This window comes from Miscanthus floridulus, chromosome 3, assembly GCF_019320115.1.
Source record: "Miscanthus floridulus cultivar M001 chromosome 3, ASM1932011v1, whole genome shotgun sequence".
NCBI classification, from domain to species: domain Eukaryota; kingdom Viridiplantae; phylum Streptophyta; class Magnoliopsida; order Poales; family Poaceae; genus Miscanthus; species Miscanthus floridulus.
Genome location: NC_089582.1, coordinates 24589313 through 24730463, shown reverse-complemented (window position 1 = coordinate 24730463; position 141151 = coordinate 24589313). Strand labels below are relative to the sequence as shown.

At 48.7% G+C, this 141151-nt stretch overlaps 8 protein-coding genes, 3 non-coding genes and 2 pseudogenes across 15 annotated transcripts; 10 read left to right on the top strand and 3 right to left on the bottom strand.

Annotated features, from left to right (window-relative positions):
• The first annotated feature begins 7063 nt into the window (after positions 1-7063).
• LOC136545254 (eukaryotic translation initiation factor 3 subunit I-like) lies at positions 7064-11775 on the top strand. Its single transcript, XM_066537299.1, has 8 exons — positions 7064-7583; positions 7691-7818; positions 8393-8512; positions 8585-8674; positions 9921-10007; positions 10126-10205; positions 11096-11195; positions 11576-11775. The coding sequence occupies exons 1-7, from the start codon at positions 7184-7186 to the stop codon at positions 11169-11171; spliced, it is 981 nt and encodes a 326-aa protein (XP_066393396.1). The 5' UTR covers positions 7064-7183; the 3' UTR covers positions 11172-11195; positions 11576-11775.
• LOC136547747 (small nucleolar RNA U54) lies at positions 10324-10407 on the top strand. Its single transcript, XR_010781705.1, has one exon. It is a non-coding gene; the product is annotated as a small nucleolar RNA U54 (small nucleolar RNA).
• On the top strand, positions 10723-10803 carry LOC136547739 (small nucleolar RNA U54). The gene has a single exon (XR_010781698.1). It is a non-coding gene; the product is annotated as a small nucleolar RNA U54 (small nucleolar RNA).
• On the top strand, positions 10892-10974 carry LOC136547743 (small nucleolar RNA U54). The gene has a single exon (XR_010781701.1). It is a non-coding gene; the product is annotated as a small nucleolar RNA U54 (small nucleolar RNA).
• A 24034-nt stretch (positions 11776-35809) lies between the features above and the next one.
• LOC136541473 (uncharacterized) lies at positions 35810-42800 on the top strand. Of its 3 annotated transcripts, none has more exons than XM_066533374.1 (12): positions 35810-36200; positions 37267-37596; positions 37691-37967; positions 38216-38393; positions 38508-38730; positions 39086-39228; positions 39358-39647; positions 39739-39951; positions 40031-40516; positions 40680-41327; positions 41855-42382; positions 42463-42800. In XM_066533374.1, exons 3-12 carry the CDS (start codon positions 37698-37700, stop codon positions 42694-42696), a joined length of 3213 nt encoding a protein of 1070 aa, XP_066389471.1. In that variant the 5' UTR covers positions 35810-36200; positions 37267-37596; positions 37691-37697; the 3' UTR covers positions 42697-42800. The 3 variants fall into 3 exon arrangements, with proteins under 3 accessions (XP_066389471.1, XP_066389469.1, XP_066389470.1); XM_066533372.1 differs by having other exon boundaries at positions 41852-42382; XM_066533373.1 differs by having other exon boundaries at positions 37673-37967; positions 41852-42382.
• Positions 42801-46418: 3618 nt separating this feature from the next.
• Positions 46419-59477, top strand: LOC136543342 (multiple C2 domain and transmembrane region protein 16-like; annotated as a pseudogene).
• A 655-nt stretch (positions 59478-60132) lies between these two features.
• On the bottom strand, positions 60133-66903 carry LOC136545253 (proline--tRNA ligase, chloroplastic/mitochondrial-like). Its single transcript, XM_066537298.1, has 11 exons — positions 66539-66903; positions 65973-66029; positions 65130-65240; positions 64919-65005; positions 64722-64835; positions 64363-64569; positions 62065-62202; positions 61702-61863; positions 60994-61193; positions 60580-60663; positions 60133-60463 (listed from the first exon to the last, which is right to left on the bottom strand). Exons 1-11 carry the CDS (start codon positions 66848-66850, stop codon positions 60322-60324), a joined length of 1614 nt encoding a protein of 537 aa, XP_066393395.1. The 5' UTR covers positions 66851-66903; the 3' UTR covers positions 60133-60321.
• Positions 66904-69529: 2626 nt separating this feature from the next.
• LOC136541471 (indole-3-acetaldehyde oxidase-like) lies at positions 69530-79387 on the top strand. 3 transcript variants are annotated; one of them, XM_066533369.1, is made up of 11 exons: positions 69530-70276; positions 70372-72162; positions 72767-73026; positions 73157-73363; positions 74196-74396; positions 74854-75819; positions 76071-76163; positions 76279-76377; positions 76664-76853; positions 77294-77477; positions 79008-79387. In XM_066533369.1, the coding sequence occupies exons 1-11, from the start codon at positions 70096-70098 to the stop codon at positions 79069-79071; spliced, it is 4236 nt and encodes a 1411-aa protein (XP_066389466.1). In that variant the 5' UTR covers positions 69530-70095; the 3' UTR covers positions 79072-79387. The 3 variants fall into 3 exon arrangements, with proteins under 3 accessions (XP_066389466.1, XP_066389465.1, XP_066389467.1); XM_066533368.1 differs by having other exon boundaries at positions 74178-74396; XM_066533370.1 differs by having other exon boundaries at positions 74178-74396; positions 77294-77523.
• A 146-nt stretch (positions 79388-79533) lies between these two features.
• LOC136541472 (uncharacterized) lies at positions 79534-81637 on the bottom strand. The gene is made up of 2 exons (XM_066533371.1): positions 81428-81637; positions 79534-80976 (listed from the first exon to the last, which is right to left on the bottom strand). The coding sequence occupies exon 2, from the start codon at positions 80953-80955 to the stop codon at positions 79693-79695; it is 1263 nt and encodes a 420-aa protein (XP_066389468.1). The 5' UTR covers positions 80956-80976; positions 81428-81637; the 3' UTR covers positions 79534-79692.
• Positions 81638-100552: 18915 nt separating this feature from the next.
• Positions 100553-104733, top strand: LOC136545252 (syntaxin-132). The gene is made up of 12 exons (XM_066537296.1): positions 100553-100680; positions 101595-101699; positions 101861-101917; positions 102079-102127; positions 102237-102325; positions 102541-102614; positions 102704-102746; positions 103297-103383; positions 103521-103598; positions 103699-103779; positions 104194-104259; positions 104384-104733. The coding sequence occupies exons 1-12, from the start codon at positions 100663-100665 to the stop codon at positions 104546-104548; spliced, it is 912 nt and encodes a 303-aa protein (XP_066393393.1). The 5' UTR covers positions 100553-100662; the 3' UTR covers positions 104549-104733.
• A 145-nt stretch (positions 104734-104878) lies between these two features.
• On the top strand, positions 104879-119911 carry LOC136541470 (uncharacterized; annotated as a pseudogene).
• LOC136542875 (uncharacterized) lies at positions 116482-118119 on the bottom strand. Its single transcript, XM_066535514.1, has one exon. It carries the CDS (start codon positions 118117-118119, stop codon positions 116485-116487), a length of 1635 nt encoding a protein of 544 aa, XP_066391611.1. The 3' UTR covers positions 116482-116484.
• A 6256-nt stretch (positions 119912-126167) lies between the features above and the next one.
• Positions 126168-126680, top strand: LOC136543341 (uncharacterized). Its single transcript, XM_066535817.1, has one exon. The coding sequence runs from the start codon at positions 126168-126170 to the stop codon at positions 126678-126680; it is 513 nt and encodes a 170-aa protein (XP_066391914.1).
• The last annotated feature ends 14471 nt before the right edge of the window (positions 126681-141151 follow it).

Below are 141151 nucleotides of genomic sequence, written 5' to 3'. Positions count from 1 at the left end.
AAGGACAAGAAACTAAGCTACACAAGGGTAAAAACAAGGGCAGATGGGACAACCTTCCCCTCACGAGTGATTTCATCACAAAACAAACTTAGAATATTCACGAATGTAAAACTATTCACACGGGGGCTTCCCCATGAACTCATCTTTTTACATGAACTGACTATTTCTACTCTAAACTCTACTATGGCCCCTCGGCGGCTCACTTCTGGTAGACGAGGACAAAGGTAGCTCGCTTCTGGTTGGGACGACGTTCGGCTCTGTTGGGGGCCAGACGACACTCACCTTCGACCCGATCTTCACTCCCGCTTTCTGGCACACGTCTTGAGCCATGCTCGAACAGCGAGCCTCCATCACCCACTGCGTGGTGACCTGCTCGGCGACCATCTTCGCATATGGCACCAAACTCTCCCCCAGCGCATGGATTTTGTCTATACTCCACGCGTCGATGTATCCTCTACAGATGGCCGTGATGTCCAGATCAGGGTGATGGGTTGCCACCAAGGTCAGCACCCCCGACATCCCATAGAACATGTCGTCAAAGATGAGCGCCCAAACTTCATTCGGGACCTCCACCAGCTGGACGGTGGGCGTACTAGTGCTTGGCCTCGACCTGAACACCTCAGAGACGACCACCTATGCGACATTATGAATCTAGTTGAGCTCTCCCTTGAGAGCGCACCACTCCTCAAGGGACTGAGCTAGCACCTCTATGCCCTGACCGACCACTGCTTTGGCCGTCTCCTGCTCTTGCTCTAGAGAGTCGATCTTTCCACCTAGCTCTAGAAAAGACAACAAATTCAGAAGCAAAGGAAAGGAAAAATCAAGGCATCAACCGAAGGCAGAACAGATAAATACCAAGGTGGGCGCTTTTGAGAATGGAGAGCCCTTCCTCTTGCTGGGTCACCCTCTCGAGCAATTGAGCATTTGACTCCTCTGCCTCGAGCATCTACCCCCAGAGTGCAACCACTTCTTGTTCAGCATCGGACTGGGTCTTCTGCTCCACCTCCAGAGCCTCCAAGGACTTCTGAAGCACCGCCTCAGTCTCCATCAGGTGGACCTTTGCTGCGTTGAGTTCCCGCTCGGTAGCGGTCGCCTGCTCAACCACAAGCAGTTCTGCCGCCCGTGCTCCCGACGCCTCGGCCGCTCGATCTTAGGACTCATGATGGGCAAAGTACAGCTGGTGCCTGAGCTCATTAACCCGCCACAATGCCATTGCTTCCTACTCCATTCGACCATGCTCCTCCCAAAGAAATTAGGATTTACAGATCAACATCATCTCTAAATCCTGTGAGGCAAGAAGCAGACATGCTAAGACAACCATTGAAAGGCCAAGGAGTCAAGGACAACCCTAAAAATGCAGAGAACTTACCTCTGCAATGCATGGCAGGTTGACTGTCATGGCCTAATGGATGAGCTCAACCCTCTCCAAGGCCTCCTTGAGCCTCGCCTTAGTAAGGGCGAGATCGGACTCCATCAATAGTCCTCTTTCCCCGAGCAAGTGCCAGAGCATCACCTCCTCCTCATCACGAAGAACAAATTGGGCCTTTCTCGACTCATCGGGGAAAGGAAACACCAGCTTGTGGGTCGCCCTCGACCTGCTAGAAGATCCAGCCATCGCAATATCATGTGACGACCGGATCATCACCAGCTCCCGAGACGGCGGGATGGCCGGCGGCTCCACCCTGGTGTCTTCCTCACCAGTGAAGGGGATATCCACCACTAGGCCTCCATGGCCCACTGGTGGATCCACTACCTCCGGTCCGACCATGGCTCCTCCGGACTCCTCCAGCTCCGACCAGGCGAGTGAACGGGGTGCTCCTCTGTTAGGCGAGGCAGGGAGCCTGGTTTCCCTCCTCTCCTCCTCCATAGCCGTTGAGGGAGGGACTATGAGAGTCACCTCCAACTCGACCTCCACCATCACCACGGGGATCGCCACCATCACCGCCGCCGCCACCGCTGCCGCCGTACTCGTGACTGGTCAGGAAGATGCACCCCCCGGTAAGGAAGGTCGCACTACCGCTAGCCTGCTTCCTCTGCCGCTCATCACGACCCACTACAGGCTAGGTCTCCGCTCTTCTCGCACAGGAGGTGGGGAGATTCCTAGTCCCGCCATCCTTTGGTTGCAGTCAAACAAGCACAGGTTAGTCACACTCAAAAACTCAGCAATGAGAATAGGAGGGAGTATGAATGCATACCTAGACGACAGCGGCGGAGCCTTGAAGCCTTGACCGGCTGGCGATGAGCTGACCGAACGAGGACCGCTCGTGGGTCGTGACCCATGCCCCCTCGTATCGGCTGAGGAAGGAGCCGACCCGACTGGTCCCCGATCGACCCACGAACGGCTACGACCGCCAGCTTGTGGCAAAATCACCGGAGCAACTGGCGGGGCATCTCCCCATTGGGGGTCATGCACATGTGCTTACCCTGATGACACAGGAGAACAATCATGTCCCCCTGACTGACCGGTGTGGTCCACCACTCTTAGAGCAGGGGGCGCGAAGCCGATGATGCCTCCGAATGGAGCGGCGACCGCGCCCGCTTCGCCTCTCAATCAAGGGTAGTGTCTTCACTCATAGCACGCTTCCTTGACTCAGGAACGTCACAGCGTGTCTCTGTATCACGCCCGCCACCAACGGATGCGGCTGTGGGCTCATGGTGCTCCATCGAGGTCACGATAGTGCCCCTATCTCCTTCATCCTCGGAGGCACTCGCGTCGCCACCCATCTTCGTGGGCTCCTCCGACTCGAGCTCTGCCTCCACGTCACTCTGGCTCTCACCCCCTAGACCCGCCGGCTGATCTCCTTCTCCTTTTTGAACCTCCTCCAGGCCTTCTCAGTTTTTTTCTTCTTCTTAGCAAGTGTCGCGTCCCTCTAGGCAGCTTGCTGAGCTGCGCCCTTCACCCCCCTCGAAAGATGCGGCCAGGATTTATAGCCCACGAGTCCCTTTGGAACAAGCAACTCGAAATCAATCACAACATCAAAAACAAGGAGGATAAGGTCATGGGAAAGAAGCATACCAAATTGGATAGCTTCATGGCATGAAGAGGTCCGTGCATCCCTTCGAGGGAGTCTTTATCCCTCAACGGCAGCACCCGATCGAGTCGACTCCAACCTTCATCCTTCGGTAGCCCATCCGGCGACGCATGGTCAGGATCCATCGGACCGGAGTACTCCCACATCGGCCACCTTCTCTCCGCCAATGGGGCGACCCGATGGCGGGAGAAGGTATAGAAGACCTGCAACCCATCAAGGCCATGCTGCACAAGCCTCTAAAGCTCCGTCTCTATAACCTCCAAGTTGTTCTGCCGACCGGTAGGACCCCACGACCAACTCTCCCTCCTCTCCAGCCTTCTTTCGGTAAATGTCGGGAATGGCGCCTCTGCCGGGTTCCTGATGTAGAACCACTCACCGTGCCACCCCGATTGGAGTCATAGGGGGAGTACGCAGGGTAGGGAGCCGATGGCTCTGGTTTCTTCTACAAAGCAAATCCCCCAACCGGTGCAATTCTAGGTGGCTTCCCCTCGGACAGGGTTAGCCCACTGAAGATCTACCGGAAGAAGTCCACATGCGGCTCCATCCCAAGGAAGGCCTCGCAGACGGTGATGAAGCCGGCGATGTGCAGTACCCTAGTCGGGTTGAGGTGCTACAACTCTAGACCCCACTCGTTGAGGAGCCCATGCTCATGGAAGGTGAGATAGGATACGACCTAGTCGGCCTAGGGGTGCGGAACAACCTCCCCCGGTGGAGGAGCCGTTCAATGCGCCTCCTCCTTCAACGGGAGTAGACCCTTCTCAGCGAAGGCGGCTAGCACCTCTTCATCCACGCTGGAAGGCCTCTAGTTCGACATCATGCCTTGAATTTGTGAATGAATCTAAGAGTTCTCCTCTCCCTCGCTTTACCCTCCTCTCCTAGAAACCGTCGTGTCGCATGAACGGGCTTGGTAAAAAGGAGGAAGGAGAAGAGGCAGCAGTTGGAGAAAGACGAAAGAATGGGAGGAAAATCCTCTCCCTTCCCCCTATTTAAGATGGAGAGGCATGCTGTGGGACACGCCCTGGCTGATGGGACGCGCCCTGCCAGATGAAACGTTGCCTGGTTAATGGGACATGGTCAGGGCAGGGCCCACCACTACCGTAACCTGGACGTAGGAAATAAGGCGCAACCGCACGCAAATGACCCTTTGTCTTCCCAGGCAGGGTTTGGAAGGGCCCATCAATGGAATCTCCATCGAGGAGAGGCCAAAGGGTCACTCGAGTCAATCGAACGGCTCGGGCGGCTGATGGGTGACAGGTAAGAAGCAACAGGATGCCCCATGTGGGTTATGCCAGCCCCATCACGAACAACGGACATGGATCCCTTTCGAACATATCCGATAGGAGCTCTCTAGACCCGTCACTCGAGTCATCGAGGTAACTTTACCAAACCCCCTTTTTTATTTTCTAGTGCATGATCATTCATTCCCATGCATGCATTCATACATTCATCCATACATTCATCCATACATCCAAGCATTGTATATACAATTGATGCATCACAACGCTTCATATTGCGTCACGAAGCGGTAGTCGCCTCATTCAATATGAGCGACAACTGACCAGGGTTCGAAGGCCGGTCCGCAAAGGGCTTGAGGCCACCTCACGTCAAACAGAGCCAGGGGAGAAAACATAAATGAGCCCTAGCGGCCCTCACCCGATCTGCTCCGAAACGGACAGGGTCATCTCGACCTTCTCGTTCGATCCTAACCTCGAGCCTTACCCACAGAATCTCCATCGAGGGGAGGCCAGCGGGCCACCTGAGTCAATCTCTAGAATGGCTCGGGCATCTGCCGAGAGGCGGGTTAAGGAGCAGTGGAATTCCACATGAGGGCTATGCTGACCCCGTTACGAACAACGGACCCAGATTCCACTCGAACGTACCTATTATTAAGCTCACCGAGCGTGTCGCTCGAGCCATCGAGGCAAGCAACATTAGCTCAACCCCTCTGGTTGTGGAAACCGTGGACAGGGTAAAGCATGAAACTAAACTAACCCCTCAGCAGCGCCCAACACTTAGGTTGGTGACTCTACCTCGCCCAACACTTGGGTTGGTGACTCCGTCTCGCCCGACTCCTCGGTCGCGCCAGATGCTTGGGTTGGTGCTCTGCCTCGCCTGACACCTCGGGTTGGCGCTCCACCTCACCCTACCCCTCGGCCATGCTCCGCGCCTCGGCCACGCCCGACGCTTGGGTTGGCGCTCCGCCTCGCCCGACACCTCAGGTTGGCGCTCCGCCTCACCCGACACCTCGGCCGCGCTCCACGCCTCGGTCGCGCCCGACGCTTGGGTTGGTGCCCGACGCCTCGGGTTGGTGCTCCGCCTCGCCCGACACCTCGGCCGCGCCTGATGCTTGGGTTGGCGCCCAACGCCTCAGGTTGGCGCTCCGCCTCGCCCGACCCCTCGGCCGCGCTCCATGCCTCGGCCGCACTCGATGCTTGGGTTGGCGCCCGACGCCTCAGGTTGGTGCTCCGCCTCGCCCGACACCTTGGGTTGGCGCTCCGCCTCGCCTGACCCCTCGGCCACGCTTGATGCTTGGGTTGGCGCCCGATGCCTCGGGCTGACGCTCCACCTCGCCCGACCCCTTGGGTTGGCGCTCCGCCTCGCCCCACCCCTCGGTTGTGCCCGATGCTTGGGTTGGCGCTCCGTCTCGTTCGACGGTGACGCACGATCTTACACCCACCGGGTGCGCTCGTGAAACGAGTATAAACAACCCCTTCATGACTTCACACAAGTCCCAAAAGGACTCGAGGGCTCCTGTCGAGTTCATAAACCCGGGGTCCCTAATGGACCCGCTTCCCTGCAAAAAACTTAGCCCAGGAGACAGCGTTGTGACAACGCGCGTCTCCCGGGCCAGCCCAGATACATAATGACAGGCCGAGGCAATGATCCGGTCCCTGACCAGAAGGCCTAGCCAAGGTGGGGACATAGTCCGACTCCGACCTCTTTTTTCGACCGGGGATATGCCGGACCTCTACTCGCGATTCTTCCCCGACCGACACAGTTAGGGCCAACTGGGAATGACCGACCGGGGACGCCCGTTTGCGCTCAAGTCAAACCGCAATACCGAGGGCCGTACCCTGCCATACCCTGCACATCTGCCGGACGGTGCCACCAGGCCATGCCAGACGGGCACTGTGCAACCTTCCAGATGTGTCAGAGCACAAATAGTATTGTAGGCGCCGGTGTTTGCCATACCAGGCGAACACGGTAAAGCCTGCCACATGCGTCTGACATAAACAGTATTGTGGCCGCCGACGACTGTCTCGTACCCGACAACGTGGGCAACAAAACTAGGTAGCACACGTATCCATTCTCTCTTTCTCTAACTTGTAAAGCCATCCCCTTCAACTATAAAAGGGGATGCGCTCTCTCCTCTCTGAGAACGTTCTCTCTAACTCTAGACAACCTAAGTACTCGAACAACTCAACGGTTCTAGAATCCAACAGCTACACAGAGCATACGCTCCAATACTTAGCGCACGTTAGAGCACCCATCACTTTCTTCCATTCAGTTCAGAGTCCGACCGGGCCTTTAACATCCTCCTTCTCATTCCTACTCGTTTGTAACTCCACAACAAACTTTGAGCACCTGGGCTCAGAAATAAAGTCACCGACCGACTGAAACTGGACGTAGGACATATTGCCTGAACCAGTATAAATCCCGTGTCATTGAGTGCTTGCTAGGCCACATCCGATCACAACGCGCGATAAAACTACAAATATTTACTTGTTGGTCACTTTTCGCACCGACACATAGCCCATTAGATATTCACCTATTCATCTCTAATTTTATTTCTGAAGCCTAACAATAACCAAAGTAATTTTATTTCTGTAGCCTAACAATAACCAACAGTACGTGGATGCTTCACCGATGGCAAAAGGCCCGGAAGAGGATGGATCAAACCGCGCGCGGCCCGGCCCGGATGGATTGCTGGGCCAGGAAAGCACCTCGTACTGGGCCAGGCGGGAACATGGACACCCGTGTTCTTTCTTTCTCTGTTAAGGGCAAGGCGGAGGAGGCCTATAATTGGACGCGCTAGGGTTTCCATCTTCCTCTCCGCCGCCGACGCATCCAAACCCAAATCAAGCCACCGCCCTCTCCTACTCCTCCCCTTGCGGCGCGACGGCGAGCACCACCAGCAGCAGCGCGCCACGATGAGGCCGATCCTGATGAAGGGCCACGAGCGCCCGCTCACGTTCCTGCGCTACAACCGCGACGGGGACCTGCTCTTCTCCTGCGCCAAGGACCACACCCCCACGGTCTGGTACGCCGACAACGGCGACCGCCTCGGCACCTACCGGGGCCACAACGGCGCCGTCTGGACCTGCGACGTCTCCCGCGACTCGGCGCGTCTTATCACTGGATCCGCCGACCAGACCGCCAAGCTCTGGGAGGTCAGCACGGGGAAGGAGCTCTTCAGCTTCCGCTTCGACGCGCCCGCCAGGTCCGTCGAGTTCGCCATCGGGGACGCGCTCGCCGTCGTCACCACCGACAACTTCATGGACCACGTCCCCACCGTCCAGGTCAAACGCATCGCCGAGGACATCGACGATCGTTAGTGCTTTGCCTTCTCAAGAACGCTTTGTTTATGCCTCCTCTGTTGTTTTTGTTTGAATGGCAAGCCTGCACCCTTGACCTTGAGATCCTGTGTGTGTATGCAGAGACGGAGGAGTCTGCACTCGTCATCACCGGCATCAAGGGAAGGATCAACAGGGCCGTTTGGGGGCCGCTGAACAGGACCATCATCACTGCCGGGGAGGATGCCACCATTCGCATCTGGGACTCAGAGGTTAGGATAGCATGCTTTTATGTGTCTGCAAATAGTACTGATGGCCGTTACAATTTGGTTATCTAGCCCTAAGAATGCCCCCATCAATTGCTTGTTGGTATGGGGCTATGGGCATCTGGTGGTGATAATATGCAATGTTTTTTTTCCTCCTGATCAGTCATGATAGCAGTTTAGTTTGTTAATATGTTTATTTGTATTCTTAGAAGTTTATAATGCCAAATTTCACTTTACTTTTATCAGCTTAGTGAACTAAGACAACAACCAACTAATATGCTAGTACTACTAGTATTTGCAAACTGGACTCGACCTTTCTGATTACTGCTTCCAGTGTTACTCTAGTCTATCCAACAAGTCATGATAATTTATTTAATGCACCATTTACCCAAAGGGGGAATAAGGAAACCGAAAGGGGGTGTGGGATTCAAAATGAACTCTGCTGTGCTTTTATAAATCCATGCTGCTCTTTCTCTGCCTTTTTCTGCACTGTTAAAATTTAAAGAAGTTAATTGTTTCTCCATAACAATGGAGACTTTTTTTCACATCACTCATGGGATGCTCTTTGAATTGTATGTAGACTGGACAACTGCTGAAAGAGTCTGATAAAGAATCTGGACATCAGAAGACCATCACATCTTTGTCAAAATCCTTAGATTGGTCACATTTCATTACTGGCTCCTTGGATAAATCTGCTAAGGTTAGCATTTGTTCAAGTTGACTGTCATAAAGATATTTATGGTTTCCCTGACATTCAATTTTCCATGCATAGCTATGGGATGCAAGAACGCTGACCCTGATCAAGACGTATGTCACAGAGAGACCAGTTAATGCTGTTGACATCTCTCCCACTCATGATACGGTATGTTCCTCTTCACAAACTTATTTATACATGTCTTTTATAAAGACCAGGTTGTGTGAACTGCCAGACCTAATTTGTTTGGCAGTTGGGTTTCATAGTTCGTATAGTGGATGGTCATATAGCTGGTATTGCAAAGTGGCTCTTTGTCTGATTTAGTGCATTTTTATGTAATCATAGGTCATGATTTTGTATATATTTAACTGTGCTGTCAGCAATTGCATCTTTTGCTGTGTACACAACAAAAGATGCAATAAATAGGAAACTAGAGTTGTGGCGGCAGACCCTTGAGTCTAGAGGTTTTAGATTAATCAGAACTAAAACTGAATACATGAGATGTGACTTTGACGGAGCTGCACAGGAGGAGGGAAATGTGAGTTTGGAAGGTCAAGTAGTGTCTAAGAAGGATACCTTTTGTTATCTAGCATCGATGTTACAAAGAGATGGAGACATTGATGTGGACGTTAGCCATAGAATCAAAGCAAGGTGGATCAAGTGGCGACAAGCTTCTGGCGTTCTTTGTGACAAGAGGGTACCATAAAAGCTAAAAGGCAAGTTTTATAGAACGGCGATTAGACCGGCTATGTTGTATGGAGCAGAATGTTGGTCTACAAAGATTCGTCATGTTCCACAACTGAGTGTTGCAGAAATGCGTATGTTGCGATGGATTTGTGGTCACACAAGAATGGACCGAGTTAGGAACGATGATATACGTGGCCGCCTAGGGGTAGCACCAATTGAAGAAAAGCTTATCCAACATCGGTTGAGGTGGTTTGGCCATGTCCAAAGGAGACCATCAGAGGCACTAGTGCATTGTGGAGTCCTAAGCCAAGCTAATAATGTGAGGAGAGGTAGAGGTAGACCGAAATTGACATGGGGGGAGGCAATAAAAAGAGATTTGAAAGCTTGGGATATACCTAGAGATCTATGTTTGCATAGGAGTGCTTGGAAAGCAGCTATTGATGTGCCTGAACCGTGACTAGGGGCTCTTGGTGGGTTTCAACTCTAGCCTACCCCAACTTGTTTGGGACTGACAGGCTTTGTTGTTGTAAGCCTTTAACCTATGGCTTGTGCATTGTGTTAGCTGCTGTGGTTTTTTTTTTTTGTATTGACACTAGAACACTATTTATCATGTTTTTTTTTTGAGCCATAGGTAAATGCATTGTGGTTATGGTCTACATATGATGCTGAGCCCAGTGGTACCATCATCTGTGTTCCATTTCCCTAAGATTTTCGTTTCTGTTTTTAGGTGGTTCTAGGAGGTGGTCAGGATGCAATGAATGTGACTATGACAGACCGCCGTGCTGGTAAATTCGAGGCTAAATTCTATCACAAGGTAATTTCTTTTCCAGCTAACAAAGTATCAAGCTATTGCTCCTTTTGTGTTACTTCATTGCTAACTCTGTATGCTTACAATATTTGAACTGTTCTGATTAAAACTTGCTCTCTTTTAGATTTTGCAAGAGGAAATTGGTGGTGTTAAAGGACATTTTGGGCCAATTAATGCTTTGGCATTTAATCCTGATGGGCGGAGGTAATATTTTTTTTATCTGACAGCACTTGTGTTTTTTTAGTCATTGTTGTTATTATCAACAATTGGCCGCTTCTCGTTGTCTAAGGTTATGTCCATATTTGGTGTTTTTTACTGTATATGCTCAATGATTCAGCCATGGTAAATCATGGTAATATACGCTATTCTGATCCACACAAGGATGCCATAAGCTTTTCTGAGAGCAGGATTTTTGTTGCTATGTGTAATTTTCATTAGTATTTACCTTTTGCAAATTTACTTTCTCTGAAAAAACTCTTTCAAGCCCATTTGTGTGGCAATGTAACAACCAGTCTTGATTTGCCATTTTATCTCACTTTTCTTTAACTTAGTCTGCTTAAGTATTTTAGACCTCTATATTGACAAGTCTTTTTTCTGTAAACATAATTTATCTTTTACATATGTCTACTACATATCTGGTTTTCAATGATTTCTGAAGCTATTTATTTTTACCTTGTATACGGCTGAATGTCTCCTCTTCAGCCATTCTACATTTATATGTAGCTCGGTGATTGTAGCCAATCACATTGGCAATATATGCTATGCTGACCTCAGTTTGATGAACATTTTTACTATGAGAGCTGCATTCTGCCCACAGTAGCTTTACCATTTATCTGGCCTTTAAAAATGTTTTTTTTTATTATTGTATGTATGCATCTTTGGGATCTGATAGCTCAATGATTTCAACCAGGCACTCTGGTTATATACGCTATTCTGATTGCTGCTGTTGAAAAAAATATTATTCATGAGAGCTACCGATGTACCCAATCAACATGCATTGTAGATACTTTTCTCTTATGTTCTGAAGTTGTTTTTTTTTAGTAAAAGGGTTTGTTTCCCTAATTCTGTACATCTTCTTTCTTTAATCTTATTAGCTTTTCAAGTGGTGGTGAAGATGGATATGTAAGGCTGCATCATTTTGATTCCGACTACTTCAGCATCAAGATGTAGATAAGAACACCAGACTAATCCGAGGTAATTCTTCAGCTGCCAGCTATTCGTGAAGATTGGTTTGTTATTTTTGTTATCGCTTGCTACCTATGTGTACTGTTGAACTATGTAATGGTTTAGATAATTGGCAGTAGGGAAATTATCTTTCCCTGTATTAGTAAATAAATATATATAGCATATTGTTTCTTGCAATCAAACCTTGTAGTTTGACTGTTTTTAGGTCAGTGTTTGGGTTATTATACACATGTCAGCTGCATCTCTCGTCTGTTCTAACAAATGACAACACTGAAATATCAATTATATCTATCCTAAGAATTCCATTTGTTGCATTCAGATTCAAACCTCTGTTGCGCTGTTTTTTAGGTCGTGTTTGTTTTAACGTTAATCCTGTAATTCCTTTTCAGGCTGTTTGAGGCCCAATTAGTTCAATTTCTTGATTCAGATGCTGCTGGTTGGCCATGACGCATGCAGAGCAGGCTCAGATCCTAGGTAGTGGCAGTCTGTTGCTTGTTAGACGAAGTTGCTCTGGAGAAGCAGCTTTTTGTTCTGCTTGAGGAATTTGTACACACTTGGCAATGAAAAGATCCTTTGAACTGAGTTGTCATTCTCGCTCCATGGTTTCCAATTTTGCTTCGATTTGTATTCTCTGTTCGTCAAAATCTTCCAATACGTTACAATTTCACAATCCGTGTTTTTTTTCTCTCTACATATGAGGCGTATATTACTGAATTGGCTAAACCTACTACATCCCCAATCCATTTCGTGACTGGACGATCAAGTTCGTGTGCAGCTTGACTGTTATGTCTAGAGTTCGTTCCTTCCTTCCCAGACGGAACACTCGTGTGCTCCTCTTGTGGCTTTAGCCTATTTGGATGGTGCTGAGAACTCAAAACCGGTCGCCAGATGTCCTGCTGGACTCTGGTGCCTGTCTAGATTGATAGAAGTTAATTTTAAGGCTTCATTGCGAAAAAGACATCTTCTACCATTGACGAAAATTGGCCATAAACATGTTGAAGTCTCGAAATCATGTGGGTAAATTCAAATATGACGGAAATGGTCAGGTGTCTGATCGTTCGGACGCCCCGTTGTCGTGGGCCACGACGGCATGAACGACTATCCCGGATGCCTCCTTCGATAGCTGTTTGATAAAAAAAAGTTTGGCTGTCTTCTTCATTCCCCATCAGAACCGTTTCCCCATTCGTATTGCTCGCATGCGCCTTGGCATTTTCCACCCCCACACCACGGGCACCCCGGCTCCTGCTTTGCCGTGCCGCCCTGCTGCTCCTGCTCCTCTTCTGCGCGCCCGTCCCGCTGCTGCTCCTGCTCATGTTTCGCGCACCCACCTCGCCCGACGATGCCGACAGGCACCACCAGCGCAAGGAGAAGCGCTAGGCCATGGCGTGGAAGCCCTTCGGCCTTGCCTCCTGCTACGGCTATGGCGCGCTGGCGCCCTGATGCAGACGGTGGAGGAGGTCGCACCGGGATACGATGCATGTTGCAAGTGTGGAATTCAAATGTTTCAGTTGTTTTAGAGGTATATTACAAGTGTTTCATATGGATGTTGCAAAAGTAGATCGGGATGTTGCATATGTTGCAATAGTTGTACACATATGTTGCAAGCCTCTGTCCCCAATGTTTCATCTGTTTTTTAGACGTATGTTGCAAGTGTGTTTATCTCGATGTTGAATGTTTCACACACATGTTGTAAATGTTCTATCTGCATGTTGCGTATGTTAACAATTGTTTTCAAGTGTTTTAGACGCATGTTTCAAGTGTTTCTTCTGTCTTCAGACGTATGTTGTAAGTGTTGCATCTGAATGTTTTAAAAGTAGATCGGGTGTTGTACATCGGATGCACGTGGGAAGCGGAAATGGGCACCAACGGTCCCCACGGGCGCAGACCCCCGGGTGGGTGCATGAAAAGTAGGCACGAGCGGGGGCACGAAGTGCAAGCCCGGGGAAACGAATCGGCCCGATCCACGGTACCGTCCAACGGATCAATATTCAATCGGACGTCCGGTCGTCAGCAATTTCGACATAACAAAAGCCGGTGGATATATACTTGGAGTCGGTGGATGACGCAGGCATCATTCCTTTTATGCTTTGCCTTTTTTTTGACATGGAAGTAATCTCCATTACTCATAAACCAATGCCAAATTTTTGGCTACAAATACAAAACGGAATACTATCCAAAATTGGATTAGTACCCTGACTCAAACTTGCCCTTATGACAAAGGCAAAGCACAAATACACCAAACAAAAGCTAGGCCTCTCTCTCCTCACTGAACTTCCTGCAGGTGCCCACTCTTGCTCCGAAATAAATAAATAATACTAAAATCTTTTGCATGCATGCATGGCACGCACGAGGCAATCTTTTAGTGGCCCTTGATCAATCGCGCATATCTCTCGTGCAATATTACTATCTACTACTCCCTCCATCCCAAATTGTAAGTCATTCCAAGAATCTTGGAGAGTCAAAGCTTCTCAAGTTTGACCAAAATTATAAAAAAAATTACAAAGATTTATGACATCAAATAGGTATACTATAAAAATATAATGAACAAAGAATCTATTGGTACTTAGTTAGTATCATAAATGTTATTATCTTATTATATAAACTTGGTCAAACTTGAGATGCTTTGACTCTCCAAGATTCTTGGAATGACTTACAATTTGGGATGGAGGGAGTATATTTTTGTGGAATTTTTGCTGCCGCTCCTGCTCTTGTTGTGTGTGTGGTGGTGGCTTATTTGGGCTGGTAGGACAAATTGTTTTCATATTTTGTCGTATCAATTTAAAAGCTGTCGTTGTGGAAGGGACAGCCATGTTTTTTTTTTTTTTTGGATTTGGGGACAGCCCCGTGTTAATCGGATTGTTCTCCTGGCTCTTTGGAATATGCGGACGACAGCAGCTGCCACATCAAAAGCAACGTGGTTACTCCATCCATCCATAGTGTTTTGTCGAGGGCTAAGCACTTTTTCCCTGACAGCGGCTTCTGCCTTGTACGGAGTAGAAAATAAAGTCCAATGATCAGCAATGCGGTCGCAGCAAAAAAATAGTAGGTTAAAAAAATACAGCATTATATTTAATAAACTCTTTTTATGGAGGAAGGAGTCTGGTTCTATATAAATTTGCTGGCCTCTACTAGTTCAGAAAAGGTGTCTATAGGACTATACCCTGCTATGGGCGTCAATACGGTCTCTACACAAATTATGCCGATGTTTATATAAAATGAAAACAGTAAATTACTAAATTATGAAATGTTTTCATACTGTAATTCATTGTATGCTCAATCCAAATATTCTGTCCCAAAAGATGGAGTTCTAGAATAGTGCTCAATCAAACTATCTTAAATTTGACTACAAGGCATTAATACTTATCATATTGTATAAGATCATTAAATTTGTTATGTACTATATTTTCATTATATAGTTATTTAGAGCCTTAAATGTGTATACTATTTTGTATAAATTCAACTGAACTTAAACTAGTTTGACTCTAACCAAACTCAGAATTACATCCTTTCTAGGACGGAGGTAATATAAGCTATAATGGCCAAAGTTAGAGAGTTAGAGGTTTTATTGCACGAGTTTTTCTCCGACATATATATACTCACACACAGATAAAAAGAAGAGTATCATGTGATGGATCGGTTAATTTGAGGGGCTGGAACTCTCGGTTCTCTCCATAATGTGCAATTACCTGATCACGTGGTACCAATCTAGACTTTGGTGAACTAAGATCTTGTTTGGAGAAAGCAAAGCAAAGCCTCTCGGCCATATATTGTCCCCGTAATATAATATGCTAGCGATACCAAGTATCCACTGCATTCATAAAAAAATATACAACTATAAGAGGATTTGTATAAGTTAAACTAGTTTAACTTTGATCAAATTTATAATGAATATTATTAACATTTATGTCTTCAACTAGCCAACTAGGTTTACTAAGAAAATAATATTTTATAATTAATTTAATGATACTTATTTTATACCATAAATGTTAGTGTTTTTTAATATAGTTTTGGTCAAACTTTAGGGGGTGTTTGGCACGGCTCCTCTTGAGGGAGCTCCTCCAAATGAGCCAAGCCTCTTTTGGACGAGCCACACGGCTCCGGCTCCTCTGTTTTTTACTGAAAAACAGTTTCCTTAGAAAAACGTTTGGCAGAACTCCTCCGCAGGAGCTACAATCGGAGTCAGGGAGAAGCTCTGCCAAACATACCTTTAAATTGTTTGACTTCTGGAAAGTGAGAATCATATATTTTCATGGCCAAAGAAGTACTACTTATTTGCTCGCTACCTGAGCTAGGTCCTAGTAATAATACAGTGGCTATTATAGGATTAATTCTTAATGAAATCGCCTCTCACATTGTTTTCTGAAACGAGAAATTGAACCAACCTTCTCCAATTCCTTGGCCGAACAATGCCGTATTCTGCACTTCAGCTACCATGAGAACTAATAACAAGCTTATTCCACGGACGGTACTTGTACCATTGTACGTACTGCCGGACGTAACAGTGGCGTACTTTCTCAAATTGCTTGCTAGCAATGCCGTAAGCATGTTGTTGTCTGACGGGCCCTGTTCGGCTTATCTCATATTCGGTTTGTTTGGTTTTTTTTTTTCAGCTAGAACAGTATTTTTCTCTCACAGTCAGAACAGTATTTTTCAGTCAGTTTCAGCCAAATTTCAGACCAGCCAAAGAGGCCTCTACGTGTTCCATGCAAGCATATTTTTTAGCTAGAACAGTATTTTTCTCTCACAGTCAAAACAGTATTTTTCAGTCAGTTTCAGCCAAATTTCAGACCAGCCAAAGAGGCCTCTACGTGTTCCATGCAAGCATTTTCTAGTTTCTGCTTGTTTGTTTGACCGTGACAGGATGTGCATCGATCCATGTTCTGCTATTTGACCTGTGGATCTGTTCTTCTTCTTTCTTTATTTTTCAAAAAAAAAAACTTATCAGCCCAAGGGTCTATATTCGTTCTTTATTATGGCTTTAGGACGGGCAGATCCAGGGGAGTTTATCATCCTGGCAATTTTTACAAATGAGATCCTCTACAGTCGATATCTACGCCTTCATCACCTGCAGGTGGGCCCATCTATCAGTGACAAACACACACCGTATAGTGGACTGCAGAGGAACTATTCTGCGCTAGCTGCAACTGCATCTACATCTGCGTTACATCCTTGTCTTTCTGTACAATAACGACGCAAGATACTACCAACTGGTCCGAGCTTCAACAGTTTAGCTGGCCACGTGCACACTCGATCAGAACGGAGGACTCTCTGACGCTGTCACGCCATGACTTGAAGCAAAGAAAAACTTTGGATCGTCATGCTTCACCTGTTCAGTGTTCACCACTTGAGACTTGGCATATGCCTACTGCTCTAAGCCCTTATGCATCCTAGGTTATTTAGGGTGTTTAGTTCATGAAATTTAGAAATTTTGCTACTGTAATATTTTCGTTTTTATTTGACAATTAGTGTTCAATCATGGACTAATTAGGCTCAAAACGTTCGTCTCGCGATTTCCAACCAAACTGTGTAATTAGTTTTTTTTTTCCGTCTATATTTAATGCTCCATGTACGTACGACAAGATTCGATGTGATAGCTATTGTAGCACGTTTTGAGAAATTTTTTGAGAACTAAACACAGCCTTACTAAGACCATAATTTACACATTTTTTCTAAGCAAAGCATAACCGCTACGGAATCTTCTTCCTGGGATGCTGATTACTATATATTGTTTCCCCTCCGATCCGTCTCATTCCATGTGTCCAGCTTGTCCATCGGAGATTGCAGATTCAGATTCAGAGCTACAGGAAAAACAGAGTAACAGCCTAAATAAATCCCGTTAGCTAAAACATAATTTGGGTACTACTGCTACTATTGTGTCCAAAATTAAGCATTTTGAATTCCTGTACAATTCATATGAAATTTCTACGTTACAGAGAGGTCGTTAATGAATAGATGGCAAATTTTTAGATTGTTCTAAATTAGGCCCCAAGGCATCATCGCACAATCATGCATGATGATTTAGCCAAGACAGTTACTGCACAGTCATTGTGGGGGTACGACTCCGGATACCCACGGTAGGTCACATGGGCTATGCCTCCAGGGGCGGCCCAGCCTGCAAGAAGGAGACTTGCGGGGCACGATTCTGCTCGGCGACCCCCGCAAGGCACGGAGAGGATATCCTGAAGATGTTACGAGATCTTATAGGATATGTACGATCCCATGTTTCTTGTAATATATTATTACTTTCCGGTTATCTCTCAGATCTAACCGACTTATAATCTTGCCCCCCAGACTATATAAGGCGGGCAGGGACCCCCTACGAATTTACGGCAAATCATACGATAGCTAATGCAAACCAACAGACCACAGGAGTAAGGTATTACGTCGTACCGACGGCCTGAACCTGTATAACTCATGTGTCTCTGTTGCCTTCTTGTTCTTGATTACACGCTCCTCTACCGATCAATCTACCATCGCGGGGTGCCCCTCAGTGGACTGCCGATGATATTCCGCCGACAGTTGGCGCGCCAGGTAGGAGTGTGCGTGCTGTTTTCTTGTCGAACAAGATGGTTTTTTCCGCAGGCTCTTCGTCCCTCCCATAGCCCGGCCAGATCTTCACGGTCGGATCCATCACGTGGGTCATCAACGCCGACGGAGTTGGAGAGCTTCTCGAGCCGGTGCAGATCTGTTCTGCACCGACCACCCTCGCACCTGCAACTGCAGATCTAATCTCGGAACCACTTTCGGGGTCGACTCCATCAGCCACCCGCCGCTCGCTTCCTTGCTACCAGAGGAGGCATGTCAACAATGACGATCTGATCGAATCTATCGATCGGGTCGGCCTGAAACTCGCCGATTGCCTCTCCATTGCTGAGTCGGCTCTGGACACCCTTGTTCAGCACCGAGCACCCTCCGATCCCGATCTGTCAACGTTCAATGCTCGGCAGACTCCAGGGCCCGCCGCCCTGCCTTTTGGGCTCGCCAACACCGCAACTACATATCAGGACGCCCTGAGGGGCAAATTCGCCGACCAGCTCGCCGACCAGTTTCCACCAACCGTCAACATGCTGCACGTCGGCCGGGGTCTCGGAGCATCTCTCCAAACTATCCTTGAGGAAAATCCGGACTCCGAATCTCAAGGATCCACCGAGCCCCTCACCGAGACCTTCACCAAGCAACCTCCTCTCCTGCCTTTCTGGGGTGGCGCGATTTTCAACGTCAGTATCGATAGCCCCCCCCCCCGGAACGGCGAAACAGACGAGGAACGCGCCGCCCGTGAAAACAGGAATGCCAACCGCGCGCAACGGCGTGATAACGAACGCGCCATCGCGATGGCCGAGGCCGCTCGTGATAACCAGTTCGATTCACAAGGAAGTCCCCTCCATCGCAACCTCAACGAAGAATTCCTCCGCGTTGACGGCCACGACGTTTTCAAGACTCCGAGCGCTAATTTGGTCGTGGCCGCCAACGAACTTGCTCACCTCTCGCAGACGCCCAAGCTCGCCAAGGTCGCCGCTATGCTTAAAGCGGCACACTGTCAAGTTAACGAGATCCGAGAAGTTCAGAGACCTTCGTGCTCCACAAGCGTGATCCGCCGATCAGTTGATCCTAGATCTAATCACCGCCCCAGTCAAAGCCGCTTCGCCGACCAGTCACCACCTCCCCAGAGGGGAGTTGGAGGCCACCGCGCCGAGCATCATCGCCAGCACGACTAAGAGGTCGAACAGGACGCCCGAGTGCACCTCAACAACCTTCGGGACGCACGACGGTGTATCGACCAACGACGTTTCGGGCACCATGAAGATAAAGTACAACATCGCCAGGAGTACGAGCAGGAATACGGCAACCCGGACTCAGCTCTGGAGCCGATCGTCGCCGGCAATACTGCCGATGTCGGTCCCGGCAGCCTGGAAGGGCCCCCTGCGTTCACCAAGGCACTCCGAATGCTCTAGTGGCCCCGTGGTTTCAAAATCACCAGAGTCGAGCCCTATGAAGGAAGGATGAACCCAACTCAGTGGTTGTAGGCTTACGCCACCGCCGTCCGCGCCGCCGGAGGAGACACCAACGTCATGGCAAACTATCTCCCTATCATGCTCACGCCAGCCGCCATGAACTGGTTCACAAGCCTCGCCCCGGACTCCATCGGCTCTTGGGAAGATCTGAAGAGAGTTTTCACCGACAACTACATGGCCACTTGTAGGCGGCCGGGCACCAAGCACGATCTCAACCGCATCAACCAAAAGCCATCCGAACTACTCCGCAGCTACATCAGACGCTTCTCTAAGATGAGGAATTCTATTCCCAACATCATGGAGGCCGAAGTCATCACCGCCTTCATCCAAGCACTTCATCATCGAGAACTCCGTTCTAAGTTCAATAGAAAGCCACCTACCGGCATCGGCGAGATGATCACAACCGCCAACCAGTACGCCGACGCCGAGGAAGCGAAGGTGCGTTTTAACAAAGATACAGGCACTAATCGCCCGCCTCACCGCCACGACGACCGGAACGATGACCGATAGCACAACGTTCACCGCCACGACGACCGCAACAACAACCGACAGTACAACGATCGTCGCTACGACGACCGTAGTTTCCACCGGGACAGCGGACGTGATCGGCCAAACGGATTCAAACCTGGTCAGAATCGCCGCCGCCGACCAGATCACTTTGTTGCCAATGTCAATGAGCCACGCGCAAATCGTAACTACGATGAGCAGTACAAGAAGATCCTCGACGGCCCATGCCCCCTGCACAAAAATGCCAAACACAAGATGAAAGATTGCCTTGGTTTGGCTAAGGAGTTACAGGAGAAAAAGTACAATGACGAAAATGGTGGGAACGGAGGACGCCGACCACCAGGGGATAATAATAACGCCTTCTAGGACCACGACAAGGTGGTCGCCACCATCTTCGGGGGTTTCGCCTCCAACAAAAGCAGAAGGGAACGAAAGCTCGCCGCCCGATGAGTGATCATCGTAGTCTTAGAAGAAACTACCGCCAACCCCAGCTATCATCCATGGTCCGAAATCTCCATCACCTTCAGCAGAGCCAACCAGTGGGCGGACATACCCTACATAGGGTGTTTTCCCCTAGTCCTTGACGTGACTGTCTAGAAGATGCTATTCAGAAAAGTCCTCATCGACGGTGGGAGCGCTTTGAATCTACTCTTCGCTAGGGCTTTAAGGGAGCTCGGACTCAGGACAACAGACCTCACGCCCTTAGACTCCTTCTGGGGCATGGTACCTGGCAGGGCATCCAGACCACTTGGGGAAATTACCCTACCAGTATAGTTCGACACGGCAACCAACTACAGAGTGGAGCATATCAACTTTTATGTCGCCGACTTCGACACCGCCTACCACGCCATACTAGGGCGTCCAGCTCTGACCAAGTTCATGGCTGTTCTGCACTATGCGTATCTGGTGTTGAAGATGCCTTCACCTATAGGAGTCCTGTCTCTACGGGCCAACCTCTCCGTCGCCTATGCCTGCGAGACGGAAAGTCTCGCCCTCGCCGAAGCCACCGACCTCTCCATCCAGATGGCCAGCGTGGTCGTCGAAGCCAAGACCGCATCTGCTGACGACATGGAGAACCCAGAGCCTCCCCGGGCCTCCGCCAAGTCCAAGGAAGTCAAGGAGATCGGCCTCGGCCTCGATGACCCTTCCAAGACGGTGAAAATTGGGGCTCACCTTGACCCCAAATAGGAAAGTGCGCTCGTCTCCTTCCTACGTGCCAACATCGATGTGTTTGCTTGGAAACCTGCAGACATGCCGGGGGTACCACGGGAGAAGATCGAGCACTCCTTGAATGTCTCGCCGACCGCTAAGCCGATCAAGCAGAAACTTCGCCGATTCACGCCGGACAAAAAGGAGGCTATTAGGGTAGAAATAAAACGGCTTTTAGCTGCCGGATTTATAAAAGAAGTGTATCATCCAGATTGGTTAGCTAATCCTGTTCTTGTTAAGAAAAAGAATAAAGAATGGAGAATGTGTGTTGATTATACTGATCTTAACAAATACTGCCCTAAAGACCCCTTTGGCTTGCCTTGGATAGACGAGGTTGTAGACTCCACCACCGGTTGCGAGTTGCTCTCCTTTCTCGATTGTTACTCAGGCTACCATCAGATCTCCCTCAAGGAGGAAGACCAGGTTAAAACATCATTCATCATGCCTTTTGGTGCATACTGCTACACCACTATGTCCTTCGGACTAAAGAACGCTGGCGTGACCTACCAAAGGGCTATCTAGACGTGCCTCGACCAAAAGATCGGCCGCAACATCGAAGCCTACATCGACGACATGGTCGTCAAGACTAGAACCATCGACAATCTTATCACCGACCTTGAAGAAACTTTCTCCAACCTAAGCAAATACCGATGGAAGCTGAACCCTTCAAAGTGTATCTTTGGAGTTCCATCCGGTATCCTGCTTGGCTACATCATCAGCGCTCGGGGCATCGAACCAAACCCTGACAAAGTCTTCGCCATCACCAACATGAAATGGCCGATGTGTGTTAAGGATATACAGAAGCTTACAGGCCGCATGGCTGCATTAAGCCGATTTATCTCGCACCTCGGTGAAAAAGGGCTACCTTTCTTCAAGCTCCTCAAGGCCTCCGAGGTTTTTTCTTGGTCGGAGGAGGCAGACACAGCTTTCGAGCAGCTCAAATTATTTTTAACAAAACCTCCAATCATGACAGCGCCACGACCAGATGAAACTCTACTGGTTTACATCGCCGCCACTTCTCGAGTTGTCAGTACGGCTATTGTCGTCAAACGCGAGGAAACTGGACACGCCTACAAGGTACAGCGTCCGGTCTATTTCATCAGCGAGGTACTTAATGAGCCCAAACTCGTTATCCTCAGGTGCAAAAGCTGTTATATGCAATTTTAATCACCTCGCGCAAGCTCCGACATTACTTCGAATACTACAAGATCGCCGTGGTCACTGAGTTCCCTCTGGGAGACATTCTCCGAAATAAAGAGGCCAATGGTCGTATCATCAAGTGGGCTGTTGAGCTCGGCACCTACTCCATTGACTTCAGAAGTAGGCCAACCATAAAGTCATAGGCGCTCGCCGATTTCATCGCTGAGTGGACCGAAATCCAAGAACCCATCGTCGCCACTTGCCCCGAGCACTGGGTGATGTACTTCGACGGCGCCCTTAATATCAATGGGGCCGGTGCGGGCATTCTGTTCATCACACCGATAAGGGATAAACTCAGATACGTTCTTCGCATACACTTTATGGTCTCCAACAACGCCGCGGAATACGAAGCATGTCTCCATGGCCTCCGTATAGCCGTCGAGCTCGGCGTCAAACGCCTCATGGTATACGGGGATTCCGCGCTGGTTATCAATCAACTTAATAAAGATTGGTCCTGTTCCAGTGAGAAAATGGATGCTTACTGCGCCGAAATCAGGAAGATTGAAGGGAAATTCTACGGCATCGAGTACCACCACGTGGTACGGGATCAAAACCAAATAGCCGACCAGCTATCGAAGATAGGATCTTCTCGCACCACGGCTCCACCAGGGGTCTTCGTTCAGGACCTCTTGACACCATCCATTAAGGAAGACAAGGAAGTTGTAGAAGTAACCCCTACCGAGCAGTTGGTACTCACGATACTTTCGCAGGTCACCGATTAGAGGGAACAATTCATCAAATACCTCTCCAACGGCAAAGTACCCGCCGACAAAATCGAAACCGAATGATTAATTTGCCGAAGTAAGCACTACGTGTTGGTGAACGATAGCCTGATGAGGAAAAATGTCAAGGAAGGGATACTGCAGAAGTGCATCATCCAAGATGATGGCGTGAAGCTACTATCTGAAATTCACTCTGGCTCCTGTGGCAATCATGCAGCTTCAAGAACACTGGTCGGCAAAGCTTTCCAGGCAGGTTTTTACTGGCCCACGGCTATTACCGATGCAGAAAATCTCGTTCGACGATGTGAGGGGTGTCAATTTTTCACCAAACAAATACATGTGCCGGCATAAGAATTACAGACTATTCTAGCTTCCTGGCCGTTCGCATGCTGGGGACTGGATATGATCGAGCCTTTCAAACCTGCACCAGGAGGTTTCTGGTACGTGTACGTCGCCATTGATAAGTTCTCCAAGTGGATCGAGTACAAACCACTCGTCGCAGCTACTGCTAAGAAAGCAGTCAGGCTCTTTGAAGACATCATACACAGATTCGGTCTCCCGAACAGCATCATCACCGACCTCGGGACAACTTTTACCGGCCATCATTTTTGGGACTTCTGCGAGGACAGGTGCATCTCTGTTAAATATGTTTCCATTGCTCATCCTAGAGCTAACGGTCAGGTCGAGCAAGCTAACGGTATGATCCTCGACGCCCTCAAGAAAAGGCTCTATCAGAAAGAAGAAAAGCACCTGGGCAGATGGCTCAAAGAACTACCAGCTGTGGTCTAGGGACTGCGCACTCAAGCTAGTCGCAGTACTGGTGTATCTCCATATTTTATGGTCTACGGCTTAGAGGCCATACTTCCAGCGGATGTTGCATTCCGAGCACCCAGAGTAGAAAACTATGATGAAGACCAAGCCACAGCTGTTCGGACAGAAGACATTGATCGGGCCAAGGAAGAACGTCTGATTACTTGCGTTCGCACAACCAAGTACCTCGAAGGTCTGCGGAGGTATTACAACCGTAACGTCAAAGGTCGTTCGTTCGTGATCGGCGACCTCGTCTTACGTCGGAAACAAAAAACCGAAGGGCTTCACAAGTTGTCTTCACCATGGGAGGGCCCTTACATCATAAAAGGTGTTACTCGACCAGGGTCTTATCGCTTATGCGACTTAGATGGACTCGATGTTCCTAACTCCTGGCACATAGAGCACCTTATACGTTTCTACCCCTGAAATAACATAGATATGTATTCTTTACTTTAATATTAATAAAGTTCTGGTCTCCATAATTTCTCTACATTTTTTCCTTCATCATAAGCTTCAACTACCGTTAGCGGGATGTAAGCCACTCCGCGACGGCCTCCAATACGCTCGACTAGTACGTCCAAATCGCCGAGCACGATTACTCTAAATCGCCGAGCACGATTACTCTAAATCGCCGAGCACGATTACTCCAAATCGCCGAGCACGATTACTCCAAATCGCCGAGTACGGCAACTCCAAATCGCCGAGCACGATTACTCCAAATCGCCGAGTACGGCAACTCCAAATCGCCGAGCACGATTACTCCAAATCACCGAGCATGATTTCTCCAAATCGCCGAGTACGGCAACTCCAAATCGCCGAGCATGATTACTCCAAATCGCTGAGCACGATTTCTCCAAATCGCCGAGTACGGCAACTCCAAATCACCAAGCATGATTTCTCCAATTCGCCGAACACGTTAACTCCCGATCGCCGAACACGACCTCTCCAATTCGCCAAACACGACCTCTCCAATTCGCCGAACACATTAACTCCCAATCACCGAACACGATTTTTCCAAAAATCGCCTACTATGCTTCCTCCGGGTCGCGTAGGTTTTTCTACAAAAACAACGACGGTGTTGCACTTCCAATTTTCGCAACATAGCCCGCCGATCGTCAAACAACACACCCTTTTTTCCTTCTGTTTTCTATGGAAACGACCCAGTCCCCGACTACATCCTACACGTGCTTAGGGGCTCCGCCCTCTGTGTTACGGTTGGTCGGCTGCGGTTCCTTGGCCATGCCTATTCGTCCTACACGTGTCAGCGCCTCTGCGCTCGACGTTATGGACTATGGGCTAGTCAAGGCCTAGATTTCAGATATGAACTAACCGCTCGGACGCCGCTTTAGCCATTTCTCTCGCCACGTTACTCAAGTTGGCTGCTGGGCAGAATGTTTTTTCGCAATAGTAATTCTGGAGGACACCAAGGCTCTAACATCCCACCAAACGTACCATGAGCTCGGTGCTCTGCGTGTTGGGCGGTAGGACACGGTCTTATGACAACGCCTATTTCTCCAACATACGCATGGGCTCCGCGTTATGCGTTATGGATCACGACCTAACTAAGGCATCAAGTTCAGTGAAAACTAAATGATCGAACACAGCTTATATTAGGAAAAAGTGCATCGGGTTGATAATACGCCAATTCTTCATAGCCAGATAAATCAAGTATTACAGGCGGTAATATCCAAGCAGTTCTTTAAGCTTCGCCAACATCTTCTGTTTCGCCAAACAGGTCTATATCGCCGACAAGCACTTTCGCCACATCCTCAACGTCATCCTCCAGCTGCTGGGTCTACGCGTCGCTCAGCCCATCGGTGAACCCACCACCTATCGACTGGATGTCGACGGACGGATAATGAGACCGAACCACCGCAAGGGCATGAGTAGCGGCGGTCAAAACGGCATCGCGGTTGAAGTTTTTGAAGTTCTCCCACGCTGCCTTGCATCTATGAACGATGGTGTCTGGCCCTTGCTGCCTACCATCAGGACGGGGCGCCGGTTCAACATCGACGTAGTCGAGCACTGGTTTTATTGCGGCAGTTATAGTGTTGAAGTTATCCTTCTGGACTTTGGCTTCTTGCACCAGCACATCAAACTGTGCCTTGGTTTTATGTCGATAATCTGCAAGAATTACAATGGTTCGTCACGGCAAAAAAGTATTATGGCATCACTTCCGATCAGGGGAAACCTACCTTTCAATTCTTTGGCCAGTTTGTCGGCTCGCTCCGACTCCTTCGTTTTCTCTTGTTAGATTTGTTCGACGGTCTGGCGAAGCTAGTGGAGTTTCTGCATCTTGCTCTGCAAGCACAAAAGATAAGAAACAAAAAATATACAGCCACTTGCTGCAAAGCACATTGTATGAAAAAGAATACCGGATTTCAGCTTAGATACATCCTCCAACTGCTGGCACTTCCGGTCGAGCTGTTTAGTTTTACTATCGAGTTCTCCATTTTTCTTGCTCAACTGCTCGGACATTTTCTTAAGTTCCTTGGATACAATCGCCAGCTCCTCGGATGTCTTCTTCAGCTGCTCGGACAAAGCCGTTAGTTGCTCGGACATAACCCCATTCTGATGCTCAAGGTCTCGTGAGTTTGACTCCGTAAGGTCCCGCTCGCGCTGGGCCCTCTGAATACTTTTCTCCGAAAGACTTAAAGCCTCCCGGAGTATCTTATTTTCCTCAGCGAGGGGCTCCATCCTCTTTATCAGTTGGTGCCGTTGATCGGCTGTCCGAGCTATCCCCTGCGGATTAACAATGAAAGAGATAAACCTTGATCTTCCGACAACATATATCGGTGTTATTGGCGTGGCACACACCTTGATTTGAGTCATAACTCCGGCGATGGTGGATTTCAACCTCTTTATCTCCCTAGTGGTGTTCTCTTCCTCGACAACTACCACCTCCCCCCCCCCCCCCCCGCGTTTCCGGAGAATTCAGACGGACTGGGGCTCAGGTGCGGCACGCTCGATCTCCACGACCTCATCCTTCTCCGTTGTCGCTTGAGGCACCACCGGGGGGCTCCGTGGTTGGACTGCCGCTCCGACCACTCCCGGCATCCCAGCGGATGATGACGTTTGCTCCTCAACCGTTGACGGAGTTGCATCTGTAACCTCCGGTGCATCAACAACAGCCGCAGTTTCCGCTTCCAAGGTAATGACTTTTTCGATCGTAGCCACGGTCGCGGTCGCCGACACGCCGGTCGTGTGCGCCAACGATTCACCATCGCCAGGTCTACTGGGAGCGGCGGCTGGCCCATCCTCTGTTCGTCGAGCACTCGGGGACTCCCGGACAGGAGTAGTTGTCGTTTTTTCTTCTGAGGTCACGGGCCTCGGCGTCGCACTGCGTAATATCGGCTTCTCAGAAACAAGGAGAAATCAAGGAACAATATTATTACTCCAAGGCAAATATACTTATGGTTTGGTCTTCCAATTGATTTTCTTGAATCAGCGATGCCTGCCTGACCCCCTAGGCGCAGCTGCTTGGTCGGCCTTGTGGGAGGACTCCTGTGCTTCCGCAGCGGGCTGCCGCTCTTCTTGGTGCTCGGAGGGCCCCCCCTTCTATGCGTTGTTCAGGGACTTCGGTAGTTTGCATCGCCGGGGCGTCCGCCGTTGGCTGACCATAACTTTCCCCTGCTCGATGCTTGGGAGCGTCATCATCCGCCGGTACCTCTGTCGTGCTCGGCGGAAGTGCTGACTGGTCCTCATCATCGTCCGACCACTCCAGCACAACAGTTCATCGTGGCTGAACTACTCGGTCCTCTCCAAGAGAGATGCCACCTGGTTTGTGTGCATGAGAGCTGGCGGTTTTTCTCCTTTTTTGGACCGGCTCGTCTACTGCCGGTCTCTTCCCGCGGACCTTCTCTAACACTGGGGATGGACTATCCGACGAGGAGCTCGGCTCACCCTCTTCATGCTACAGTGGCCGCTGAGGATCTACTCCTTTTGGCCAATCGGCTCTCGGCACGTCTGAAAAGTATATTGCCCTATCCTATGAATGAATCTTTTCATAAGTAAGCTAGTCCTATGCTCGGCAATTAATGCTTGATAGACACGAAGCGAAATGGTTACCTAAGGAGGCAGGTTGGTGCAGTTGAAAGCCTTCATTCCTTTTGGCCAGCTGAATGAGACATTCGAAGTAAATAGATCCATGGCACGGTCTATCACTTCCTTCTTCGTCAGACGGTCTATGTTTTCACGGGTACCGTCGTTGTCACCTTATAGTCAAATGCCGGGTGGGCCCTCTCTTTGCAGGGTTGGATGCGTCGAACTATGAAACTAGCTGCAACTAGTTCACCCCTACTCAATTCAGTTTGTTTGGCACCTTTACTCAATTCCAGAAGTTCCATTACTTGCTCCATGTCAGTGTTGTTGGGTCTCTCCGACCAGTTACTATGGTTAACCGGGATGTGGTGGACGTCGCATCGAATCAATGGGTGACTTTGTTTGATATAGAACCATCTAGAGTTCCAACCTTTTAGGGAGGTATTCAGCGAAGTGTTGATATATTCGCTGGCCATCTGAAGGGTCGAGATGGTGACTAGAGGGGGGTGAATAGTCTTTTCTAAAACTTAATCGCGTCGGCTAACCGATATAAATGCGGAATTAAGACTATCAGTCTAGCCAAGACTATACCCCACTATATGTGTTCACTAGCACCTTGCAAAGATAACAATTATGCAATAAAGGTGCCGGGCTAGCTAGAGCTCTCCTAAACAATTCTAGGAGCAAGGTTACACAAACCTATGCCACTAGTACTTTAAGCAACAAGGGAGCTCCTACACATGCTAGTAAGCAAAAGCACAAAGCTAACTAAGCTCACTAGCAATGCTCAATAATAAGGCAACCAATGCCTAATTAGAGAGCGCAAATACTTAGCTACACAAACTAAGCAATGTGACTAACAAGGTTGCTAAAACCAAATTAGCCACGCAAGGGAGCTACTTCTATGCTACACAAGCAAGAAGGTAATTAGCAAGCTACACAAGCTATCTAATTACAAGAGCAACTACACAAGCTTAATATATATAAAAGTAATTGCAAGCTTGTGTAATGGGGATGCAAACCAACGGGAAGAATAAAGTTGACACGATGATTTTTCTCCCGAGGTTCACGTGTTTGCCAACACGCTAGTCCCCGTTGTGTCGACCGCTCACTTGGTAGTTCGGCGGCTAATTAACATCACCCGCTAAGCCCGCACGTCGGGCGCCGCAAGAACCTACCCCGGAAGTGAGGGTAGCTCAATGACACGCTTTACTAGAGTTGCTCTTCGCGGCTCCCACGGGGCGAGCACAATGCCCCTCACAAGCACTTCTCCAGAGCGCCGCACAAGCTTCTTGCGTGCTTCGACGGAGACCACCACCAAGCCGTCTAGGAGGTGGCAACCTCCAAGAGTAACAAGCACCACTGACTTGCAACTCGATCACCTAGTGCCACTTGATGCAACCTCATGATGCAATCGCACTAGAATCGCTCACTCACACAATCGAATGATCACTATCAAGTATGTGTGTGATGGAGGGCTCCCAAGCACTCTCAAGCATGGACACAAAGTCCCCCAAGGTGCTCAGCACCAGCCATGGCCGAAGGCCACTTCTATTTATAGCCCCAAGGGCTAAACTAGCCGTTACCCCTTCACTGGGCAACAGTCGGGTCGACCGGACGCTCCGGTCGTGTTGACCGGACGCTGGACCTCAGCGTCCGGTCGCCCACAGACGACCACGTGTCCCGGTTCCAACGGTCACTTGACTTGACCGGACGCAGCAGCTTCAACTGACCGGACGCTGAACCCCCAGCGTCCGGTCATTTCTAGTAACCTCCCGAGCATGACCGGATGTGTCCGGTCGAACGTGATCGGACGCAGCCAGCGTCCGGTCACACTCCAGCTACTGCGTCATCGTACGTCAGCCTGACCGGACGCAGCCAGCCAGCGTCCAGTGCTTTCAGACCCAGCGTCCGGTCAGTTGACCGACGCCAGCGTCTTCACGACCAACTCGTTTTCACTTCTAACTTCTTCACCCTTGCTCCAAGTGTCCTAACCACAAGAATTTGCGTCTGGCGCAATAGAAAATAGGCATTCCATTTTCCCGAAAGCGCCGATCAAGTGTAAATGTGCCAACACCATCAAGTGTACACCACCAAGTGTAAGTGTGTTAGCATTTTCACAATCATTTCCCAAAGGATATTAGCCACTCAACTTGCCACGCCACTCGATCCTAGCGACAATGCAAAGTTAGATCACTCGAGTGGCACTAGATGACCGATATGCAAACAAGTTTGCCCCTCTTGATAGTACGGCCATCTATCCTAAACCCGGTCATAAACTTCTCTACACACCTATGACCGGTGAAATGAAATGCCCTAGGTTATACCTTTGCCTTGCGCATTCCATTCCATCTCCTTTAATGTCGATGCAACACATGCACCAACACGATCAACAATGATATGATCCACTTCATATCATCACATGATCATATTAGCTCATCGATCTTGACTCTACTTGCTCTTCACCGTTGCCATCGTCCATCGCGCCAAGTCTTGCTCAAGCTTCACCGCTACGCGGTCCATCACTCCAAAGCCTTCGACTTGCCCTTCACGCTTGCAACCGGTCCATCAAGCCAAGTCTTGTCTTGATCTTCTCCACCTTGATCACATGACTCAATGTCATGTCTCATGAGCATTTAAGCTCCTTCATCATCACATGTGTGAGCTTTGCAACATCTCCAAGCCATTTTCACCTTCATGGCATATGTTGCTCACACACATGTACCTGTGGACTAATTACCTGTGTATCTCACATAAACACAATTAGTCCACCTAAGTTATCACTCAATTACCAAAACCAAACAAGGACCTTTCACCATCCCATCCCTGAGCTGCAGGTACACGCCGTCGACCACCTTGGAACTGCTACCCCCCTTCTTCTTCAGACAGAACAAGTGCCTGAAGAGGTTGAAGTGCGGAAGAACACCGAGAAATGCCTCGCAGAAATGGATAAAGATAGAAACATGCAGAATGGTGTTGGGGTGCAGATTACAGAGGCTAATCGCCCAAAACTTTATAAGATCCCTTAGAAAGGGGTGGATAGGAAACCCTAATCCTCGCTAGAAATAATCCTCAAATACTACAGCCTCATCAGTATGTGGTGTCGGGAAGGGCTCACCACTAGCTGGCTGCCATCCAGCAGTAAGACGGTCGGGGAGAACGCCCGCCGCCACCATCTTATCGAGATCCGCCACCGACGTCTTCGACGGCACCCACTCCTCGTCGCGGCTGGCTCCGGTGGCCACTTTCTTCGGCTTTGCGGCTCCTTTTTTCGGCGCCATCTCCTATGGTTTGGTCCTAGGGTTGAAGGCGAATGCTCACGATTGGTGCAGAAGGTGAAGCATAGGGATTGCGAAGGCAGGAAGCAGGGTGGCTTGACAGAGGTAGGAGGTGATGTGTGTGGCGGCGCGGTTATAAAGCACTTCCCCCACTCTGCCTTGACTCTGAGGGTTTTTGGGAAACCGTTCCGCGATCAGCGCTACATCGACGCCTCTAGAATGGTTTAATGGGCCGCAATTTGGGCTATCACATCACAGTAGCCCACGCCGCTCATTTATCACCGCCACATTCTCTGAATTCTCTGCATTTTAATGAGGCTTAGTAACTGATACTGTACGACCATTACTCTGAATTTCTCACCGTGATTTGATTTATTCGATATCTACGCCAGAAACACAGGGACTGGCTACCTGCTCGGACGGTTCACTAATTTCTGAGCCTGGCACCACGTGACTACATCACCTACTGTCAGGCTCAGGGACTAAGTGGGCACACTTCACCTTGCAGTGAATGTGCTTGTTTTTTGTCTCAAGGCTATGCTCGGGGACTGGCTACCTGCTCGGGCGGTTCACTAATTTCTAAGCCTAGCACCACGTGACTACGTCACCTATTGTCAGGCTCGGGGACTAAGTGGGCACACTTCACCTTGCGGTGAATGTGTTTGTTTTTCTGAAAGACTCCGAGCATCCAAAGGATAAAACCAGGTATCTTTACCATTGTTTTCGAATTCTAAGTGGGCACACTTCACCTAACCATGCAGGAATTTTTAATTTTGGATTTGAGCTCCTTACACCCTTATGACAAGCTGTGCTCAGAACATACATCGGCGATGTTATATGCTGCTCGGTAGCTTCTCACAACTGCTCGGCAACTCCTTATGGAGGTCGGATCATGATTTGGACAGCTCGGTTTTGGTTTGCACCTGCTCGGAAAGTCTCAAGACGGCGTTGTGCAACGGGTATAAGGCGCTCAGAGATTAGCTGTGGGGGGTACGACCCCGGATACCCACGGCAGGTCACATGGGCTATGCCTCCAGGGGTGGCCCAGCCTGCAAGAAGGAGACTTGCGGGGCACGATTCTGCTCGGTGACCCCTGTAAGGCACGGAGAGGATATCCTGAAGATGTTACGAGATCTGGTAGGATATGTACGATCCCATGTTTCTTGTAATCTGTTATTACTTTCCGGTTATTTCTCAGATCTAACCGACTTGTAACCTTGCCCCCTAGACTATATAAGGCGGGCAGGGACCCCCTACGAATTTACAGCAAATCATACGATAGCTAATGCAAACCAACAAACCACAGGAGTAAGGTATTACGTCGTACCAACGGCCTAAACCTGTATAACTCGTGTGTCTCTGTTGCCTTCTTGTTCTTGATTACACGCTCCTCTATCGATCAATCTACCATCGTGGGGTGCCCCTCGGTGGACTACCGACGATATTCCATCGACAATCATGATGTCAATCTCGATTAATTAATTTAATTACATGAATTTTTGTGTGTCAACAATATGCCTGTTGTCTGGTTCGCCCAACCTTTGCAATGGGGAATAGACAGAACCAACGCAAGGTGCATGTTCAACCGACCCTTCTCTATCCCTGCTCCTCCTCTTCTTCTTTTTTCACGACGGAGAATATAGCTCGTTTATCATTAAGAAGAAGAGAATTACACGATGTAGCTATGGGAGAACTCTCATAGCATAGATTACAAACCACAAAGGTAGTGGTAAGTGGCCTAGAATACAAACCAAAGCAAGAAGAGAGAAAAGGGACGGGAGGAAAAAAGGATCCTCCGCCACACAACTCTAGCTAAGCAGGCCTGAAAATACATCAACGCAATGGTTGCCAACAGAGGTGATGAAGCCGAGGTGGCAAAGTATCCACCAAGAATCTAGCAAGAACGGCGACAAAGCATCCGCCCAAGATGACTGAAGCGACAAAATACCCGCAAGTAGAGGGGCCATCACGCTCACGGCAGCAAAGCAACTGCCAAAGAGGGGAGAACGAAACGACATCAGCGGCAAAGCATCCACCATAGCAATCCAAGCAACACGGCGACAAAGCATCTACCAGAGACCACGTGGCAAAGCATTCACAAGAGTGGAGCGACATCGACGGCAAAGCATCCGCCTAGGTAGCAGCGATGGCAAAGAAGAACCTGTGAAGAACCAGGCAACATCAGCAACACCAAACAACTGAGTTGGGCAAACCAAAGCGATGAAGGAGCTGAAGCACATGCAGGCACAGCACAGCCAGGACCAACTCCGGTGAGAGAGGCGGATGGCGGCAGGAGTGCTCCAACGAAGCCTCAAGGAAGGGAATGACATCCGCAGATGTCAACAACGTTGAAAAGAAGAGCACAAGGACTTTCGTCCTAGAGCCGCCCCCAACAACCCGCGTGACGAACAGAAGCTTCAACTACACTTTCAAGAAGATAGAGGCACAGACAGTACCACCGCCATCGGCCTGAAGCAAGGCACCGGGCAGAGCTTTCACCCAAGTAACAATTGTTCGTCAGATCTAGGTCATCCCACACTGTGGGGGCAGGGGGAGAACCTCCAGCGTTGGCTAGCAGGCAGCCAGCAAGCAGGCACCGTCCATCCAGCATGCCAGCAACGGCCAGCGCTGGATGGCTAGGAAGGCTAGACCAAGGCACCCAGACGTGGCCGCCGCAGGTAGCGTCCCCCATGACCGAGGCAGGCATCCACAGCAAACCGTAGTCCGCCTAGCGCACATGCCGCCATGAGCAGGCATCGGCCACGCCAGGGCCAGGCAGGCAATGGCCCCGGCCAGACCAGCCAACGTGGTAGGCGCTAGCGACCCCATAGGGGCACAGGCCGCCGGCATCACCCCAGGGGGCACGGATCCACCCGGGTGCCCGTGATTCCTTGCCGGAGTTGAACCTGGTGGCCGGAGTTGAGGGGGAGGGGGGCTGCAGCCGCACCCTTATTTAGGGGCCACCGAGGGCCGCCGCCACTGCACGGGCGGCGACGACGTCTGAAGGGGAGCCGGGAAAGGGGGCGCTTGGGGGAAGGATGAGTTTCCCATCGTTTTCCGGTTTTCACCCAGTTCATGACGGTGGCTTTGCTCAACCATCCATCCCCCTCCTCTTCTTTTTCTCCATCCAAAACAATCCCAAAAGGTTCCAAAAGAAAACCAGTGCATCATGTCATGCGTGGAAGCTTCCTGGGGAAGGGAAGGAAGGGAAGGACTAGCAGGGGCTTGGTTCACAAAATGCGGATTATAGAGCGCGTTTCTGCAAAAATGGAGTCAAAGGACCAACCAGAGGATTGCACATGGCAGTGGCCACCGCCTTTGGTGTCCTGCTACTGCATACTAGATATGCCCTAGAGATCATTGAGGCGAACAAAAAGAGTTTACGTGCAAGCCATCGTCTCCTCAAGAATATACAACGAATGGTGAACCATTCTTGGAGCTTCTTGGCCTTTGCAGGCCGGCCAGGCCCTCACGTTGAAAGCTTTCTTTCTCGCTTCCCATTCTTGTTGCTAGCTAGCTAGAGTATTATTTCATAAACCTTATCTTTTGGTTGCCAATACTAATTCGGAAACGCTCCACCGCGGGCATCTGCGCATGGACGTCGGTCGCTAAGTGGCTTTACGTGATCCATGTATTTTTTTTCACTATACAAATATCTGGCCACTTAGACTTATCTCTCTGGTTCCATCTCGTCTCTCTCCTCCATCTCTCCATTTAAAGCAAGAGAGAGAGGAAGGATGTCTTAGAGCCTATGCATCTCCTTATTATCGCCTTGAACTCGCACAGCCACCCGCCCCGCGCGTGTCATGACCATACCCACCCCCTCTCTGCGCGTCGCACCGTGTCGTCGGCAAGCTCCACGCCGCCGACATCCACGCGTCGTCGTTGAGCTCTACGTGCACTACCGTCGGCGAACCGCTTGTTGTTAGTGAGCTCTGCACCACCGAGATCCGTGCCACCGATGAGGTCCGCACTGGCAACCTCTGTGGCATCGAGCTCCGCACTGGCGTCGAGCTACACGTCGACGAGCCTCCATTCGTCTAAGTAGCAAGTAGATGTTGCACTGAAAGCGCATATTGTAAGAGTATGTTTCAAGTATTTTAGGTGTTTTAGAGGTATGTTGCAAATGTTATATATCGATGTTGCAAAAGTAGATCGGGATGTTGCAATGTTGTAATGGCTATACACGTATGTTTCAAGTGTATATTCTAAGTGTTTCATATGTTCCAGATGTATGTTGCAAGTGTTTATCTAGATGTTGCAAAAATAGATCTGGATGTTGCATATACATGCATGTTGGATGCATATGTTTCAATTGTTTCATACGTATGTTTGCAAGTGTTTTCATCTGGATGTCGTATATGTTTATAATGGTTTTCAAGTGTTTTCAGACGTTTTCACAAGTGTTGCAGAGCTTGTTTCAAGTATTTCATCTGTCTTTTTTTTGTATATTGCATCTGGATGTTCCAAAAGTAGATAAGGTTTCAGCTGATGTCGGGAGTGACGTTTGGGGCGGCGTAGGCGACGTCTGGGGAGGTGCAGGCCCACTGCTAGGGTGCTCGCTCACTAGCCCAACGCGCTAGGGCGCTCGCTCGTAGCTGTGTGGCACTGTTCGGACGACGCTAGCGTCCCAGATCGGACGTCCGGGCGCCAGCCGTCCGAAAAAAAACATACCCACAACTTAATTTAAGTTGGAACAAGAAAGTTTCTGTTGGGATGTTTGTGGACATCCTCTTCTGAGGCTACCTACATCAATTGTCAATAAACAGGGGGCCATAACGAAAAAAAATTGCTCTAAATAACTCCAACCAACAAGCTCGTTTCCTTCCTCCCATCCTCAAAATTTTCCGATCACATACCGTGTATCATCTCAAATTCCCGTTCACGTATAATCACCGTATCTCCCTCTCCTCAAAATACTCCCAGCCCAAGAAGATCACACACACGAGGAAAAAATAGCAGTTCCTGCGGCGGAGCCCCGGAGCCGGAGGCATATTCCCCGTCCCGGAGATCCCGTAGTACCCGACCCTCCCCTGATAAACGCAAGCCTGCCCTCCCTCACGGAGCCTAGCGAGGGAGAGGTAGGTAGGGAGGAGAGCCGGGGCGAAGAGCCAAAGATGCGTTCTTGAGGAGCCTGTGCAGGGGAGGTCCAATCCAGAGGCTGCCATTCCTTTTCTTCCCCCCAACCTCTGCACGCTCTTCAGATCCAGCAAATCCGGGTTATTTCTTTTGCTGGTAAGGAAGTCCCATCTTGATTGCTTTGCTCCTGATGTTTCGCGGGGATCTTCTGTGTTGCCGCGAGCGGTCAAAACCAAATCTTTCTTCCTGGGGCTGGATGGGTGGATGCTTCCAGCCGTCCAGTTTGTTTGGCAGCGTGCTGGAGTGCTATTACTTGCTATTTTTTCTCGGGGGATTTGTGCGGATTTGTTCAGTTCGTCCTGAGAAGGATGGTGCAGCGTGTATCATAATTATTGTCTATACATGCGGAATTGATGGTTGAGTCCTGAATTGATTCGATGATACGTTATTAATTTCAGGTAGTATTTGTTAGACATTCTTTCTTGTGTTAATTTCATGCCATGTATGTATTGTCAATTAAAATGTGTATAGTAGCTAGCATTTGGTTGGGGGCATTTTACAAGTATGTCTTTCGTTTCTGTTCTGATTTCTTCCTTTGTTTTTTTTTCACTATTACCGACTTGACTCCCATGTTCGATGCTAGTACTAAGAAATGTTACTAGTGATGTTCGATTTTTACCCACCTGCTGTTCCATGGTCTTGATACTATAATAGATGTGTTAGTTTATCATTCACATCAGCGCTAGATATGATTCCTTTTCTGCGAAATAAGACCATGATTGCAAAAGCACAGGTCGGTGTCAAGGGAAAGTTCTATTTCTCTATCCAAGTTGGGTGCATATTTATAAGTTTGCTGTGGTAGGTCAACTTTTGATTGAAAATATAGAATTGCATAAGATGCATAATCCCAAGACTTGAAGGCGAAGGCGTTTACCTTTTGTTGAAAGACTTCTTATTCTTATCAGAAATGTTGTTTTTATGCTTGACAATCAGCAATGTAATTTTTCCATGTTGCAAATTGATTCTAAAACTTGGATGTGCATTCTCTAACGGAGTTATGTCAATTTCATTTTGTATGATTGATTGTTTTTGCATTTCTTAAAAACTAGTTCACTTTCCAGTTTATCAGGCATATAATTCAGAGCATTCATTATTTTAATGGCATTATAATTTCTCACATTATATCGTTTACTCATTTGCATCCATTTTACTCATCATGCAGGTTGATGTATACTCTATAGTGGTTCTCTACTTAGCATCAAGTCTTGACATGACAATGGCCTCGTAGCTCGCGGCTCTCTAATAATAATAATTTTACTCAAAATGAAGCTATAGCACCATGCTATTTTAGGTTATGTGGGTAGTTTCTTAGCATAGCGAAACTGTCTTAGATAATGGAGATGATGTCCACTTAAGCATTTCTCCTGGTAGATATACGATTGTAATTACACCAGAACTGTACTTCTATTAAGAACAACATCAGCTGTAACATTAGCAGTAAGAAACAGTCCAGATAGTGCGAAGAAGTTCAGCAGTTGGCCTGCTCTTTCAGGTACTCTCACATTTAGGAAAAATGATTTTCTAATGTTATTTTGATGGAGTACTTATTTGCCTCAATAATCATGTAGATACTGTGTGTGTTCCAGAAATTTCATGGAGACTTCGATATCTCCACCAGGAACATCAAAGCAATCAGCTGTCCGCAAACCTTCTCCTGGAAGCTCTCTTAAGGATCTGTGCCTTGTTTCCAAACAAGGGTCAATAGCTGAAGTAGAATCTGCTTTGGCCTTGTTGAAAAAGAGTGGTGGGAACATTGATGGTAGAAATGCATTTGGCCTTAGTGCCCTCCACCTTGCAACATGGAGAAACCATCTACCCATTGTGAGGAGACTCCTAGATGCTGGTGCTGACCCAGATGCAAGGGTATGCACTATACCTTTTAGGGTGCTTCCTCTGTTTATCTTTGCTTTGAGCATTATTTTCTTTTAGTTATAATCCCAGTAACAGCCTCAGCTGTATCAAGCCACTACAACAATTGAAAAAACACACAAATGTTGTTTTGTACAGAACATCATGCGGATAAACTCATTTTAATTATCAAAATTTTCTTTAGTTTGGTGCTTGCTTGAGGTTTTGTGTGTAAATTCTCACTAAAATTTCCACTGTTGCAGGATGGAGAATCTGGCTGGAGTAGCCTGCATAGAGCGCTTCATTTTGGTCACCTGTGTATTGCTGGTGTTCTTTTACAGTTTGGTGCTTCCCTCACTTTGGAGGACACTAAGGGCCGTACACCTGTTGACCTTCTCTCCTGTCCAGTATCACAGGCGAATGGAGATTTTCCGGATGCAGGTAGCTTTCTTCTGTCCCAGGAAATGGTTCACTTAAATTCTACATAGTTTGATGCCCTCTTGGCAATTTGGCTTGCTTTATGGAAGTTTTTATCTCTTTTTTTTTTCATTTTAGTTGCAACGGAAGTCTTCAGTTGGGGAAGTGGGACAAATTATCAGCTGGGAACTGGCAATGCCCACATGCAAAAACTACCATGCAAAGTAGAAACCTTGCATGGATCATATATCAAAACAGTTGCTGCATCGAAGTTCCATAGTGTAGCAGTTAGTTCTGATGGCGAACTATACACATGGGGATTTGGTCGAGGTGGTCGTCTTGGTCATCCAGATATTCACAGGTGAGCAATTGCATGATGTGAAAATGAGTTGTTTCTTAACAGATCAGAAAATTGTTTCCTCACCACTTCTGTTAGTACCGATGGATTAGCTACTCCCTCCAGTCACAGAAATTTAGTCAAACCCTAAAAACTACAAACAGCAATGGCTTTTAAATTGTTTATTACTTGCAAAGAAATAGTGATCAAAGAAATGCATCGAAGACTTGAAGCTGTTCAAAGTCAAATGTGATGAGTATTAATGAAGACTAAATTGGCTTAATTGTTAGCCAAAGTAATCGAGCAGTAATGTCTCTTTTCCTGTGTAAAATTTTCCTCATTGTTGAGTAAGTTTATGAAACCTGTTATTCTGTTACAGTGGCCAGACAACTGCTGTGATTACCCCTCGCCAAGTGACAGTAGGATTAGGCCGTAAACGAGTTAATTTTGTGGCTGCAGCCAAACATCATACTGTGATTGCTACAGAGACGGGGGAATTGTTTACCTGGGGATCAAATAGAGGTATGTGTGGTGCATTTGAAATGCATTTTTAGGCAACATGAACCTTGGGCACATAATTCATGTCCTTTTTGTCCTTACTAATATTATTTTCCCCTTGTGGTCTGTAACAAAATCCTCTGAACGATGCAGAGGGTCAGCTTGGTTACCCTTCTGTTGATACCCAACCAACACCAAGGCGTGTTAGTTCGCTCAAGCAAAGGATAATTTCTGTAGCTGCTGCAAACAAGCACTCCGCTGCAGTTGCTGATACTGGCGAAGTATTCACCTGGGGTTGCAATAAGGAGGGCCAGCTAGGATATGGCACTTCAAACTCAGCATCAAATTGTATTCCAAGAATGGTGGAGTACTTGAAAGGAAAAGTATTTAGAAGTGTATCTGCAGCAAAATATCATACAATAGTGTTAGGAGTTGATGGGGAGGTAAGTTGGTATTCTTTGAAGCTTGATTTTTACACATTTTTCTTGCATTATGATAATTGAACAGATATATTGATTTAATCCATTTTTTCAGGTGTTCACTTGGGGCCATCGCCTTGTCACCCCACGGCGTGTCGTAGTAGCTCGATGCCTTAAGAAGGGTGGGAATACAAACCTAAAGTTTCATCGTATGGAACGACTTCAAGTGATTTCAGTGGCTGCTGGAACAACGCACAGTACTGCTTTAACAGCTGATGGTGCTCTTTTCTACTGGGTTTCGTCAGATCCTGATCTAAAATGCCAGCAGGTTTGGTTTCTTACCTGCTAAGGTCTTAATTGGTATAGCAGGAACTTGTTCATGTTTGCATAACATCATCTCTGTACAGATATTTTCAATGTGTGGAAGGAATATTGTGAACATCTCGGCTGGAAAGTACTGGACAGCTGTGGCTACATCAACTGGTGATGTTTTCATGTGGGATGCAAAGAAACGTAAGGATGAAACGCCAATCTTCACTCGGGTGCATGGTGTTAAGCGAGCAACATCTGTTTGTGTCGGTGAAACACACATGCTTGTGCTCTCAAGTATATACCATCCTGAGTATCCGCCCAAACCTAAAAGCCAAGGCATAAAATCCATGTTAGAATGGAACAGTGGAACAGAAGAGTTGGATGAAGATATCCTGTTTAATGATGTTGAGCCCAGCAGTGGTTTATCAGGAAGCAGCGGTGAAATGAGCAAAGGTGTGCCTAGCTTGAAAAGCCTCTGTGAGAAGGTTGCAGTTGAGTATTTATTGGAGCCAAAAAACGCAATACAACTTCTTGAAGTTGCTGATTCCTTGGAAGCCAAGGAGCTCAAGAAGCATTGCGAGGTAATGGCATAAATTTATAATGCACTGTTGTGCTGCAGCTTACAAGCTCTAATCCTTCTGTTAATGTATGTTTTGTGTTTATCTTTCTTCAATGCAACTGTTGCTTGTGAAATTCCATATAGATATAGATGTTGCTGAGACTCTGTTGTTGAATATCCTGCAGGATTTAGCTATTCGCAACCTCGATTACATTTTCACAGTGGGAGCTCCTTCAATTATGAATGCTTATCCTGAAATTCTTGTGAACTTAGAGAAACTGCTAGATGAGAAATCCTCGGAGCCTTGGAGTCAGCGCCGTCTTCCCACAATGACAGCTACCTATCCTGCTGTCATTGACAGTGATGTAGAGGAAGATGAAGCAAGAGAATTCCCTAAGCCCTGTAAATGTGGGAGATCATCAAGGCCATCTGCAATGTCAAGTCATGACAACTTCCTTCAGAAAGACTGCACTGCTGAACAAGCTGTCTCTAAGCAGATCAGAGCATTTCGCAAGAAGCTGCAACAAATTGAGATTCTTGAGGCTAAACAACTTGCAGGTCATCAGCTTGACAATCAGCAGCTAGCGAAGCTCGAGTCTAGGGCTGCCCTTGAAGGTGAACTTGCTGAACTTGGCATTCCCTCAGAGGCATACTCAACTTCCTCTGCTTGTCCAGCAGATGGTAGGACAAACAGAAAACCTGAGGTTTCTAAGATACAGAAGAGAAAGAACAAGCAGGCTACACAGACTCTGTCCGTGAAAAGTGAGCCTGGGCAACAAATCCCCATTATGGATCTTCAAGAAGTTCTACCAGTCAATATATCTGCTGAAAAGGTTAGATTCTGTTGTGTTTGCACTCATCCAATGATTCTATATGGTTTCTGCCTTTTGTAGGTTCTTTTTTTTCTTTTTCTTTTTTTTGTGCAGACATGTTTATTAATATCATCCTAGATGTTTATATTGTAGGAGCTAGCAATTTCAAAGTATTAGTTTATACTCTTATTTTACTATTATTTTGTATCCCTGTTTTTCTTGTGACTATTCTGTTTTACTATTATTATTATTATTATTTTGGATCCCTGTTTTTCTTGTGACTTCTATTTTGTAGTCTTACAAGTAGTAAGATGTAAAGTTGAGAGGGTGTCCCATGCTTTATTCTTTTAGCACCTGTTTTGTGCTTTACTTGCATGGAAGGCCAAGTATTTTTTCTCCCTATGTGGAATCTCGTACCTTTTTATCTTTAGTTACACTACACTTTGCATTCATCCACAATGCTTTGAGTTTCTATTCTGCTACTTGGATTCATTTGGCTATCTTCAGAAAGCATAATTGCTAATAAAACTGTATCTACATTGAAGCAGGAGGCGTATGCTGCTGATCCAATCAAACATATAGAGGCTGCCGCTTTCAGCAACACAAAAGACATTGCTTCTCCATTGGAGAAGAAACCTTCCCAACCAACTTCATCAAAAAAGAAGAATAGGAAAGGTGGCTTGTCCTTGTTTCTGAGTGGTGCTCTCGATGACACCCCAAAACCAAGCCTCCCTGCCCCTGTTGTGCCTATCACACCAAAGCCTGAAGGACCTGCCTGGGGTGGTGCAAAGATAACCAAGAGACCTGCTTCTCTTCGAGATATCCAAAGCGAGCAGAGTAAAACAAATGAGCCTACTTCGGCTAAGGCAAAAGACCGCTATGAGAACTCACCTGATAGTGCTGGGCGTGTGCGACTTTCTTCATTCATTCCAGATTCACATTCAAGCCCAATAGCTGTCACACCTGCTCGTGCGGTGCCTTCTTCTGAAGGTGACCAGAGCACACCACCATGGTCATCTTCTGCTACCTCACCCAATGTATCACGTCCTTCGCTCAGGGACATACAAATGCAGCAGGTAGTGTTTTCATTTTCATCCAGGACTGTTTTAGTATTCTCCCCTGTGAAAATTCTAACTAACAAATGATTTTTATTCAGGAGAAACGGCACCATGGCATCTCCCACAGCCCGAAAACCCAGACATCAGGCTTCTCTATACCGCACCATGACGGATCACCAGAGGTTGGTGTGAAAGACAACGTACCCAACCGCTGGTTCAGGCCAGAGATTGATGCTCCATCCTCCATCCGCTCTATCCAGATCGAGGAGCAGGCTATTAAAGACTTCAAGCGCTTCTACAGCAGCGTGAGGATTGTCAAGCCGCAGGTCTAGTGCTGGCCGCGGCGGCCTCTTGGAAGAGTTACTGATCCCCTTAGGCTCACCAGTCACCTCCCTGTTTACCGATTCATTGTATATTCAAGTGTACAGTTGGTTTCGTTCACCATAGGTTCCTTTGTTTAGGGGTGCTCCTCTTAAATTTTAGTCACTATTTCATCGGATGTTTAGACACATGCATGGAGTATTAAATATAGACTAATTATAAAACTAATTACATAGTTTGCGACTAATTTGCGAGACAAATCTTGAGCCTAATTAGTTTATGATTTGACAATGTTTTGTTATAGTAAACATGTGCTAATGATGGATTAATTAGGCTTAAAAATTCATCTCGTGGAGTACTGACGGATTATGTAATTTGTTTTTTTTATTAGTATCCGAATACTCTATGCAACATCTTCTCGACACACCTCCTAAATTTTAGCAGTCGGATTCAAACACACCCTTAGCTGAAATAAACTTGAAAGCACCCTTGGCTTCTGCAGTGGTGATTTCATTTAGTTATAACAGAAGGATGTATAGGTTATGTGAGATCACCCGGCTTGGCTCAACACTTTTACTTGAGCCAATGTTTTTTTCCCACCAAATCTCTTTGGTTGTTGCAAGCAGAGGTCATAAACTGTGGTGCGTCTGCACCCAGGCACCCAATATTTTAATTTTGGAATCTCACTTTGGGGCTAGCCTAATGCTTCTCTGTTCTCAATCTGTTTGACTGGTTAGTGTGAGAATTTGGTAGATAGCGGCATACTTGTGCGAGTTCTACTTTTTTTTTTTTTTGAGAAAAAAAGTTGATCCAGTCCCACAATACTTGTGCCATAGTTGCACAATGGTCATCTACTTCACCAATTGGTTCAAGATCTGAAATATTTGCACAGTGCAATGCGTGTGCAAGTTCTTTGTGCCCGTCTCAAAACATATCTTATAGGTTTGAAATTGTTTATCTACTTGTAACTAATTTTGTGCAACGTTCTTCTCTCTAATTCTTTGGAGCCTCAGGTTAGGACTTGGTAAATACTATGGTCACTGGCCATGCCATGAATTTACTTTGTTTCTTTTTATACTCATTTATTATTCTTGTATATAGATGGTAGCAAGTACAGCTTTGTTCATCAGCCTGCCACCTATGGCTATTGGGTAAGGTGGCAATATTTTTGTTTGTTTGCCCTAAAAGTGAGCACTAGCGATGAGGATCATATGTCATGTGCTCTCCTGATGACATCTATGCATGGGGCATAATATATATATATATATATATATATATATATATATATATATATATATATATATATATATATATATATATATATATATATATATATATATATATATATATATATATATATATATATATATATATCCCATGCTGAATCCTGGTGCAGTTTTGGAGTTATATACTTTTGTGGGGAAAAAATGGTGGGGACGATCCATGCCATGGAGTAACTATGGTCACCCATCGTGCATTTGTGAGACGCATCCAATGCTCATGTGTCCAACGTACGAGAGAGATGTAGTTTTTCTTTCTAATTATTCATCTTAATTTAAGCAACAGATTCATTCGTTGAAAACATGCGTATAGAACTATAAACATGCAAATCCACGGTGGGTGCTTATAGTTTGACCGTTTTCACCCAATCCCCCCCCCCCCCCCCCCCCCCCCCCCCCCCCTACTGTGACTCAGCTGTCAGCTCATCAGCTGCTCTCTACTTCCTGAACCGAATCGTGATGTGTCCCATGGCTGCAACTGCAATGCAATCACCCCCCACCCGCCCTTCCCTTCTGTGACTCAGCTCATCAGCTCGTCTCTGCTTTCTGAACCGAATCCTGATGGGCCCCATGGAGAAGAGGATAGCCTGAAACAGAGGCGTCCTACGTAGTGCCAGCTCGTTTCGCACGCAAAGGAGGACGCGGATTCCACGTCAGTGTCCACCTTCGTCATATTGAGGGTCCCCAGGTGCATGTGTACACATACGGAGTACTTTAAGTCTAGCTCTGCTCAATAGTCAAAAGCCTATAGGCTATGCCGCTATGGCCGTTAAACGGTAAAAGTCTGAAGATATGTGGGATCATGTCATCATGTGCTCCCAAAACCTTTTGCATGGATACTGATGATATCTATGGGTTACAATTTATTATATTTATTTATACTCTTGCTAAACTATTCTCTCTTAGAGCAAGGTGTAATTCATAAGCTGATGTAAATAGGCTGTAGAGAGTGCCACATCAGATTTAGGTGTTGAGGGGGAGGAAAGAGGAAAATAGAGAGAAGAAACGATTTGTAAGAGCAAGCAGTACGTTCACTTGGTCGTATTTGGCTTATAAGCTATGACTTATCAGCCAAAGAACAGTATTTTTCTCTTACACTAAACCAACCAACAGTACTTTCAGCCATGGCTTATAAACCAAACCAACCCAAACGAACAGGGCGAAGGTTAATAATAAAGCCAAGTGTTTGGCTATAAGTCAAGTTATACAAGCTAAGTTATACAATAGTTAGTCTTCTATTTGTATTCACACTTCTTTTATTATTAAATGTTTTCATTCTCTTTCCTATTACTCTTCACATACATCTTTATTGAAACCCACTACTACCTATGCTTCCGTGCTCAGTTTGTTGCTTGCATGAGGGCACCACAATGGAGGGTTAACACTCTTAGTGGTTCTAGTACAAATAAAGTTATCCACATAGACTAGAAAATATTAAGACTACTATTCACACAATGCAAACTATCACTATTTGTGGTTTGCAAAAAAAAACTTTTTTCTTCCATCATGCCTCACCTTTATTTTTTCTCTCTCTTCTTTTTTAGCATGGACCACCTTCTCTCTCCCCAAGCATATGTAGCTTCTGCAAGCCACTATGACAAGTATAGAGCACCTATTTTTTTTTATCAGATCTTACATGGCACTTGGGGCTACATGGAAAAGCATGGCGTTAGGGAAGGCCTGAGAGCCAAGATCTCTTTTGTTCCTATGAGGACTAAACCTTATTCTTGTGCGATGGAACTAAAACATATTGGTAGTGATTGGACACGCAAGACACTACACTATTATACACGTTTTATTACCTGAAAGAATATACGTCCGAATAATTACACGCATCTAATCTTTGTCGTTGTAGCATGAATGATTAACATGCTTTATTACAATTTACAATATAAAAACATATCATCAGCTGCACATGAAGGTAAGCACCTCTAGGTTTTTTCCATAAAGATGAAGCAAGGCATCAGCTACTTTTCCCCCTCTTAATCGTTTCCAATTTTTATAAACCGCGTGACCGCGTGCCATGAAATTCTCTCACAATTCGTTCAAAAAAGAGAGAAATTCTCTCTCGCTCTCTCTAAAGCAAATATATATTATTTATTTATAATAATACCCATTTTCACGTTCATATAACTTGTGTCTTCTAACACACTATACACCCACCACGCTCACACTGACCAATCTCGCGAATCGCCATAGCTAGCTCCATTGGCGGATGCACGATGCGAGATAAGGGGGGGCTAAAACAATAGAGATGTTGATTTGCATGAAGATTTAATGGTGAAATCAAGCTTTTGCTACAGTGATTAGGCTTGAAATCAAGACATTAGGGGGGGCTGGAGCCCCCCCAGCCCCCCCTTTGGATCCGCCACTGGCTAGCTCCATATGCAGCTGAAGGCTGAAGCTCCAACAAGGTGTCTCGCCGTGGTTGGTGACGACGATCGGTCGTGAATCGTGATGGCTGCGACGGCGACGGCGAGGAAGCTGATAGTGGAGGTGGTGGAGGCACGTCCAGCCCCTACGCGCGCGCCGACTTCGACGGGCAGCGCCGCAAGACGCGCACCGTGGCCAGGGACCTCAACCCGGCGTGGAACGAGGCGCTCGAGTTAGACTTCCCGCCCGCCTGGCCATGCTGCACGACCTCCGCGTCGGGCCTACCCGCCGGAGCAACTTCCTCGGCCGCGTCCGCCTCAACACGCGCCAGTTCGTGCGTAGGGGCGAGGAGGCGCTCATCTACTTTCCGCTCAAGAAAGAGAAGGGCTTCCTCAAGTCAACAGCTTCAACTGGGTCCGCGGCGACATTGGCCTCAAGGTGTACTACGTCGACGTGCCGCTCGCGCCAACGGAGCCGGAGCCACCCGCCGCTGGCAACGACGCCGCTCCTCCTGATGCAGCGGCGGCAGAGGCGGAAGCAGCAGCATCGGGCGATGCTGCTGCTACGGCTTCCACGGATGAGCCTCCCAAGGCCGAGGAGCCGATGGATGCAGCAGCTCCGGCGCCGCAGCCGGAGGCGGCAGAGGCATCAGCCGGTGACGGAGCCACCACAGAGAAGCCACCGGAGGCTGATCCCGCACCGGCGACGCCGGAAGACGCGCCCGTAATGACGGCGGAGGCGGTGGCAGCATCGGAGGAGAAGCCACCGGAAGAGGAGCTAGTGTCGACCCCGCCACCGCAGCCGATGCCGACGCCGATGCCACGGCAGGCATCGATGCCTGTACGCCAGCTGCCGCCGCTGACGCCGATGCCGTGGCAGGTATCGATGCCTATGTTAGGATCGATGTGTGTACCTCTGTGACCATAGGATCGGGTAAGCTCCTTCTCGCCTTCACTGTTGCTGCACAGCAGCAGCATAGACGCCGTTGTAGGGGCAGCTCTGGCTCGGTGGCGAGACGGCGGTCCGGTGTAGACCTGCAGGGGAACGACGGAGGTTGTTGGGGGCACATCCCGTCGCTGGCAGCAACTCTTTGGATCGGTTTAGGGTTTCTCTGTAGGTGGGTGGCGGCTCTATTGAACCTCGTAGTCCGAGCCCTCACCCCCACCTTCCTTTTATGTGTGCTGTGCGATAGGGGCCCACCAACCGGATTAGGGTTGGGCTCCCCCGATCAGGGAGCAGAGATAAGGGTCCAATAGGCCGTTGGGCCTATTGGTGGAGATCAACTAACATTCTCCCCCTTGATCTCATTCCATCTTTCACTTTTATATCATTTGCTTTTGTTCATTCCATTACAGATTAGCTCATAGAGCATGTCTCATCATCACGGTCCATTGCCGATAGACTTAACAGCTACAACTCACTACTCTGTTCTGAAATAGATACTTATCTTTGGGCCTTCTTTTGTCCAGAAATATTTTAGGCTTTCCCTTAAACTCAAGCTAGCTACATGTTCTCTGAACACCATGTCCTCTGAACATGTTGGGTGGTAAGCCTTTTGTAAGCGGATCCACGAGCATCCTTTCTGTTCTTATATGCTTGAAAGGTCCTAATGGCTAGAGGGGGGGGGTGAATAGCCTAATAAAAAATTCTACAACAACACTTAACCAAATGGTTAGACAATTATGAGGCGAAGCGAGTGTTACGCTAGCCTACAAAAAAATGCAAGCCACCTACCACAATTCTAGTTTAGATAGTGTCAATTCACACAAGAGCAATGACACTACCCTATGTTAGTGTGCTCTCAAAGGCTAACTAAAGAGCCACACCAACCAAGCATGCAAGCTCTCACAACTAGCTACACTAAAGAGCTTGTCAACTAGTTTACGGTAAAGTAAAGAGAGTGATCAAGAGGGTTATACCGCCGTGTAGATAAATGAACCAATCAATCACGAAGATGAATAACAATGATGACCAATCACCTCGGAATCAAATGATGAACACAATGATTTTTACCGAGGTTCACTTGCTTGCCGGCAAGCTAGTCCTCGTTGTGGCGATTCACTCACTTGGAGGTTCACGCGCTGATTGGCATCACTCGCCAAACCCTCAATAGGGTGCCGCACAACCAACACAAGATGAGGATCATACAAGCCACAAGCAATTTACTAGAGTACCTTTTGGCGCTCCGCCGGAGAAAGGTCAAGAACACCTCACAATCACCACGATCGGAGTCGGAGACAATCACCTCCTCCACTCAACGATCCTTGTAGCTCCAAGCCGTCTAGGTGGCGGCAACCACCAAGAGTAACAAGCGAAATCCGCAGCGAAACACGAACACCAAGTGCCTCTAGATGCAACCACTCAAGCAATGCACTTGGATCACTCCCAATCTCACTATGATGATGAATCAATGATGTAGATGAGTGGGAGTCCTTTAGCTAGGCTCACAAGGTTGCTATGTCAATGAAAATGTGCAAGTGTACTCCCTTGAGCCGGCCATGGGGCTATAAATAGAGCCCCAATCAAATAGAGCCGTTATACCCCTTCACTGGGCAAAACGCGCTCTGACCGGACGCTCCGGTCATACTGACCGGACGCTGGCCCTCAGCGTCCGGTCGCCCGATGGACGCCACGCGTCACCAGCTTCAAACGTTGTTCGTCAGATTTCAACGGCTGCGAAGCTGACCGGATGCTCCGGTAAAACTGACCGGACGCTGAAGCCCCAACGTCCGGTCGTTTCCAGTAAGCTCCCCGAGGCATGTTTTTTTCGACCGGACGCGTCCGGTCCACCTTGACCGGACGCAGCCAGCGTCCGGTGCTCAACCCTAGCCACTGTGCCGTCTGACAGCTCGACCGGACGCAGCCTTTCAGCGTCCGGTCGCTGAGTGACCCAGCATCCGGTCAGTAGACCGACGCCAGCATCATTTCGATCAACTCCATTTCAACTCTTACTTCTTCACCCTTGCTCAAGTGTGCCAATCACCAAGAATTTTGCATCCGGCGCAATAGAAAATAGACATTTTATTTTCCTAGCACAATAGAGAGGGACCTAAACCCATCTCAGCCCTACAAACACCTTGTGCACATGTGGTAGCATATTTTCACAAATATTATCAAGGGTGTTAGCACTCCACTAGATCCTAAATGCATATGCAATGAGTTAGAGCATCTAGTGGCACTTTGATAACCGCATTCCGATACGAGTTTCACCCCTCTTAATAGTACGACTATCAAACCTAAATGTGATCACACTCTCTAAGTGTCTTGATCACCAAAACAAAATAGCTCCTACAAGTTATACCTTTGCCTTGAGCTTTTTGTTTTTCTCTTTCTTCTCTTCAAGTGTAAGCCCTTGATCATCTCCATGCTATCACCATTGTCATGTTATGATCTTCATTTGCTTCTCTACTTGAAGTGTGCTACCTATCTCATGATCACTTGATGAACTAGGTTAGCACTTAGGGTTTCATCAATTCACCAAAACCAAACTAGAGCTTTCAATGCTCAAGACTTATGACTTGATCCTGGACTTTATCTTTCACTACATAATACTCTATGTTAATGTGTTTGGCAGCACCGCTTGACTTATGTTGTGAGCATCCTGTACTGCCAGATTATAATCGCAGTATTACTTTAGTGGTCTATAGATGTCGTCAACCACCTTCAAACCAGGTATGAACTTCGTTAGTTAGTTCACCTGCCCGTTGCCTCATAACACGCTACAAACTGTCATACATTGTGGACGATGTAGTGACAGTTTGCTTTGAGCTTTTCCATGAAATAGCTCCCCTTTGCGAGATGATAGAAAATCCACGTCTGGATATGCATTCACTCTCGCATAATCAGAATCTGAATATCCCACCATGTGGAGTGAATCAGATCTTCTATATGTCATCATGAGGCCTTTCATTCCTTGCAAATAATGCAAGACTTTCTTTACTAATTTCAGTGTTGTATTCTAGAATTGCTCTGGAATCTGCCAAGTAAAACCCGATAACAAATGCCAAGTCAGGGCGCTGAAAGCTCTAGTTTGGTTTTAGTTAATTGATGAAACCCTAAGTGCTAACCTAGTTTATCAAGATGATTATGAGATAGGTAGCACTACTCCAAGTGATGAAGCAATAACGAAGATCATGACAAATGCTTGAACTTGGAAAAGAAGAAAGAGAAAAACAAAAGGCTCAAGGCAAAGGTATAAAATGTAGGAGCCATTTTGTTTTAGTGATCAAGACACTTAGTGAGTGTGATCACATTTAGGATAGATAGCCGTACTATTAAGAGGAGTGTTACTCGTATCGAAATGCGGTTATCAAAGTGCCACTAGATGCTCTAACTCATTGCATATGCATTTAGGATCTAGTGGAGTGCTAATACCCTTGAAAATATTTGTGAAAATATGCTAACACATGTGCACAAGGTGTTTGCAGGGTTGAGATGGGTTTGGGTCCCTCTCTCCCTCCCGCCTCGCAAGCTCGGTGGGATTCGGCGCTTTTGGAAAAATGAAATGTCTATTTCCTATTGCGCCGAATGCAAAATTCTTGGTGGTTGGCACATTTGAGCAAGGGTGAAGAAGTTAGAGTTGAAATGGAGTTGGTTGAAATGATGCTGGCGTCGGTCTACTGACCGGACGCTGGGTCACTCAGCGACCGGACGCTGAAAGGCTGCGTCCGGTCGAGCTGACAGAGAGGTCGCCAGTTTCGGTGTTGCACCGGACGCTAGACCTGAGATGCACCGAACGCTGGTTTCTGCGTCCGGTCAAACTGACGGGTCTACACAGTGGCTAAGGGTTGAGCACCGGACGCTGGCTGCGTCCGGTCAAGGTGGACCGGACGCGTCCGATCGAAAAAACATGCCTCGGGGAGCTTACTGGAAACGACCGGACGCTGAGGCTTTAGCGTCCGGTCAGTTTTGACCGGAGCGTCCTGTCAGCTTCGTAGCCGTTGAAATCTGACGAACAGCGTTTGAAGCTGGTGACGCGTGGCGTCCATCGGGCGACCGGACGCTGAGGGCCAGCATCCGGTCGGTATGACCGGAGCGTCCGGTCAGAGCGCGTTTTGCCCAGTGAAGAGGTATAACGGCTCTATTTGATGGGGGCTCTATTTATAGCCCCATGGCCGGCTCAAGGGACAACTCTTGCACATTTTCATTGACATAGCAACCTTGTGAGCTTAGCCAAAGCCCTCCCACTCATCTCCATCATTGATCCATCATCATTGTGAGATTGGGAGAGAATCCAAGTGCATTGCTTGAGTGATTGCATCTAGTAGCACTTGGTATTCGTGTTGCGCTGCGGATTTCGCTTGTTTCTCTTGGTGGTTGCCACCACCTAGACGGTTGGAGCAGTGGTGGAGGATCGGCACGAGTTGGTGATTGTTCGTGGCCGTCTTCGGTGATTGTAAGGAGAGTTGTACCTTCCCCGGCGGAGTGCCGAAAGGTAACTCTAGTAAATTGCTCGTGTCATTGAGTTACCTCACTTGTGGGTCAGTTCTTGCGGTGTCCTATCGTGTGGACGAGGTTTGTGAAACACCTCTTAGCCGCTGAACCACCAAGTGTTGGTCAACACAACGAGGACTAGCGTGTTGGCAAGCACGTGAACCTCGGGAGAAAAATCGGTTGTCTCTTGTCATTTGCATTCTCCCGGTGATTGGCTTGATCTTCATCTTGTGATTGGTTCATCCCCTACACGGTGGTATAATCACCCTACTTACTTATTTACATTCTTGCAAACTAGTTGATACAAGCTCTTTAGTGTAATTAGAATTGAGAGCTTGCTTTATTATTTACATTCATCTAGTTGAGCTCTTTGGAGTAGCAAGTTTGTGTGCCTAAGTAATCATTGCAACTAGAATTGTTGGATAGGTGGCTTGCAACCCTTGTAGAGCTAGAGCAAGTTTGCATTACGCTATTTGTCATACTAATCAAATTGCTCTAGTTAATTTGTAGATTTTAAAATAGGCTATTCACCCCCCCTCTAGCCATATTAGGACCTTTCAGGCGCGTACATACTTGAGCATGTTGCAAGCTTCCGACAGCTAAAGCATATGGAACCACTTTCACTTTATCGATTGAGCTCATATTGGTTCCTGGGGCATTTAAAATCCCCATATCTGTCGCCCTTAACTATAGGAGCAGGTGAGGGACTACATTTGTGCATACTGAATTTCTTTAAGATCTTTTCCATGTATGCCTTTTGTGACAGTCCTTATACCATTTTTCTTCTATCTTGGTGAATCTCGATCCCTAGAACGAACGAGGCTCTGCCAAGATCTTTCATATCAAATTTATTTGTCTCCAGTAGTAGACTAACATCACTACTAGCAAGTAAGATATCATCTATATACAGGAAAAGGAAGATAAACTTCCCATTTTTAAACTTTGTATTGACACAATTGTCATCTACATTCTTTTTAAACCCAAAATTCTTTATTGTCTGATCAAACTTCAAGTACCACTGTCTTGAAGCTTGTTTTAATCCATGAATGAATTTCTTTAGGCGGCATCCCATTCGTTCTTTTCCTTCTATGACAAAACCTTTTGGTTGTGCCATGTAAACATTTTCCTCCAAGTCTCTGTTGAGAAATGCCGTCTTTACATCCATCTGATGTAATTCTCAATCGTAATGTGCCACTAATGTCATTATGATTCTGAAGGAGACTTTATATGAGACTAGAGAAAATATCTCATTGCAATCAATCCCTTCTCTTTGCATAAAGCCTTTTGCCACAAGTCACTCTTTATGTGTTTCTATATTCCCTTGAGAGTCAAGTTTTGTTTTGTAGACCCATTTACAGCCTACTATTTTGGCTTCTTTAGAAATTATTTCTAAGTCCTAAACTTTATTGGCATTCATTGATTTCATTTTATCTTCTATGGCCTCAAGCCACTTTGATGAATGATCATTTCTCATGGCTTCTTCAAATGAGGTGGGATCATCCTCCATTTGAAATTTCTCAGTGTTGTACACTTCATAATCAGCTGGAATAGCTGATTTTCTAACTCTTTGAGACCTTCTAGGGGCCTCCACATTTGGCACATCTACTGCTTGAGGCTGTTGTCGCTCCCCCTTATATGTGGCAATAGGTTCTATAGAATCCTGAAGAATAGGTTCCTCATCGTCATTCATTATTGCCACAGGTGGGATAACAACAGGTGCTGGCACCACAGTATCTAGCACTGTCGGTGCAGCTACAGCAGGTAGTGAGAAAAATGGCTCATAAATCATTAGAGTGGGCACATACACCCGCTTCACTTCAAGGACAATTTCTCGAGCTACCATGCTCCCCCTCATCTTTTCATCCTCTAGGAAAACAACGTGTCTCGTTTTCACAAACTTTGTATGTCTCTCTGGACAGTAGAAACGAAAAACTTTTGACTTTTCTATGTAGCCAAACAAATGGCAACTTACTATTTTAGGATATAACTTTCCAATGTTTGGGTTAACTACTTTAGCCTCAGCAGGGCTCCCCCACACATACGCAAGTGGTTTAGTGAGAGCACTCTTTCTGTCCATAACTCATACGGTGTTTTGTGCACCGACTTACTTGGTACTCTTTTGAGAATATGAATGGGGTTTTTAACGTCTCTATCCACAGGCTCAACTATAAGGTGGAGTAACTTATCATACTGCCCACCATATCCATTAGGGTACGATTGATTCTTTTAGCTACTCTATTCTGCTGAGGTTCACCCGGTATAGAATACTAGGCCACTATGCTATTCTTTTAGGGTATGCCGACCGTAGTACTCCCCCACGGTCAGACCTGACTATCTTAATCTTTAATATCTTAAATTTATCTAATGCTTCTATTCTTTCTTTGATTGGATAAATATAGCCATAATGGGAGTAATCATCTGTGAATGTTATGAATGAATCATTACCATCCACACTCTTTATAGGAAACTGACCACAGATGTCTGTGTGAATAATCTGTAGAATTCCTGTGCTTCGTTTGTCATCTTTTCTTAATTCTTTTTACATACTTTCCTTTTATGCATTCTCTGCATTATTCTAAAACTGAGAGCTCTAATGGAGGAAGAATATCATTCTTAACTTGTCTTTCCATTCTCTCCCTCGAAATATGGCCTGAACGATAGTGCCATAATTTTGACAACGCATCGTGAGCTCTCTTATGCCACCATTTCTAGAGTAACACTCTATCACCAGCTGCTTTATCAGCTGAGTAGCATATGTCTTTGAAGTATCAGTGAACTGACTCTTTATTCTATCGAGGTACTTGGTGACCGTGTCATATTCTAGGATTAAGCCCACAATTGTAGGTTCAATCATGTTCTTTATCACAGCCAAACATTTCTTGTTGGCAGTGACCCACTTTCTATGCTCAAAAGTCATAGGACATCTTTTGAGATTTAAAATCCCTTTCTTTAGTTGCCCAAGTGGTATCATTCTCTTTTGTCTCCCTCATCGGTGCCACAAACTCAGTGGAACACGATGAGGTGACTACCCAGTCCACCTTAGACAAGATGAAAACCAGGTCAAAACTTTTGTTAACATAAAAATAATACCATTTGCATGCCTTGATTCCAATGTTGGTCAAAATCAAAACATACAACTATTCTTATACACTAATTCTACATCACCGTTGGGCAGAAATAGAATTAATGCATAAACCGTTAACTTTCACAATTGTTCTTACACACTAATTCTACATCACCGTTGGGCAAAAATAGAATTAATGCATAAATCATTAAAATTAACATCTGTTCTTATACACTAATTCTACATCACCGTTGGGCAGAAGTAGAATTAATGCATAAATCATTAAAATTACGATATTGTTATTAACAATGTTGGTTAGAAAATAACAACATCGTAATCCATGACAAATCTCTTTTTTTCCAATTAAATACCACTTTGGTTCAAAATAACTGGAGAATCAATAATTTCTTTAGCAGCAGAAAACTCACTTTTTCTCCAATTAAATACAACGTTGGTTCAAAATAACTGGAGAATAAACAACTTCTTTAGCTGTGGAAAAACTCTCTTTTCTTGAATTTTACCCACAGGGAAAATTGATTTTCCTATTTTCTTTAATCCATTAATCATTTTCCAGGAAATAAACATTTACTGGAAAAACTTTCTTTTTCTTCAGTTAAATATCATGTCGGTTCAAAACACTGGAGAATGTACTTTTTCTTTAGCAGCGGAAAAAACTTTCAATCAATTTCTTGAATTTTACCCACAGGGAAAAATTACTTTTTCTATATTTTCTTTTGAGCCAATTTCCATTTTTTTAATTTTCTAGAAAAAGAAAAAATTCGGAAACGGGCTCCTTCTTCACTATTTCGGCCCAAGACTGGCAAAAGCCGGCTCGGCCCACACAGCTGCGCGGCGCCTGACCGCACCCAGGCCGCAACCTGGGCCTAGGCCGGCAAAGTGATTCGGCCGCGCGCGCCCGCCTGGGCCGCGAGTTGGCCCATTTAATCTAGGACGTTCGGACGGCCAAGCATCAATTTCGCTCGGTTAAAAACCCCGACGCCGCGCGCCCGGGGGAAAACCCTAGCTTCATTCTTCCCGGTGCTCTCTCTCTCTCTCATCGCCTCTCTCTCTTTTCTCCTCAGCGCAGCGCAGCCGCAACCGAGCGACGAGCAGGCGAAAGAGCGGACGGTGGAGCGAGGCAGCCATGGCGCCGTCGCCGGCCCCCTCGCCGGCGCGCGTGCTCCCCAACGGGTGAGCACGCCGCCGTCGAGCGGCCTGGCCGCGGTGCCCCCTTTGCTGAGCCCGGCGAGCAGCTCCCCCGGTTCAGCCTTTCTTCTCCCGCGCCGGTGAAAGGCCGGCGAGGTAGGTCCACCCCTTCCCCCTTCAGATTTGGATCTCCTTTTTCTCTTATCCGAATCTGATAGGTGGGGATTAGGGTTTAGGTCTAGGGTTAGGGTTCGTGTGTCGACCCTGTTCTTTTCCCCTTCCCCTTTCGGATTTGAATCTCGTTCCTCTTTTCTGAACTGGTTATAGATCTAGGGTTCGGAATCCGACCTGTCATCTTTTTTTATTTGTCTTTGTGATCTTTCTTTTTTCTTTTCGGAGTTCATCCGAATGGATCTAGGGTTAGGGTTCGTGTGCCGACCCCTGTTTCTCTTCTTCTTTCTTTTCTGTTTTCCTTTCTTTTCTTTGATTTCTTTTCTCTTTTGGAGTTCATCCGAATGACTTTCCCCTTTTCCCTTTCTCCATGCGAGTTAGGGTTAGGGTTCGGTTGAACCCGGATTCTTTCCTCTTCCCCTTCTTCTTTTGGGATTAACCCGATTTGGGATTAGGGTTAAAATTAGGGTTAGGTCTTAGGGTTTGGCCAAATCCGAACCCACTCTTCATCTTTCCTTAGATCCGAACTGGATCTGCTCGGTTCTTTACTTTTGCCGTGTGCCGTCGAACGGTGCGGCTTCTTTCCCCCACGTGCGGTGGCGGTGATGACCGGTAGACCGTGATGTCCGCCACCCCGGTCACTCTTTTCTTTGCTTTTACCCGGTTAGGGTTAGGATTACACAGAAGCAACCGGCTCTGATACCATTGTTAGGATCGATGTGTGTACCTCTGTGACTGTAGGATCGGGTAAGCGCCTTCTCGCCTTCACTGTTGCTGCACAACATCAGCGTAGACGCCGTTGTAGGGGTAGCTCCGGCTCGGTGGCGAGACGGCGGTCCGGTGTAGACCTGCAGGGGAACGACGGAGGTTGTTGGGGGCACATCCCGTCGCTGGTAGCAGCTCTTTGGATCGGTTTTAGGGTTTCTCTGTTGAGTGGGTGGCGGCTCCGATGAACCTCGTAGTGCGAGCCCTCATCCCCACCTTCTTTTTATGTGTGTTGTGCGATAGGGGCCCACCAACCAGATTAGGGTTGGGCTCCCCCGATCAGAGAGCAGAGACAAGGGCCCAATAGGCCTGGTGGAGATCAACTAACAGCCTGTACGCCAGCTGCCGCCGCCCCCCCAACTGGAGGAGCCGATGGTGCAGAGCAAGCACGATCTGGTGGACAATATGCCATACCTGTTCGTCCGGGTGGTGCGCGCGCGCTGGCTGCCCGCCGGCGCGCACCCGCAAGTGCGCGTGGCCGCCGCCGGCCACCAAGCGTCCACGCGGGAGGCACGCCGCGGCGCCTTCTTCGAGTGGGACCAGACCTTCGCGTTCGTGCGGGATCCGGCCACCGACTCGCCGGGCCCCACGCTTGAGGTCTCCGTCTAGGACCTGCCGCCCGACGCCGACGTGTCCGTCGCCAACGATCGCCACTTCCTTGGCGGCCTCTGCTTCGACACCGCCGATGTTCATGCGCGGGACCCGCCAGATGGGCCTCTCGCGACGCAGTGGTACAGGCTCGAGGGCGGGCGTCGCCTCGGTGGCGCTGACCTTATGGTCGCCACGTGGGTGGGCACGCAGGCCGACGAGGCCTTCGCCGACGCCTGGAAGGCGGACTCCCCGTCAGCGCCCACGGCCACGGCCGTCGCCACGTCGCGCGCCAAGGTTTACGTCTCGCCTAAGCTCTGGCACCTGCGCCTCACCGTCATCGAGATGCGCGGCACGCTGGGCTTCCAGGCGCTCAAGACGCGCACCACGCCGGTGGCGCACAACGGAGGGCCTTCGTGGAACGAGGACCTTCTCTTCATCGCCGCCGAGCCGTTCACTGACGACGACTGCCTCGTCATCTCCCTCGAAGTGCGCCACGGCAAAGAGGTCTTCCCCGTCGGCTCGGCTAGCATATCGCTGGCCACCGTCGAGAGGCGCGTCGACGACCAGAAGGTGGCGTCCAAGTGGATCGACCTCCTCCCGTCCGACGAGGCAACGAAGAGAGTCGGCAAGAAGGCGGCCATGCACATGCACGGAGGTCGGCTGCACGTGCGCGCGTGCCTCGATAGCGGCTACAACGTCGCCGACGAGCCGTCCTACGCGTGCAGCGACTTCCGGCCGTCGGCGCGGCAGCTGTGGCCCCCGCCCCTTGGCGTCGTGGAGGCGTGGAGCTAGGCATCGTCGGATGCAAGGGCCTCCTACCGATGCGTGCCGCCGACGGCAAGGGCTGCACGGACGCGTACGCCGTGGCCAAGTACGGACCCAAGTGGGCGCGCACGCACACCATCGCCGACAGCTACGACCCGGCCTGGAACGAGCAGTACACGTGGCCGGTGTACGACCCCTGCACCGTGCTCACCGTCGGCGTGTTCGATGACCCACCGCCGTTGCAGCCGTCAGACGGCAGCGGCGGCAAGGACGCCGCCGCCGCGGCGTGCTCGCGTCCGATGGGTAAGGTGAGGATACGGCTGTCCACGCTGGAGCGCGGCCGCGTGTACCGTGGCCTGTACCCGCTCATCATGATGCTGCCCACCGGCGCAAAGCGAATGGGCGACGTCGAGCTGGCCATCCGCTTCTCCACGTCCGGGTCGATGCTGGACGTGCTGCACACGTACGGCCGACCAGCGCTCCCGGCGATGCACCACCAGCGGCCCATCCCGGCGGTGAACCGCGAGGCGCTGCGGCTGGCGGCGGCGCGCATCTCCGCGGCGCACCTGGCGCGGTCGGCGGAGCCGCCTCTGCGGCGCGAGGTGGCGACGTGGATGCTGGATGCCACGGAGCCGCGCGGGTTCAGCATTCGCAAGCTGCGCGCCAACTGGAACCGCGCCGTGGCCGCGCTGTCCTGGGTCGCCGACGCGGCGCGCTGGGTGGAGGACACCCGGTCGTGGCGCAACCCGACGGCGACCGCGATGGCGCACGCCGTGCTGGTCCTCCTCGCGTGGCACCCGGACCTCGTCGTGCCGACGCTGACGCTCCACGCCGCCGCCGTGGGCGTGTGGAAGTACCGGCGCAGGCCGCGCGCGCCGGCGCCGCACCCGTGCGTGCGCGCGTCCATGGCGGAGGCACCCGACAGGGAGGAGCTGGACGAGGAGTTCGACACGATCCCGAGCGCGAGGCCGCCCGAGGTGGTGCGGGCGCGGTACGACCGCGCCAGGATGGTGGGCGCGCGGCTGCAGCAGATGGTCGGGGACGTCGCGACGCAGGCAGAGAGGCTGCAGGCGCTCGTGTCGAGATGGTGGCCGTGGTCGCCGGCTTCTACTACCTGCGCCACCCGATGTTCCGGGATCGGATGCCGGCACCAGTGATCAACTTCTTCCGGCGGCTGACTTCCATGTCTGAACGAATCATGTAGGAGCAGGCAATCAGTGGCAATGGAGCATCAGTTTGGCACACACGACTGAAGATTGTTGCAATGAATTGATGGTTTAACATGCAGTAGCAGCAATATGTTAACGTTTTCTTCTAATTTCTACTCCTTGTATTCAAGAACGCAATAAAACAATCTTCCTTTCAGTGTATAAGAATTATTGGTGTTTTTACTCCTTTCTCAGTAGTAACTTTAGTATGTACGATTCAATGTAACTGATGCGTTGTTTAAATTCAGGGTGTAAAGTTTCGAGGTGTCACATCGAGTGTTACGTAACGGTGTCGCATAAAGTGCTTGGATACTGATAAAAAAACAAATTACAGAATCCATCAGTAATCCGCGAGACAAATTTATTAAACCTAATTAATCCGTCATTAACACATGTATTACTGTAGCACCACATTGTTAAATCATAGACTAATTAGGCTTAAAAGATTCATCTCACAAATTAGTCGCAAACTGTGTAATTAGTTATTTTTTAGTCTATATTTAATACTCTATACATGTGTCGAACATTCGATAGGATGGAAAATAAACTTTAGGGGAGGAACTAATCAAGGCACATGATTTAGCATACAGGGGAACTTGTTAGAAACAATTGATACTATAGACAACCGACATGTAAACGAACTTCCGATGCTTAGATTTGAACAAAATTGACCTATTGATTATCGAATTTACATTTCAAATATCAGCAGCACAAGCATTCCACTGCTAATCCATGAACCGTGATCAATCCGGACCTTATAGGTAGACAGGGAAACTGGGTACAATCCTAAAAAAGAAAAGAAAAATGCTGTTTTAATCTCTGGGAATGGACACGGTGGACCTAGTATGACTTTGCGAAAATTGCGACTTCCTCTGCCGGGTTGCCAGTCATGAAGCATTTCTTGGTGCCCTCAGGCTGCTCGAAAGGGAAGCATCTGATGGTGGCACTGGTCTCTTCTTTCACTTTCAGCTCGTCAGCATCGCTGAAGTTTGCCACAGTTCAGTCAAATTAACATGTGTCAGAAACAACTGGTGTGTGCTATACTTGTACAGTACAAACATGAAAACGAAGATAGACAATTTACCAAAGTTAACCTACCTAGCTGACCAAGGACCTCTAGCCCACTTTCCTTCAGAAATAGCTTCCTTCAGCTCTCCATATGAGCTTACGTCAACAATGTTACTGCAAGAATGAAACAAGGTAAATTGTTCGAAACAGGTGCATGCAAGGTAGTGACACAAAGAAATGAAACATCCCTGAAAAGGCAGCCATTCAAAGAAGATATGGAGCCTTCCTAAATATTATTAATATTCAGAATACCATCTCTACTATTTAAACCAACAAAACACTATAACTTTTTTTATATAATTAGCAACTTTGGTGGTATTGAAACATTTATGCCCATGAATAGGGTTGGTTTGCAGCCGTCAGTCAACAAGCAGGAGCAGATTAAAAGGTGTCCCTAAAAGTAGATAGAAAAGACAAGGCAATCCTTCAATGCAAAACAATTACCTATCACGGAATGTGATGGCCTTCTGTAAAAGGGATGCTTGTATGTCATCTAGACGACCCTTTATATGGTTCACCAATATCGATGGCTCCATAGACACTCCAAACTCCTTTCCTTGCTTTCCTGGGACATCACGCCTAGAAAGCACAACACTCTTATTTGTGACATCACGCGGACCAATCTCTATTCTTACAGGAACCCCCTGTCAAAAGCAATACAAGGAAATGAGAGAAATAAGTTTACAATGAGAGAAATAAGTTACACAGGGAAATAAACTGTATGCAGATTGATTGATTCATAACAAAGCCCAAATACATCTATGCTCAAAACAAGATTACATGCATAAATTAAATTATTGCATCTAATACATCTTTGATTTTGTTCAATTATGCCTATCGATAGTTAGCATCACAACTGGAATAAAGGCAATACTGCAACAGAACCTTCTGGAAATTGTTATGGACTGTTAAGCAACACACAATACAGCATTTTTGGTCAAAGAATGAGGCATTTATGTGCTAGCAGATAGAGTAATGGTCTCAAGCAGAGTTGATGTACATTTGCAATAGCCATGCAACACAGACCAATGAAATCATCAAATATGAAGGGATTTTCATAGTGATGAAAGCATACGACTCTAACTATGGTAAGAGCAAATGGGTGAATAACACAAAGAATTGGATCTCCACTATAAGAGTAGAAGCAATTACTTTCATCTCATAATGGTTGAACTTCCACCCAGGAGTCCGCAGCTCTGAGTCATCCACTTTAACTCTGATTCCTGCTTCTTTGAGTATTTTTTGAACTGAATCTACAGCTTCCAGAACAGAAGCCTTCTCATCACCCTTTTTCCATATAGGTACTATTATAACCTGAATTAAATAGGAACATTATCAGATAGCCCCATCATGGGTATGAATTTGAAAAAAAGAACAACGCAAACCTTAGTTGGCCATTTATTCCATTGTAAAAGATTGATAGTAGCACAAGAAAGAAAGGAGGGAAGACTAGGTTAATCAGATAGAAGGTTGTGAATACAAAAGCAAGTAAATGAGGGAGGGAGAGAGGGATACCTGAATGGGTGCAATCCTTGGCGGAAGCATTAGACCGGCATCATCACCGTGGGTCATGATAATCCCACCAACAAACCGAGTACTAATAGCCCAAGAGGTCTGCCAGACGTGTTCGATTTGACCATTTTCATCCATAAACTGCAGACGTTAAAAAAAATCAAAATCTTTGTTCATTTCTAAAGCAAGATCTCGAAAACAATAAATAATTAAAAGAACCAAATCCAATCAACAACAACAACAACAACAACAAAGCCTTTAAGTCCCAAACAAGTTGGGGTAGGCTAGAATTGAAACCCAACAGAAGCAATTAAGGTTCAGGCACGTGAATAGCTGTCTTCCAAGCACTCCTATCTAAGGCTAAGTCTTTGGGTATATTCCATCCTTTCAAGTCTCCTTTTATTGCCTCTTACCCAAGTCAACTTCGGTCTTCCTCTGCCTCTCTTCACGTTACTATCCTGACTTAGGATTCCACTACGCACCGGTGCATCTGGAGGTCTCCGTTGCACATGTCCAAACCATCTCAACCGGTGTTGGACAAGCTTTTCTTCAATTGGCGCTACCCCTAATCTCTCACGTATATCATCGTTCCGAACTCGATCCCTTCTTGTATGACCGCAAATCCAACGCAACATACGCATTTCCGCGACACTTAGCTGTTGAATATGTCGTCTTTTCGTAGGCTAACATTCTGCACCATACAACATAGCAGGTCTAATCGCCGTCCTATAAAACTTGCCTTTTAGCTTCTGTGGTACCCTTTTGTCACATAGGACACCAGACGCTTGCCGCCACTTCATCCACCCTGCTTTGATTCTATGGCTAACATCTTCATCAATATCCCCGTCCCTCTGTAGCATTGATCCTAAATATCGAAAGGTATCCTTCCTAGGCACTACTTGACCTTCCAAACTAACATCTTCCTCCTCCCGAGTAGTAGTGCCGAAGTCACATCTCATATACTCAGTTTTAGTTCTACTAAGTATAAAACCTTTGGACTCCAAAGTCTCCCGCCATAACTCCAGTTTCTGATTCACTCCTGTCCGACTTTCATCAACTAGCACTACATCGTCCGCGAAAAGCATACACCAAGGGATGTCCCCTTGTGACCTCATCCATCACTAAAGCAAACAAATAAGGGCTCAAAGCTGACCCTTGATATAGTCCTATCCTAATCGGGAAGTCATCCGTGTCTCCATCACTTGTTCGAACTCTAGTCACAACATTGCTGTACATGTCCTTAATGAGCCCAACGTACTTCGTTGGGACTTTATGTTTGTCCAAAGCCCACCACATAACATTCCTTGGTATTTTATCATAAGCCTTCTCCAAGTCAATAAAAACCATGTGTAAGTCCTTCTTCTTCTCCCTATACCGCTCCATAACTTGTCTTATTAAGAAAATGGCTTCCATGGTTGACCTTCCGGGCATGAAACCAAATTGGTTCATAGAGACCCGCGTTATTGCTCTCAAGCGATGCTCGATAACTCTCTCCCATAGCTTCATAGTATGGCTCATCAACTTAATTCCCCGGTAATTTGTACAATTTTGAATATCCCCTTTATTCTTGTAGATCGGTACCAATATACTTCTCCTCCACTCATCAGGCATCTTGTTCGATCGAAAAATATGATTGAACAGCTTGGTTAACCATACTACAGCTATGTCCCCGAGGCATCTCCACACCTCGATTGGGATACCATCCGGTCCCATCGCCTTACCTCCTTTCATCCTTTTCAACGCCTCTCTGACCTCAGATTCTTGGATTCTCCACACAAAGCGCCTATTGGTGTCATCAAAAGAGTCATCCAACTGAAAGGTTGTGTCCATATTCTCACCATTGAACAATTTGTCAAAATACTCTTGCCAACGATGTCGGATCTCATCCTCCTTTACCAAGAGATGCTCCCTTTCATCCTTAATGCACTTAATTTGGTTGAAGTCCCGTGTCTTTCTCTCACGAACCCTAGTCATTCTATAAATGTCCTTCTCTCCTTCCTTCGTACTCAAATGTTGGTAAAGATCCTCGTACGCTCTACCCTTTGCCACACTTACAGCTCGCTTTGCAGTCTTCTTTGCCACCTTATACTTCTCTATGTTGTCCACACTCCTGTCATGGTACAAGCGTCTATAGCATTCTTTCTTCTCCTTAATAGCCCTTTGGACTTCCTCGTTCCACCACCAAGTATCTTTAGCCTCGCGTCCTGTGTATCCTTGTGAAAAATTTCTTCTGAATTTTTAAAATGTATAAAATGGACCCAACACATGAAGTAAGCATGATATGAAGACAGATGGAGCAACCTGTGTTCCAAAAGCTCGTGAAAAGTTTTGGCCGAGGTTGTGACTAGTTCCAGCTTGTAAGGCCTTCTTGTCACCCATCATAGCTTCTATAGTGTAAGTCCGATTGGCACCAGCAAATGTTTCTACTCTTGATTTTCTACCTCGAATAACTGGTATTGCAGCATGCTCATAGGCAAACTTGGTATATACATCAATCATCTGCATCGCCTGCAGAGCAATAACAATTGGAGAAGATGAGATAGTGCAATAAAATCTTTCATTGCTTTTCAAGACTTGGCTTTCCTGCGCCATTACATGCATGGCTTTGAAATTTCAACAACAGAAACAACAATAACACGGAAACAAAATGTGAAACTAACCTCTTTCTCTGCCTCCTCAAGGGTGGCATGGGCTGTATGACCTTCTTGCCATAAAAATTCAAGAGTTCGGATGAATGGTTTAGTCCGCATTTCCCATCTTGTCACATTAGCCCACTAGGAAAATAAGAACTATTTAATATCATGAATAATAGTGGACTACAAGTCTACAGCTAGTCTAAATTTGCCAACGAAGTTACCTGGTTAATCATGAGAGGAAGATCACGATAGCTATGAATCCATTTGGTGAACATGTGGTTTACAATGGTCTCACTTGTTGGTCTTACCTACAAAGCCCTCAAGAACACAAGTTCAAAAGGTTCAGGTTTAGAGGCAATCTACGTAATCATTTTTCCAACAAAAATATGTGGTCTATACCAATGTAACCATAAAACTAGAGCAAAGTAATACCACAAGCTTTTCCTCTAGTTCTTTTCCTCCTCCAATGGTGACCAACGCAAGCTCCGGGCTAAACCCTTCAACATGACTAGCTTCCTTCTCTATAAATGAGTATGGAATGAACTGATACAATAGAAGGGACAAGCATAAGAAATTATAGATAACAAGTAGAAAGTATGGAGTCTAACTCAGATAAAGCATGAGGCAATTGCTTAGTGACAAAAATAGATAACCTGAAATAAGGGAAATGTATGACAATGACACAAAGCTAAAAGGAAGATAAAGGCCACAAGCTTGATCCACGTCACCAAACATGGACATCTACACACTTCCTTTGACTATAAACATCAATGCAAATATCACTTCCCCAGAGATCATTTGCATAGGAGGATGTGACATTATATGGAGTATGTGCTTTCATACTATCCTGAATTTCCTACCATGTGTCAACAGAACAGAATTTTGTCATCAAAACGTCAAAATTCAGCATCCATTTGTCATTTTGTTCCTTTCAAAATTATGCGTCTTTTTGCATCCAGAAGCATGTTAATAGCAACTATCAAGCCATCTGAACTTCCAGAATATGGTAATTCTGCAGAGGCTTTAGTATGTGATACCCTCAAAAGATGAAATTACAATTTCTGAAACTTCATCCAAGCACAGGCCTTTTCAGACTTTATTACCAATGAGAGCTGATATTTTGTCGCATTAACAAATAGTATTCCTATCAAACGCAATCTAACATTGCAACATAGAGCTATGGAAACAAATATTTATTGATCAATCAGCTATTGTTATCACTGAGCACTAACCCAGAAAAGAATAGCAGAAACAGATAGATCATTCTTTGCGAACCTGAGGGAAGTACATGTTGCTGTGCCCTGTTTCCTTGAATTTGACATTCAAATAATCCTACAATAAATTGACAACAAAAATATTCAGGCATGCAACACTGAAAAGTGTCACTTAACAAGAGGAGCATTCAGATGTAAAGCTAAACAGTGAGTCAAAATTTTAATGTTATGCATAATGAAGCTCCCATTGACCATAATCCACAGCGGCACTACATGATTGGAAAAATATCGTTTCATACAGAAAGATACAGACCACACACCAGAATAGCACAAAACAAAACCCACGTTATTTGTGCCGATTATCTAAACACCATTTGGGGACCAGTCTACTAAATGGGTAAGTTTCCACACAATGCATACACTCTACACAACTACAGCAAACTATTAAACCCTTCAGCTTACCAAACTGCACAAATGCGCATCAACAGGAGCACAGCTACACGGTAATTCGAAACCTACTACGCAGGCAGAAGCACCCGCAATCATTCTTCCTCCAACTTGACACCACCAACATTAAACGCAGGATGGCGCACGGCACGGGGGAAGGAGGAGCGAATGAGCACTGACCTGGATAGCCTCCCAGATGGCGTATCCGTAGGGGCGGATGACCATGGTCCCCCGCACGGGCCCGTAGTCCGCGAGCTCGGCGGCGGCGATCACGTCGATGTACCAGGCGTTGAAGTCCGCGGACCGCGGCGTGACCTGCCCCTCCCTGTCCCCGCCGCGGGTCTCCGCGGCAGCCGGCGCCGCCGCGCCCGCGGCCGCCGAGGCCTGGCCCCTGGACGCGGCGGAGGCCGCGAGCCTCGCCGCCGGCAGCCGGCGCCGGAGCAGGGGCTTGGACGGGGAGAGCAGCGAGGGGAGGCGCAGCAGCGACGCCATTGTGGCCTGTGGGGATTTGCCTGCCTGGATTGAGGTTCTGTGCCTCAGTGCCAAACACGCTAGTGCTATAGCCAGCTATCCTTAGTGGGCTGGGTTGGGCTGAGCTGTTCCATTAACTATGATCATGGAAACGGCTCGACTCAATAAAAGGCCCCTGCCGCCACCGCTTCTCGTCGTTGCCGGAGGACTGGGAAACGCTTTGGGCGTCTTTGTTGGGTGTACATGGGCTGTCCTGGCCCATGGATACAGGGAATGCTGTTTTTTTTGGGGGAATTTTTTTGCGAGACCATGTTAGTATGTTACGCATACACGAGTGCACACTCATCCCTATGACATCTCGCACGTACACCTACCCCTATGAGCACATCGAAAGAACTAAGTTGGATCGGCAAATATCGAGATTGACAAAGTCAACACAGACGTCTCACTGTCGACGCGCACGTTGCCTACCATTGAAAGAACAACACCGTTAAATCCTTGAATAAATCTAGTAAAATACGAGCACCCGTGTCAAGTCGGGGACTTGAACCCGGGTGGGAAGGTTCCACCACAAAGAACCCAATCGGTTGTTGTTAATGACTTAGGTCAAGCTCAGCTTATGCAAGATTATCCCAATAGTCTGTTTCCACATAAACAAGATTAAATCCGTTTTCTCACAGGTCTGATTGGCGCCAAAGTTTTCAATTCATATATATTAGAAAATTTTCGACAACCTCCAAACATACCAAAGTTTGTGAAATTTGGCCGAAATTTTTTAGCCTTAAACATGAAGTATAATTTTCTTTATTTTTAGATATAAACAAAATATTAGCATGATTTATGACTACACACCTATTTAATAGAAGAATATGTAAAACATAGAAAATATGAGTTTACAGTTACGTAGCACATGTATTAGTGTAATACAAAATTTTAAATTTTTTTTTTTGGCCACCACTGAAATTCAGCCTTGAAACATATACGAAATTCACGAATTTGAGTGTGAAGTTGGGCAATGGCTTATGGAGGGCAATCCATCCAAGTCACCGAAGCAGGGTGTTCAGGATCTGTAGCCAGCCGAGCAATGAGTATGAGCATTAGTTATATATTTATATCGATGTGAAATTCGGAGACTGGTGCGAAGACAAGGTTGAAGTCTTGTATGGACCTTGAGTTAGCTGTGGATTATGTAGATTTGAATTGACCCATGCTAAAGAATCTCTCGCATTACTATTTCGAGCCTCAATAGTCAGTTGTAACTTGTAAGCTGACATCTCCATTATTGTGATCTTTTGAAGATGGATCCGGTTTCGCTTCTAAATACAGGTCTGACATCAGTTTTTTTTTTAGATAATGGGGTCTGATCTGACATCAGTTAATCGAGGACTCAAACTTTTTTACAATTTAATCAGATACGAATAATTATTAATATTTATGATGTGTAAGAGGAATGACTAAATTAACAATGAAATATATTTGGAGATATAAATATTGATACTAATTAAAAGAATAGTTAAATTTTAAAATAAGTCTGTGAAAAGTGAGATGTATTTTTTTTACAAAGTGAGTCTCGCACCCTGTTTGCTTGTTGGTTTCAGCCAGGCTTATTCAACTAGCTAACAGTATTTTTCTCTCAAAAAAACCAGCACCAGCCAGCCCAAATCAACCCAGATATCAAACAGGCCATCGATTATTCTGTGAAAGGGACCGTTGCTTCTATGAGGAATACAAATGGGCCATTAACTTTCTTTGTTCGTTAAAACAAATGCAATACAAACTAAGTTTCACGATGTTGTTGCTATTGTTTAACATTTAGACTAAAACACGTGGAACAATCTCTGAATATAGTATAATGGTTACTGTTGGACTCGTGGCCTTGTACCATGGCAGTGCGAAAAGGTCATTTTATTTGCTAAATTGCTAGATTTACCAAGTATTTTTGCTGGTTTTTAGAGCATCTTCAAAAAGGACGCTAAAAATCACTTGGTAAACAATGATTGTGCAGACGAATAAAATGAATAGGAAGCTTTTTTTGTTATCCTTTTCTTTCAATAGCTTTCTATAAGAGCATCTCCAAGAGACTCTCCATATCCTTCATAAATGTTAGGAATAGAGATTTTGGTGAAAAACTATCATCCAACGGTTTTTCTAAATGGTCATCCAAATATAGTTATCTTCTATTCCAGATTTTTCACTAGACAAAAATTAAAGACCTCCATATCCTTTCTAAATACTAGGGATAGAGATTTTGATGAAAAACTACCCTCCAACGACTTTTTTAAATGGACATCCAAATATAATCATATTCTATTCTAGATTTTTCGCTAGCCAAAAATTAAAGATGAGAATGGCTCTCTAGAGTGCGTATGAGATATAGAAAAATAGTTGGAGCGTGAAAAGATATAGAAAATTATTTTTTATACAAATAACTCTCCAAATGATGATTTCGAGAGTGGGATTTAGAAAAACTTTTAAAGATGCTCTAATAAGCTTAAAACTACGCGGAAACCGAACGGAAAACTACTGCATGGAACCGCAAAAAAAAAAGGAAAACTACTGAATGATCTTTTTTGTTTGCCGGAAAATCGAATTAAGAAGTTGTTTGAAGGAGCTTTTGAGCGTTGGTCGGAATGAGATCATTTTACGTCCGTTGGAGCCAACAAGATACATCCTGGATTCGGTGTGGCTGGCCGTCTCGTCGCGTTGGGCTGCCGGCCACCAAAATATCCTCAGCTTAGGCGGCGGCACGTGGCCGGAGCATGGCCGGCCCGCCAAGTCCGCACCGAGGCGGAGGCGGGCGGCCCCCCCCCGCCGCATCACCCGGTCCCGGCCGTCCCCTCACGTGCCGATCAGTCCACGCATGCGCGCGCACCAGCCATCAATCGACCCCGAACCGAAGTCCCGAACGCGAAAGCCACACTCGCGTAAACAACCCCCATTAACTCCGGCCCATGCACCTGCGGGCCCCGCGCGTCAGCGGCAGCAGCTAGCCGTCGCCTTCGCGCAGCGCTCGGCGAGCGCGCGACACGCCGGCACGCCGCCCCCCGTCAGCGTCGCCCGTTTTTTCTCCCCGCTTGGAATTTCTCGGCGACAGCGAGAGCGACCCTGCTGGATGCGAGGCTGCGAGTGTGGCGGTGCTAGCTAAGAAGTCCTGCTCGTAGTGGAGTGTAGTATAGTATAGTAGATAAGCAAGCTGCGGGCGCCGCCCAGATGGGAATCGGGTTCCGACACGCACGCGCCCACACAGCGCACCTCTCCGCGCCGCGATGGCTGCTTCGCCTTCGACCGCGCCCGCTCCTTCCTCCTCAGCGTCAGCGGCGGTGGTCTTCGCCGTGAACGGCGAGCGGGTGGAGCTCCGCGAGGGTGACGTGGACCCCGGCACCACCCTCCTCGAGTTCCTCCGCACCCGCACCCGCTTCACCGGGCCCAAGTTCGGCTGCGGCGAAGGCACGCCACCCCGACCTCCTCCTCCCTCCCTCCCTCCCTCCCCCGCGCTCTTCCGTTTCGTTCCGCGATTTGAGCTTGACGACCCATTTCTGCAGGCGGATGCGGCGCGTGCGTGGTGCTGCTCTCCGCGTACGACGCGGCGTCGGGCGCGGTGTCGCACGCGGCGGTGAGCTCCTGCCTCACGCTGGTGCACGGGCTCCACCACCGCGCCGTCACCACCACCGAGGGGCTCGGCCGGGCGGGAGCGGGAGGCCTCCACGCCGTGCACGAGCGCCTCGCGGGGTTCCACGCCTCGCAGTGCGGCTTCTGCACGCCCGGGGTGTGCATGTCCCTCGCCGCGGCGCTCGCGGCCGCCGAGGCCAAGGCCAAGGCCCAGGCGGGGAGGAGGCCCGACGACCCGCCCGAGGGGTTCGCCGCGAGGCTCACGGCGGCTGAGGCGGAGCGGGCGGTGGCGGGCAACCTCTGCCGCTGCACGGGGTACCGCCCGATCGCCGACGCCTGCAAAAGCTTCGCGGCCGACGTGGATTTGGAGGACCTGGGCCTCAACTCTTTCTGGAGGAAGGGGGACGCCCAAGCTTCCAAGCTGCCGCGGTACGACGAGGGGAGCATCGGTGTGTTCCCGGAGTTCCTCAAGGCTGAGATCAGAGCTTCTTCTGGGATTGATGACCTGTACACGCCGCCGGCATTGGTCGGAAGTGCCAGCACTTGGCACCGGCCTCGGAGCGTGGAGGAGTACTATAAGCTGGTAGGTTCTGAGTTGTTTGGCGAAAGTAGAACGAAGGTGGTTGTGGGAAACACCGCTTCAGGCGTTTACAGAGAAACAGAGGTGTATGATAGGTACATTGACCTCAGATGCATCCCAGAGCTGAATTCGGTTAGTAAGGAAGCCAATGGTGTTCACATTGGAGCTGCAGTATCGATTTCTCAGGCAATTGAGATTTTAAGAGTAGAAGCTGGTGGCTGCAATGACGTAGTTTTTTGTAAGATTGCTGATCATATGGAAAAGGTGGCTTCTCCATTTGTCCGGAACACCGCAAGTTTGGGTGGAAATTTGATAATGGCACAGAGGGACCAGTTTGCCTCTGACATCGCAACGATCCTTCTTGCTGCTGGTTCATCGATATGCATCCCGGCATCATCAAGAAGGTTGACTGTCACGTTGGAGGACTTCCTTCAGATGCCACCTTGTGATCACAAGACACTGCTATTAAGCATTTACATTCCTCGTTGGACTCCCATTGGTAGCTTATCTGGTGGTAAAACCATGGATGGGACAGTAAGTAAAATAGGAACTTCTGTGCTATTTGAGACATACCGAGCTGCTCCACGCCCTCTTGGCAATGCAGTTGCATATCTTAATTCTGCTTTCTTGGCTCAAGTCTCTTCAGATGCAACTTCAAGCAGCTTAATGTTGAGAGAGCTATGTCTGGCTTTTGGTGCGTATGGGAGCCAACATGCCATCAGGGCTAGGAATGTTGAGAAACTTTTAGTGGGTAAACCCATTACTGTATCGGTGCTACTTGAAGCATGTAGACTTCTCAAGGAAACTATTGTTCCTAAAGAAGGCACAAGGCATGCTGCTTATAGGTCAAGCTTGGCAGTTGCCTTTCTGTTTAGTTTTCTTTACCCAGTAACTGAAGGAACCTTGAAGCCTTTAAAGGCAGTTCATCTTAATGGCTATGTAACTTGTGGCACCAATGGAAATCCAAATTGTGGACCCGATGCGCATGTTGATGTTTCACTTAAGAAGATCAATGATGTGAACTCTGGTTCATGCACCAATGATCGCATTCTTGAATATTCAAATCAGATTATTGAAATCAATAAAGACTATCTCCCCGTTGGCATACCAACCAAGAAAGTTGGAGCAGAACTCCAAGCCTCTGGTATGCACTTTTGCACTTGTATTTTATAATCACTCCCTACAGACAAGCATAAGTGACATTTGACATGTACTATACAAGTGGTCTTGCAAATGCTACTTCATAACTAATTTGTCTATTATAATATGAAGAGATCTGGTAACATTTATCGAATCATTGAAGTATTTCTCAACATAAATCTGCACATACCATTTCCATCTGTCGAATCCAAAATTCGTGGAAACATTGATAACCAAAATCTATAGTTTGGCCGCACACTCCCATAACACCACTTACTCTGGAGAAAGTACTTTTGTGGAATATAACTGGTAGTTATCTATTGCATAGGTTTGCTAACAGTTTGATTATTTATGGTTACATTTGTTTATTTGTTAACGCAAATGGTTACATTTATGTAACATGTTATATTTGCTTGCATCCTTGCTCATGCTATTTATTTGCTTGGTTTGTCTTCTTATCTCCCCTTTTTAATTGTATCTGTAATAATAGTTTTCAGTCTCTTCTTTAAGTTTTAGCTACGTGACTTATTTAACCAGTGGCAGTTGCTTTCATCACATGTTCTTTTGGAAAGTAAACTTCGGTGCTGATACAAAACCATTACATATAGGTGAGGCTGTATTTGTGGATGACATCCCCGCTCCCAAGGACTGTGTTTATGGAGCATTTATATATAGCACAAAACCTTTAGCCCATGTGAAGAGCATAGAACTCGACCTTTTACTCAAGCAGCTTAAAACTCTGGGAGTAGTTACTGTTAAGGATATTCCGGAAGGTGGCAGCAATGTTGGGGCCAACACTATATTTGGACCTGAACCTCTGTTTGGTGATCCAGTTACTCAGTGTGCAGGGGAACCTCTTGGTGTTGTGGTATGGTTTGTAGTTATATTTCTGGATTTAAAGAAATTTTCTGGACTTCTTTCCTTTAGTAATGAAAATTATGTCTATGACCATGTGTGTTATGGTTCAGTTCTGTTGTTACTGAATCTTTTTGACACAGATTGCAGAAACACAAAGATTTGCCAATATAGCTGCAAAAAGAGCTGTTATTGACTACAGTACTGAGAACTTAGATGCTCCAATTTTATCCATAGAGGAGGCAATTAAAAGGTGCAGTTATTTTGAAACCCCACCGTTTCTTCTTCCTCAGAAAATTGGTGATTTCTCAAAAGGAATGGCAGAAGCTGATCAGAAAATCTCCTCTGAGGTACACTTTGTGCATCAGTTCCTCTTAATGAAATACGGGCAAATGCCCGATCGAGAGAAAAAAATTGTGCATCAGTTTGGTGTGTGGATAAATTATTTTAATGTAAAGCAGGCAGAGTATGTGCTTGAGCACTAGCATTCATAGTCATTAAAAAGGGCGTACCCAGTGCAGAGAGCTCCCGCTCTGTGCGGGGTCTGGGGAAGGGTGTCAGTGGCAAGCCTTACCTTCGCCTGTGCAATGCGAGGAGACCGCGACTCGAACCCGGGACCTTCCGGTCACAGGCGGTAAGACTCTACCGCTTGCACCAGGCCCGCCCTTCAGCATTCATAGTCATTGGTCAAATTAATATCCTTAACAAGGGCAATGCCGTTCAGCCGTTGAAGTTCTAGTTCACCTGTAAGATACTAAGATCTCATACCACAAGGGCCCAATGCTTAGTGGAGAACCCATGTAAGATATTAATCATAGTCATTGGTCAAATTAATATCTTACATGGGTTCTCCACTAAGCATTGGGCCCTTGTGGTATGAGATCTTAGTCTCTTACAGGTTTGCTATATAATATGTTACTTCTGTGTTGGGCCACCTTTACTGCTAAAAGCGATTCAGCTAAACTAGTTTTGTGTAGTACTTGTGCATGTCCTATTCCTTGGCTTTTGATTTAGTGCTGCCCTACCTTGGCTAACCTTGTATGTAACTGGTCCCTATGGGGCTCTGACAGATCCTAACAAGGGAATAAAGTTTAGTGGGCATCTTCTTTTGATCAATCTTTTATATTGCTAATATATTCTGCAGCTGACGAACACTTTTTGCAGGTTAAACTTAATTCTCAGTACTACTTTTACATGGAAACACAAGCTGCTCTGGCAATACCTGATGAGGATAACTGCATGGTAGTGTATAGCTCAAGCCAATGCCCCGAGACAGCACAGAATGTCATTGCAAAGTGCCTTGGTTTACCTTGTCACAATGTTCGTGTTATTACCAGAAGAGTTGGTGGTGGATTTGGAGGAAAAGCTGTTAGATCATTACCTGTAAGTGTCAGGCCATTAAGCATTTATATCATTCCATCCATTCTTAAAGTGCTGGAAACAAAATTCGTTTTCACCAATCAATGTTCTGCATTATTATGGAGCATAAATGGTGCATAAACAAGTATTGGTTTATGTTTATGTATAGTATATTAAATAATCAGCAAACCTGGCAAAAGTTGACTGTCACATGCCCTTTAAACTATAGAGGTTTACTTGACTACCAGAATCTGATAACATGAGTAACATTAACACAGGTAACTATCTGCACATGTCTGCATGTCGTAAGCTCACATCATGATCAGTCACGTTGTGTGGTCAAATAATAAAACAAGATCTCCAGCTCTTCTTTTTGTAGCACATCCATGACACTATACTGAATAGTAAAGCTGAATGAGCCTGCCCTACACTATAACCTGGCAATTTTCTTAAAGGAACACTCATCCTGTTTTACTTATAGGTGGCAACTGCTTGTGCGCTTGCAGCATTTAAGTTGCGTCGTCCTGTCCGTATGTATCTTGACCGCAAGACTGACATGATAGTGACTGGAGGTCGGCATCCCATGAAAATATGCTATTCAGTGGGATTCAGATCAGATGGGAAATTCACTGCTTTGCATATAGATTTGTTCATAAATGCAGGAATGACAAAAGATGTTAGCCTCATAATCCCTCATAATTTCATTGAGGCACTGAAGAAATATAATTGGGGTGCTTTTTCTTATGAAGCAAAAGTCTGTAAAACAAACATTGCTACAAAGTCTGCGATGCGGGGGCCTGGGGAAGTACAAGGTTCTTATGTTGCCGAAGCTATAATTGAACATGTTTCTTCCATGCTCTCTGCTGATGCTAATTTGGTTAGACATAGAAATCTTCACACGGTTGAGAGCCTTGCTTTGTTTCATAGTGAGTGCACTGAAGATGCCATGGGTTATACACTTCACTCTATATGTGATCAAGTGACTGCATCAGAAACCTATCAGCGGCGGCTTGAAATAATCCAGTCTTTCAACAAAAGCAACAAATGGAAAAAGAGAGGCCTCTCTTTTGTGCCAATAGTACACAAAGTATTATCTCGACCGACACCAGGAAAGGTGTCTATTCTTAATGATGGGTCTATTGCTGTTGAAGTTGGAGGCATTGAATTAGGCCAGGGGCTTTGGACAAAAGTGAAGCAGATGGCAGCATTTGGTCTTGGACAGCTCTGTCCTGATCGAAGTCAAGAGCTGTTGGAGAGAATAAGAGTTGTTCAAGCGGATACATTAAGTAATGTACAGGGAGGGTGGACCACAGGGAGTACCACATCAGAATCTAGTTGTGAAGCAGTTCGTCATGCATGCAATGTCTTGGTCGACAGGCTGAAGCCAGTGAAGGAGCAATTTCAAGAAAAGCAAGGCAATGTTTCATGGGATGAACTTATTTCCAAGGTTATTAGTTACTTCCTTTCTTACAAACTATTTTTTGAACTGATTGGTGCATTCTGGGGTGTTTTCCTTACTCAAGTGTTCCCTACCCTCTTCTTTCACCCCCTTAAATTGTAGTTGAATTTGATCGTTTCTGCTTTTGTCATACAAAAAACAAACATGCTCATGCATTGCCAGTTTTTAACACTACAGGCGTTATTGCACATCCATAATTAAATTACTCTGTATGAAATGATGCTATCATCAATATGCAGGCCATAATGATTGGTGTGGACTTATCAGCACGAGAATACTACGTTCCCGGTCCTTCTGGTTCTTACCTAAACTATGGCGCTGCTACTAGTGAGGTATCCTTGTTTTACACTTTGGTTTACGATAAAATGCTGTAGATAGTAGAATGTCAACAGTAAACAATTGAAATGTATAAACCTCTATGCTACAAGATATTGTTCAATGTTGCAGGTAGAGATTGATCTTCTCACTGGGGCCTCCACAATTGTAAGAAGTGATCTTATATACGACTGTGGCCAGAGCTTAAACCCCGCTGTGGACTTGGGGCAGGTGGGCATTATCTGTTTGGTTGTGTTCATATTGGTCTTTTTACATTGGAAAAATCTGCAGATTTCTTTTCTTTTCTTTTCTCTGTTTCTTTTGTTGATGTTTTTGAAATATCATAGTGTCTAGCAGATAGCTGGTGATAAATTAGTATTTTTTTCTGTGGACTCGGAAAATGCTAATATTTTCAGAGACAACTGAGCTGTGATAATCTAAGTGTCTTGTGATGCCATCTCAATGTGGGAGTAATTCCATTATTGCTAACTTTCTCTCTGTGCCTTCCATTTTTCAGGTTGAAGGGGCATTTGTTCAAGGAATCGGCTATTTCATGAATGAGGAATATGTCACCAACTCAGATGGATTGCTTATCTCTGACGGGACTTGGACATACAAGATCCCAACTGTGGACACCATCCCAAAGCAGTTCAATGTGAAGTTACTTAATAGTGGATTCCACAAGAAACGTGTGCTCTCTTCAAAAGGTGCGAAGTTTCCCTACTGGTCACACATCTATGAGCATGCTCTTGATCAACTAGTTCTGTTCTGTACATTGGTTGCAGCAGTTGTAAGTTGTAACACACTATCCGAGTTGAAAATAAACATGTGTTATAGTTATCAGTGAGCATATGATGGCCAGTGAAACTGGACGTCTGGATCTGCATAATTGCTTTATTTACTGTTCCAAAAGTATCCACAAGAAAATTCAGAGCTGCAGCATACATGAAGTTATGTAAACACTGCACTTGGTTTATGAATGTCCGTGCACTTGTCTGATGCCGCCTCCCTGGACCCTGGAATATCATCATGCACACGCTGTAGCAGATGTTAGTCGGTGGTTGCATGTCTGCATAAATTGCTCATACTTCACTTCTTTTCACTTGCCGATTTTCTGTTCTACTGACTTGAGTCCCCTTTGTTGCAGCATCTGGGGAGCCACCATTGCTTCTTGCAGCTTCAGTGCACTGCGCAACAAGAGAAGCAATTAGAGCTGCAAGGAATGAACCACACTGCTCTGGGTTTGGACCTTCACCATCCCATTTTGATTTGGAAGTTCCCGCCATCATGCCCGTGGTGAAGGAGCTGTGCGGCTTGGACAACGTAGAGAGGTACCTGCAGAGCCTGCTGAGCTCCGAATGAAGAGCCATTCTCACAGTCAGCACCTGTTCCCCTACTCCCTTAGCCGTGCAATACTGATCTAGGTGGCCCTGAACCCAAGCAGCGCGGCCTCGCCGGATGGTAGCAGCCGCACCACAAGGGCAGGGATAGGGATAGATTGATATTCTTCTTGCTTGATTTTTATATGATTTTTGAGCAACTAGCGCGAAAGCCGTTGCGCTCACGCGCATCCTCTTGCTTGATTTCCTGTGCATATTCCTTCTTCTAAACATACTTGATCCAAAGACTTGATCAGGCAGTATCAAATGATAGGTGGCACGCATAGACTTATCTTGCAAGTTATCCAGATGCCTACCCGCTTAATCAGCGTAGCAGGCATGCCCACGGGAGGCATCCTCCAAATCACTAGAAACAGCACTATACCACCACAACTAGAGAATCCCAATACGCTTTTCACTAGGAAGACATACGTAGATAACATAACAATAGCACAATGTTGTGACGCGGTTGTACCGAAGTCATCAGAGAAGAAAGAATCATAGCTGTAGATAGTAGATGATATCATCAGGTATTTGCATGTACGCCTTGTCAGCGAGAACACTTTGGTTTTCGAGCAAGACAGACTTCCTCTGGGTGTAAAATCTTTGGGCATATCCCTCTCCTGAATCCTGATCTCCATCGGCAATGATGACACGCGGCGAGCCCCCTTCATCCTAGACTGGGGCTCCGCTGTGTGTGTGTGTGTGTGTGGGGGGGGGGGGGGGGGGGGGGTGGGGGGGGGGGGGGGGGGGTGAGGTGCGGGTTCGGGATTGGAAGTCGGAGTTGCTCTTGTTTGAGTTTAGCCACGATGATCGGTTGTGTGCTTCGGGCCTGTCGGTGTCGGTGGGTGGGTCGTGGGTGGCTTCCATTCTCGGCAAAGATAACTCATGACAGTGTGTCGTGTTTGTGCTCAACCGCATCGCATGGATTGGTTAGCCCTTGCCGTAACCAGCCTATTCGCTTGGTCGTATTTGGCTTATAAGCCATGTCTTATCAGCCAACGAACAATATTTTTCTCTCATACCAAACCAGCCAACAGTACTTTCAGCCATGGCTTATAAGCCAAACCAGCCCAAACGAACAGGGTAATTGAGGAGCAGAGCTCCTGCCGTTGTTTTTTAAAAAAAAAAGAAGCTGTAACACGCTATCCGAGTTGAAAACAAATTGATATAGTTTATTATATATCATGTGTTATATTTATCAGTGAGCATATGGTGCCCAGTGAAACGGACGTCTGCATCTGCATAAATTGCATTATTTACTGTGCCCGAAAGTATCCAGAGAAACACGTAGTTATGTAAACACTGCACTTGGTTTATGAATGTCCATGCACTTGTCAGTGACGCTGCTTCCATGAACGTTGCATCATGCACACGCTGTAGCAGATGTTAATGGGTGGTTGCTTGTGTGCATAAATTGCTCATACTTCTTTTCACTTGCCGAATTTATGTTGTACTGACTTTGAGTCCCCTTTGTTGCAGCATCTGGGGAGCCACCATTGCTTCTTGCAGCTTCAGTGCACTGTGCGACAAGAGATGCAATTAGAGTTGCAAGGAATGAACCACACTGCTCTGGGTTTGGACCTTCACCATCCCATTTTGATCTGGAAGTTCCTGCCATCATGCCCGTGGTGAAGGAACCGTGCGACTTAGACACCGTGGAAAGGTACTTGGAGAGCCTGCTGAGCTCCGAATGAAGAGCCGCTCTCACAGTCAGCACCTGCATGTTTTGTTACGCGGTTCGGTATGTGCCGAAGTCATCAGAGAAGAGAGCTTCGTAGCTGTAGGCAGTAGATATCATCAAGGTCTTTGCACGTACGATTTGTCAACGACAACATTTTTGGTTTGGAGCACGGCAGACTTCCTTTTGGGCATATCCATCCCCATTGGGTAAATGGTGTATACTTGCTATTGTAGTTCAGACAGTCACAGGGATATTATAGCAGATCACAGAGAACATACTTGCAGCGATGGAATTGAGACTACTGAATGTGTATCAGTTCAAATATGATCAACAACATTTTGGGGTATATGTCTTATTCACATAGCGAAGTATTACAACTCAGCTCAAGATGTTTGTTCCTTTACACAGTGCAATGCATGTGTATAGATTATAGAACCAGATCAGAGTTATTGTTACATGAACTGCTACAGGAGCTCCACAAGATCAGGCTGCGGCAACTGGATCCTGTCCCTTGACCTTGCTCTCTCCACCCTGTTCCAGTATATGTGCAGGCACCTCTGCCGTATCCTTTCCTTCGTCCTCCTGTACATGTGCAGGCTTCTCTTCATTGGTCTTTCCCTTGCCGCTTTCTTCCAGCCCTTTCAGCTGCCTCAGGATATCTTCTTTCTTAGCCTGTAGGTCTTGCAATTTGGCATCCACCTTCTCCAGTTTTGCTTTCAGCTTCACTGGATCGGTCGTCTTCTCCTTTGCACCCTTGTCTTTCTTCTTCTCTTTCTTCTCCTTGTCTTTCTTCTTACCTTCTCCGTCTTCCTCGCCATCACCCTCTTTCTTCTTACCATCTTCCTTCTTGTCACCCTTGTCCTTCTTCTTCTCATTCTTTTCTTTGTCTTTCTTCTCGCCTTCATCGCCCTCACCACCATCCTTCTTTTTCTTCTTCACTTCGTCCTTGTCCTCCTCCTCTTTGTTTTTCTTCTTGCCTTCTGAATCTTCACTATCAATTTCTCTCTCCTGTGGTTCAGTGTCAGTTAGCTTGATTTCACGGGTGCCCGAGTCTACAGCTCCTGCGAACTCTTTGTTCATGTGAACATCCTTCTGTGCAGCCTCATCATTCTTATTCTCCAGATGGCCCTCCTTCTGTTCCATCTCTTCGCTCTCGTCTTTCTTTTTCTTGTCTTTGCCTTTCTCTTGTTTTTCATCACTTGAACCCTTTGGTTCAGATCCATCCTTTTCTTTGTCCTTTTTATCCTTCTTATCTTTGTTTTCTCTCTTCTTGTGTTTCTCCTCCCCAACATCTTTGTCACCTTCCTTCTTTTTCTTATCTTTCATTTTCTCTTGTTTCTCACCACTTGAATCCTTCGACTCTGATCCATCCTTCTCTTTAGCCTTCTTATCCTTCTTGTCTTTCTCTGCCTTTTCTGAATCTTCACCATCTTCCTTCTTTTTCTTGTCTTTCTCCTTTTTATCCTTCTTCTTGATCACCTTCTCATCATCTTGGTCATCTCCACCCTTCTCCGACTTCTCCTTCTTCTTCTTCTCTTTGTCTTTCTTCCCCTCTATACCCTTTCCGGCAGACCCTGCAGCATCACCCGAGTCTTTGACCTCTTCCTTCTCAACAAACTTGGCCTCGATCTTCTCGTCGTCGACCTCACCTGTCGACTTGTCCTTGCTCTTGATCTTGAGATGGACCTCATCCTTGGACTTCTTCTCCTCCTCCTTCAACTTGGGAGCTTCCTTGTCCTTCCCCATCTTGAATACGATCAAGCCGCCCTGCAGGATGCAGCTACAAATTTCAGCCACTTTTGAGTGAATTTGCTATGCTATGGACGAATGGAGCATATTCCTAGAAGACAATTTGTTTATTGGCATGGATTTTTTTTCCTCCACAAAGAGAATCTTACAGGTCCTTATTCTATCAGCCATTTCACGATGTTCACGCAGATAATGCTAGACACATCAAAGGCTAATGGGATCTGGATTGGGGGGTTGAACAGAGCGAGTATCCGAAGAATCAACTCGGTACCATTAGGCTGTGCAACCGCTTCTAAATCTAGTGGAACATATAGCATCAGGCACGAACCGGGCGCTGTCAGTCAGCCAGCGCGCGCACACGTCCCCGAGCAAAGGCAAGCACTATGAGGAACCGATCCATATCCATCCAACTGGAGTAACAGGACTGCAGGAGTGGGGGTGAACAGAGGAGCGTTTCCTGGGCTCTCACCTTGCTGGTGGAGACGCGTCGGCGTCTTAGCTTGTTCAAAGATCACGCTGTAGAAGTAGAAGTAGAAGGAACGATCCGCCGGCAGAGGTGGTGGCGGTGGCGGCGCGGTGTGGGATGGGAGATCGGCTCGACTGCCCCCAGCTAGTCGGCAAGAAGATCTGGGAGGCAGAAGCAGGACGCGTGCCGCAGCAGCTTCGAGAATGGAAGCGGCATCCGGCCTTCTTTATAGAGCGGAGTGGAGAAGGGGCGAATGGAAAGGAGAAGAAGGCCGGCGGAAGGTGTGACGTGCGTCGCCTCGTCCGTCGGTGGGGGAGGTTTGCCGACGGTGGAGCCGCGTGGCGAGCGACCTGCTGTGTCGGCCGGGCGTCTCGGAGTTTCGTGGGCCGTGGGCTTTAGCTGCAATGGCATTTGTGGCGGTAGGTCGGTGGGCTCATGGCCGCGATCTGCACACTGGGCTTCGTGGCGATGGGATCTTTTTTTTCTTCTGTTTGAAGCGTAGAGCATCTTCTATTCATCATCTCCAAGAGTTTTCTTAAACTTGCGATAAAAAAGAGTTTTCTTAAATCCACTCTCTAAATCCTCGTTTAAAGAGTCATTTAAATAAAAATTGCTCTCTTTGTCTTTCCACCATCCAACGGTGGAGATTGTGCACACTCTAGAGAGCCATTTCCACTCTTCATCTTTGGCTAGCGAGAATCTGGAATTGAGGATGATAATATTTGGATATCTAATTGAACAATGTATTGTAGGATTTTTTTTAACAAAATCTCTATTCTCATCATGACAGAAGGATATAAAGAGCCTCTTGAAGTTGCTCTAAGAGCAATATCATTCCTAATTTCTAGGGATAAAGATTCTAATAAAAAACACCCTTTAATAGCCTCTTTAAATAGATCTCTCAATCTATTCGGGATTTCTTGCTAACCAAAGTTGGAGATCGATGGTGGCTCTCTGGAGTGCACATAAGATATAGAAAAGTTTGTTGGAGGGTATAGGGTTATAGAAAATAATTTTTACTCAAATGACTCTAAATAATGATTTAGAGAGTAATATTTTTGAAAGACTTTTGGAGATGCTCTAAATGAAAATTTGTCATCATTTGTGTAAAACTCCAGCTTTCACGATCATGTATAATACAGGTTTCCCATCGTTACTAGTAAAAGATTTTATTTTCCAACACCGAGTAGAAGATGTATGGTTATTTCACTTTTATAGTTTCCCATGCTCCAAGAGTTTTTCTTTATAAAGATGCTCCAAGAGGTTGGAAACAGGATATTATTATACAATTATACAACTATATAACACTACCGCGTTTAGTTTTCTTAACGATCGGACGTAGAATGGACCATCCACGGTCCACAAATGTCTTAGTGGCGAGTGCACCTAGTACTCCTGCCGATCACGAGAGAGAAACCATATGGCTGTATAGCTTCCTTTCAACATACCCCTGCCCTCTCTTTTTTGTTTGGTTTTCTAGCATGATGTTGAATTGGTGACAGCACCCAAGGGATGGGATAAAACTAACAACAATTCATTAGGGTTTTGTTTCCTTTTCCCTCATCTTTCCAACATGCACTGAAATTATGATGTGTATGCACTGAAATTAGATGGTTGATGCGAGAAACTATGGAAAAAAAATATCATCGTTCGGTTGTTTTCATGTGTATCTCTGAAATAAAGCCGTGGCGTTAGCACAGGCACTGTACTAGTATCATTTAAGAAAACACTTAATCAAACCTTTTACTTGTGTGTACACTTGGTAATTCTTAAATCTTTTAGTAAATAGCATCGACAATTAGTAGATTTTATAATGAAAAAATAATTACAACTTGTCATGATTTTAGAAGATTTTAAAGATATTATTGGTCAAAAAAATATGCATCGAAGACAAAAACATAGTTGACTGTGACAGTAGTAGCCTCTCATCTGCATAAACGGATAACATAATTGCTCACCAAGGCAAATAAGTTGCCCTGTGCTTAATCATCCTTTCACAATAATTTAACCCAGCCGCGCGAATATGGTTTACCAATATGATTGGATCAGTATATAATACGTACTGTACTACGTAAAAAACAATATGATTGGAGATTTTTTTTTGAATTTATATGATTGGAGATTTTTTGGATTAATAAAGCAGGAAAACATGCTTGCGCTGTCCTCCAGCTCGGACAGCTTGCCCCGGCGGGCCCCGCGCACCAACCGTTTCGTTCCGTGGGCCGTCCACTCCACCTGCGCCGGGGCCGCGAGAAGACCGGCAGGTGGCCCCCCCACCCCGCGCGCCACCCGCGGAGTCCGGCGCGGGTGGGCCCGACGTCGCCGCTGTTTTGTCTCCGTCTGCCTCTGGCAGTGGCTGGCAGCCGACCTGACCTGACGCGGAGTTCCAGCGCAGAGCTGAGCAAGAGCGGCCGGGAAAAGGAGTCGGAAAATCTGCTACGGCTACATGACGCAGTGAACTCGCTTTCTCGGTCGGCCGACCGGGGAAGCAAGCAACGCAGTCAAGCGGCCAGCGAGGCGGCCACTACTGGTCCGTTGGAGTAGGAATGAATGGATCTAACCTGGAGATGGGCTTTTCGGTCTGGTTTAGTTTGGTGAAATTTAGGAATTTGGTTATGGTAACATTTTTGTTTTTATTTAGTAATTAGTGTTCAATCATGGACTAATTAGATTCAAAACGTTCGTCTCGTGATTTCCAACCAAATTGTGCAATTAGTTTTTTTTTCGTCTACATTTAATGCTGCATACACGTATCGTAAGATTTGATGTAATGGCTACTGTAACACTTTTTGGGAAAACTTTTTAAAACTAAAGGAAGCCTTCGTCGTCGTCAATTCAAGCGAATTTCAAGGGAACGGGAGATGGAAAAAGGCTGTTGAGACAAGGTCTCCCATCCTTTACTCATACACTGTTCTTTTTTCAAAAAAAAAACCCGATGAAAACATGTCAAGATAACAAAACTAATAGGCTGCTCTCTCTATTCAGTGTCTTGGTCAAAATATCTAAAGCAAGATAACACTAGATCTCCTACAACTAAAAAGAACAAAGTATAGGCATTGTTTTGGTACGATAATTGTCTTGGTTCGTTTATTTGCCATCCTATGCGATCGATCTCACCTCCCACGCTGTCCAGCGGGCGAGCGAGAAAAGAAAATGCGCGATAGAAAAAGAAACTGTCATTCCTACGATTCCCGCCTGCTTTGAAGGAAACAAATCGATCACCTGAAACCACATGCATGGAATGAATCAATAATCATGCATAGAAGTAAACAATAATCATGCATGGAAGGAAACAATAATCATGCATGAAACAATAATCATATCGGTACAGAAAGTGATCAACTAGTAAATATTTATGGTTTTGCTGTATGTTGTGATCGGAGGTGGCCTAGCACTCGATGACACAGGATTTATATTGGTTCGGGCAACGTGCCCTACGTCCAGTCGGGGTCGGTTGATGACTTTATTCCCGAGCCCAGGTGCTCGAAGTCTGTAGTGGGGTTACAAACGAAAGAGAGAGAGACGAGGTGTCTGGTCGGTCCGGTCGGAAGGGCCGAGATCGTCAGGAGCTATACTATGAACAAAGTGTCCTAACGTGTGCTTGAGGGGTTGCGAGCTATTGATCTAATGAACCTAAACTTGAAGAAGTCGACTTGGGTTAACCGTCTGTGTTTGGAGGGAGCACATCCCCTTTTATAGAAGAAGGGGATGGCTTTACAAGTGAGAGGGAGAGAGAGGGTACGGACGTTTTTGTTGCCCACGTCGACGGGGATGGGACAATGGTGGGCGTCCGCAATACTGTTAATGTCACTGCAGAATGTCAGGTACATGTGGGAGGCTGAGCTGCTTTCTTTAAGATTGGAGGACGTCGGTACCTGCAAAAATGATGTCTCGCCGACTGGGGGCATGGCTGTACCACGTTCACCTGGTATGGTGAATTCCGGCGCCCATAATACTGTTGATGCCCAGAGGCACATGGGGGGTCTTATCGTACGGGTGTTTTGACCGACGCCTACAATACTGTAGAGGTACAAGTCGGCTCCTACAATATTGTTTGTGGTAGGGCGGTTATAAAGTATTGTTCCGCAGGGTATGGTCACTGGTACCGTGGTTTGACTTGCGAGCCTCATCTTGCCTTCCTTCGTATGCCTCCTTGTTCTTATCGAGCGGGCGTCCCCGGTCGAATGGCCCTAGTCGGTTCTGGCGTGCCAGTCGAAGAATAGCGATGGGTAGGGTTTTCTATGAACCCCGGTCGGAGACACGGGGTCGGAGTCGGAGGCGGTCCTCGGGTCAGGTTTCCGAGTGGAGGCCGTGCGAAGGCAGCCGGGGCCTGACGCTAGCGCTCCGATCGGAGAGGCTGTTCGGAGTTGGCCTGAGCCTGAGCTAGTGCTCCGGTCGGAAAGATGGGCTGAAGGCGGCCAGAGCCTGAACCAAGTGCTCCGGTCTATTGAGTTTAGACTCTTGGGCCAGTCTAGAAGAAAAAGGCCGTCCTCCTGGGCCGAGCCCTGGCATAGAAGCCAGTCCACAAGGGACCCTGGGTTTATGAACCTGACAGTAGCCCCCGAGCCCCCGGGTGATTTTGGGCAGAATCGCCTGGGGGATTTTCGTCTTGCCGGCGGGTGCGCGCGAGCGCACCCACGGGTGTAGCCCCCGAGCCCTCGGGTGGTTCGGGCAGAACTGTCTAGGGGGTGTTTTTAACAGACGTGTGTGCGTGTTTTTTTAGACGGATTTTTGTTTTAACCACGGTGTCATTGCGTGTCGTGGGATTGGGTGAGTCGAAATTGCGAGTAGACCTAGGTGTCAGTGCGCGTCATGGATCAAGAGAGTTAGTTTTAGTTAGTGAAGCCGTTACGCGAGTTTAGGAGTCACGGTCCCAGGAGCCGTAGCTGGATGTCATTGATCCTGTCGACGCGAGTTCGGGGTCGCGGTCCTAGGGTTTCTTTGGAGCGCAGTGAAGCCGTCTGAAGCTGTTACGAAGACGTTGTTAGTTTAGTTAAAGATCGGACGAGGCGGTGCTCGCGGGTCCAGGAGTCGGTGCGCGTCGGGGACCGAGCGAGTCATAGTCGCGGATCTAGCGAGTTCGAGGTCGCCGTCCTTGGCATTTTTCTTGAGCCCCCAAGCCCTATCGGGCCTTCATAGGGGTCGATGTGAGTTTATGTGCATTTACCCCATCCTCGGTTCCTCACAACCAGAGGGGCTGAGTTTCATCTTTTGTCCTGATCGCTCGGGCTTGAAAGACTAGCTTGGTGAGTTGTTAACGGGTGTGATCGAGTGGAATCCGGGTCCGTCGTTCGTGACGGGGTCGGCATAGCCCTCTTGTGACATTCCACTACTCCTTTACCTATAACCTGATAGATGCCTAGGTCGTTCCAGAGACTAACCTGGGTGGCCTTTCGGCCTCCCCTTAATGGAGATTCTGTGGGCTTGGCGAGAGGTTCAGGATCGAACGAGATGGTCGAGATGACCCAGTCTGCCAGACTGGGCGAGGGCCGCATGGGGCTCATCTACGGTTTTCTTCCCTGGCTCTGTTTCGGTTGCTCATATCAAATGTGGCAACCGCCGCTTCGTGACGCAATCACATAACATTTTGATGCATTTTGCTGCATGTGCGATGCTTAGTTCCCGAGCCCCCAGGCGGTTCATGCCCTAACCATCCGGGGGGCTCAGGTGTATGGTATGAAATGCATGTATGGATGTATGAAATGATTATAAAGAAATAGAGGGGGGTTTACAGTGTTTACCTTTGATAGTTTTGAGTGACAGGGCTCGGAGAGCTTAAGTCGGAAATGTCCGACCAGGACCCACGCTCGTCGTTCATGATAGTCAATGTGGCCCACATGGGGCGTCCCTTCGCTTCCTACCTGTGTTCTGGTGCTTATCCTGAGTGAATCGATTGACTTAGGAGGCCGGTTGATCTCTCTTGGTGGAGATCTCGCTGTTGGATCTCTCTAGGTCTAGCCTTGACGACTGGGGTGATGGGATTTGGAGAGCTCCAGCTAAAGACGTCTGATCGGGACCTTGGTGACCTGAGAGACGGGGTTTTGATAGCTTTAGTTGGAGACGTGCGACCGAGACCTTGGTGACCTAAGAGGCGGGGTTCGAAGAGCTCCAGTCGGAGACGTGCGACCGGGACCTGCGCTTGTCAATCATGGGTTTTTATCCTGAGTGAATCGATCGACTTAGGAGGCCGGTTGATCTCTCCCGGCGGAGATTTCACTGTTGGATCTCTCTAGGTCTGGCCCAGGGAGTCGTCCGCGTGCGGTGGCACTTCGGTTTTCGTGCCCGACATGTGGTAGTGGTCGGTCGTGCGGTAGTGGTGGGCCATGTCCCGGTCATGTCCCGCCTAATCAGGAGCCGTTTCGTCACGCTGGGCATGTCCCGTCGGTCAGGGGGCGTCCCATCTGCATTAAATAGGAAAGAGAGAGAAATTCTCGCTCCATCGTTCTACCTTCCCCGATTGGCGCATCCTTCCCTAACTATCATCCCTTTTCTTTTAAGTAGGAGCAGGGAGAGGTTTTTGCTCCGTTCTTTTGCCTGTTCTTCTTCTTTTGTCGCCCTCTAGCTATTCTTGCCATGAGCGTTCCTGAGAGTCGCGGCGGTCTTGATTCTTTTTGCAATCCGGAGTGAGGATGTCGAACTGGAAGTCATCGACCATGAGGAAGTCGGTGCTGGAGGCCTTCATCCAGAAGGGGTTTCTGCCGCCGCAGGAGGTGGCGCACTGGAGGGTCCCCAGAAAGGAGGAGTTCCCGCAACCTCATCCCGATGAGGTGGTTTCATTCCTTACCTTCCATGAGCGTGGTTTGGGATACCCCACGCACTGGTTCCTGCGTGGGCTTCTCAATGAGTGGGGCCTGGAGCTGTAGCACCTTAATCCAATGGGGGTGCTGCACCTCACTGGTTACGTTACTGTCTGCGAGGCTTTTCTTGGGATGGAGCCGCACGTGGATTTCTTCTGGCGGCTCTTCTCCCCGAGAGCCTTGACGGCGGGGGACTCGGCTGAGATCATGCCAGTGGGAGGATTCGCCTTGTAGAGGAAGCCAAGCGTGGGAGACTCATATCTCGGGTACCTCCCCTGTGACTCCAATCGAGGTGGCATGGGGAGTGGTTCTACATCAGGAATCCGATGGCGGTGCCATTCCCGGTGTTCACCAGCAGGAGGCCAGAGAAAAAAGAAAGTTGGTCATGGGGCTGCGCCAAAAAGGAGAAGCACAAGGTCGGAGTCATCGAGGTGGAGCTCCAGAAGCTCATGAAGAGCGGTCTCAACGAAGTGCGGGTGTTTCACACCCTGTACTGCCGCGCGGGTCATGCCGTTGGCAGAGAGGGTGTGGCCGATGTGGATGTACGATGGCCTTTTAGACCCAGACCGTACGTCATCGGAGGATCTATCGGACGACGAGGTCTGGAGTCACATTGGCTGGGTGCTGCAGCTAAGGCCCAAGGAGAGGGTCGAAGGGAGGCCCATACCTTTCAACTCTTCAATCGTGTCCCACCTGGTTTGTTCCCTTCTCTAATCTGCGCATTTTTCTCTGCTTTTCCTGTTTCTTGATTGGGGGTCGTATGCTCCATAGGGGCTCAGAAAGTATAAGTCCCGGCCACACCTTCCCAAGGGACCAGAGGGCCAGGCCCGGCAAGCCGCTTAGAAGGAGGCGACAGACACCCGGAAGAAGAAAAGAACTGAGGAGGTTCGGTGGAAGGAAGAGAAGAAGAAGGAGGTCGCCCGGCGCATAAGGGCCGGGCAACATAGGAGCGACGTCGAGTCGGAACTCACCTCGGAGGATCCTCCTACGGATTTGGATGACATGGTCTTCTCCGACGAGGAGGAGAGTCAAGAGGTCATCATGACCTCGGTGGATCGTTGCGACCCTACGACGACGTCCGCTGGTGGTGAGCAGGAGGCCACGCAGCGTGCGGCGGTTCCTGTGTCGAGGAAGCACGCAACGAGTGCGGACGGCATTGGTGAGCGAGCAGTGAAGTGGCCACAGTCACCGCGCCCCTTGGCGGTGTCGCCGGACCCGTCGTCGTCTGTGGTGGGCACGGCTGAGCGAGCCGGGCGGTCCGAGGAGTGGACGGGCGCTCGTGCGACGACGGAACCGGTGCCAACGATGGACTTACAGCTGAAAAAGGCCTTGCCTATCGTGGCTACAGTCGAGCAGTTCAGGCGGTCTGAGGGGTAGACTGGCGCCCGGTCAATACACGAGTTGTAGTCGGAGGACGCCTCGTTCGCTGCTCTGGTTGGGGAGTCTAGGGCCAGAGGTCGCAGTGACCCATAGGCCGGGCAGGAGCCGGTTGGGATGACTCCGACCCCGTTCGAAGTGAGGAGGCATGGGTCGTAGCCTAGGAGCGGTCCTTAGCCCGTAGGTCCGTGGTCGTCGGAGTCTGCCTTCCGGGTCGTGCCGCTCGCCACCCGGTATGTTTCCTTTAGTTGCTTCTTTGATTCTTGCTGGTCGAGTCTTTTTAGAGTGTGGCTTACCCATGATTTTTGTTAGCGGCCGGGGGATGCCGGGGTTGAACATCGCCTTGACCCTGTGCAGGAGGTTTGGAGGCCCACACTACAGCGTGTGGCGATGAGCGAAGGTGGTAGCGGGGTGGCGGTAGCAAGGCCTTCCCTCCTGGGGGTGTTGCCCCCCGAGGGGGCTGCTAATAAGGCGGCAGTGGCGGTGTTGGTGTTGGTGGCGATCCCGGTGCCGACGACGAAGGTGACGCTCGTGGCCCCTTCTTCGATAGTCGTGGTGGAGGAGATGAGGGAGAGCGAACTCCCTATCTCGCTAGGTGGAGGGCTGCATGACCCATCCTTGCCGTCAGAGCCGAAGGCGCCGGAGGGAAGCATGGCCAGGATGGAGTTGGGATGCCCAGCGGTGTCCCATGCGAACGTGGTGGTGGAAATCCCATCTAACGACGAGGTGGATACCGTGGCAGAACCGGTGGTGTCACCGCGGGAGCTAGTGGTGGTCTGGTCGGAGGCTGGGCCCTCCGGCGGTTCATTGGAAGGTGACCTAGAGTGGCCCTTCCCTGAGGACCCGTCGAAGGCGAGGTTCATCCTCTGGGATTCCCAAGAACGCTAGCTCTGGGACATTTTTGGGGGGCAAGGGCATGCCACAGTGTCTGAACTCATGAAGCTATCCGCGAAGCTTGATAGTGCCCAGAAGCAGGCTCAGTTTGCTCGGCAGCTGGTTGAGGTCGACCTGCAGCTCACCGTGGAGGTGAGTTTTTGGTACTTATGCTTGCCCTTTGAATCTTTTCGTCGGTTGTTTTTAGCATGCTTGTTCTTCACAGGAAATAAGGAAGGTGTCGTCCTGCAAGTCATACTTCCTCCAGACAGAACACGCCCAGACGGTCGAGCTAGAGCGCCGGGTGGAGTTCGCTTGCCGCGAGTCCCAAGTCCGGACAGCCAAGGTGGCCACGGCGCAGATGGAGGGGCAGCGTGCGGCGGAGCAGGCGACTGCTATCGAGTAAGGGCTCGAGGCGACGAAGGCCTGCCATAAGGAGATCGAGGCGGGGCTGCGGACGTCCCTAGCCAATACTGAGGCGGCGCTTCAAGAAGCCTTGGTGGCCCTTGAGCCAGAGCGGGCCGCCCTGGAGAGGGCATAGAAGGCCCTAGAGGCGGAGCAGAGGGCCCGGTTAGAGGCGGATCAGGAAGTGCTCGCGCTCCAGAGCCAGGTGATGGGGATGGAAGACGCAAGTGCCCGGCTATGCGAGCAGGTGGCCCGGCAGGCAGAGGATTTCTCCACCCTTGAGGCCTCTCGCATTGGTGTGTACCCTTTTGTTTTCTCATGGTGTTGATTTTTCCCTCAGCCTGTTTCTGAGTTTGTCACCCTTCCTCTAGAGCTGGGTGAAAAGGTAAAGGCGCTGGAGCGAGACCTGGAGACGTCCAAGGCGAGCTTCAGACGGAACACCGAGGAGCTGGCCAAGTCCCATGAAGAGCGACGTGCTCTTGAGGGGGATCTCGACCAGATCCGCAACGTTGCTCGGCTCGTTGTCTTGAAAATCTTTGGGTCGGCGCCAAGTACCAGCACGCCTGCGGTCTAGCTAGTGGAGGTCCTAGATGCGGTCAAGGACCTCGTTAGGAGTGGGCTGTTTTATGGAGCGTCGAGGGTGCTGACCTCGGTGGTGACGCACCACCCGAACCTAGACTTTGACGCTATCTGCAGTGGGTATGCTGAAGGTCTAAGCATGGAGGACATCCAAGCCATCGGGGTGAGCTTGCTGCCGCACGCGCGATCGGTGTCAGGGCAAGTCTCCGTCGAGTGGGTGATGGACGTTCGCCGTCAAGACATGGCCCGAAGCATGCGTGGAGAGAATGCTTCCGAGCCTACGGATAGCCCGAAGCCTGGTTCGGGGGGAAATGTCGCCTCGGCCTCGGTTAAGCCAAACGTCGTGCCACCAGGGGGTGAGCAGCCTATGCCTTCATCGGTCGTGCGCGCCAGCAGATGCCGCCGGGTCAGTTTAATAGCTTGCAGAATATAAGTAGTTAGTAAGCATAAAAAGTTTTAAGTTCATGGGGGAGCCCCCGTGTAAGACGTTCGTGGTGTGTTTTAATGACTGCAATTGGTTTTTGTTCTTGTGATGGAGTTGCTCCATTCGGTGAAGCTTGTTCCCTTTCGTTCCTTAGTTTTTCCTTAGCATAATTTTGTTTTAAATTTCTTTCTTTCTCGTACCTGCCCGTTTGTTCCGTAGGCTATAACTTTGCAAGTCTAGGGCGTGGCCCGCGAGGCTTGGCTGGTCATAACCATAGGAAAAGGTGGGGTGCAATCAGTCGGAATGTTTCAAAGTAAAGCTACGTAAGGTAAAACAAAGGAACGAACTGCCCTTTCGTTTGGGTAGGAAGGAGTTTCTCCATACGAAAGTAAAAGAGTACTTAAGGTAAAAACAAAAAATAGAGGGGTAGTAGAGCCCCCTAGTGGAGCCCCCGAGCACCCTGGGGCAAAAAGTGTTCAGGTTGGGGTGCTCTTATAGGAGCATTCGCTAAGTAAAGGTAAGGCTGAAACTTAGGAAAAGAGTAAAAGACATAGATGTTCCAAGGTCCACGGAGAGAGCGTCGTCGTCATCATTCTTCAGTCAATAGGCTTCTGGTCGGATCACTTTAGTCGTCTGGATCCTTGCCCGTTCCGCCCCCTTCTTCGGTTGCTGCTTCCCCGCCTTCTTCCTCCTTTGGCCTACCAACCTACCTCTATAGGCGCTTGAGGAGCTGGTAGTCCTTGTAGAGATGGTTGACGGGATAGTTGTGGTTGGTGCACGGGCTCTCCATGAGCTCGTGAAAGTAGTCCGAAGGGTCTTGCTAGGGTTGAGTGCCCACGTAATCTGCCGTGGCGGCCAACATGGAGTTGGCCGGTCGGCGGTGATCCTTTCTGTTCTTTTTTCCTCTTGGCGTGGAGGGGCCCTCGTCTGGACCCTAGCGCTTGGCCTTACCTTTGTCGCGGCCTCCGTTGAAGTGCGGTAGGAACGACGCTTGCTGGAGTGGTTGGACAAAGGTCCGTGGTCCCAGGCGGTCAGGGCTAGGACTTCGGTCGATGCTGTGCGCGTCTTGGTTTGGCCTGAGCCGCGGATAGATAGGCGGTCGGCACGGGGTGGTCATCAAGTCAAGACGAGGTGCGGCTACAGCTTCCTATGCTGCATAAAATGGTTGTGGTGGTGACGGGGTGTAGTGCCCCATCTACTGCGTCCCTATTCCTCGGATGGGGAGCGAGGTCGTGAGTCAGCGTCGCGATACGGAGGACTCCGCTTGTTGAATGACGGCGGTTTCCAGCAGTGCCCGGAGGTTCTAGTGGATCACCCGTTTGCGAGGGTCGTTTGGCTCAGACAGGTTGCGCAGGAGCATTGCCACAGCGGCAATGTTCTGACTGGCCCGAGCAAACTACGGGGGATTGGTCCCCCGAACCAGGGCGTTGCGCTGGGGCTGACGTGCGTGACCCTGAGCGCCGTTTGTCGGTCTATACGCATGGGGCATAGTGTGGTGCACTGAGCGCGCTGGTACAATTGGTGGCTGATGCGGCCACTGTCATTGTAGATCCTCCCCATGCTCGCGCATGAGCTCGGGGGTCTCTGCCTGAGGGCCCGGAGGGCGTGAGTCCGTATGGACTCTGCTACCCCTGGCGGTCGTTCCAGAGCATCCATCATAGCGCACTCGCAGGATGGATGGTGGCTTGGTGCCACGTCACCGATGCTGGAGTCGTCACTCCCGATGTCGTCGTCCATGAAGTCGAGACAGCTGGGACCGTAGCCCGCCATCCCCACGAGTCAGACGTGAAAGTGGGCGGCGCCGGCATCCGTTGGAGCCCCTGGGCGTACGCGTCCATGGGAGACACGAGACCATAGGGGAACCGGCCGTATGGCGGCTACGACGGGGACAACGGTAACCCACTGGGTATTTGGCCGAAGATAGAATGTAGTAAGTAAATAACATCATGTATATTACTCACAGCGGGGTTTGAGCAGAGAGTTTGCTCAGAATGAAGCGCAGATGCCGCGCCGTCGATGTCACGCATCCCGAAGTCGATGGAGGGCGCCCCTTCGACGGGTGCCGGAACATGCGCCTCCTCGCAGAGGTGAAGTATGCCGAGTCGGTCACCGATGAAGTCCAGGCCTCCGAAGCGGAAGGCCTAGGAAGGCTCGAAGACGGGTGGAACCCGCATCCCGGCGGGCGAGAGTGCGGGGAATTCCATCGAGCTAAAGCGAATCGTATCGCCCGAGCCCACCACGGCGGGGGTGGCGGAAAAATGGGCCATCCGATTACCAAAAAAGTGTTGAACGTACAACGTCTTTCTCACGGATGGCGCCAACTGTCGGTACAGAAAGTGACCAACTAGTAAATATTTGTAATTTTGCTGTACGTTGTGATCGGAGGTGGCCTAGCACTCAATGACACAGGATTTATACTGGTTCGGTCAACGTGCCCTACGTCTAGTCGGGGTCGGTTGGTGACTTTATTCCCGAGCCCAGGTGCTCGAAGTCTGTAGTGGAGTTACAAACGAGAGAGAGAGAGAGAGAGAGAGACGGGGTGTCTGGTCAGTCCGGTCGAAAGGGCCGAGATCGTCAGGAGCTATGCTATGAACAAAGTGTCCTAGCGTGTGCTTGAGGGGTTGCGAGCTATTGATCTAATGAACCTAAACTTGAAGAAGTCGACTTGGGTTAACCATCTGTGTTTGGAGGGAGCACATCCCCTTTTATAGAAGAAGGGGATGGCTTTACAAGTGAGATGGAGAGAGGGTACGGATGTTTCTAAGCCTTGTTGCCCATGCCGATGGGGGTGGGTGAATGGTCCTAATGGCTAGAGGGGGGATGAATAGCCTAATAAAAATTTCTACAACAATACTTAACAAAATGGTTAGACAATTATGAGACGAAACAAGTGTTGCGTTAGCCTACTCAAAATGCAAGCCACCTACCACAATTTTAGTTTAGATAGTGTCAATTCACAAAAGAGCTATGACACTACCCTATGTTAGTGTGCTCTCAAAGGCTAACTAAAGAGCCACACCAACCAAGCATGCAAGCTCTCACAACTAGCTACACTAAAGAGCTTGTCAACTAGTTTGCGGTAAAGTAAAGAGAGTGATCAAGAGGGTTATACTGCTGTGTCGAGGAGTGAACCAATCAATCACAAGGATGAATAACAATGAAGACCAATCACCTCAGAATCAAAGGATGAACACAATAATTTTTACCGAGGTTCACTTGCTTGCCGGCAAGCTACTCCTCGTTGTGGTGATTCACTCACTTGGAGGTTCACGCGCTAATTAACTTCACACGCCAAACCCTCAATAGGATGCCGCACAACTAACACAAGATGAGGATCACACAAGCCATGAGCAATTCACTAGAGTACCTTTTGGTGCTCTACCGGGGAAAGGCCAAGAACCCCTCACACTCACCATGATCGGAGCCGGAGATAATCACCACCCTCCACTCAATGATCCTCACTGCTCCAAGCCGTCTAGGTGGCGGCAACCACCAAGAGTAACAAGCAAAATCCGTAGCAAAACACGAACACCAAGTGCCTCTAGATGCAATCACTTAAGCAATGCACTTGGATCACTCCTAATCTCACTATGATGATAAATCAATGATGAAGATGAGTGGGAGGACTTTGGCTAAGCTCACAAGGTTGCTATGTCAAAGAAATTGGCCAAAGATGTGAGCCATAGCCGGCCATGGGGCTTAAATAGAAGCCCCTACAAAATAGAGCCATTATGCCCCTTCACTGGGTATAACACGGGCCGACCAGACGCTCCGGTCGAACTGACCGGACGCCGCCCTCAGCGTCTGGTCACCCGATGGACGCCACGCATCACCAGCTTCAAATGTTGTTCGTCAGATGTCAACGGCTACGAGGTGACCGGACACCCCGGCAAAACTGACCGGACGCTGAAGCCCCAGCGTCCGGTCATTTCCAGTAAGCTCCTCGAGGCGTATATCTTCGACCGGACACGTCCGGTCCACCTTGACCGGACACAGACCAGCGTCTGGTGCAATACCCTAGGTACTATGACGACCGACCAGTTTGACCAGACGCAAGCTGCCAGCGTCCGGTGCTTTTCGACCCAGCGTCCGGTCAGTTGACCGACGCCAGCATCTTTGCGACCAACTCGTTTTCACTTCTAACTTCTTCACTGTTGCTCCAATGTGCCAACCACCAAGTGTATCACCTTATGCACATGTGTTAGCATATTTTCACAAACATTTTCAAGGGTGTTAGCACTCTACTAGATCCTAAATGCATATGCAATGAGTTAGAGCATCTAGTGGCACTTTGATAACCATATTCCGATACGAGTTTCACCCCTCTTAATAGTACGGCTATCAAACCTAAATGTGATCACACTCTCTAAGTGTCTTGATCACCAAAACAAAATAGCTCCTATAAATTATACCTTTGCCTTGAGCTTTTTATTTTTCTCTTTCTTCTTTTCAAGTTTGAGCCCTTGATCATTGCCATGCTATCACCATTGTCATGTTATAATCTTCATTAGCTTCTCCACTTGAAGTGTGCTACCTATCTCATGATCACTTGATAAACTAGGTTAGCACTTAGGGTTTTATCAATTCACCAAAACCAAACTAGAGCTTTCAATGGGACAATGGTGGGTGTCTGCAACACTGTTGATATCACTGCAGAATGTCAGGTACATGTGAGAGGTTGAGCTGCTTTCTTCAAGACTAGAGGACATCGGTACCTACAAAAATACTGTCTCGCCGACTGGGGGCATGGCTGTACCACGTTCACCTGGTATGGTGAATTTTGGTGTCCACAATACTGTTGATGCCTAGAGGCACATGGGGGGTCTTACCGTACGGGTGTTTTGACCGGTGCCTACAATACTGTAGAGGTAAAAGTTGGCTCCTACAATACTGTTTGTGGCAGGGTGGTTGTAAAGTATTGTTCCGCAGGGTATGGTCCCTGATACCGTGGTTTGACTTGCGAGCCCCATCTTGCCTTCCTTCGTACGCCTCCTGGTTCTTTCCGAGCGGGTGTCCCCGGTCGGATGGCCCCAGTCGGTTCTGGCGTGCCAGTCGAAGAATAGCGATGGGCAGGGTTTTCTATGAACCCTGGTCGAAGACATGGGGTCGAAGTCAGAGGCAGTCCTCGGGTCAGGCTTTCTGAGTGGAGGCCATGCGAAGGCAGTCGGGGCCTGACGCTAGCGCTCCGATCGGAGAGGCCGTTCGGAGTTGGCCTGAGCCTGAGCTAGTGCTCCAGTCGGAAAGATGGGCCAAAGGCGGCCAGGGCCTGAAGCGAGTGCTCCGGTCTGTTGAGTTTAGACTCTTGGCCCAGTCTAGAAGAAAAAGACCGTCCTCCTGGGCCGAGCTCTGGCGTAGAAGCCGGTCCACGAGGGACCCCGGATTTATAAACCCGACAAATCATGTATGGAAGGAAATAATAATCATGCATGGAAGGAAACATTAGTGATGCCAAATAAAAGATGTGCAGGTTATACATGGTGAGACTGATGAACCTTCTACAATTTCCTAAACGAATATTCCCACCATAAGTATATATGTACATTCTCCTGCGTTTCTTTGTGCTCCTATTAGCATATAATATTAAAAGTATTATTGTGTTTATCACCACTTCCAGTTGACTATTCCCATTAGCATATATTTTCTCTACCCCAAAATATAAATCGTTATGGGATGCGTGCAGATCAAACTTTCTCAACTTTAACTAGGTTTGTAAAAAATACGTGTAATATTTATATCTCCAAATAAGTTTATTATAAAAATACATTCAATGTTCTATGTAATGATACTAATTATGTATTATAAATATTAATATTCTTTTATATATAACCGGTCGAAGTTAAAAAAAGTTAACTTCTTGGGAAGCGAGAAGGAATTCTATTTTGGGACAGAAGGAGTATATAAAAGCAGTGTTGAAAATATTTTAACAATCAAGTTTGTCTATGTCTGATTGGTAAGCTTAGACATCATAATGGCATAAAAAATTTCGACTCTCATGGACACCCTCATGAATCAGTGCAAAGCATCCCAATCCTACAGCATACACAAAAGGCAATCTTAAAGTTATGATATTTTCAAAGGGTAGACAATAAAGGCCATCTTAGAAGTTCTGGCATTAGAGTATATATGTGCAGACACATAAGCATGGTGGTACAAGTGAGCAACCAGCAGGAGTCGAGAGTCAGGGGTGTTTGAATCCTAGGACTAAACTTTAGTCCCTGTCACATTGAATTTTTAGATATCAATTATGAGGACTAACCGTGAGCTAATTATAAAACTAATTACATAAGTTGTGGCTAATTTGCTTGCCAGCGCCGTGTACAGGATGATATGAAGATGTGGTGGAATTTATTCGTGAATTTGTTGGCACACGAAAGAAATGGATATCGGAAATCTCTTCCTGTCGGTATAAAAAATGATCTTAGCCGCATCACGGAAAGATCTACACAGTAGAGTTTGTGAACCGTGACGCCACGCTCTCTGTGACTGTGTAAATTTCACGAACTTAGCTTTTTAGATTAAATGTTACTTTAACGTCGGTCATATACTTTTACAGTATTGTTATCTTATAGTGCAATCTATGTGTTTTTAGTACAAAAGTTTAGTTGTCCTGTAGCAACGCATGGGTATGAACCTATTTGCATATATACTCGAACCTGTGTGTACATGATTATATGAAGATGCAGTGGAACTTATTCATGGATTTATTGGCGCATGAAAGAAATGGATATCATAGAATTCTTTTTGCCGGTATAAAATATTATCTTAGTCGTATCACGAAAAAGTCTATACAGTAGAGTTTGTGAGCCTGCGACGTCGCGTTCTCCGTGACTGTGTTAATTTCATGAACTTTGCTTTTTGAATTAAATGTCACTTTGACGTCGATATTTAATTTAACAGTATTGTTATCTTATCGTGTGATTCGTGTGTTTGTAGTACAAAAGATTTAGTTGTCCCGTAGCAACGCACGGACACCCTACGTATACATTTATTTAACAAGTAAATGTATAGTGACCATTTGTTAGACTGTCTTCAACAGAGTTGGCAAAACACGAAGTCGACGCAAAATGCATTCTCCACAGTGGTTTTAGACGAGAGAAACAACCTCCAACAGACGACGCAAATAGAGGATCCATTTTGCGTACCAGGCAATTCGTAATGCAAAAAAGCGTCGTCTCTCTCCACGACGCAATTCTCTAGGTGCGCTCCTCTCTTCCTCCTCTTCTTGGCTAGCGGCGGTAGGGGCAGAGGCCTCCCTGTGGGGCTAGAGGACGAGCTCGCACGTGCGGTTGGTGGACCAGCTCGCCGCGGTGAGGCTGGGGCCGGAGCTCGCCCGCACGGTGGCGGCGGGTCCAGATCTCGTCGGGCACAGCGACGCCAGGTCTGAAGTCACGCGGAGAGGCTGGGGCCGGATCCAGAGCTCGCGCTGTGAAGCTAGCTAGCACGGCGATGGCCGCCCCGGACCCCGCTCCTCTTCTTCCTCAACGCCAGCAGCCACTCCCTTCTTCCTCAAGCTCCTCCTCGGACGACGGCGAGGCGCGGCCGTCGGAGGGCACAGGCGGGTTCGCGTTCTGGCGGGGTCGCGGGACAGCGGCGGTGCTGCTGCGTCGGGGCGCTCCGACGGGTTGCGCGGGAACCGACGGATTTTCCTGCGGCAACCGCCGGAGCACGTCCGTGCGGCCGCGCCGCAAAGCTGGGGCGGCGCCAGTCCTGCCGCCCGCTGTGCTCCCCTGCCGCGGGGCTGCACCAGGGCGAGGTGCCGGGGAGGGGGAGATGGACACAGGGAGGTCGAAGAGGTCGTGGCAGGAGGCAACGACGAGGAGGGCGGAGTCGGCGGAGCATGCGAGGTGGTTTTTTTTCTGTCTCGAGGGCGAGGAGGGCGGAGCCGCGTCCGAGTTTTGCGTCCGTCGTTGGAAACGTGAACATTTGGGTGCGCGGCTTTTTCTTGGTGTGCGACCTAAATCCACGAATGCGTCTGGTATTTGCGTTCGGACTGTTGGAGACAGTCTTAGACACTTCTCTTTAGGTGTCCGAATTTATATATAATTTCAGACAACACTCTTGTGTAACCAACTAATTCAAGTACATTGTTATTTTTGTGATTTGTTATTTATCTTTGTATCATAATCTATTAACTTTTTATCCTTGTCTGACTATAGAAACAATTATAAATTGTTAATTGTCATTACGCCAAGACAAATCAGATTTCGCTGGGTTTATAATTTTGTCTAATGGATTTCTTTTTATTCTCAAAACCGAACATAGTAGATTATGTCTACATAAATTGTAACAAACTAAATCTGTAGTTTTACCATTAATAAGCGTCGCCGAGAAGAAAGTTAAAATTCAGGCACTTTTGTTGGGTTTATTTGCCATAAAATACGCTCAAAAATAGGTTATTCGCGAGATTGCGAAGAAGCCAGCTGGATTTGCATCAAAATACTGCTCTATCTCTATCAACCACACTTCTTTCCCTTTCCTCGCTGATTATATAATATATATATATGGAATTCAATTCACACCACTGGAATGGAAAGAGAAAAGAAAAGGAAAACTTTCCATGACACTTGCCAGCCTGCCTCCCTGCCGAAAAAGAGCCCCGGATGGCCCACCTGCCAGACTCAGCACCCGCGGCGCCCAGCAGCGTTAACCCCTGCCCACCCCACCTCTCTCCTCAGCTTTAAGCATCCTCTGCGGCGCAACGGCCACACCTTCCTCCTCCCCCGGCCTCCGCTCTCCTCGCCGCTCGCCGCCCTCCTGCCTCTCTCTCCTCGCCCCTCGCCGCCATGAACAACCTCCTCACGGTAAGCGCCCCTCCCCTCCCTCCCTTCACCCTCTCCTCTCATCCGGGAAGACTCCCCCACCTCCTCAGCCGCTCGCCGGGATCCGGCGCGCGAGCTCGAGATCTGGGGCGGGCCGGTCGGCGCTGCGCGCTCCTCCCGCAGGGGCTCTCCCGGGTCCAGGGAGGGTCCGGCGGCGGTGGAGTGATCGGCGAGGGAAGGGATTGCTTGAGCCGCGCGGCGGCGGGTCGGAATGCGGGGCGGGCTGTGGAAGCAACCGGCCCCGGGGTTTCTCGGCTACGTGCTGTAGGGTGCCCGCTTGCCGGGTCGTCGCCTTAGATCTGCGTGGTTTTGGTTCGGGAGCAGCTGAATTGCGCTAGAAGCAAAATGGGCTTGCTCTGCTTCTGGCTGCTTGTTCTGTGCCTCCCTCCTATGGTTGTGTCGGGGATGGAGATGCTCTTTTTTTAGCTTCCTTTGAGATAGTATTCTCTACCTTTGGAGTGGACTGTCCTGCTTCAAGCATCATTAATTGCTTGTGGAGCAATTGCCCTTATTAAACAGCTGCAATGATCACTAGCAGAGTGCTGCCGTTCAGCCGTTGAAGTTCTAGTTAAGGAGGCTTTGTATTAACTGGAGTTTGATGTGTTTTAAAGCCTTTTCTTTTCTCCGCTTGGCTAGAACTTCTTCATGGTGCATCGTAATCTTTGTTAAATACACTTTTGCGATGGAAATGATGTGAAATAGTCAAACTGGAAATCTATCTGCCCTGCTGGGAATGGAATGGTGATATTTCCTATGTGGGTCGCAGTCCTGTTATTTTAAGGTGGTACATGTAGCACACGGCTTTTCATACTGGGATTATAAATTATAATTTACCATTCTTCTGTGATTGAACTGTAGTACTTGTGTAACATCTGATGAATATTCGTATTTCACAGGATTCCTTTGAGCTCCCTCGGCGGGACTCCTCGAGAGATGCTGACATTGAAATGGGAATGCATCAGGCTGATGCTTCAGACAACTTAAAAGATTTCTTGAAGAAGGTGCTGTTTGCATAAATGCTCTGCTGCTTGCATCTCTCCATCTTACCATATTTATGTTATTACATGTACTCTACTGTTCGCATCGAATTACATAAATATTGTTTGTCCAACTCCAACATTTTCCCTTCTGATTAATGGCATAATGCTTTGTGATATAACAGGTCGATGCAATTGAGAGTTTAATTGCAAAGCTGACAAATCTATTGAATAAGCTCCAGGTATATTCATTCCGCCATTCATTCTTTGTCGTTTTCTTTTTCTTATGCTAACGGCCTGGATTTTAGTAGTCACAATGGGATTTTGTTTTTTATTACCATTTTCCTTATGAATCTATGTTCGACATGTGCATTAATATCAGAAACCTAACTTTTGTTTGTAGACTGCAAATGAGGAATCCAAAGCAGTTACAAAAGCACGTTCCATGAAAGGTAAGTACTTGTTTATTCTAGCAGATTTAACCTTTATCTGAAATATGTATGCACTCTTTTGGAAATACCTCTATGCTTATGGTTAGACGCAACAATTCTTTTTTCACAGCAATTAAGCAGCGGATGGAGAAAGATATTGATGAAGTGGGGAAAATTGCTCGTCAGGCAAAGACAAAAGTTGATGAACTGGAAAAAGATGTATGCTCTTGCTTGACCCTGATAGTTATCAGTATTTGTCTTTGTTATTATATGTCATTTTGTAAGATTTTTTGTTCAGAAACATTGCTAAATTCATTGTAACCAACAACATTTCCTGAAAACTTATGAAATAGGTATTTATAATTGTTTAAATCAAGCTAACTTGTGCTTTGCTATCAACAAACCTTGAATTGTTTGCTACCATTATGGAACAGAACTTATCGAATAGGCAAAAACCAGGATGTGGAAAGGGTTCTGCCGTGGACCGATCAAGAGAGCAAACTACTGGGTAACATTTCATCTCAGAGCTTTTAGTTATGCTGCTTACTTGCTTACATGAATCTGTTGTTTATTCAACATGTTTTCCAATTTCTACAGAGCAGTGAAAAAGAAATTGAAGGAGCGGATGGATGATTTTCAGGTACTGTGTTCCTTTGGTGGAAAATTCCTGCCTTTCCATGCATGTGATGCTTATGCTGTTTTAAGTGTTTTGTGATATGTTGGTTCCCCCTACATATGTAGGTTAGGGTGATTAGTAACCTAAGCCCCCCTAGGCAGGGGGGGCGGGTCCTATTAACATAGGTCATAGGATGATCTTAAAACACAAACTTGTACAAAATTAATTGGTTCTAGGAAGATTTGAATATGGTTTCTAGAGTAGCAAAGAGGAAGTGTTCTACTTTTCCATGCCTAAGAGACATCCAATTATAAGAATTCTGCATGCCTGACTCATTATAAGCAGGGGGAGTATCTTCATTGATGATAGCATGTTTTACTCAACCAAATAATAATAATAAAAATATGGTCAGCTACAGGTTCGGTTCTCAGTATTAGTTAGCTGACAGTATGATTCTAGAAGGGATTCAAGTTTGTAAATCATTGCGAATACCTGCCAATTGCCAACAAATCTGTGGCGAAAATTAAATATATTGTTTGTATCATGTAAGTTACCCTATTAATATCTGGTGCAGACCTTGAGAGAAGCAATCAGGCAAGAGTATCGGGAGGTTGTTGAAAGAAGGGTTTTTACTGTAACTGGTAATCGCCCTGATGAAGAGGTGAGTATTGCACATGTGCACCACCATACTTTTCACCTGTGGCTATGCTTGTACATGTCATTGTGCTGTTATTTTCCAGTGAACTTTGATTATGGTGGACTTCACAATTTCTCATGTGGTTGCCTCTAACGGTGCAGACAATTGATGACTTGATAGAGACCGGAAAAAGTGAGCAAATATTCAAAGATGCTATCCAACATCAGGGAAGAGGCCAGGTATGTGGTCTACCATAGTTACATAGGTCATTACGAGTTATGAGGTAGTATATTGGTTTCAGGTAACAGGTCTAAATATGTTACTTTTCCACATTTGCAGATACTGGACACAGTTGCTGAAATACAGGAGCGACATGATGCTGTAAGGGATCTAGAGAGGAAGCTTTTGGAGTTGCAACAGGTGATGCCTTTTTCTTTTCTCTCACTCTCTCTCTCTCTCTCTCTCTCTTTGGCATAAGTTCTTCTATGTAATAATATAGTATGTTGCAAAAGCTATGGCCATTCAATGAACACAGTTCCCCTCAATATACCGTCTAGTTTCCAACAGAAACTCTAAATAAATAACACTAACTGGTGTAGTTGCTGCGTCCCTAACTCATGTGATTATGTGTGGTCTGGGTTGGGGTGGGCGGTCAACTGTTGGAGCTAGCTGCTGGGATTAATTTAGAACACTTAGCGGTCAACTGTTGGAGCTGGCTGCTGGGATTAATTTAGAACACTTAAAGAATATAGAACACACATAAAAACACATGTACCTTTCAGTGAGTTGACCGTCTCTGCCTCTTTATACCATTTCTTTGTTTTTGTGTTTTAGATATTCATGGACATGGCAGTTCTTGTTGAGGCTCAAGGAGACATGATCAACAACATCGAGACACATGTAAGAGTTCTCTACTTCTGCATTGAGCCTGCTGTATATAGGACAAGCACCATGTGTTTTTTCAATAATTAATAACAAGCTTGATGAAATCACTTACACGTCAATTTCCACCCTCTGTTTCAAGGTCTCGAACGCCACCAATCACATACAGCATGGCGTGACCGCACTCCAGAATGCGAAGAAACTGCAGAAGAATTCGAGGAAGTGGATGTGCTATGCCATCATCCTACTGCTGGTGATAGTGGTGGTCATTGTCGTCGCAGTCATCCAGCCATGGAAGAAGGGCTAGCGTGGCTCCAAACAAGGAGGGCATGGCATGGGATATTCGTTGTTGCCCTTTTTCTGTTTGTGTAATATGTGTGCAGTTTTTTGTGGGTGATTCGTGATTTATCGTTGTACCTATGGTCAACACAACAGAAGCTTTGGCATTTCGATTCATTCTGTCTGGGATAGTCCGGTCCGGTGGTAATGACACTCCTATGGCCCCAGCTCTCTGAAATGCCATGCCGATGGGGGGGGGGGGGGGGGGGGGGGGGGGGGGGGGGGGGGGGGGGGGGCGGGGGCGGGGAGCATTAAGAAGTCTGTTATGGTCATGGTGTAAACAGAATTAATGTGAATGTGAACTCAAATACTCGAGGATCGATGTGTATTAGTTTGTGGGGTTTGAGGACTGACTAGTTTTATTAGGGCAGTCTTAATGAAAGAAACTAGTGGTTTCTATAACATAGGATATCGCACTAAAAAAGTACTGCATTTTAACCTATGGTTTCTATGAGTAATAATTATTTTCTCTTTATCTCTTCTAACTCTATCTTCTTCCTCTAATGGGAGTGCGACACGAGCTTCCTAGAAACCGGTGTTTTTTCCCCAATGGTGATTTCATGGTTTCTTGTTGTATTGGGTCAAGAGTAGACCTGGTTTCTTCATGAAGAAACTATTTCTATGATTTTTGCTCTCTTTCTTCATTAATTACGTTGTCATGTCAGCATTTTGTCTACGTGGTAAGTCATTTAATGAGGATAGAAACCATCATCAATGCACCATTGTGACTGCCCTTAGAGTTTCATTTGCATTTAATAAGCTGTCACACAGCCACTTCTGATGATGTGGCAACTTTTTCAAGAAGAGAGGTGTGTTTTATGGCGATGAAACTCTCTTGGCACGAATGTCAACTCTCGGTGAGTTATGAAATTAAATGTTTATAAAACTATAGAATGAAACTTTTCATTGAGTGTGTGTATTTCATTTTGTTTCAGACAACATAGTAGTCTTGAAAACAACGCTATAAAACTCTCCCTAAGATTGGCCTGAGGAGAACAACTAGCCCGCGGCCCACTTGATGAAATATGCCCTATGTACGGCCTGTTCGGGAGGGCGTAAACGATCGTGGATTATTTATTGCGGGCTGGTTTGGTGTGAGAGAAAAACACTGTTCCTAGCTGGAAATTTACGATCGTTTACGAGCAAGCGAACAGGCTGGTAGTTCCCGTTTAAAACCTAGTAATTTATAGGAATTTCACGTGAAAAATATGAAAACATAAAAGGAATTCTCGTGTTCCAAACAAGTCCCTTACCACGAATTCTACGTGTGAGCATACTTGTACCTTAATATCCGAAATATTCGAAAATTAAACAGGACCTACTGTACATACAGTACCTCAAAAACAGGTGGATAATATCCTAACAGGCCAAACAGGACCTACTGTGCATCCTTGTACCTCAATATCTGCATATTCGAAAATGAAAATCTACTTGAGCCAGCCAGAGCATGTGAGCGGATGACATCATCATCTCACAAAACAAAAGCTCAAAAAGTGAGCTGATGACAATCGCGCGAGAGGCCGAGGGAGAGCGTGTGTTGTGACAAAATTGTAAAAAGACCCAAAAGTAATTTCCCCGGCCCCTCAAACGGCTAGAGCAGACAGAAAAACAATATAAAAACGGCTGACTGGCTTCTGGGGCCCTACGCCCTAACCCTCTCTTGCACCTTTCCCCCCTCCAGTCCTCCACCACTCCCCCGTCGCGGCCTCGCGGGTGAGGAGGCACTGAGGCCGCCGGTTTTGCTGCCGCCTGCGGAATTCCCGCCCCGCGCCGCCTTCCTCCCGCCGTATCCGGGCGTGTCATCCTTTTCTTCCCGGGGGTGGGTATCTGCCCGGGCTCGTCGTCCTCCCACTGGATCCCCGCTCCTCTCCGCTCGGCAGATCGACGCGCGGTGGGGATCTGCTCGGGCCTCGGTTATCCTCTCGTTTCCGTTGGTAAGGAAGCGCGCTGGCGTTTTGGGTGGATTGCTGTAACTATTTTTTTCCCGGTTTGGGCTAGGGACTTAACCTCTGGTCCGCCCAGTTCGTTGCTGCTGGGCTTGGTTAATGGTTGATGTATGGTGATGGATACTAAAAGCAGTTTATATTCTAAGAAATTCTGGTGGGTTCAGTTCAGGCCACGGAGATGCATGATTGCTGGGTGGGAGGTGCGGGATTTTATTGAGGGGGTGGTGCTGGAGGCGCCTGGAGTTTTTATTTGTTTCGTTTCGAGACTCTGGAAACTAGACCATTTTTGGTGATGTTGCAGTTGTCTGTGATGGCTGTGAGAAGGTGGAGTGTTCTCTAGAGTTTTAGTGATTCTGTGCTGCAAAAGTGTTACAATGTTGCAAGAGAGATGGGTGGGGTTTTAGAAGGGTTTAATGAAGGTTGCGCGGCAAAAGTAGGTAGCCGCGACTAGGTGAGCATATAGATGAATTTGGCAAAAAAAAAAAACATTTCCAGAAAGTACCTTTGCAAGTGTAACGCATTAACGGCAGTGTTGTCTTGGCGCTTTGTGGTGATGATGTTCTGTTAGTCAGTAATGCTGATGTTACTGTTCTATTATGGCTGTGGTCTGACTACCTGTGCTTCAGGTGGGACGCAAGTAGGTCTGCTGCTTGCTCGTAGTGAGATTTGGTACCCTTTAATGATTTATAGTATAATCAATAATGCTTGGTGTTATCTGTTTAAAGTGTGTTTCTTGAGCTAGTTTTTCATCTGTTGTTCTTGTTTAGATGCAGATTTGAGCGTCACTGGATATCCCTCTTATGGCATCTGATATGAGAGCACCTAGCAGTGGCAAAAAGAGTGAGACCTCCCATGGCGTGGAGAAGTGTGGGGTTTCTGATCAAGCTTGTCATGGCAAATGCCAAAGCTGTGACATTGATGTAAAACCTTGTGCTGGAGTGGATGGAGTGTCCTCGTTGACTGGCAGTCATATTGATGTGAAGGCCTCAAAAGAGAACTGCAGAGCATGCAGTTTTAACAATGACCGTGCTGATGCTTTAGAAGAAGAGGTCAAGGGTTCCACAGCGAGGATAGGTCATGTTGAGAGTGCTGATCCTGATGGCTGTGTGGATGTAAAAAAGGAAAGTTTCATGGCTGTTGATGATCTACCACAGGACTCTGAGGGGGAGCAAGCTGGGGCAACACTGGAGGATCTGTTTTTCTTTAATGGTAAAGAGGAAGATGACAGTGATTGGGAACCTGCTAGTCGCCTTGTTGAGAATAGATGGTTTTGCTTCAACTGCACAATGCCAATTGTGGACGAGATTACACATTGCATGGTAAGATTAATTTTTGATGGTCAGGCAAGCAGTGTAACTTATGAAAAGTTGCAAATTCTATTTAGTACATATTATTGTTTTGACTCCTCTTCTTTGGTGCTGTTCTCATATTCTAGAATTGCCGTGAGCTTAATGGATCTGTGGTAGATGGATATGATGTTTTCAAAAAGAAAATTGCAGACAGCTTTGTTATCTGCTGACACAGGTGTTGTTTGCCTTTGAATTAATGTTCTGCCGTTACTTTTCAATTTTCATTGTCAAATGTCAGATATTTGTTAAAATTTGAATACTTGTTTCTTATTTGCTTATCAAGGTTGGAACTATAACTAACTAAAAGAAAAAAGAAAGACGAAAGATGCACAAGAAGCTATGTATAGACTACTACTAGGTTAATTCACCTAGCCTAGTTTCAACCTAGGAAAATTCTCATTAATACCGAATTAAATAAGTAGTCAATTCTGGTTATTGACTTATGCTTGGATCGAGACTGGCCACCATAGGATCCTACTGAAATTGGCAACATATTAAGAAACATGTTTGCTAATAGCACTTGAACCATTTGATTTACATGCCTTCATGGACTCATATTTTTGCAATATTGTTCCACAGCTTTCTTACTGCTTTTATTATTATTGTTGTTGCGAATCTTGTATTTGTGGAGCTGCAGAGTTTGCCGCAGACATCACTATAATATCTGCAGGATTCGATGCAGCTAGAGGTGACCCTCTGGGTGGTTGTGATGTAAGATTCCTCTTAATTTTGATTGCTAAACTCTAAAATGTGGCTGCTGCCCTCCTGTCTTGTGTATGCATTACATTCTTACTTTGTTTACTTTGTTTCTATTGGGAAATGAATGATAAGACTCAATACTTAAGCAGATGACTTCCCTCTTGGAAGTTAGGCTGACCTTTCTTTTTTACATTATACAGAAACCGAGTTTATTTGACCTGCTTATTTGTAGAAGCTAGATTTTGTGCTGCTTTTAAGCATTTGATTCTATCAAGGGCATGGTTCTTAAGGTGGTAAGGTGAGACGTGGCGAGGCACCCCCTTCCAATCGCCTAGGCGATCATAAGGCAAGGCAAGGCAAGGCGTCGCCATATGATTATTAGAGCATCTCCAAGAGTTCCCTAAATATTTCTCCTAAAAAGTCTATGTTTACCAACTCCTAAAAAGGTTTTAGGAGGAAAAAAGAAATTCATCTCCAATAGTTTCTAATATTTGACTTCTAAAAAATCAAATGCTGGTCCCATTTGACGTTTTTTTTTTCTGTAGTCTTCTTTTTTTCCACGCAAACCTCTTCATCGCCAAGCTTATCCACGCCGCCGTCGTCTGCCGCCGCTCTTCCTCCCTTCGCTCCTACTCTTTCGTTGTGGCACGCCGCCGCCGCCGCCGCCACCGCCCAGTCCCAGCGTCGCGGTGTACCCTGTCGTGCTGGTGCCGGAAAACACCTGCAGCCAGCTCGAGACGCGCCTCACGGACGCGTACGAGCCGCCCCCGGAGTCGTCGCAATGCGGCGCCGGCAGCAACAAGCGCAGCCGGTGGTTAAGGCATTGCGAGTGGATATTCTTCGAATTTGCATGTTATTTGCAGAAACTCGCTCTCCTACTCGGTGTCAGCCATCAGACCCACATTCACTAGAGTCCAAATTCGTCTGAAATGAGATGGAATAGGCAATTTTTACAGACAAATTCAGAACATAGTGTTGTTTTGAGCTGTACCTATCGAGCACAGACATGACGTAGAGGAAGTGCAGGCCGGCGCCGAAAGCCAGGGCGACGCCCCAGAAGAAGTGCTTCCCCCAGAAGCTCAGGACGCTGACGACGGCGAGGTAGGCCGTGAGGCAGTGCACGGCGGTCCGCATGACCACCTTGCCGCCGTCCTTCCTCCAGGCCGCCGCCGCGAGCCACGCCCACGCGAGCGCGGCCCCGACGGCGCCCGCGGTGCCGTAGTACTTCTAGGACGTCTCGGTGAGCTCGGACGCCGGCACGGAGGGGTCCTCGGAGCGGTAGACGGAGGCTCGTCGAGGCGCTGCAGCAGGTGGGGTACCGCGACGAGACGTTCAGCGCGCCGTACGACTTCCGTCAGGCTCCGAGTGTCTCCGAGCGTGGCTTCGTCCGCGTAAAGTTACGCGGAAGGGGAGTAATTTCCCAAGTTCTAAAAGATTAGGAGTAAATATTAGGAGTTGTTGGAGAGGATTTTTTCTCGTCTTTCTAAAAACAAGGATTAGGAGGATGTTTAGGGAACTGTTGGAGATGCTCTTAGAAACTTCAAAGAAGCAGCATGGAGTAGGGAGAAAAAGGAAAAAAAGAAAAGAAAAGAAGAAGGCATATTCACAAACTTCCTGGGTTGATAGGTTGAATGGGATTGAGGAACATAGTGTGCTACTTGTGAGAGACGGTGACAAAAATGACCCTTTTTACGCGGGCTGGGGACGACGTCCCTGGGTCGAGGGTCAATATCTTTGACCCTGTTTTCTGTGACTATTAGAAGGACAAGGCACAAAAAAGGCCCAGCCCACCAGCCAGCCCATATACCCTTCCTGGCGTGTTGCGTGACCTACCTGTACCTGTGGTCCTCCCCGCACCATTGTCAAGCATCCCAGTGTCGCCACTGCCCCTCTCCCTGTGCCTCTTGCCTCCCTCCCTCCCCTGTTCTCCATATGCGCTGCTGCCACACGCAACCATTCCTCCCTACCTCTTCCCCTCCCCTTCCTCACTGTTGGTGCTGCCCCCTTCTAGATCCCCTCTACTAGAGCTGCTGGCCTGCTGCTGCCCCTCCCAGATCTCCAATGACGAAGAAGTTGGCTTGTGAAGAAAGCTGTGATGGCGACAGGAGCTGGAGCTGATGGGGATGGGAGCACGGGTGCGCTTGTCCTTGCCTGGTCCTCCAGTTCTTCCTCTTCTCCCTCCCCTCCTCTCATTTTGCTGATTTTTGGTCGTGGCGACAGTGATGCCTAGATTTTTTTAGTGCCTAGACGGGCTACAACTAGGCACCACCTTAAAAAACATGATCAGGGGTACAACCTCATGTAAGTACTAAAACTTTCTAGGGATGATCTAGAACTTATTATGACAGTATGAGTGCAAGATGCATGTTCCTTTTGTTGTACTTGGCAGTAGATCCAAAGTACTGGCAAAAATATAAGAAGCGATTAAGTTCACTGAAGTTCCCAGTTGGAAGATTGGAATCCAAACTCAGTGCAACCTTTGATTGATATTACTCTTGTTTTCTAGTCGGTTGTTCTGTAGACTCAGGTTCTTTTTAATGTTGGAGTTGTATTGACGTTTTTTGATGTGCAATTACATTACATGCTGAAGCCACATTATGCTAACTCATAGTTTTTGTGTAACTTTCCTTCTTCAATATTAGGTCACTCCAGCTGGATACTCTTGGATGACATCCCTGCTAGCTGATTGCTCAAATGGAAGATTGTTGGTGATACTTGAGGGAGGGTACGTACCTGGTTCTCTTCTCAATTTGAGAAAAATATAAGCAATTTGTAGAAAGTTGAAAGTTAAGGTAGGACATTATATGTGCTACTGCTATGCTCTATGTCAGACATTAAGCCCAAACAAAAAGAATCTAGGACTTGATTGTTATGCTATGTGCCTATGCAACTTCATTAGGTGTATATGTTTTAACTAAAAAATGGGTGACTGAGATGCCAATGCCAAGTTGCCACATCAAGGTTCAAAGGAACGATTGCTTGTATGCTGCGGTAGTAGTATTGGGCTGAAAATGTGGAACCTACTGTGCATATCAATCCTTAGGGTTATATATTTTTTAAGAAAATAGTGCCTTTTTATTCACAAAAGTATCTTACTCTAATAAGCGCTCTGGTGGTAGGCCCTTTTTGAGAAAGTTCCCCGGTTAATACACACAAAACGTCTGTGTTGTCCTACAGATACAATCTCCAGTCGATATCCTCATCAGCTACTGAAGTTGTTAAGGTCTGTATTCTTTCTAATAAGTAATAGCATTAGTCGTGTGAGAATGGGATGTGTAAATATTTCAATTTTTTTTCTCAAACACGCAGGAGAGCTCTATATTATTTCATTAAGAAAGAAATGTAGAAAAATAGGAGCTAGGGACCCTCATTTCCAAACACACCCCACAGACCCCTTGATATAATTTTAACAGTTTAGCCACACAAAATTCAGCGACCAACTAACACAACACAGACTAGATGTCTGGGTAAGCGACCTTAGGAGTAACTCACAGAGCGCTTCAGTACCGACCATGCACAAGAGAGCAATCTCATCAGCAACTTCCTGCAGCACTAGAGACCCTTGGTTGCAGTGGCGGAGCGTGAAGCCTAATATAGGGGGGGGGGGCATTTGTCAAATCCGAGACAATATATAGAGAAGTTCCATAGAAATAAGTTTTGGTTCTAAACCACATGGTCTATGAAACAGAGCCGAACGAGCGCGGGCGTGGGGGCGCCGCCGCCTGCCGGCCGGGGCCGATGATGAGTCGGCGAGTCAACTGGGAAGGCCGCCGTGAGGCATCGATAGCTTCGGCCTTTGGCTTCCGGCTCGTCGCCTTATCGTCGTCTGTGAGCCTCCACCGGCCGTCTTGGCCACTCGGTGGATGTGGATTATTTTCTTCCCCTTTGCTTTGCATGTTGAGCAATGCTAGGTCCCAGGTGCCACCGGTCATGTGGCTCCTGCGTGCATAATGGGCTGGCTTGCATGTGGCCGGTGGCCCATCGCCTATGCCTTGTGGGCTGAATTAGCTAGCCTAGCCATCCAGACTTGCACAACAACACAGATACGTTGCACAACAGCATATATCTTCATTTCTTTTTTGCGTGGCAGGGGGGGGGGGGGGCGGAGCCCTCTATGGCCATAACATGGCTCCGCCGGTGCTTGGTTTGTGCACCATTGAAGACAGTCGTTCTGGTGCTTCCAAATGTAAATATTACAAAAAATGTGTTTAATGTTGAAGCAACAGTTTTATATTCCTATGAACTGCTAGAGTTGTGAGAATCTATTACTTAGGCTAACCCTAGAAGGGTAGCAATATATATTAGTCATACATGGGCCTCATGGGCCTAATATACTCATACTCTCATACTCCAACACCCCCCCGCAGTCTGAACTACCGGCGCAGCGGAGTTACAGACTGGACATGAAAAGAAGCACACACACGAGCCCCCCCACAGACGCAACTAGCCACCAATGATGTTGAGGCTGGAGCGAAACTCGGTGAAGGTCGATGACGGGAGGCCCTTGGTGAAGATGTCGGCAAACTGGGAGGTGGTCGGGACGTGGAGGACCCGAACATCGCCGATGGCAACCCGATCACGGACAAAGTGTAGGTCGATCTCCACATGCTTGGTCCGTTGGTGCTGCACGGGGTTGGTGGAGAGGTACACCGCACTGACGTTGTCGCAGTAGACCAGCGTGCTCCGGGAGAGAGGGCTGTGGAGCTCGGCAAGGAGCTGTCGGAGCCAGGAGGCCTCAGCCACGCCGTTAGCGACAGCTCGGTACTCCGCCTCGGCACTGGATCGGGAGACCACCGGCTGGCGCTTGGACGACCAGGACACCAGGTTGCCGCCCAGAAAGACAGCGTAGCCGGAGGTAGAGCGTCGAGTGTCCGGACACCCGGCCCAGTCGGCGTTAGTGTAGACGACGAGCTCGGTGGAGGAAGACCGCTGAAGGAGTAAGCCGTAGTCGACAGTGCCGCGGAGGTAGCGGAGGAGGCGGTTGAGCGCAGTGAGGTGAGGCTCTCGGGGATCATGCATGTGAAGGCATATCTGCTGCACTGCATAGGTGATGTCTGGCCTGGTGAAGGTGAGGTACTGAAGGGCACCTGCAAGACTCCGGTAAGCAGTGGGGTCTGCCACGGTGGTTCCCACGGCCTCTGACAGCTTGCCCTGTGTGTCAACTGGAGTAGAGCAGGGCTTGCAGTTAGTCATCCCAGCACGCTCCAGGATATCAAGAGTGTACTGCCGCTGGTGAAGGAGAAGGCCGGTGGGGCGAGGCTCAACAGTGACCCCGAGGAAGTGGTGGAGCACACCAAGATCCTTCATAGCAAACTCCTGCTGAAGAGAGGCGATGACACGGCTGAGTAAGGACGGACTGGAGGCTGTGAGGACAATATCATCAACGTAGAGCAGCAGATAGGCAGTCTCAGCTCCATGATGATAGATAAACAGGGACGTATCTGACTTGGCCTCCACAAACCCCAGTGTCAGCAGGAAAGCAGCAAACCGAGAGTACCACGCCCGGGGGGCCTGCTTGAGGCCGTAGAGAGACTTGTTGAGCCGGCAGACCATGTCTGGACGAGAAGAGTCAACAAACCCCGCTGGCTGGCTGCAGTAGACTGTCTCGGTGAGAGTCCCGTGGAGAAAAGCATTCTTGACGTCCAGCTGATGCACGGGCCAAGAGCGACTGAGAGCCAGGGAGAGCACTGTGCGTACGGTGGCCGGCTTCACCACGGGACTGAAAGTCTCATCATAATCGACTCCAGGGCGCTGAGTGAAACCCCGAAGAACCCAGCGAGCCTTGTACCTCTCAAGGGTACCATCAGCCCGCCGCTTGTGTGTCCAGATCCACTTGCCAGTGACGACGTTGGATCCGGGTGGACGGGGCACCAGATCCCATGTCTGGTTGACGAGGAGAGCCGCGTACTCCTCTTCCATCGCGCGGCGCCAATGAGGGTCCGACAAGGCGTCGCGAACGGAAGAGGGTACAGGAGAGATCTGCGGGTCGTCGGGCATCGTCGCGAGAGCCCGGGGCCGCAGTGTACCAGCCGCGTGTCGCGTCACCATAGGGTGAACATGCCGCGGGTGTCGGTGAAGGAGTGGCGGGTGGTACACCGGCGACACGACACGGGCAGCTTGAGGCGGCGGCGGCGGTGTAGGGGTCGCCGGCGGAGAAGGGGCCACCGGTGGTGTAGGCGTCACCAGTGGAGAGGGGGCCCCCGGTGGTGCCGGAGGCAGCGGTGCCGCCTGCACACGGCGCTGGTAGACGTGCACCGGCTGGGCGAAACGCGCAGGAGGTGCGACAGGCGGCGTCCCCGGACCCGCGGCGAACGTAGGGGCAGGGGCAGCTCCAGAGGGCGACGCCTCCGGACCCGTGCAGGGCGCAGGGCCAGGGGCGTCATTGGTGGGCGGCGAGCGGGGGCACGGGCCCGGCGAGGGGCACGGGGAAGCAGTACCTGCAGGAGACAGCGGTAAAAGTGGCTGGACCACCGTGTCAGTGGGAAACAGAGAGAAGGTGTCAGGATCGGGGGTGGGAGGTGGTGTGGTGGTGGTGGAGAAGGGGAAGACAGACTCATCAAACACCACATGGCGAGAGATGAGGACCCGACGGGAGGTGAGGTCAAAGCACCGGTACCCCTTGTGATCCGGGGAGTACCCAAGGAAGACACACAGATCGGAACGGGGAGCCAGCTTGTGGGGAGCGGTGGCAGTGGTGTTAGGGTAACATGCACACCCGAAGACACGAAGGTGGTCATACCGAGGAGGGGTACCGAAGAGAGCGTGGTGTGGTGTGGGAGCCGGGCAGGCAGCGGAAGGTAGGCGGTTAAGGAGATAGGTGGAGGTGTGCAGACTCTCTGCCCAGAAGCGAGCAGGAAGCGACGCCTGGAGCAGAAGGGTGCGCATGGTGTCGTTCGTGGTGCGAATCATGCGCTCGGCCTTGCCGTTCTGGGAGGAGGTATACGGGCAAGACATGCGCAGCTGGACACCTTGAGAGAGGAAGAAGGCACGGGAGGTGCCGTTATCGAACTCACGGCCATTGTCACACTGGACGGCCTTGATGGTAAGGCCGAACTGAGTAGACACCCAGGCGAAAAAGTGGAGAAGAGTGGTGAAGGTATCCGACTTTGCACGCAAAGGGAAAGTCCACGAATAATGCGAGAAATCGTGAACCACCACAAGATAGTATTTATACCCAGAAATGCTGATGACAGGAGATGTCCATAGGTCGCAGTGTACAAGATCAAACACATGCGTAGTATGTGAAGAAGAAGAACAAAAAGGGAGACGAACATGACGGCCCAGCTGGCACGCATGACACAAGTGCTCATCGTGAGCCCGAGTACAACCAATGTCGGAACTGCGACTAAGCTGCGTCAGAGCATCACGTCCAGGATGGCCGAGGCGACGGTGCCAAGTGGTGGAGGAAGGAGTGGCGGCGAAGGCAGCTGACAAAGTAGACGGCGACGAAAAGAAAGCAGACGCCGGAAACCGAAGGGTGTAAAGGGGTCCCGTGCTGTCACATCGGAGAAGAGGACGCCGGGAAGCCAAATCCTTTACAGTAAGACCAGAAGAGTCAAATTCAACAGAACAGGAATTGTCAGCTGTAAAACGACGAATAGAAAGAAGGTTGTGAACCATAGAGGGTGCAACAAGAATGTCAGGAAGACGAAAGGAACCATGAGTGCCGGCGGCACCCACGGACGTAACTGGAAGACACGAACCATTCGCGACCATGATGGACGAAGGATGAGAGGAAGAAGGAGGGTAAATAGAGGAGAGTATACTAGGGTCTGGAGTAGTGTGGTAAGTGGCACCCGAGTCGGCGATCCAGTCGGGACCGGCAGGCGGTGTCAGGGCCATGGTGCTGAAGGATCTGGCCAAGGCCGCCGGGTTCCAACCGATAGGCCCGGGCGAGGTGTCGGGAGGTGTCACCCACAAAGATGCGCCGGGAGGTGGAGCCCACGCAGACGGGGAGTGAAACCCCGGAGGAGCTCCAGTGAGCAAGGCCGCTGGTGGGCGAGGCTCTCCGCCTGGAGCCGGGAAGGGCCACATGGAGATGCGCCCCGACCACGGGTTGTGGAAAGAGGGCTAGGGTGCAGCCCGTGGAGTCGCGGGCGACTGGTGGCTCCCGGGAGGGACCGGTGTTTGGTGGCCCCCGCGGCCCCCACGTCCCCCTCCGCGGCGATGGCGGCCGCCACGGCCCCCCCACCCCCGCTCGGCCCGGGGGGAGGAGAACCAAGAAGCGACGACGGCGGTGGAGCGAACAAACGCGCCGGAGGAGTAGCGGCCAGGGCAGTCGAGGAAGACGAGGACCCTGGCGCGGAGGTGGACCCTGGCTGGACGCCCTGAGTGAGCTCCTCCATGACAAGGTCGTCACGGACCTGCAGGAAGGAGGGAAAGGGCCTCTGCCGGGTGATCCACGTCCGGAGGTGGGCGTAGCGGTCACTGAGCCCGCGGAGGACGTTGAGGACCAGAATGCGGTCCTCCACGGGCCAGCCAAGGTCGCCGAGGGAGTTCGCCATGCTCTTCATGCGCCGGCAGAACTCGCCAACGGAGAGGTCACCCTGGACGAAGGTGCGGAAGCTCGCATCGAGACACAGGGCCCGGGCTTCTGCATTGCCCAGAAACTGGCCCTCGAGCGCAAGCCAGGCCCGGCGAGCGTCAGCAGAGTTGCGGACGAGGTCGTGGAGGTCCAAGGAGATCGTCCCGAGGATCCAGGAGAGGACGACGCTGTCAAGGCGCAGCCACGATGGGTTCTGGGCCGCGACCGAGGCGTCGACTAGGACGTGGTCGTCGAGGGCGTAGCGGCGGAGGGTGAGGAGGACCAGGTCCCTCCATCGGGCGTAAGAGGGCGACTCAGGCTCAAGGACGACCGGGACGAGGAGTCGGATGTTCTGGACACCCCCGGCCTGGTAGTGGAGCTGAGCCACGTGCGGGTCGGCCGGGTCGTGCCAGATGACCGCGGTGTGAGACGCGCGGTGACCCGTCGAGCCTGAGGAGGTGGCCGCGGTGTCGTAGGAGGTAGGGAGGACGAGGAGCTGCTCCGCCTCAGCGATCTGGCGGGCCAGGGCATCAACCGCGTCGCGCTCGCGCTCCAAAGAGAGGGCGGCCGCCCGCACCCGGGCCTGGCTGTCCGCAGCAGCAGCCACGAGGGCGGCGGCGAGAGCGGAGTTGGCCCCTGCCGTCTGGAGAGGGGCAGGGGGCGGCAGAGGAGGAGGAGCAGGGAAGAAGAAAGGCTCCAGGTTCTCCCCCGCGCCCGCAGCGGCAGCGGCAGCGGCGGGGCTGCCTGCGCTCGCGCCCGCCCCTGCAGCAGCGGCGGCGGCGGCAGCGGCCAGGCTGCCCGCGCCCGCGCCCGCGCCCGGGGCAGCGGCCGGGCCACCCGCGCCTGCGCCCGCAGCAGCAGCAGTGGCGGCCGGGCCATCCGCGCCTGCGGCAAGGAGGCCGCCGGCGGCGGCGGCGGCCGGGCCGGCCGCGCCCGCGCGCTGGGCCCAGGAGGAGGGGTAGGGAAGGGAGGGGAAGGCCTGGAAGTAGGTGGGGGAGGGAGGGGGAGGGCGGCCAGCCATGGCGGCGGCAAGAGGCCGGCCGGCGGCGCCTGGCGGCTGGTTGGGGAGAAGAAAACCTAGTCTGATACCATGCTAGAGTTGTGAGAATCTATTACTTAGGCTAACCCTAGAAGGGTAGCAATATATATTAGTCATACATGGGCCTCATGGGCCTAATATACTCATACTCTCATACTCCAACATGAACATCTTGTAGTTCAAGGACTAAAGTTTCAGGGATTGTTTCAAGGTTTGCTTTTTTAGTATTAGGCAAGATATCGATGCTAAGATGTCAAGCATCGTGCAGTTATTTGGTCATAGACATGCTAACACTCGACAACATGGTAGATTGTGAATGCAGATAATTAGCCTTTTGATGCTGTCATCCATTTAGCAGTGGGTTAATTATTTGGTTTTTGTGATGAATGCAGGTCCTACTTGGGGATGGTCCAAATCGTGCTTCATTCGTAGGTTCACCATCAAGAGAGGCCTTGAAGACTGTTTCTCAAGTCTTGAAGATTCAACAACAATTTTGGCCAGTTTTAGGTCCAACATATGCATCACTACAGGCACAGCAGGGGTCGGTTTCTTCCAATCATAGTGAGTAACATCACTGGTTATTGAATTGCATAACCATGATGAAACCTCATAGCGAGAAGGCTGGTTACCTTTGGATTTGATATTAGAGATTTGCTTCCTAACAATTTATATGAATTGCTTAATAAGAAGTGATGATCTGAACGTGTGACATGATTAGAAGAAATCCAAGCGAAGTTTGAGCATGCATTGGATTGCAAAACAAAACATGCAAGCATTAATTTCAAGCACCAAGGAACAACTTTGCACTGAATATATCTTTCATTCTTTCTTAAGCTGCTCCCGAGTGTTGATCAAAAGTCGGGATGGTAATGGGTTGGGTTGGGTGTGGGGGGAGTAAAAACCTGTCCTCAACACATTACCTAAGGGGTGAAATTCTGCACTTGCACCGATGGGTTGGACCCCGTGCTGTGAAGTTTCCTGCATGGTTGCCATATTTGCGTGGCTCCATGCATGCACGAAAGCTCGCACACCACACCTTTTGTTTTAACTACTATTTTTCTGGTTTCAGTTGTTGAGTTCGCCTTCTGCCCCCCCTTTTTTTTGAAAGGTGCCTTTTGTCCCTTAGTTGTGTAACTTTTTTCAATGAGCATCCCTCCGCCACCGCCCATAGGTGAAGTCATGGACTCTCACCTGCACCTGAATCCACAGGTTGAATTTTGCACCCACACCGACCTGTTGTGGCACCCCCGAGTACCCCGCACCAGTGGGTTGGACTGCCATCCCTAGATAAGAGGTGTTGGATCTTGATTTGGCTCTTAGTTCATATCTGAGTATGTCATGAAGGCTATAATTTATCTGAGGATATATTCTTTTTCTTGTATACTTGTTTTACTAATTACTACTCCCTCCGTTCCGAATTATAAGACGATTTGGCTTTTCTAGATAAATTCCTTTTGCTATGAACTTAGATATATGCTATGTCTAGATACACAGTAAAAGCAACATATAAAAAAAAAAGCCAAACATCTTATAATTTGGAACGGAGGGAGTATTACTCTTGATTAGAAGGATTCTGATATAATTCTTTGTTTTATATGTAGAGTCACCAAAGGTAATGAGCTGAAGAAAAGGAAGCATTCAGGAGGATTAGGGCCCTTCTGGTGGAAGTTGGGAAGCAAAAGGCTTCTGTACGAAGCGCTTTTTGAGCGCCGCCGTCAGAGGAAAATCAAGGGGTCTGGAGAAGGAAAAGCAACTGGTTTCAGTAGCACCTTAGATGGGTAGTTCGCTGATTGGGTTTCCTAAAGCAGAGTAGCTTGCGTTTACCTAGAGACTAATTTTGACTGGTTACTTGCATGATGGTCTGCCGTTTCAGATGAAGTTTGACAGCAACCCGTTGTGTTAACATGCATGGTGTATCAACCGAAGTTTCATGTTACCATCTTTTTCTTTGGTTGGTTCGTACCATAGATGTATGTACTGGTCATCGATAGAAAAACCTTGCAGATCTGGAATGGCATGCATCTCAGTTATTAGACCCTGTTATTGCATATGGATTTTTGCCGATTTTCTGTGTGACTGACTGCGACGTCTGATGTGCATTTGTTGCTCAACTGATTCACCGTCTTTCAAGTGTGTTAATTGACTTGGGATTTTAATGTACTATAACGTGAAGTGGATGGTGGTGTTTTTCATGGAAATGGATTCTGCTGCCTTTGAGGAGCTGTTGTTATCTTCTCGCTCTGAATATATCTTGTCCGGTGGTCATTTTTATCTGCATCTTTGATAGGTCCAGTTACCAGCCTACCATCCATCATTGATCACCATCACTGATTCCGCCCTTGTGATACTGAGGTGGCCAGAAGTTTGATCTTTACTGTTATTTTTGCCTTAAAAGGATGAAGCCATTTGCTCTGGTTTGATGAGTATACAGTATATCTCTATCTTGTCGCAGAGCATCTGGCTTGATTGCATTTGAGGAAAATTGTATATTTCTTTGTAAATTCAACTATTTGTATATAAAGAACCCTTGGGTGGGCTGGAGTTTTGAGCTTATGGCTTCATCCACCCAGATTAAACCTTAGCTGCATTCATGTATATGTGCGCTAAGTTCTAAAATTTCATTTTATTTTTCGTTTTAGTAGCATATTCTATAAAATACATGGTTTTAAATAACTGGCTATAGCATTTTTCATAGCTTCTACTGCTACGATATTCCCAATTGTTTAGTTATTTTAAACTTTGCTATTTAGCTTAGTCGTAACACTGCTAAGACCGATTGAGGCACACATTCATTCTTTAATTTAGATGACTAAGGTACGCCTCTCTCCTATGTTCTTACTTAATATAAATTGTAAATTGTAATGGGTCATTGAATAATTATTGACTGTTGAATAAATGTGAATGTTTATCTTACTCGTGTGATTGATTGAATAAATGTTAAGAAATGGATTTGGTGATATCTTTCTAAAAGCCTATACATATTTGAGAGCTTGCATTTGTGAAATTTCCGTACTTTCTTGTTTCCTGTGCATAATTAATTAGGAATCTTTATGTTTTATTTATATAAAATCACGAAATAAAATAGCTTCCGCTATATCCTTCAATAATTGCTGCTAAACGGCATAGTCTGCTATTTAAAACCTTAATAAAATAGCATATATTTATGCATGTGTGAGTGTTCCTCTGCTGTCAGAGATTTAGACTTAGGACGTGCATGTGCGTCGAGGATATTTGCCACTTCTGCAGAAGATATTGTCATCTTTCAAAAAATAAAAAAGGAAAACAAATCCATTTTACTACCCCTCCATTTCAGAATATTGCTATATTTAGCATGCACGCGTAATCTATGTATGGCAGCGATGCTTACTTTCTATCTCTTCACGCTAAAAAAATCAAGAGGAACTCAAAAGTAGCAATTTTACTGGAAAATTTTGAACTCTAAATGTAGCTTATATTTTGGATAATAGAGGCAGTACACTAAGGCCTCGTTCGCTTCGCTGAAAAAACAAGCCGAAACACTGTTATGGTTGATTTGTTGTGAGAGGAAAACACTGTTCTGGCTGAAAAGATAAGCTGAAAAGTACGAATTATAAGACAAGCGAACAGGACTAAGAGCATGTTTGGTTTGACGTCCCAACCCGTCTAGATCGGCTCCACTCCGGACGACCTAGTCTGTTGGTTTTTGGCTGAACTAAAGATGGCAACGGGGAATTCCCCGTCGGGGATGCCTCCCCATCCCCGTCCCCGCGGGAAGATAAATTCCCCGTCCCCGTCCCCGCCAAAGCTAACAAGGAAGCTTTCTTCCCCATCCCCGTCCCCGCATGGGGGAAAATCCCCGTCGGGGATCCCCGCCCCGCGTTAATTTATCATCATCACCATTCACATAAGGCATTGATATGAAATTAGAGTACAACAAATATTACAATCCAGAAATAGCAATCAAGAAAATAGAAATAGCCAAATAGCAAGATATTGAGTAGGGAGTAGGGACGTGGAGGACAAATCCATGGACCACGGCGGTGGTGATAAGTCTTGATCTAAAGCTCCAGTACCTACTGTCGGGGACCTAATACCGGGGTACCCCAGGAGGTGGAACTAATAACCATCGAACGTTAAAAACTCCCATATGGACAAGGGAGCCACTGCGTTTCTTGCCCGAATGATAGGAGTTTGGTTCCGCCTCGCCCGACGCCCGTGGGCCAGCTCCGCCTCGCCCGAGGGATAAGGGCTAGACTCCGCCTCGCCCGACGCCTGTGGGCCAGCTCCGCCTCGCCCGAGGGCTAAGGGCTAGACTTCGCCTCGCCCGACGCCCGTGGGCTAGCTCCGCCTCGCCCGAGGGCTAAAGGCTAGACTCCGCCTCACCCGACGCCCGTGGGCCAGCTCCGCCTCGCCCGAGGGCTAAGGGCTAGACTCCGCCTCACCCGATCCCCAAGGGCTGGGCTCGGTCTCGCCCGACGCCCGTGGGCCAGCTCCGCCTCGCCCGAGGGCTAAGGGCTAGACTCCGCCTCGCCCGACCCCCGAGGGCTGGGCTCGGTCTCGCCCGACGGATAAAAGCTAGGCTCCACCTCGCCCGACGTCCGAGGACGGACCTCGCCTCGCCCGATGTCCAAAGACTGGTTCCGTCTCGCCTGACGACCTCTCCTCGCCCCCTCATGATGATAGGTACAGGGTAAGATAAGACGTTCGGGTCAACCGCGGCATCGAGGACCATACCCTGCGCCCCGGCAGGAAAAGTACTGCTAGGGAATGACGGGATATGTGCTTTAGCCTACTCTGGCATTGCAGAGTCCGAACAGTATTGTAGACGCCGCCTTCAGCCCTCAGACACGGAACCCGACGTAGACATACGACAACCACTACGGTCCAGGAAAGGACTTGCGCCTTCCACAATGGCGGATGTGCTGTCACCACGCTGTGGTCCCAAGGGAGCGGTGCCCGCTCCATGGCCCCTCAGGTTCACCAGATTGGAGCACTCGCTTCGACCTTCGAACGCCCTCTCCGATCAGAAGGCCTTGCCCGCATCGCTACTTCAAACTCCGACCCCGCGTCCCTCCGACGGGGACTCATAGGAATCAGAAGGCGTGCGGAGCAAGGCTGGGCAAGGCTCATAAGTCAAAACCACTATACCAGAGTCCATACCCTGTGCGGAGCAGTACTCTGTAGTCATCCTGACATTCTACAGTGGCATCAATAGTATTGTAGGCGCTTACCATTATCTGGTATCCACCAGAATGGACAACAAGGCTTGGTAGACGTGAACAACAAGGCTCGGTAGCATACGCACCCTTTCCCTCTCACTTGTAAAGCCGTCCCCTTCATCTATAAAAGGGGATGTGCTTCCTCCAACAAGGGGACCGACTTTTGATGGACAACACAACACACATCACACACAGTCAAGCTGCTACCAGGCTCTTGGCATCCTTTCGACCCTTCCATCAGAGACTTGGGACAAGTCCCTCTCTCGACCGTTTGTACCCCCTACTACGAACCATTTTCGGTGCTAATAACACGAGCAGCAACAGACTGGACGTAGGGACATTCAGCCCGAACCAGTATAAATCTTGTGTCCTTTAGCGCACCATCCGGGCCTAATGCGCATAAATATAAATTTACTTGCCGGTGCTTGTTCGAAACACCGACAGTTGGCGCGCCAGGTAGGGGACTTTGTGCGTTCCAAATCAGGCCTCAGATGGCCAACCACGCAATCAACTGGGTCCCAGGCACACACGTGCGTTTCATTGACCTAGATTTTATCGTCACACTGGGAGGAGAGCTGGCGCTGGCCCACATGGCCGTTCAGTCTCTCCCTTCCGTCAACTTTAGCCACCGGAGGCTTGAGGGCCAGCCTGGCGTCTCCCTTGGACCCCAGTCATCCAGGGAGGCCCTGCGCTGCATCACCCTCTCTCCAGAACGCCACGTGCAGAACGCCCCGACAGCGTTTCCGTTCGGTCTCCGCAACGCCGCGGCGACCACTGGCCACCTTCTGGCACTATGCATGGTTCAGCCGCCCACGGACAATGAGTTCATGGGGGCAATTGAACACAATACGGAGACTCTCCACAAGCTCCTCACGGAGGAGCCAGGATCGTCCTCTAGCTCTGACTCCAGCAGGGGGAGCCATCACCCTTCCCGGAAATGCTTCATGGCGCAAACCCCCGAGGGGCGCATCGAAAGCATCTTCGAGGAGGAGGCTACCCCAACAAGCAACCCTGACGGCAGGTACAGGGGGGGAGGTAGCGGCCCCATCTCGCTTAACGATGGAGCAACTGAGAGCCCGGAAGCTGGAGATCGATGAGGCCGGACAAGGGCTCGTGCGGGAGTACGCGGACATCAATCGCGAGATCGAACGCCATGAAAACAGTGGGCGTGTGCGCGCCATGGCCCGCACTTTACACCAGAGGATCCTCATCGACGACGGGACCCTCCCTCACTTTGCTCGGGCGAGCCAAAACATCGCCGCTGCGACAGCCTTGCTGCATAGCCTTCTAGAGGCCGCGACGTCCGAGGATCGCTGGGCCCACAGAGAAATTCGCACGTTGCTCGAGCGTGCGGTGGCGCAGCAGGCGAAAAGCTCATTGTCTCAGCGACGTGAGCCCGACGCCAGCCAGCACACGCCCTCGGTGCGCCCCGCCAAGGATGTGTCCGTTCACTAGACACCGCCAGGCGGCAGGTAGCACACCGCTGTCCCGGTACATCGTCTCGACCACAACCGCGACATGCGCAGCACCATCGACGCCCGCAGGCGCACCCATGGCGATGCAAGGGAAGGAGATCGCCGTGGCTATCATCCTCGACGCGACAAACGCTACGATAGCGGCGAGGACCAAAGCCCGAGCCCTGGCCTGCCAGGCCCTCAGGCCTTCAGCCGACACATCCTCAACGCTGCTTTCCCGCCAAGGTACCGACCGCCTACCAATATCCCTAAATATTCTAGGGAAACAAACCCCGGGCTTTGGCTCAAAGACTATCGGCTTGCCTGTCAAGCCGGTGGTGCGAGTGATGATGATTTCATTATTCGCAATCTCCCACTATTCTTGGCCAATTCGGCACGAGCGTGGTTGGAGCACCTACCATCCAACGCCATTCAAAGTTGGGCGGATCTGATGGAGATCTTTGTGGGGAACTTCCAGGGCACATACAAACGCCCTGGAAACCCATGGGACTTCAAGAACTATCGCCAGAAGGCCGATAAAACCCTCTGCGGGTACATCCGGCGCTTCTCCCGGTAGTGCAACGAGCTCCCTAACGTCACCGACGCCGACATGATAGGAGCCTTCCTATCCGGGATGACCTGCGAGTCTTTGGTTCACAAGCTAGGGTGTAGGGGCCCGCGAACCACCAAGGAACTCCTAGACATCGCCACCAGCCATGCCTTAGGAGAGGAGGCGGTCAGAGCCATCTTCGACCATTTCGATGGCAAGGCGAGGCGGGACAAGGGCGCCGATGAAGGCGCCTCGAACCGTCCCGTCAAAAGAAAGAATAAGAAGCAATGGCGCGACAACTCGCTCGTGGCCGCTGCTGACCGCAAGGGTAGCTAAAAGCCCGCGGAGGGCACTCCGAACCACTTTGAGAAAATGCTCGAGGGGCCATGCCCAAACCATGCTTTCCTGGTCAAGCATCTGTACAAGGTTTGTGGCCTCATGCGCAAATTCTTGTCCGGAAGCTCCAACAAAGGGGAACAGGGGAAGGATCTGCCCCCTGCTATGGACGACACCGAGGAGAAGGACGACGCCTTCCCAACTCCGAATGGCACCCTCATGATCTTCGGAGGATCAATGGCTTACGACTCCAAACGACGCTAGAAGATCACATGCCGCGAGGTCTATACGACTGAACCGGCCACGTCTGCTTTCCTCCGGTGGTCAAAATCCGCCATAACCTTCGACAGGACCGACCATTCGGATGCCATCCCACACCCGGGAAGGTACCTGCTTGGCGTCGACCCGATCGTCGGCCCAAAGCGACTCATGAAAGTACTGATGGACGGAGGCAGCAGCCTCAACATCATGTATGCCAAGACACTCGACGAGATGGGCGTCGACCGAACGAACCTCCGCCTCATCCGAGCACCTTTCCATGGAGTCGTGCCTGGCAAACAGGTCGTACCACTAGGACAGATCGATCGGCCCATCACTTTTGGGGATCAGTCCAATTACAGGACCGAGACCCTCACCTTCAACATGTTAGGGTTCCCCGGAATCTTCCACGCCATCCTAGGACGTCTATGCTACGCAAAGTTCATGGCCGTCCCCAACTATACATACCTCAAGCTGAAGATGTCAGGTCCCCATGGGGTCATCACCGTCGGCACCTCCTTCCGCCACGCTTACGAGTGCGAAGTCAAATGCTGTGGCCATGCCACAGCAGTCGTCGTCTCCAAAGAGCTTGCCACCCTCAGGGGGGAGGTCACCAAAGAAGCGCCCGACGCGAAGAAATCAATCGGGTCATTCAAATCGGCAGAGGGCTCCAAGGAGGTCCTCATGGATCCCAGTAGCTCTGAGGCTAAAAAGGTACGCATTGGTACCGTGCTCTCCTCCGAATAGGAAAGCGCGCTTGTCGACTTCCTCCGCGATAACAAAGACATCTTTGCGTGGAAACCCTCGGATATGCCAGACATCCCGAGGGAGGTCGCTGAGCATACCTTGAAAATCCACCCAGGTTCTAAGCTGGTGAAGCAACGCCTATGCCACTTCGACGAGGAAAAGCGCAGGGCCATCGGTGAAGAGATAGCAAAACTGTTGGCCGCTGGGTTCATCAGGGAAGTACACCACCCAGAGTGGTTAGCAAATCCTGTTCTTGTGTGAAAGAAGAGCAAGAAATGGAGGATGTGTGTCGACTACACGGGCCTCAACAAGGCATGCCCGAAGGACCCGTTTCCTTTGCCACGCATAGACCAAATAGTTGATTCTACCTCAGGGTGTGAAACCCTCTGCTTCCTTGACGCATACTCCGGCTACCACCAGATCGCGATGAAAGAGTCCGACCAGCTCGCGACGTCTTTTATCACCCCGTTTGGACCGTTCTGCTACATGTCAATGCCGTTCGGTCTGAAAAATGTTGGAGCCACTTTCTAGCGCTGTATGCTCAATTGCTTCGGGGACATCATCGGGCAGATCGTTGAGGTCTACGTCGATGACATCGTAGTTAAGTCCAAACGGGCTGACCACCTTGTCGTCGATCTTGAGCAAACCTTTGCGAAACTCCAAGTAAATTGCATCAAACTCAATCCCAAGAAATGTGTTTTGGGGGTCCTGAGGGGCATGCTGCTCGGCTTCATCGTCTTCGAGCGTGGCATCAAAGCCAACCCGGAGAAAATCTCAGCCATCACAAGGATGGGTCCGATCCAGAACATAAAGGGGGTTCAACGGGTCGTAGGGTGCCTCGCCGCCCTCAGCCGATTCATCTCACGCCTCGGCGAACAAGGACTCCCCCTTTATCGGCTCCTGAAGAAAGCCAACCGCTTCGAGTGGACAGCCGAGGCCTAGGAGGCGCTTGACACGGTCAAGCTGCTTCTAACAAAACCCCTGGTCCTAGTCCCTCCAAGCAATGGAGAATCCCTCTTGCTATACATAGCGGCCACCACGCAAGTGGTTAGCGCTGCCCTGGTAGTAGAACGGGAAGAAGAGGGGCACGCCCTCAAGGTCCAGCTCCCGGTATACTTCATCAGCGAGGTATTATCCGACTCCAAAACCCGCTACTCCCAAATCCAGAAGCTCCTATACGCCGTCCTCATCACCAAGAGAAAGCTACGCCATTACTTCGAGTCACACCCTATGACAGTAGTAAAGTCGTTCCCACTCGGTGAGGTCGTTCATAGCCAGGATGCAACAGGAAGAACCGCAAAATGGGCGCTCGAGCTGATGGATTGGGGCAGCGGGTATACCCCCCGAATGGCGATCAAGTACCAGGTGCTGGCTGACTTCATCGCAGAGTGGACCAAGGTCCAGATGCCACCGACGATCGTCGACCAAGAGTACTGGATGATGTATTTCGATGGGTCGCTGATGAAGAAGGGCGCTAGCGTGGGGCTGGTCTTCGTATCACCTCTCGGGGTCCGCATGAGGTATATGGTTTGGCTCCATTTTCCCTCATCAAATAATGTGGCCAAATACGAGGCACTCGTTAACGTCCTATGCATCGCCATCGAGCTGGGCATCCGACGCCTTGACATTCGGGGCGACTCCCAGCTAGTTGTTAACCAAGTCATGAAGGAGTCCAGCTACCATGACGCCAAGATGGCTGCATACTGCCAAGAAGTCCGATAGCTGGAGGACAAGTTTGATGGCCTCGAACTTAACCATGTCCCAAGGCGCCTCAATGAGGCGGCCCACGCACTCGCAAAGGTGGCGTCTGGTCGAGAGCCGATGCCAATGGGCATCTTCCCCAGCGACCAACACAAACCCTTGGTGCGCTACGAAGAGTTGGATTGGGCCGAGGGCGGCCCGTCTGATCCAGCCCTAAGGGCTAACCCGTCGACTGTTCCGTCCGACCATGAGGTCATGGAACTTGAGGAGGATCCGGCCACAGAACTTGATCCCCTGGATGACTGGAGAACGCCCTACCTTGACTACCTCCTCCACGACACACTACCAACGGACAGGACGGAAGCTCGACGACTCGCATGTCGTGCCAAATCCTTCATCCTTATAGAGGGCGAACTCTACCGATGGAGCCACACCGGGATCCTACAGCTGTGCATCCCCAATGAACAGGGAAGACTTCTACTGAGCGACATCCATGGTGGGGTCTGCGGTCACCATGCCGTGCTAAGGACCTTGGTTGGAAATGCATTCCGATAGGGCTTCTACTGGCCCACCGCAGTAGCCGACACCGAGCAAATTATATGCACCTGCGAAGGGTGTCAGTACTATGCTTGGGAGATTCACCTCCTGGCCCAGGCGCTCCAGATGATCCCCATCATGTGGCCCTTCATGGTCTGGGGGTTCGACCTGGTTGGGCCACTCAAAAAGGCGCCTGAGGGCTTCACCCACCTACTTGTCACCATAGACAAGTTTACGAAATGGATCGAAGCTCGACCGATCTCCATGATCCAATTCGAGCAAGCTGTGCTATTGTTCCTCGACATCATCCACCGCTATGGAGTACCAAACTCCATCATCACAGACAACGGCACGTAGTTCACCGGTAGGAAATTCATTCGATTATGCGATGAACAACACATCCGAATCGATTGGGCGGCCGTCGCGCACCCCCGGACGAATGGGCAGGTTGAGCGTGCAAACTACATGCTTCTGCAGGGCCTCAAACCTAGGATCTTCAACCGGTTGAACAAGTTCGGCGCGCGCTGGGTCACCGAGCTCTCGGCGGTGCTCTAGAGCCTAAGGACAACTCCCAGCCGGGCCATCGGCTACACACCTTTCTTCATGGTCTATGGTTCCGAGGCTGTTCTCTGAATGAACCTTGACTATGGGGCACCAAGAATTAGAGCATACGACAAACATGGGCTGAGGCATCCCACCAAGACACCATAGACCAGCTAGACGAAGCCCGTGACATCGCCCTCCTCCGTTTGGCCAAGTACCAGCAGGCGTTGCGATGGTACCACAATCGACGGGTGCGGGACCGAGCCTTCAACATCGGGGACCTTGTCCTCTGCCTCATGCAGAGCAACAAGGACCGCCACAAGCTCTCGCCGCCCTGGGAAGGGCCATACGTCATCGCGGAAGTATTCCACCCAGGCGCCTACAAGTTGAAAACCATCAATGGCGAGGTCTTCACCAACGCCTGGAACATTGATCAGCTACAACATTTTTACCCTTAAATAAACACATGTTTTTTCTTATCAGTTTTTGTCTTTATAAATCCCCAATCTTTAGTGACATCCGACCCCTGCAAATCGTGAGGGGCTGGACCTCACTCGGGGGCTGATACAAATAATATAAGTATGTTTATCTTACAAACACTTCCTGTGTTATCTTTGCAAACTTTCTCTAAGTTTTTCGTTCTTCTCATAACAAGTCCTAAAGACTAAGATTTTGGGAACAAATTCTGAGTACAATGGGTAGGACTGCGGGAGACCCACGCCCCAGCGGCTACAACCTCTTTGCTCACCAGCATAGTTAGAACTAATTCATCAGCACTCCTAGTTTTTTGCAACTTGAGTCATGGGAAGGCGTCGAAACCTCTTCTACAAAAAGAGGAAGCCGGAAAGCTGTTTGCCATAACAAAAGATGGAAAATTTGTTCATTTTTGCACAAATTCACCACTTACAAAGTAATTTCATCACGCAAAGGGCTAATGTACTCCTAAAATTTAAAGGACTATTCACTCGGGGGCTCCCCCATGAACTTATTCAATTACAGTCTCTGCTTAGCTTTACTACAAGTGCTACTATGATCACCGCACCACGCTCTCCATCGGCAATGTCCAGGCATGTACACGGCCACCTGAGCCCAGCGAATGGCTCAGGGCATCTACCGGGAGGCGGGTTAAGAAGTAGTGGAATGCCACATGAGGGCTCTACCAACCCCGTCAGTGAATGATGGATCCGGATTCCACACGAACATACCCATTAGCGAGTTCATTGAGTGCGACACTCGAGCCATCGAGGCAAGTGTCGTCAACTCAGCCCCTCCGGTCGTGGAAACTGAGGACGGGGTAGCACGCGAAAACACGGCCGACCCCTAACAGACCCTAAAGGGCTCGGGGCCTCAAGCCGCTCGATCCAAGATTAAGAGACCGAAGTTCAAAGGCTGACCAGCGAAGGGTCCGGGGCCGCCTCACGTCAAACAAGAGCCAGGGGAGAAAACACAGATGAGCCTCAACGACCTTTGCCTGACCCGCATTAAGGCGAATAGGGTCATCTCAACCTTCTTATTCAATCCAGCCTCTAGCCAAGCCTATAGAAACCCCATTGAGGGGGAATCTGTTGGAAGGCGGGCCAATGAGTAACGGAACACCACTTGAGGGCTTCGCTGACCCAGCCGTGAAGCAAACAGGATCGGATTCCGTCCGAACATCCCCGTTAGCGAGCTCATAAAGCACGTCACTTGAGCCATCAAGGCAAGAGACGTCACCTTAACCCCTCCGGTTGCGAAAAACCATTGATGGGACGACGATCATGAACGAACCAGCCCTTAACTGAATCCCCACCGTGCACGGGGGCTCAGGGAAGGCCGGACCAGCGATAAGACCGAACGCACGGTCACGTAGCGATCATCAAAGTCCTAGGTAAGGGGTACAAGTAAATACAAACGTAAGTTCGCCTCCCTCACTCTGGTCTCCAGTAACATCCGGCCCCAACAACCGCAAGGGGTCAGATCTCACTCGGGGGCTGATAAAGGTATGGGTACCTCCTTTCTTTTTTTGAAAAAAACATTACATTAGACCTCCTCCTCGCGTCAAGACCGGCGGCAAGGTTTGGGGGAATAGACTGGTAAGACCGCAAAAAGCCCACGCCCAAATAGCTACGGTAATTTTGCTCATGAGTATAATCAAAATTTCCCCTAAAAAACCTCGGGCCCTACGGTCTTAACAAACGGAAGGGTCGATTGTCTAAATCTTTTTCATCGCAAAAAGAGAAGAAGGTAAGATCAAACAAATGAAACGAAAATTACGAAACCGTTTCCAGGGCACAAAAGTACTGACACTTGTTCACATATTACAAATAAGTCTTTATTAAACTAACTACTTCCGTGAAGGGAGAACCTCTTCTTTCAGCCTGTTCGCCAGGTTCCGCGTGAGGGGAGCCACTGCCTTTTCCATCTCATCCAGCTCATCGTCATCATAGACAAGCACGAAGCCATGGCTCATTACCTCCAGGTTAATCTCCCGATCATAATGAGAACAGCCGAGAGCAAAGGCTTGGGTGATCCCAGCGTGAAAGGCGTCCTCCTCAAGTTGGCCCACCCACGCCGTGATACTCGCGGCACGAGCCACGAGCGAGCTGGTTTCCACCGGTTGCGCCACCCTCAGGGCATCGATGATCACCCCGACAACGACATGCAGAAGGTCATGCTCGTCGCTCTTGGTCCGAAGGATCCCTCACACTTCGGTAAGCTCTTTCTCTAGCCTAGCAGCAACGCTCTCAACATCCAACCTTCGGTTCACCGCGACTCCAAGATCCACCCGGAGGGAGTTGGCCACCCCACGTGCCTCGTCGCGCTCCCGGATGGCCCGATCGCGATCCTCATGGGCTGCACTACGCTCTGAGCGAAGTCTTTCCTTGGTTTGGCGTAGCTTGTCTCGCTCCTCGTGCAACCAGGTGATCGTCTCGGCGTCCTGGTCCACCCTCTGCTGCAATGCCATGGACCTCTCCTCAGCCTTTAGCTTGAGGTCTCGCTCTGTCTCTAGCTCCGCCAAGAGCTCACCGGCCCTCTCACTATCCGTGGCGTCCTTCTATAGCAGCTCATCCCGCTCCTTTCGAAGCCTAGCGGCATCCTCCTCGTCCAGCTTCACCCTCGCCGATAGGTCCTCAAACATCCCATGAGCCTCCTCCGTGTCCCGACACGCCTTGGCCTCCTGCTGCTGGGCGACAGCGAATTGCGCACCCACATCTCCTCATAGCCTAGCCTCCTCGGAAAGGCGGCCCCATTCCGCCTTTGCTCATGAAGGAACCAGGACTTGTCCCGGCTACGAGCAACAATATTCTAAAAAAGGTCCAGAATTAGAAGACACGAAAACACAGAAATGTGTGAAGAAAGAAGAAAATAAGCGAGAAGATCAAGCAGATACCCGGCTAGAAGGAACGAGGATTTCACGCAAGGCACCACTGGCCTCCCTCAGGGCACCCATCACCACCGAGAGCCCGACATCAAGATTCTCCCGCTCCAAGCTCTCGGCAGCATTGTCAAGCGAAAAAAGAACCGACGCTGGGTCCTAAACGGCCATCCACTGGACCGGCAGCTTGCCCCATGTGGGGGAGCGGCTGCCTCCCGACAACAGGGCCAAAGGTGGCTCCCTTCCGGTCCTCCCCACCACCATCACGACGCCCAAAGACCCTCCGGCCATGTCCTCCTTCATCAGGCCCACCTCGGGCACCGCGGCCTGGGCCGTCGGTGGCGCGGAATGCGCTGCTCCCTCGGGTGCCGCCAGGGCAACATCCGGCCCTGCCGGGCTTACTGTAGATGTGGGCACCACTGCCTGGGTCTTCGGTGGCACGGACTGTGCTGCTCCCATGGATGCCATCATGACTGCATCCGGATGCGCCTGGCTCGTCGGGGTTGGGGACCGCCTGTCTGTGTCCCCCTCCGTCCTGCCCACATCGAACACCGTCGTTCGTGCCACCAGAGGCACGGACTGCACCGGCCCCTCGGATGCCACCATGTCTACGTCCGGGGGTTCCTGGCTAGGTGTGGTCACGACCACATCCACCAGCAATACCGGACTCTCGGTTGGCGGGATCGCGTCCACCATGGAAGATGCCGCTTGTCCGGCAACCACCAAGGGCATGGACGCCGTCGGACTGGCCAATGAGGCCGCAGCGATAGCATCACTCCTGCTCGAAACAGGGGCGACGCTAGGCAGTGTGATTTGCCCTGCCTGGAGGGCGAGGCTCTTCCTAGGCGCCAGCCCCAAAGGGTGGCCCCATCGCAAGAATCTGCAAAAGGGAAAAAGGGCATAAGGTCGGAACAGAAAAATAAAGGAAAAAAATGAGGGGAATCGGTGACATACTCTGACGCTTTCGGGCGGTGGGTATGTTTCGGGGACGAACCCCTGGACCCCTACTCCAACTCATGCGGGCAGGACCATTTCGAGCCTGCCCCCTGCTCTGAGGCAAGGGGGCTCATCTCCCTTGTCTCTGGGGGTGCGGCGCCAGAGCCGCTCCCCTCCATCGGCTCATGGGGCACGACACCAGAGCCGCCCCCCTCCATCAGCTCATGGGGCGCAGCGTCGGAGCCGCCCCCCTCCACCAGTACCTCGGGGACGGCCTTGGATCTATCCCCTCCCATCCACCGATCCTTCACCGACACCCTGAGGGTGACGGTGGATCCTCTAGCTCCTGCTAGACCCAGAGGCAGGCCCGGCTCCACCGTCCCCATGGACTCACTTCCCCCACGTGGAACAAGAAGGGTCCCTGTGTGGGCAACGAGTCCTCATCCTCTAGGTCACCCCAACTCAAGCCGGCTGCTTCCATATTGCCTTCTTCTTCATCAGACTCATCGTCATCATCATCGTCTTCACTGCTAGTCTCCTCTCCTCGATCGTGAGCTTACTGCTTCCGTATCACCTTCTTCTTCGCGAGCTCCCTCGTCTTCTTGTCCCAACCGGCCTTAGCGCGGTTTGCTACCACCCGGGTTGGGTCCTTCAGCAGCGGAGCCGGGCTGTCCTTAAAGAACAGTCCCCCCAGCTGATCCCGCTATCCCAAGGTTAGCATCAGGGGGTCAAAAATTCAAGCAAAAAGAGGAGCAAGGGGAAAGAAAACTTACAAATTCAACAAAACCCAGTTCTGGCCGCATTGGGGGATGTCCCGGTACCGAGTACACAAAGTCGAGGATGGCACCAACAGAGTCCTTCGTAGGCTCCATCGCCTCCTTAATGCGTTGCGCCACTTCGGAGGGAGGGAGCGCCTCATCGACAAGCGCCGTCCCTTCAAACGACGCTTCGGGTACCATCTGATACAGGGGAAGCGTGCGCGCCATCAGCGGCGCAACCCTCCTCGTGTGGTAGGCGCCGATGATCCCCAACCCCTTCACACCCCTCTCCTTCAGAGTTTGGATGGCCATGAGAAGGTCGTTGAGTTACTTCTTTTCCTTGCCCCAGACACCCCACCCCCATGACCCTGGGGCCTCCAAGATGTAGCGCCTAGTGAAGGCTGGCAAGGGGGCGGCGGTGTCATTCTTGACATAGAACCATTGCGAATGCCACCCCTTGTTGGAGGTGGACAGACGCATTAGCGGGTACACCCCCGCTCGGTTGTTGCGGAGGTGGATACTGGCGCACCCCATCGGCGTGTGCAGATCTTGCTTCCCAACTCGCCTCTTCACGAGATTGACGGCGAAGAGATACCACCATAGGTCAAAGTGGGGACTGATCCCCAAGAACCCCTCGCACAAGACGACGAACGCCGCAATGTGCTGGATCCCGTTGGGGGTAAGGTGCTGCAGCTCTACCTGATAGTAGTCCAGCAGTCCCTGGAAAAACTGATGGGCAGGCATGGTGAATCCCCGCTCATGGAAGTGGGTGAAAGACACGACGTACCCTTCGGGCGGCTGCGGCTCGTCCTCTTCACCGGGCAGCCGCCACTCCTCGGTGGCGGTCAACGGGCGAATGAGGCCTCGATGGACAAGGCCCTCTAAGCACTAAGGGGAGTTGTTGGATTTGTACCTTGGGTTCATTGCGACGGCAGGAGCATGTCGATGTTTTACCACCGATAGCCTGCCACGGGGGTACCCGAGGCAGTATGTTCGGGCTTCAGCGTATGCAGAACTCGACTGTTAACGCAAAAGACAGTCGATTTATCCTAGTTCAGGCCCTCGATCGTGGATCGAGTAATAACCCTACGTCCAGTCGGCGTTAGCCTTTGCGTTGGATTGATTATGAAGCGTTGTGTTGTACAATTGTTGTTCTGTTCTCTGTCCTTCTCTTCCCCAGGAGCCCTACCCTCCTTTATATAGTCAGGAGGCCAGAGTCCTAGTCGGTTTACAATGAGAGTTCCTAGTAGGATTACTGAATAGTACTACTACTAAGATTACATGGGAAGAATCCTAGTTGGACTAGATCTTCTCTCTCCCTTGCGGGGTATCCTGTGGGTCCCGCATCGACAAGCCCCCGAGCACTTCATGGTTGAGCTCTGAAAGTCTCGTTTTGCTCCTTCAAGTCTTATTGAGTAGGAACAAATGTCATCCGAGTGCTTTCTGGAGTGAAACCTTGTAGCGCTTCTTGGGACCTTCGAGTGGTGAGTGCTTTTTGAAGAAAAAGTACATCCATCTGGTTGTAGCCCCCGAGCCTCTTGCTATTTGGAACAAGGAGCTAGAGGATCTTGTCTTGAAGTTGCTCTGTTTGTTCGTTGAAGTTTTATCAAAAAGAACTCGAATATGGCTCGTTCTGGGTTCTTTTTGTCGTAATGTCTTGAAGTGGTCTACGTTGAGGAAGTCTTTTGGTGACGTGCGCTTTTTCGAAGAAAAAGGGCACTCACTGAGTGTAGCCCCCGAGCCTCTTGCTATTTGGAACAAAAAGTTGGAGGGTCTTGAATCTTTATGTTGTTTGAAAATTTGTGTTCTGAAGTAGTCCCCGAGACTTGGATTATGTCATCATCTGAGTAGTTTTGTGGCATCTTTCCGAAGCAGCCCTTTAGTCTTGGATTAAACCACCATCCGAGTAGTTTCGCAGCATGCAGCCTCCAAGCGTATATCCGTGTTGTTTTGTTCAGGAAGAACTTGGATGCGAGGTCTTGGCGTATTCTTTGATAGTCTGCTGTTGTTAGATGTAGTTGTATGGTGGTGGTTGAGTGTAAATGCCTTTTGTTCACAGGTTGTACTGTGTTGGTATATTCTTCCGAATATGCTCGTCTTCGAGTACTGTTCCCTCTCGCCTGAGTCTTCCATTATTGAGTCCTGTCTTTTCACTGTGTCCTTTGTTAGGCTTATTTCGTTGGTACTCCTAGTCCATGTGCGCCGCTCCTTTGATCTATAAATACTATCTCGGAGTGCTTGTTTTCATCCATTGGACATTCTGTTGAAACCTTCGTGGTCATGAACATGGTAGTTTGTGAAGCAGAGCAGCCCCCAGGCATATTTTGTAGTTCCTGTGTGTCTTGTTGTAGCTAGAGGAAGTCTTGTGATAGGGATTAGAGGTAGGCTAATCCCGCGACAGCATTGTACCAAGATGTACATGGCGGTAGTTGGAGGAAGTCTTGTGATGTGGGCTTCGTTCCTTCATCTGGCAGTTCTGGGTTGATCTTCGTCGCCTGTCCTAAGACTATCCGGTGTAGATCAACACCATATCCAACATCACATCGGTCTTGGGTAGACAGATGCCCGCCGGCCTTCTCTGCTCCATGTTGTCCTGCCATGCTGCTGATTTCTGCCTTGGATGCACTGCGTTCGTCCTTTGAAGAAAACAGTGTAGCTGATGGCGGTTTGTCCTTCCGAGTAGCAATTTGGGACACGTAGTCGTTCCAGAGCCTAGCCATGTCCGTGTTCCTCTTTGCTACTTTGCTTTTCATGGTACCGAGTTTGTTGGGTCTTGTAAGATTTGTAATCTTCTATTTTTGAAGTCGCTTGTAATGGAACGAATCTTGTCTTCTGAGTTGTCCTTTACTTCTCTGCTGTGATCCCTGTCGTTCATGAGATTACCGAGTTCTTTCTTAAATAACTGGGTTCTTTTGTTCCTTGTGAGGTAGCCCTTTGTTTCTTCTTGGTTGACGGGTTGTTCTTGTAGTGATATGATAACCCTGCCGTGGTGCTGGACGGATAAGTCTAAAATCTGCCCATTGGATTGTACCGTTGTGTGGATTTGTGCCCTCCGTCGTTTTAGCTGCGTCGGTAAATGGACCGTTGCATTCTCACATGGTGTTTTAACGGGCCTGGTGGGCCGTTTCTAACGCTGTAAAATTTATTTATAGACCCCTCGTCCTCTTTTTCTTTACTGCCTTTCTTTTGCCTTCAAACCCTAGCTCTTAATCATCCACCGTCGCCATTGCCGCCGCCGTCCTTAGTGCCACCATCTAGCTTCATCTTCCCTAGTACCTTTTTGCTTCCACTAGTTCATGGGTAAGAAGAAAACCGCGAGCAAGTCCCAGGCGACTTTCGTGGACGAGGAGTCATCCCTTTCTTTGATCGAGAACCAAGAGTTCATGGCCATGAGGGCTGCTCAGAAGGTTTGGCTGGCTCCAACAATAAGCGAAGATCAGCTGCGCGAGCTCGTTAGCGACGGCTTGATCCAAAGCAAAGTCATCACTGAATGGAGAGTTCTGGGCGAGCATCGGGTTCCTGCTCCGGGTCCTGGTGAGATTGTCCTCTTCGTTTCCTTTGTCTGCGCCGGACTTTGCCTTCCTGCTTCCGCCTTCCTTCATCAGTTTCTTGGTTATTTTGGGGTTAGTCTGAACCATCTAACCCCTAATGCCATTCTCCATCTTTCTGTTTTCGTTCATCTCTGTGAAGCTTTCCTTGGAATCTCTCCTTCTCTATCTCTTTTTCGCTACTTCTTTCATCTGAAACCTCAACCCCGCCGCGAAGAAACCAGCGTTCTTAGTGGTTGTGGGATTCAGTTTCGCTAGGGTCTTAAGAGCAAGTTCTTTGACTATGACCTGGTTGATTTTGTAAAAGATTGGTGTGCCGACTGGTTTTATGCTGCCAATTTGATCCCTTCCCTTGTCGTCCACTCTGGATCTGGTCCTATGGTGAATGACCGATGGGACAAGAAACTTGAGTCACCTACTGAGATTCAAGTGATCCAGCCACTCCTTGATAGGATTAGCATGCTGAAACAGCAGGGTTTAACCAGTTTCGGTATTGTTTCGAGTTTTCTTCATCGCCGAGTTTAGCCTTTGAAAGAGCGGGAGCACCTTGGCTTCGAGTATTCTAGGGCCGAGGATCCTTCACGCATGGTCCCAGCTCTTGAGCTGACCGATGAGGAGGTACTCGAGCGTCTCCAGAAGATGCTGAAAGGAGTGAGCATTATTCCTCCTGCTGTCTCCGAGTTCTCTGCCAACAACCCGCCCCCAGCTGTGAGTTGTTTATCTCTTTGTTTGGATACTTTATGTACTCTTGCTACATCCATTTTTGCTTAGCTTTTCCTTGTCTTGCTATTTTATCCTTTTTCGTAGGAGCTTGGGCGGAACTTTGTTGACCCGATCCCTCTTGATGTACTCCCTGCCGTGGTGGAGACTGGGGATAAACTTGCTGGAACTTCTACAACTAGTAAGTCCCCATCCTCCACAGTGCTTCCTGGAGTTTTTTCTAGATTTGTTGATGTATATGAAGAATATGTTCCTCGTCTAGTCCCTCGCGGTCCTCATAGTGTCCCGAAGAGGGGGCGAACAGATGGGTCTTCATCTAGCCTGCCTGTCTCTAAGAAGCCTCTCAAACCAAGTACTCTCTCAGGTACTCCAGTTGTTGCTAGCATGCTCTTAGGTGAGCATATTTAATACTCTTTGTTCCTTTGTTTTCCTGTTTCTCTCTTGAACCGAGTACTTTTTATTCTTTTTTCAGCAGGTGCTCTGGTTTCCTTAGCTGAGGGAGAGGAGGATGACGAAGTACCCCTCATCATGCAGCGGTGAGTTGTTTTCATATTCCTGTTGCATTGAATTTCTCTTCTTTGTCTTGACTTTTAGTCTTGAACTTTTTGAAGTAACCGGACGTCGGGTATGAGTTCTTCTGAGGCTCCCGCGCTGACTTCTTCTGAAGCTTCGGTGTCGAGTTCTTTGGTAGCCTTGGTACCGAGCTCTACCGCTCCTCCAGTGCAGAGTTCTTCCACAGCTCCAGCCCTGGCTTCTTCTGTGGCTCCATTATCTGCTATCCCGCTCCCGTCGTTGGGTGGCGGGGACATTTTCGCCGTCGTGGTCCCCCCTGCGAGGCCTTCTTTTGGCTTCATGAAGAAGAAAGTGGTTGGGTGAGTAGATTCTGGCTTCATCCTTTTGCTTCTGTCTTCTTTCTTCTGGTTCTCATCCGTGATTTCTTTTATCAATCTTCAGTCTTTCGTCTTCTCTCGTTTCTTTGTTGACTTCTTCTCAGCCTTCTGCCGTGTCGTTGAGTTCCGAGCCTCAGGACTCACAACATACTGTTGGTGAAGTTACTGCGGGGGCTTCGGAGCTACCTGGCGAAGTTGCGGACTTGGCTGCCCCAGAGGTGACTGTGGCCGTCGCGTCGGGTCCTTCTGAGGGATTGGCTTCGGCTTCCCGAGAGGTTGCCTTGGTCATTCCTTCTTCGCCCCAGCCGGCCTCTCCTTCCCCTTCTCTTGCTTCCGGCGGTCCCTCTTTTACCGGTGACGTGGTACAACAGTTCGATGCCACCCATCAGCTATCGGAGCTGACCGCAGCCTGGGGGAGCTTGGCATCCTCTGTGACTTCTTTCGGGGAGAAGCTTCACGTAAGTTTTTCTGAGATTCTTTCTTAGGCCATTTGTTTTGCCTTCGTCCTTACGCCTTATTTTTTTTCTTTCTTTAATTGTTTAGACTTTCTCTCGTGACCATACCGGCTTCTTCTTTTCGTCTGAAACCGAGAAGAAGTTGTCCTCTGAGGTAAGTTCTTTGAAGACTGACCTTGACCTCCTCTAGGCCAAGTTGGAGACTGAGCGTAAGTCGCATCAAAAAGAGGAAAAGGCTCTCCGTGCCTGGGTGGTAGAGGTAGAGAAACAGAGAGACACTGTTGCCCAGGAGTTGGAAAAACAGAAAGATGCTGCTATCCGAGAGGCTTCAAAGAACTCGGAGGCCATAAAGAGCTTGGAAGCCGTGAAGAAAGAATGTAAAGGTATTCCGGGTTCTCTTTGTTTCTTTCAGTATTCAAACCTTTCCCTTTTGCTGACTTGTTGTTTGGTGTCTTGTCCAGCTCTCCGAGTTGAAGGAAAAAAGCTCTTGGAGGGCATTGATGAAATGAAGATTCTTGTTCGTACAAGTCGTAACAAGGCTGAGGAGGTAATTACTCATGCTGAGGAAGAACTTGCACTTGCTAAGTTGATCAGGCGTGGAGCTGATAAATATCTTGTGCAGGCCCAAAAAACTATTGAAGACTTGTCTGGGAAGCTGGCGACGGCTACTGAAAATTGGAACGTTTTGTGGAAATCCTTTCGTTCAGTAGCTGATGTTCTCCGAACTCCAGCGGATGACGGGCAACCTTGGGCTCAGTTCATTCCTCGGATTCCGACTCGTTTCCAAGAGTTCGCGAAGAAGTGCGCTCAAGTATGTACTAAGAATGTGCTGGCCTAGGTCCGGGTCCTTGCTCCAGAGGCTCCTCTGTCCAAGATAGCAGAAGAAGCTGATAGCCAAGAATACCTTGATGCCATTGAGAGGATGGAGCCTGAGGTCGAAGGTTTAGCCAGTAGGGTTGTAGACAGTCTAAATATTGATATTTCCCTTCCTGATGACAATGCCTGATCCAATTGACCAGCCTCTTATA

Bases quoted from the DNA above. Each gene is read 5' to 3' on its own strand.
- LOC136545254 (XM_066537299.1), top strand. From the start codon at position 7,184: ATGAGGCCGATCCTGATGAAGGGCCACGAGCGCCCGCTCACGTTCCTG. The intron at 8,513-8,584 runs GTTAGCATTTGT...TTCCATGCATAG, and splicing joins CCTTGGATAAATCTGCTAAG to CTATGGGATGCAAGAACGCT. The intron at 10,008-10,125 runs GTAATTTCTTTT...GCTCTCTTTTAG, and splicing joins AGGCTAAATTCTATCACAAG to ATTTTGCAAGAGGAAATTGG.
- LOC136541473 (XM_066533372.1), top strand. From the start codon at position 37,698: ATGGAGACTTCGATATCTCCACCAGGAACATCAAAGCAATCAGCTGTC. The intron at 38,731-39,085 runs GTGAGCAATTGC...ATTCTGTTACAG, and splicing joins GGTCATCCAGATATTCACAG to TGGCCAGACAACTGCTGTGA. The intron at 40,517-40,679 runs GTAATGGCATAA...AATATCCTGCAG, and splicing joins AGCTCAAGAAGCATTGCGAG to GATTTAGCTATTCGCAACCT.
- LOC136545253 (XM_066537298.1), bottom strand. From the start codon at position 66,850: ATGGCGTCGCTGCTGCGCCTCCCCTCGCTGCTCTCCCCGTCCAAGCCC. The intron at 64,570-64,721 runs GTTAGTTTCACA...ATTGCTCTGCAG, and splicing joins TTGAGGAGGCAGAGAAAGAG to GCGATGCAGATGATTGATGT. The intron at 62,203-64,362 runs GTTGCTCCATCT...TAACGTCTGCAG, and splicing joins CACGAGCTTTTGGAACACAG to TTTATGGATGAAAATGGTCA.
- LOC136541471 (XM_066533368.1), top strand. From the start codon at position 70,096: ATGGCTGCTTCGCCTTCGACCGCGCCCGCTCCTTCCTCCTCAGCGTCA. The intron at 75,820-76,070 runs GTTATTAGTTAC...ATCAATATGCAG, and splicing joins GGGATGAACTTATTTCCAAG to GCCATAATGATTGGTGTGGA. The intron at 76,164-76,278 runs GTATCCTTGTTT...TCAATGTTGCAG, and splicing joins ATGGCGCTGCTACTAGTGAG to GTAGAGATTGATCTTCTCAC.
- LOC136541472 (XM_066533371.1), bottom strand. From the start codon at position 80,955: ATGGGGAAGGACAAGGAAGCTCCCAAGTTGAAGGAGGAGGAGAAGAAG.
- LOC136545252 (XM_066537296.1), top strand. The intron at 103,599-103,698 runs GTATGTGGTCTA...CCACATTTGCAG, and splicing joins AACATCAGGGAAGAGGCCAG to ATACTGGACACAGTTGCTGA. The intron at 103,780-104,193 runs GTGATGCCTTTT...TTTGTGTTTTAG, and splicing joins AGCTTTTGGAGTTGCAACAG to ATATTCATGGACATGGCAGT.
- LOC136542875 (XM_066535514.1), bottom strand. From the start codon at position 118,119: ATGGCTGGCCGCCCTCCCCCTCCCTCCCCCACCTACTTCCAGGCCTTC.
- LOC136543341 (XM_066535817.1), top strand. From the start codon at position 126,168: ATGGGCGTCGACCGAACGAACCTCCGCCTCATCCGAGCACCTTTCCAT.